This window comes from Furipterus horrens, unplaced genomic scaffold (genome assembly GCF_987537825.1).
Source record: "Furipterus horrens unplaced genomic scaffold, mFurHor1.1.pri manual_scaffold_3, whole genome shotgun sequence".
NCBI lineage: Eukaryota > Metazoa > Chordata > Mammalia > Chiroptera > Furipteridae > Furipterus > Furipterus horrens.
In genome coordinates, this window is record NW_028327173.1 from 192,273,699 (window position 1) to 192,411,522 (window position 137,824).

General features: G+C 48.8%; 3 protein-coding genes and 1 long non-coding RNA gene across 9 annotated transcripts; 1 reads left to right on the forward strand and 3 right to left on the reverse strand.

Annotated features, from left to right (window-relative positions):
* Positions 1 to 17,324: 17,324 nt before the first annotated feature.
* Positions 17,325 to 21,441, reverse strand: IRF2BPL (interferon regulatory factor 2 binding protein like). Its single transcript, XM_090271220.1, has one exon. It carries the CDS (start codon positions 20,510 to 20,512, stop codon positions 18,152 to 18,154), a length of 2,361 nt encoding a protein of 786 aa, XP_090127346.1. The 5' UTR covers positions 20,513 to 21,441; the 3' UTR covers positions 17,325 to 18,151.
* A 46,517-nt stretch (positions 21,442 to 67,958) lies between these two features.
* LOC150017091 (uncharacterized) lies at positions 67,959 to 79,512 on the reverse strand. The gene is made up of 3 exons (XR_016509872.1): positions 79,355 to 79,512; positions 69,555 to 69,622; positions 67,959 to 68,106 (listed from the first exon to the last, which is right to left on the reverse strand). It is a non-coding gene; the product is annotated as an uncharacterized LOC150017091 (long non-coding RNA).
* Positions 78,786 to 94,201, forward strand: CIPC (CLOCK interacting pacemaker). 4 transcript variants are annotated; one of them, XM_090271221.1, is made up of 4 exons: positions 78,786 to 79,016; positions 84,573 to 84,745; positions 88,153 to 88,322; positions 91,999 to 94,201. In XM_090271221.1, the coding sequence occupies exons 2-4, from the start codon at positions 84,610 to 84,612 to the stop codon at positions 92,887 to 92,889; spliced, it is 1,197 nt and encodes a 398-aa protein (XP_090127347.1). In that variant the 5' UTR covers positions 78,786 to 79,016; positions 84,573 to 84,609; the 3' UTR covers positions 92,890 to 94,201. The 4 variants fall into 4 exon arrangements, with proteins under 4 accessions (XP_090127347.1, XP_090127348.1, XP_090127350.1 ...); XM_090271222.1 differs by having other exon boundaries at positions 78,786 to 78,925; XM_090271224.1 differs by lacking the exon at positions 78,786 to 79,016 and adding an exon at positions 80,669 to 80,697.
* A 15,844-nt stretch (positions 94,202 to 110,045) lies between these two features.
* ZDHHC22 (zDHHC palmitoyltransferase 22) lies at positions 110,046 to 118,423 on the reverse strand. 3 transcript variants are annotated; one of them, XM_090271226.1, is made up of 4 exons: positions 118,194 to 118,423; positions 116,577 to 116,754; positions 115,830 to 116,369; positions 110,046 to 111,163 (listed from the first exon to the last, which is right to left on the reverse strand). In XM_090271226.1, exons 3-4 carry the CDS (start codon positions 116,353 to 116,355, stop codon positions 110,898 to 110,900), a joined length of 792 nt encoding a protein of 263 aa, XP_090127352.1. In that variant the 5' UTR covers positions 116,356 to 116,369; positions 116,577 to 116,754; positions 118,194 to 118,423; the 3' UTR covers positions 110,046 to 110,897. The 3 variants fall into 3 exon arrangements, with proteins under 3 accessions (XP_090127352.1, XP_090127351.1, XP_090127353.1); XM_090271225.1 differs by lacking the exon at positions 118,194 to 118,423 and adding an exon at positions 117,156 to 117,382; XM_090271227.1 differs by lacking the exon at positions 116,577 to 116,754.
* Positions 118,424 to 137,824: the final 19,401 nt, after the last annotated feature.

Consider the following 137,824-nt stretch of genomic DNA (forward strand, 5'->3'; position numbering starts at 1 on the left):
TGGGTGGGTTGGGGCCTGCTGGGGCTGGGGGACCAAGTACGGGAGAGTCAGCCTTTCGTCTCGGCTCTGTAAAGCAAACTTCCACCGTATTGCCTCCCCCCACGCCCGAAGCTGGCTGGCACTGCACCATAAATCTCCAGGATGCTGCAGCTGTGACTGGATTATTTATAGCTCCAGTCTTACATTTCTAACACGAAAACATCACACAAAGGGAAAGGTAATGAAATCTCACCTCTCCTGCGCGTCCCTCACTCCACAATGCAGGGCTTTCCAGAAGCCCTTGTGGCTGAAGAAGGGTAGAGAGAGGCCGTGGCCCTCCACCCTTGCTGGCCCCCTCTCCCTCCCTCATCTGTCAGTCACACAGTCGCATTCTCCTCACACACTGTCCCTCACAATTCTTTCTCTCGCACACATACTTTTTCTCACAGATGCACAGACAGTTCTGTTCCCTCTCTCTCCCTCTCAGCTCTGCCTGCCTGCACCCTCCCTATCCCCTAGACACACACCACACATCCTTGCCCTTCTTCTCCCACCACCCCTGCCACCACCCCTGTGTCCCTGCGTGACTCACTCCCTTCACTTGTGTATTTGCTTTTTTGCTTTGTCAATGAAGATGCTGGCGCATTAATTACCAGGCTATCCTCTGAGAGGCACCGTCAGCATCTTGTCAATAGTGGGTGGAGGTGTCAGCTCGAATTCATCTTGCTCTGCCTTGAAAACTCCCCTGGGCATTGTCTCCCCAGGGAGACCCATTCTATGGCATGTGGCAGTGAGGACACGCGTCCCCGGGCTTGACGTACACAGAAAACATAGGTCATAGAACACGCCTGTCACTCTGCAGGAGGGGGCATCCCAGGATGTGCTCTGCACATTGGATGCCAGGCTGGGGTTGGGGGGTGCTGATAGCACAGAGAATGAGCAGTCCCTCCTCCTGCCTCCCGTGTTATCTCAGTAGGGTTATGTGGAGTCACCCTTGTATCACATTATCCCACAGGCAGGCGTCAAACTCTCGGAGCCCTGGGCAGGCTTCCGTCCAGAGCCAAGGCCCAGGCCCAGACCCACAGAAGAATAAGAATCATCAGACATCAGTACTTCCCACTGCCACCCAGCCTGACATGCACATGACTAGTGTGCTGGGATATGGGCAAGTCACAGACTATGACAGGTCACCCTGGGCTGAGGCCCGAGGATGGGGCCTGGGGATGGAAACCCTCAACCCACCATCACATCTCGGTGGCATTTCTTGAAAGTCTCCCCCTTTTTCTAATCTTAAAAAGTCACCTGGCTTTTAGTGTTATTCACTATAATGTATCTGTCATCATCGCAGTTTTAAAATGTCTTAAGTTACCTATAACCAAAAATTTTTTTTTTGAAATCTTTACTTAATATTGGCCTTCCTGGAAGTTGAGTCTCAAAAAACCCTCTGGCTTAACCTGGAGACTCTGAGTGCACAAACACACCATTGGAAGCTCTAGGACAGTCTGTGAGGGAAGGATGTGTGAATCTATAGGGTAAGGATAAGAACAAGGACTCTCAGTTTTACATCCTGGCTCTGCCAATTATTAGCTGTGTGACCTTAGCTAAACCACTTAGGGTCTCTGTGCTTCAGAACTTTGGCCTGTAAAATGGGCACAATAATAGCACCTGTCACATAGGGCTTTTATGAGGATTAAAGGCATTCATGTACATAAAGTGCTTAGAACAACAGGTAGCACAATATAAATGTTCTCAATTATTTTTCTGTAGAAGACCAACGCAAAGTCACCAAATCAAGCACAGGAACCGAAATTGGAGATCATTCTTGCCCCCCTCCTAGGACATGCTCCTGTCCCCAGGGCCATGCCCTACCTCCAGCTACAAGCCTCTGTTCATGCATTCTGTCTGCAAGGCAGTTGGTCAATGTTACCCTCTGTCCCAGGCATTGTTGCTGAACTGAGTGGACAGTATCTCAAAAGACCACCTAGAGGGGGAAGCAGAAACATGCGCACCGTGTTTTGACCATTTTCCACATTGAAGATCCAAAGATGAGTAAATGTCATTCCCTCCTTCAAAGAGTTACTGCCTAGCTGCAGGGACAGATTAAAGAGGTGAGTGCCGTGCAGTGTGATTATGATGATATTATCTGGTGGCCTGGAACACTCCTGCCTTGTGTATATATCAGGTCTCTTTTCTCATGTCACCTCATCTGCAGGGCCTTCTAGAACCACCTGTAGGTATAAAATAACAACACTCTCCCCATCCTGTCAATCCTGACCTACTTCATCCATCTTCTTAGCACTTACTACCACCTGACATATTTTGTTATGTTTTAACAAATGTTAACAAATGTTGCTCCACCAGCACGTAAGCTTCCTGAGGACAGTACCTTAATTTTGCTTCCTCTTTAATCCCCTGTGCTCAGAGTAACAGTTGGCAGGTAGCAGATGGTCCACAGGTGTCCGGTAAATAAAAAAACTATGGGCAAGCCCTAACTAGTGTGTCTCAGTGGATTGAGCACCAGCCTGCAGACCAAAGGGTTGCTGGTTCAATTCCCAGTCAGGGCACATGCCTGGGTTGCAGGCCAGGTCCCCAGTTGGCAGTGCACACGTGGCAACCATACATTGATGTTTCTCTCTCTCTCTCTTCCTCCCTTCCTTCCCCTCTCTCTAAAAATAAATAAAATCTAAAAAAAAAAAAAAAAAAAAGAAAAAAAAAAAAAAACTATGGGCAGCCCTGGCCAGTGTGGTTCAGTTGGTTGGAGCATCATCCTGTAAAATGAAAGGTTGCAGGTTTGATGCTCAGTCAGGGCACATACCTAGGTTGCAGGTTTGATTCCCGGTTGGGGTGCGTACTGGAGGCAAACAATCAATGTGTCTGTCTCACATCGATGTTTCTCCCCCTCTCTTTCCCTTCCTCTCTCTCTAGAAAGCAATGAAAAAAAAAAAAGGAAATGAAGCAATGAAAAAAATGTCCTCAAGTGAGTATAAAAAGAAAAGAAAAGAAAAGAAAGAAACTCACTCTTCAGCATCTTCACTTTCTCTTTGGTGAACTAGGTGATAAAACCCCGCTCTCACTTGCACACAGGAAACCCTAACTTGAAGAGAGATCATACATGATAATCACACATGCTTTTGACTTATCCATAGATAGATGCACATAAATCCAGCTGTGACCAAATGCATACATGGCCCTGCAGGCCCTGTTGTATAAGCAATGAGGGGATGTGGTCACAGGCAGACCAGTTGTGCCTGCTCCACAGACCCTGCCCTGAAGTTGGTCCATCCAATCCTGGAAATGGTGAACACGAGCTCTGCCACGTTCAAGTACATGTAAAACCTGGGACTTTCTCTTCCCTGCTCATTGAACTCCTATTCACTTGTTAAAACCCAAGCCAAGTTGCCCAAGCTAAAGCAGCTCCCCCTCCATTACCAAGTTGTGGGTTTCTGGAACTTTTCCCCACTAGACTGTTAGCATATCAATGGCAAGGACTCTTGCTTATTTATGACCACATTCTGAATGCTGAAGAAATGATGATTGACCACATGACCAGACAAAGCAATGACAATCCCTGTTTCTTGACTCTGAGAGTCTGATTATAACTCTCATTCCTCTCTGATAACACAGGCGTCAGCTCAGCTGAGAGGGCAGGATGTCACTATTTGGCAGGGACAGTTCCTGGTTTTGATAACCTGCTTCAACCAGATTGGTACCTATTCTAAGTTATCATTCGTTTATACTCTGCAGCTGGAGGAGGGGTTGAGGAAAACGATTACATAATTCAGGGGAGACTGTCATTCTGTAGCGGCTCCCCCCTCCTAAAACCGTGGACCCCTGGTGAATGTTCTTCAGAGCTCCCCTCAGCCTCCCATCTCCCACAACCACTGGGCAGATTGGAAATAGGAGCCTCCGACAGGTGTGGCCTGTCAGCTTTCCAGACAGGTCAGGAGCCCCTCCTCTTTAGGGGTGGAATCAGCTGGGAAGGAAATGTCAGGCTCCTGTGGCCAAATAGGCCCCTTGGCCCTGCACTTTGGAAGGGCAAATTCTGCCCTGAGGTCATGTGAGCACCTGTTCCTCCTGCAGCGGCTCAGGCAGAGCCAGTTTCTTGATCCTCTCCAGGGCACAGGTAAAGTAAACATCGGCCCATCTGCAGCCTCTCCTGGAGCTCAGAAGTCTCAGGGCTCTGAAACAAGATTCGCTTTACCAACAGCTCCTCCACCTTCAGCCCGTCACCCCCTAACTGCCTTTACTAATCCTGAAACCAGCTTTTGCCTCTAGGAAGAGACGATGGTTTTGCTATAATCAATTGTCTCATTTGATCCCCTGTATAATGATGAGCAGAGCTGGGGAGGACAGGACCTTGTGGACATCTCTCCTTAGAGTCGCCAGGAGTTGGATCCGACTCAGGACTCACAGGCAGCTGACATACACAATGCTCAACAACAGGCACTATTCTTTCTGCTTGACAGCAAAAACATCCAACGCTCAGAATGACTTCTCTGAGATCGCTAGGACAGAAGAAATTGGAACACCCTTCTGTCCAGTCCCAGAGCCTGAATGAACTCTTTCCAAATACCCAATCTCTGACTTTCCAGCCTTTTCTGGGGGAGCACTTGCTGAGGAAGGAGACCTATAACCTTCATTCCCAGGACAATGGGGACAAAGCTAAACCTCCAAATTAAAAAAAAAAATTTTTAAAGAGCCAGAGAACAAAAGACAATAATCTCAAACTCCACTCTCAGCCTTTAACCTCCCTCCGCCCCAAGCCTACAACCGGAGCTGGCTTGTGAGGTTGTAGTGCTGCAGGAATGAGGGAGACATCCTCCAGCCCCAGCTCAGCTGTGCTAAGACCTTGAGCCAGCAACTCAAGGGTCCCCAGCTTCTCTAGCGTGGAAGAAGTACTCACAGTGCTTCGCAGGACTGTTCTAAGGCCTGGCTGTCAGGTGGGGAAAATGCCTTACCTGTGTGCGGTACTCAGAACCCACTCATTCTTTTCCTTCTCTTCCCTGGAATGTGAAATTTCCTTCAGAAAACATCTCATCTCCAGCTTTGGTTTATTATCAGGAGGAATACATGGTTTTGTATGAGCTATGCTGAGCACTCACTGAGTGCCTGTCCCCTTGGAGAGGTAAAAGGGGGACAAGCTGGATGGGCACCGGGGGAGGAGAGGAACAGAGCTGAACTGAGAGTGGGTGGGGTGGGTGGGTAGAGATATGGAGATGCCCCTGACTGTATCAGGGAGTGCTCAGGCGAGGGGCAGCCGCAGGTGGAGGGTTGTCCTCCTGTCTCACTCAGGGCAAAGGGAGGAGTCAGACAAGGCCAAGAAGGCTCTGTTCCACCTGCCACTTGATTGCCCGTGGCCTTGTGGAAATGGCCTGCTCTTCCCTTTCCAGGCCTGCTTTCTCCCTGCAAAATGAAGTGCTCTGAACGGTCTCTCTCACCTGGAATTTTCTAGCATGCTCCAACTCAGCCTTTCTCCAGGATAGTTCCTGACTGTGCTGAGGAGGCCTGATGTTCTTGCCCACCCATAGCCTTCTGCCCGCCTTCTTAGTCTCCCACCACGGCACCCTCCTACCCTCTCCTTCTCAGACATGCTGGGTTTATTTTTAACTAGAGTTGGCAAGCAAGATCTGGAAAAGCCAGTCTGCAGAAGTTCCAGGATCTGCTTGCTCCCTCCCCGACAGTAAAAGGGTGCGTAGTTTGGGGCAGGGAGACCAGCCCACAGGTGTGGAGTGAAGGGCAGCAGACCTGGGAACTAACACAGCTGGGTCTTCCATAACTGGCTGGAGGGCTAGAAGGCGCCCTCACCCTGTGCTGGTGGGGAGGAGAGGGTGCAGTGTGGTAGTGGAGGAAGTGGAACCTTCTGGGCTTCCTGAGGCTGTCACCTCCCCAGCAGGGGCTGATTGGCCCAGGGCTTCCTTCTGCCCTGGGGAGTGTCTGGGCAGAGTGGCTCAATGCCCAGTGTAGCAGGCCAGGCCCCTGTCCTGCTCTGGCACAGGGGAGGGGACAGGCAAGGTCCTGTTACCCAAGAAGCAGATTAAGCATGTGCTTAGGGGCATGGGCGGTAAAGGGCATCAAGTGTTTGATTTGGTTTGGGCTTTTTTAGGGTCTAATTCTTAGTATTTCAAAAATAGCAAGGAACTAGTCATCCTGGGAAAAATCAGAACTTTGTGGGACTCCCTCACCCTTTTAAGGTTTAGAGTGGCTTTTATTTTGAACCTTTTGCAGGTGGGTAGGGGGAAGTACACCTTAGCCTCTCACCTCTTAGGGCTGCTCAAGGTCTTAATTCAACTCAGAGTAAATTAAAGGTCAGGAAGGGGGTGGGTACATGGGGGTATTGATGGGGAGGGAACATGTGACCTCAGCCCATAGTTTATGGCATGGAGGGGGAGCTTTTTAGACAGAAGGAGGCACTGCACTATTATATTGGGGGAGCTGGTGGAGCCCAGCCACCCCGGGAGGTGAGGCGAGGCCCATGTTGCAGTATACAGACTCTGGGGAAACAAAGGTGGGAGCAGTGGGTGGGGGGGGAGTGTGAGGCGGGATCACTCAGGGCCCTGGGACAAAGCCCAGCAGCCTGAAATTCCCAGCGCTAGACCAGACCTGGAATTTTTTCTCCCTCTGCTGACTCCAGAAATGGCAACGCTTAGTGGCCAAAGACATGGCCACTTTGGAGGGGGAACTGGCAGCCCATTTCCTGGAAGGTGATTTCAAGAATGGCACTCAGCCCTCTGATTCCCCTGTGGGGCACAGCAGACACTTGTGCCTGCTCTCTCGGAGTCTCCTAGAGTAGGAGCAATGGCCTTTCTGGCCCAGCCAAGCACCCAACAGCAAACATTTGCTAAGCACCTACTACAGACCAGGAGCTTTCTGTCGATTACCTCACTGACTCCTCATACCACTCTGTGCTGTGGTCACTTTATCCACTTTTACTGTGGGGAAACAGGCTCAGAGATGCCCGGTACCTACCGAAGAGCACACAGCAAGCTCTCAGCAGGCTGAGGATACAAACCCAGTTATCTGACTCTGTCCAGCATGCTTGATTCAATACCACAAGCCTCCCTCCTGTTCCAGGCCTCTGGAGAGACAAAGATCCAGCTGCCTCCCTCAGCCCTCTGGCACCACCATGCACCTTTCAACTTCTACAGGGCCAGATACAGATGTGGGCCCTCCCATTATGGTCAAGGAGACAGCAAGCGTTCCAGTTCCCAAACCCGGAGAGGCTGCATAATTAGTGGGGCCCAAGGCAAAATGAAAATATGGAACCCCTTGTCCAAAAGTATTAAGAATTTCAAGATGGCAACAGCAAAGCATTAAACCATCCTCCAAAATGGGGCCCAATGTGACTGCATGGGTCCACATCCATGACGCCAGCCCTGCCCAGAACCCACACCACCCCCAAAGCAAACTCCTTCCTTACCTGGGAAATTATATAGCCAAGTCAGGTGGGTTGGATGGAGTTCAAGGGTCCCAAGAGTACAGACCTGGAAAGCACATGCTGTCCTGGCCCAGAGGCCCCACCACCTGTCCTCAGGTACTCAGGACCCTACACTCTCCTCTTCCAGGTCACATCTGCACGTAACTAGGGACCTGCCAATCTGTAGCCCATGGAGTTCTGTCTCAGCTGAGATGAGGCAAGCGAGCACTGAGGATATCTATCTGGTAGGATAGTTTATAGAGCAAAGCCCCACTTCCCCTTTTTGACAGACTAATCCTAGCACCTTCTCCTTACCTGTTCCTTAATCCTTGCTGGCGACACCCTCTCTCCTCATCTGATCAACATTTAGTGATCATCTAGGTACTCTGCTGAGGATTCAAGAATACTACTCATAACTTCCCTCTAGAACAGTGTCTTCCCCTGATCCATCCATGTTGCAGAAGTGGAAGAGGTAACTTCTGTATGTCACCTGGGTGTTGGACATTGTGCTGAGCATGCCCACTCGTATATGATCTCGTTTAATCCTCCCCACAGCCTGGCAGGTGGGCACCCTGCCCCTTTTAACCTGGGAGGGAGCCGAGGCTCTGAGAATAATGTGCAGAACTGACCAGAGAGAAGAGACTGGGATCTGGTCCCAAGGGTTTCTTCAATTCTAGTACAAGCTGCTCCTAAGCTGCCTGCAAGGAGCCCTGTCTGACCCAGCAGAGGGCTCCTTGTCAGCCCTGTTCTGGTTTTCTCCCTCATCAACCAACTCTGTCCCAGTAGAGTCCCTACACCTGTGTGTTCTCTGTACAACCCTGACTCTGAGGGTCTCATGGGCATTTACACATTCAATCCACCATGGTGCATTAATAGCACAGTGATATAGGTACAGTTCTCATGCCCATTTTCCCGGTAAAGACACTAAGAGGCAGAGGAGCAAACCAAATAAATGGAAGAGCTGGGACTCACACCCAGGCTGGCCAACCCCAGAATCTATGCTCTTGACTATTACTCGCTGCTGGAAGCACCCTTCCTGTGTTCAAGTTCTGGTGCATCAGCAGCACCACGTGTTGGCTGTGTAACTCTTGGCAAGCTACTCTTTGTATGTCTGGGTCCTTCGTCTAGAATTCGGAGAATAGCACCTACTTCGTGGGGTGTGGTGCGGACCAGACGGGGTGCATGGGAAAGCCCTTAGAACAGCATGCGGCACAGAGAGGGCACTCTGTCAATGGCGGCCATTAGTACTGTGACTCCTCATCCTGTGCTGCCTCTCCCAAATGTCTCCTCCCCCCTTCAAGGCTGTCACTCATTAATTACTGTCCCCCTTCTGGTACATTCAACCTCTCATTCTCAACCAGCTCTTTCCCTATAAATATGCTTATGTCTCTCTTTACTGGTATCAGATAAACTACCCCCTCCTGCCCCCTGGCTGCCAAGCTCTCTCCTTCCCTTTGGATACAAGACCCGGGGACAACCTGGGCCTTCAGTTGTCCCCATGTTTTACCTGCCATCACCTCTTACCACCCTGCATTCTAGTTTCTGCCCCGCCCCCATCTTGCACATACCGCTCAGGTCAGGGTCTCCAGGGACCACCCTGCTGCCAAACTGAAGAGACACATTTTAGGCCTTATCTCCATCTGTGGCATCTCCTTTGGCAGAAAGGGCACTACTTCCTGTGATTGTCCTCCTATCTTGTTTCTTATTCTCCCCACCCCAGGCTCCTCCCCCTTCCACCCTGGAAGGGGCGCCCCTCCCAACATTCCTTGTTTTCTCATTCTGCCCACTTTCCCTCAGGGACCTCATCCAAATTCATACCTCTGCTGCCACCCACAAGAAGACAGCACAGGTCTCAGCTCCTGCTCAGGCCTGTCTGCAGAGCCCACATGGGCATGTCTACCTACTTACCTGGCATCTCCACTCCCCACCACCCCCAACTGGCCCACAGCACCTCAGGCCCATGTCCAAAGTTGACCTCACCTCTTCACCTAAACCTGCTCCTATGCTGCCTTCCCTGAGCGCCCAAGTTGAGGGCATCTGGGCACCGGGGCCTGCCATCTCTCCTCCTAACTGCTCTCAGACCCTCCTGAAATACAGCCCCTCCTGAATCTGGTTCCATCACCTTCTGCCTGGATCACTGCAATTGCCTCCTAGCCGCTTCCCCAACCTTGGTCCTTTCCCTGCTAATCTAGTCCTCACGGTGCCAGAAGGATCTTTTCTAAGGGCAGGTCAGACTGTGTCCCTCTGCTTAACACACCCTTCATCGGCCACTCAAGATTAATCCCGAGCCCCTCAGAGGTCCTGTTTGCTGGTCCTGCTTGCTGCTCCAGCCTCACCTCTCCTCACATTCCAGCCAAACCAAGCTCACTCCTTGTCCTTCTCTGGCAGAATCTTGCTCTCCTGCCTCCCATCCCCCTTCTGCCTTCCCTCTCCTTCCTTTACACGCCCCACCTTCTGGAAGGGGTCTTTCCCCAGTGCCCCATCTGTGCTTCTGTGGTCACAGCACTGAAAGTGTGGGGGAGGGCAGAGGGGGGACACTAGAACCAAGCAAGAATAAGGGTGACAATAGCCAACATTCATTAAGGGCCAATGAGCCAAGCCAACATGGTGTTTGAATTCTTCCAACAACCTCGTGAGGGGTATTCCCATTTCACAGGAGGACAGTGAGTCCATTTGAGATCAAGCAATCTGCCCAAAGTTAACAGCAGAACCAGGATTTGAACCCACACATCAATCAGTCAATTTGTTGGGTGAACCCAAGCTTTCACTGAAGCGTTGATCTCTGATAAGCATTGAAGGAGAAGTGGGGAAGCAGGGGGTGAGAGGGGGACAGCCGGAGAGCCGAGCAACATTGCAGCAGAAGCGACAGCCCGCCCTGGGCGTCTCCAGCTGCCGCTGCCATCCTGAGTGAGTAGGAACCCTGCTGGGGGCACTGGACCTCGGTGGGGGGCACAGAGCCCTGGGAGAGGCCACTGGCAGGGGTGACAGGAGATGAAGCAATAAGAAGGTCAAGCTCTGACTTAGCTGGTTCCCAGGGAGAAGGGCTTGACCTGGGCCCTATGGGATTAACAAAAGGAGGTGCAGGCTGTCAGGGGCCTCACTGTCCCCAGGGTGCTGGAGGCAGCACTGTGGCTGGCGGACCCCTTCAGCCTCTGTGGGGGAGGGGCAGGTAGGAGTCAGATACAAGGCTGTGTGTGCGGGGGCTGATACAGAGCTGTAGCTGCCACTCCCTGCTCCCAGGCCAGCCCTGCCTCTGCCAGCTCCAGCTGGGCTGCCCCACTCACTGAGGCGGCCTGGAGGCCCTGCAGGGGCAGCACCAGCCTCTGGGCAGATGGCCTAGCCAGCCAGGTAGTTTCACCGCAGGTGAGGGGGAGGACCGCACAGCAGCCCCAGCTTTCCCCCTTTCTGTCCTCCCCTGGGAAGCTCCCAATTGCCTGTCTCTGTGTCCCCTAAAAGGATCCTAATCCCAGAGGGCTCTCTCTCCCCTGGGTGCGCATGTTGGCAACTCCCCAAGTCACGAATTGATTGCCTGGTCTCCGCCGGACAGAGCATTGTAGGCCTACGGCTCCAAGCTGACGAGGGGGTAGGGTGGAGTTTGCAGGAGGTGGTCACATGACTGTCTGGGCTGAGACCCAGGGGTACAGAGTTAATTCCTTCTTGTTCACGTGGCCCAGCATTCCAGAGCTGCCTCTCCAGGGGTGCCGGCCGCCAGCGTTGCCCCAGGCACCCCCAGTGACCTAAACCTGTTCTCAGAGGCAGCCAGTTGTCCTGGAGCTGTGGCTCCTGGGTCACTAACTTTCAGGATCCAGATCTGTGCTAGTTCCTTCTTGCAACAAAACCCAGGCCTGCCTGGAAGGGTTCGCCCTGGGGGAGAGTTGGAGCCAAGAGCGCCTGAGTGACCTTCAAATGTGAGAGGAGTGCCACTAGGCAAGGGCCAGTCATTTCCTGCCTTGTCTGTGAAATGCAGGTAATATTAGCACCCATTCTGGGTGTTTTCCTGTCAAAGGAACAAGTGGCCTTACAAGTTTGCCGTGATAAAGGAGAAATAGCATAGGACGAAGCCTAGGCCGCAGTCCGGTCCAAAGTTTACCCTCAGTAGTGGTTCTCCCTCCTTTTTTTGCCTTGAGCCACAGTTTCCCAGTCTGTCACCTAAGAAAGTAATTCTTCAGCTTCAGGAAGCTGCCATGTGTGGTGGGAGAGGGGGGGGACTGCAGCTATCGGGGAGGAAGTCACTGAACACTGCAGGGACACCCACCCCACCTTTTGCCACCCTTACTCCTTCTAGGGAAACACCCTCCACGAAGCCACACAGGGGCTCCCTTAGGGAGCCCAATGCACCACAGCAAGGTAGGTGCACCGGGAATGGGCCAAGGACAGACAGACATACACACACGTGCCCAAACACATACCCCTTGCCCAGGAGCCCATGAAGAATAATAGTGAATCCCTGACTGGGGGTGGAGGGTGTGAGACACCCCAGACCCAGATTGGGGCTCTGACCCAAGTCCAGTTCTTTGCCCTGGACCTTCTTTCTTTTCTTGGGCTTGTCCTAAGGTCTACCCCCAGGAGATATATATTATAAATCTAAGCTTCTTTGGGCATCTAGACTGCTGAAAATATACACAAAACACAGAACTGCCAACAGCGCTTCTCTGAGTGGAAGGGCACTGAAGACCCGGTCTGGGAAAGAGACTGACTGACTTTTTACTGAGTATCTTTTCATGCTGTTTGATTTTTTAAAATCATGTATATATAATACCTTTTTAAAAATTAAAATACTCTACCCCTGGGATGGAGAAATGATGAAGGGCTTTGCTTGCTGTGCTAAGGAATTTGGACTTGATCCTGTAGGCAACAGGGAGCCAAGGAAGGTTTCTAAGCAAGGACATGCCCTGCTCAGATGTGTAAGAGTGGACTGCTACAGAGCCATGGCCTGCGGTGGGCGGAGACTGTAGCCAACAGGAGACCAGGGGAGGTTGGGACACTTCCCTTTTCTTGAGTCTCGCCTGAACCCAGGACCCATGGATTGTGGGTGTACAATATGGTACCCACAGAGAGGTAAGTGACCCCAAAAGAGACAGGACAACCAAGGCAGACTCAACAGCTGTCACCTCTTTTTCCCCAAAACAAGCTCATAGGGCTGATGTTCCCCATGGAAATTAACCCCCCAACCCTGTTTTCTGCCCTCCTCTTTTCAGCCAAAACTGAGACAGAGGGGGCTCCTTCTTTAATTGAAGTCCTGTCTATCCAGCTCATAGAGATGAGGGCCCCCAGGCACAGAAAGGTGAAGTAACTTGCCTGAGGTCACACAGTGGCAGAGCCTGGTCTAGATCCCTATTAGGGAACAGTTCTAATAGACTTTTTTTTTTTTTTTTTTTTAAACATAAGGACATGTGGCTTAACTAGAGCCAGCAGCCGAGGGGGACTTCAGAAGAACAGCCTTTTTCCAGAACCCTGATTGGACACATCTCTTTGATGGCACCATTGTGTGTCCCCAGAACACTGAGCCTAGGAAATGCCCTCTCAGTGGCTTCCCAATGTAACTCCTGTGGACAGCCTTGCTCACTGGTATGGCCAGGCTCACAATGAAACCCTGGGGATGGGGACAGGACTGAGGGATGGGGCTCAAGCTCTGAGTCTGTGTTTCCTGGGCCCTGTGTGTCAGAAGTCAGAGGCCCTCTACATATAGCAACTTAGGAGTCGGTGGGGTTGGGGGGAGTCCAGGCTCCAGGTTGCCCTGAGGTGACTTGCATACCAAGATGGCCTTGGGTATTTAAACTTTTTGTGAAATGGAAGTCATCACACCCCCTTCATGGGCTGGACTAAAGCCTGGCTGGCAGAGAGTGCCGCTACTCAGCACGTGTCACACAGCAGTGGCATGCCACCTCTCTCCTTCAGTTCTCTCTTTAGCAGTGGGGAGAAATGGCCAGGCAGAAATGGGTGATGGAGAAAGAAGCCCCAAGTTCAAGGGAAGGTGGAAGGAGTCCTAGTGAATATTTCTTTCTCTCTCACTACTTACTTCTAGGCCCAGATGGAAACCTTTAGAAGTTTCACCCTGACCCAGGTGGCTACTGCAAAGTGTAAGGTCACGGGTTTTGACTCCCAGTCATGGCACATGCCTGGGTTTTGGGTTCAGTCCCCAGTCAGGGCGCATATGAGAGGCAGCTGATCAATGTTTCTCTCTCACATCAATATTTCTCTCCCTCTCTTCCCCTCTCTATAAAAATAAATAAAATATAAACAAAACTAAACCAAAAACCTTCAGAAGTATCCAGTCAGCAAAGGTGGTATGAAGGTCCATAGCTCAAAGGTTGCAAAAAGATTCCACTAGTTCGGGCCCACCTGAAATTCACAGTCAGAAACCTAGAAACTTCTCTGAACATCTTCTTTCCCAAAAGGTCTGGCTGCAGGAGACCAAGAGGCAAATGCTTGTTCTCAGTCCTTCAAAAGTTAGTAAAAAACACTGACCCCCACGCCACCAGGTACTTATTCTCCTTTTGCCCATCTCATTATCACCCTTTCTCAAATACAGCTCTAGTTAAGCCACGTGTCCTTACATGGACAAGACCTAAGTTCTAGCCTCAAGTTCCATGGATGGGCTTTAGATGTGTATAAACCCATTTATAAATCAGGTAGCGCTGGTTGCATCCAGGAGGGAACTGACTGGCAGAGAGTCCAATTGAAAAAAGAAGACCTTACAGTTGTACTGTATCCCTACTTACATTTTTTGAATTTTGAACAAAAGGAACATATTATCTATTCAAAAATAAATACATAATATTTATATTAAAAAGAAAAGAAAATGTATGCAAATCGATGTGTGTGGGAGTACCTGTACTTTCTGGGAAAACATCCATAATTTCTATCAGATTTTTCTAAGGTGTCCCTAACCTCAGAAAGGTTCAGAAAGCTTTTCACTAGCTGACCTTAAGCACCATTCCCAGTTCCAATTTCCTTAATTTGATACAGTATGAGAGAAAACAAAGTGAATTCCGGTACTCATTACACAACAGCCGGAGCTGAGGGCACGTGAATCTTACATTTAATGATGTAGGCTTGCATGCCCACGTGGGCTGAGCAGGTCCACAGGTGAATGCTGGACTTAACATTTTGGATCTCCTCTGGTGAAGTCTTCAGAGATCTAGGTAAAAAAAATGACTCCAATCAACCTATTCTCCTAAAATCTCCTTTACTCTCTCCCTGCCCCCACCTCCCAGAGAAACATCCAGCTTGGGTTAGCTGTTCCAACAATGTATATAAATAAATACAATATGGATTTTTAAATGTTGGCCACTTTGGCTCTTAGGGGAAGAAGAGCGAGAAGGATGGAAAGTGAAGGAGGTGGATGATCAGAGTGAACTGGAGATGAAGGAAGCCCACGCTCACCTGGAGACCTCCCCCGTCTGAATCTCTCACACCCACAAGAATCCCCAGGTACAGAAGAGGAAAATGCTTCCTAGGTCTGCAGTCTGGAAGGCTTCAAGGAAGGAGGAATCCAGCTGAGGGATCAGAGCAAGACTGGTTAAGGCAACCAGACTAGCCATTGAATTGGTCAGAGCAAAGAGAAAGGTCACATGGTTCCAAAAAAGGAAGGAGTGAAACCATTTAACAAATGGCCCCTGGCTATGGTAAATTTTAATTAACTGCACCATTATAATTCACTTCCAGCCTGAGTTCCTCCCCAACCCACCTTCTCCCTCCCACTCCCTTCCTCCTCTCCCCCAGGTCTCATCAAGACAGGTTTCTTCAGTGAAACCCACGGGCTGCCTTTCCTGGGTGCCTCATTATTGTAGCTACTGCCTCTCCTGCTTATAATGCACCCAGAAACAAGAAGAGGGGCAAGCCACACTGTTCTCAGCTCCTAATGACAAGCCCCTTTCCTCATTCTGTGCACTAAATCAAAGATCTTATAATCCTCAAAGTTCCGGAAAGTAATACCATAGCAATGAAGACAGTGGCAGGAGCAGATGTGCACACAGGGGCAGAGAGCAGGGCTTGCTCCCATTCGCGGCCGCTGGAAAGTGGTCTGGGTCCTCACCCAGGCAGGTAATCCACACATCGAGGTTCACATGCACAGTTCAACCTTGTGGCTGTGCCCACCGCTCCTTCATTCAACGGTGGTTCAATTACACCCGTGACACTCTATCTTTATTCTCAGGCTGCTGAGCTTTACCCATTTTAAGAGTGTGTGCATTGGGAGTGGGGGTTGGGAGCACCTTAGAGGATCTTCCAGGCGAAGCATGCTTGGTTTTTATTAATGAGCTTATGAGAAAAGCCAACCCAGACCTCTAAGTGAAATGTGATTGGTAGCCAGGCAAGGATGGGTTTTAGAATTAACTCTTCTTACGGTCTGCTATGCATTATCACCCCCAAGTTAATTACCCCTGAGGATGAAAATAGGTTTCGTGACTCATAAGCACCAATACAACACTTGGCAGCAGATGAAAATGCAAGGACACATTTGCAGGAAGCTGATACGAATATCTATTTATATGTGGGGAGATTCTTAAAGAGGTGAGACAGGCGCTTCCCATCCACCAGGACTAAGAGGCTGCAGCAGATCCCTGAACTGCCATTCACCACACCCCAAACACACACACAACACACACACACACAGTCATGGTTTCCACTACTTCAATGATAGTGGTGGCAAAGCAGGAACAGAAACTAAAAGGGTGTTATTAACAGCAAGTTCCAACACCAACCCAACCTCCACACCTCCACACCACACCAGTGGGGCTCTGGGCTAGCTAACTCGTGATTTGTTTTTCCCCAAACGTGCCTGCACCCATACCACTTCCCTACCCTCTTGCTCCCTCTTTGATGGGAATCAGGTGGGGGTGGGGAGCACCAAGTCTCTTCCCTTATTCGCTTATTCCTTGGTGGGAACTGCCCTGGCCCAGCTTGCCCTAACCAGGAATGGGGTGTGGCCAGGAATGAATTTCAGATGGGACAGCTGGTTGTTTTGCCTCCTCCCTCCTGTTCTCTACTCTTGTTCCATTTGCCTCCCAGGGAAAGTCCGAGGTTCACACCAGGGTTGTTTGCCTTCCCTCAGCTCTTCGAGGGCTCCAGTCTGGATTCCACCAAGGAGGCTCAAAGCTCTAAAGAACATCCCTGTCCCCCAGTCTCTTTCCCCACTCCACTATTCCTCACAAATGCCACCGAAGTTGATTAAATGAGTAATTCCACTTCTTCGCCAGGGGAATGGGTTTTACTTGATATCATAGGTGAACTTCACTCAGAAACTAGGTTTGGGGTTTTTTCTCTCTTCCCCACTCCCCACAACTTTCTTCTGACTAGCCAAGGGTCCTACATTTAGAAATACTTACCAAAAAGGGAGGAAAAAAAACATGTAATAAATAAGATTAAACTGCTTTTCCAATGCATCAGCTGGAAGCTGCTGGGAACTCTCCTGGCTTAGTAGTACACACATTCATTTCCCACTTGTCCACACCTCTTCTGCCTCCACTGATGGCTCTCAGCTCTGTGGCATTTTTGCTTTAAATGTGGGAATACAGTGATTTCTGCCACATCTAAGAGGCAAAGCACCCTAGGTTTTTTCTCTCCCTCTTGCACAAGTCATAGCTGCACTGGGTATCAGTATATACTAATGGCCACAAGGCAAGGAACCAAAGAGCATTCCTGACTTCCATTTGCAGCTGGGGCACCCCCATAGTCAGAAGAAAACAGAGATGCTGAAGAGTAAACAGAACTTGCTTAGTCAGCAACTGTCCCTGCCCTGGAGGTGAATGTAAATAGCCTGGTACTGAGGGGGAGGGGCAGTCAGGCAGCAGGGCCCTCTACAGATGCCATTTCTGAGGGCTTTCAAAGACACCCACATCTGTGTTCCAGTTGGAGGTAGGGAGTGTCCCCTACGTTGGAACTGTGTGGCCTACCCCTAGAAAAACACACTTGCTGACTCGGGGCAGAATTAATATCAATTGAATTTATTACAAGTTACTAAGCTCCAAGGCACATTACAGTGTTCTGTTAACTACAGAAATGTATAAAGGACAAACAGGGCAGATTCTCCAAGTCTAGCATTTCGCTCTACTGTTCAAAAGCATCCGTGCATCAATAAAGCAAAAACAAAACAACACGTGAAGATCCAACACATTCAGGTCAGTTGAAACAAACCCAAACATTTTCCCTCAACAACTTGCAACAAAAAACACCCCACCCCCCAACATCCCCTTTACCATTTTGCAAACAAAACAGAAAAACAAAACAAAACAGAACAGAACAAAACAAAGTGAAGACTTCAACACTTGGGGCTGTTTAGAAAGAAGCTGTCACCATTATATAGCATCATTTTTTTTTTAGGCAGCAACACTGGCCTTGGCAAAAAAAAAGTCACTTTCTTTTGTGTGTTTTTTTCCTTTCAGAGTGCATAACATTTACAAAAATACACACCAGCAGCAGTGTTGCTAAGGGCTATTAATTCTGTACCTAGGCAAACACACTGCCACCAAATAAATGCTAACAAATATGATGCAAAAGACCCAACTAAAATTATACTGCTTAACACAAACCAGCTTATCCTTCAAATGAAGAAGTTACATACCTTAGTTTCAAAATATAGAAACATACGACGAAAATAACGTCTATACATAAGACTAACTTTTTGCAGTTTTGTTTTGTTCTATTCACAATTCTACATCTTGGGGGTGAGGGAAAGGAAGGTCAACATGGACTGGGGAGGGGCCCTCTGGATTGGAGAGGAGCTGGTCTGGGTGAAGGAAGTGGCTGTCTTGTGGTTCAAGGGTCTCTCTCCTTTTTCACTTTAACGTCCCCAGCTAAGATCGTCGCAATTTCACCCTGCATGAAGGCCCAAGGTACATTCGACCCAACTAGGGGGCATTTCTCTCCGCTGGGGCAGTACACCTCGCCGGTGGCCCCCTGGGCCTTGATACTCTCTCTTGAGCAAGGGAAGCAGAATTTGTGGCTGGGGACGGATGGGCACTGAACGAAATGCGTGTCCTCCAAACGTTCGTGGCAAATGGTACAGCAGAGGGGCCCGCTGTTGGCCATCGGGGAATCCGGAATGTTTTGGGGGTGCACTTGGTCCATGCCAGGATGGGTGCTAGGTGGCGGGGGCGCCACCTGCAAATTTAGGTCCCCGTTCCGCGAGGCCAAGCGGCGCTGCCCGGGCACAGAGGCCGGCGACACTGGGCTGCTGCTGTTGCGCCTCGCAGACGCAGTGGTGGAGTGCACGGAACTGCCATCCTTGGGCGAGTGCGCCGTACCCAGAGTGTCTGCCACCGACATGAGGGCGGCCATGGGGGATGGACCGTTCTGAGGGGCAGACTCGGGCGGGGTGGTCCGGTTGGAATGGGGTCCCAGGGGTGGAGGCGGCGGGGGCGGACCCCCAGCCGCATGCCCTGGCGCCCCAAAGCCCCCGGCCGACATGGTGAGCTTTAGTGCCTCGCTCTGGTTCGCCATCCACTGCTGCCTCTGCTGCTCCTCGCCCAGCTTCAGGGTGCCCTCAGCAGAGTCCGGAGGCTCCGGGGACGCCTTCCTCTTGCGCAGGCTGGCGGCTGCGCCCCGGCCAGAGGGGGCAGCGGGAGGCAGGGCCGGGGTTCCCGGGGGTGCACTGGGGGCGCGACTTAGACTCACCAGCGCCGTGGGCAGCATGGGGCAGCTGGCATCTAGGTAGGGCTGGGGCAGCATGTCGGCGCCGGGCACGCCCTCCTTGAAGAAGCGCACGGCCTCAGGCAGCAGGTCTCCTAGTAGGCGCCAGTCCCCGGAGCCGTGTTTCTTTTCGTACTCCAGATACTTGAAGCCGGAGGAGAGACCCCGGCCGAAGTCCTTCATACAGTCCTGGTACATCTGCTTGGCCACCCCAGATGCGCTGGAGTACACGTTGCCCGAGCCCGTGGGGTACTCAATGAATAGCTTCAACTCATAGTCCATGCCGGGCTTGGAGACAGCGTCGAAAGCAAAGACTCGGCCCAGCAGCGAGTGGTCCTTCTTGAAGCGCACCTCGTAGGGCGTGCAGCCAGCCAGCGTGAGCAGCGTGTCGCGGACCATCTTGGGCTTGTTGGCCCACTCCTCCGCGCGGTTGCGCAGGCTCTCGCTCAGCTCTGCCAGGGCCTCAGCGTTACGCTGCTTCTCCTTCAGCTCGCGCTCCTGGTCGGTGCTGGACACTGAGCCGGGCCTTTTGCCACCAGCACCCACGCCCACCTCGGCAACCGACGACGAAGTCGAAGACGACGCCGAGGAAGACGCAGCAGATACGCCCGGCGCGCCCCCGAGACAAGCGGGGCCCCCGGGAGCACCAGGGGGCGCGGGCGTCGGAGGCCCACGGCTGCCGAGGCTGTGGGGTGGCGGTGGGGGCAGCACGGCGGCGCTGGCCGGACCGTTAAGCAGCGTCTGCGGCAGTAGGTTGGGGGGCACGGTAAGCTGGGGGCCTCCGCCACCCCCTGGGTTGGGCAACCCCGTCACTAGCCCACCGTGCGTCCCGCGCCGAGATGCCGCCGACGCTGCTGAAGACGAGTTGGGGCTTTGGCGGTTCAGCTCCGGGGGTCCTTCCTCCGATGCCGGCTTGGGGAAGCCATTGGGGCCCCCCAGGCCGTTGGGTAGTCGCGCAGCGTGGCTGCTGCTTCCCAGGCTCACCGGTGGCGGCGGGTACTCGAAGCGGCTGCGCTGTTCCACCGCGGCGGCGGCGGCGGCGGCGGCAGCGGCTGCGGCGCTCAGACCGTAGCGCTCCAGCCCGGACGGGGCTGCCAGCACCGCAGGCTTGCTGGAACCATCGACGTGGTTGAGCTGCTGTTGCTGCGTCTGCGACTGCGGCTGCTGTTGCTGCTGCTGCTGCTGCTGCGCAGCGGCCGCCGCCGCCACTGCTGCCGCCGCCGCCGCCTCCTTAGCCGACAGGGCCACCGTCTTGACCCCGACGGGTGGCGGCGGCCCGGGGGAGCGGCCGTCCTGGAAGCAGCCATGCGCCCGCTTCAGCTGGCGCGCGGTCTCGATCACGAACTCGATGCGATCGGCGCCCTCGTAGTTTACGCAACCTCGGCATACGGGCTCCGAGAAGTCCCAGATCATGGCCCAGGGCATGCGGGGCAGGTCGCAGAGGTAGCAAGACTGTCTCCGGGACGAGGACACCTGCGCCGCCGACATGATGCCAGCCCTGGGGAAGGTAGGCCCCCGCCCGGGCTCTCTCCGCGGTGCCTTCTCCTGCAGGAGGACTGGCCGCCTGGGGAGTGAGTCCGGCTGCGGGGGAGGGAGGGGGGGCGAGAAAGTTCTGCCCCAGGGGCTGGAGGCAGTGCGCCTCTCCACCGCCGGCGCAGTGCCTCTCCTCGGGGGCTCCACCGCCCGGGTGCAGACAAATTCAGCCCGCTCCTCACCCCCACCTCCTACTGCAGCTGTTTCGTCGGGAGGGGAGCTCAGGCGCCTTCTTCCTGGTGCCGCGGACCCGGGCTGGAAGCTCCAGCCCCGGGGGGAGGGGGCGAGGGTGCCCAGTGCTGGCTGCCGTTGGCTCTTGGCCCCCTCCCCGGAGTGGCTGGTGGATGAAAGCTTGAAAGGGGCTGTGTTCTTCCTCTCCCCTGAGGGTCCCCCTACGAGCTGCGTCCTCTCCCCGTCAGGCTGCCTGGGGCGAGGGCTAGAGGGTTCAGTGCCACCCGGTGCCCGGGTCCAATCTTGCTGAAGTCGCTGCTTCCCTGGAGGGCCGGGGTAGGGAGGGGGTGATTGCCGAGAGAGGAGCTTCTCCCCTCCGCAGCGTCGGCTGTTCCGCTGGCGGCGGCTGAATTTGCACGGCCACAGCTTCCAGGACGCACGAGATCAGAGGAGAGGAGCGCTCGCACGCAGGCTCCCGCCGCCCCCAGGCCAGGCCGGCGCCCGGGCCGCCTTGGTTGGCGGCGCTCACGTTGGTTGCAGGGCGCTCGCGCGGCGCCTGGGCCCGGGTCGCATCCCTTCCCGCTTGCACTCGACCGGAATGTGGGATTGTGATTGTTACTCTACGTTCCGGAGGCGCGTCTCAGCGCTCCAGCTCGCGCTGCGGCTCGCGCTGTCCCGGGCTTGGCCGCGCGGGATGCCGCCCGGGCGGAGCGCTGACGTCACCGCCATGCTCTGCACCAGTTCTCCCCCACCCCCTTTACACTTCCTCTGTCTGTGGAGCCCACTTGTTGCTCAGGAAGGGCGCATGCGCGGCACGACGCCCAGATTCCTCCCAGTCGGCCCCTCCTCTGTGCCTCCGCGTTCCCCTCCCCCTTCGCCGTGTGTGTACAACAGCTGAGGCCCTGAGAGCTAATGCTGGAAGTCCAGGGTTGGGGGTGGAAATTAAACAGACGATGACCTTTCCTTTCCCCGCCCGGCTTTCCCAAGCAAAAACGCATTTAAAAACCACAAGCCCGTTTCCGATCCCGCTTCCCACCCAACTCCCGGCAGTGAATTTAAATGTCCTGTTTCAAATGTTCGCTGTGAATTTCGTATAGGGTATTACCTATTTCATCTTGAATTAAACCTTCCCTTCCCGCCCCCGAAATGGATGTTACGTTCACTGCTACCAACTAATGCTGAAACACTTGAAAAATTAGCTGTTTTCCATTCTTCCAGAAACTGCCTTTTCATTCGGTTTTTGTGTCCTGATCTGGGAACCTGAGCTTCAACGATGGAGCTAAATGATTCAGGGTGAGCTACCCACCCCCAGCCTACCACCATCCCCCTCCCCCGGGCCAAGCCGCAGTCAAAATTTTGGCTGAATGTCTGAAGAAGCTACAAGCACCGAGCACCGGAGGACTTTAAGGAAAACAGGCTGTGCACAGCTGCAGTTGGGGGCAGGGAGGGAGAGGTGCAGGAGAGACCAAACAGGTGAGTGGTTTTTCTGGGTTTAATAAAAGAAGATGGGGGCAGAATTTAATAATACTGATACCTCTTTGTAAAGCACAGCACAATTTACAAAGTTATTTATCAGGTGCTGTTATCTAATTCCATAGTGCTCAGAAGTCTGAGCAAGGCCATGATTTCTTTTCTGCTACTACAAGATCACTGTTCATCATTATTGCTTTATTGCAGAACAGAAATGTTGGTCATAGCTCTGGTTGAGGTATTTCAACTGATTCTTATAAGTACTGGGTCTGGGTTTTCTGTTTGTTTTGTTCTTTTCTCATGAAAATTGAGATAATCCTGGGTAAGGCTGGAGAAAGGGAGTCAATATAATAGAAATTCAGGTTCTGGAGTCTGGCAGACCCATGGAATTCTTCACCATTACATACAATAAAAAGTCTTCAATATTGTCAATAGATTATAGGACTGTCAGTAAACCAATTTTGACATAAGCTAATTGTTATAAACAAGAGTTAGGTTCCTGCAACATTTCATCAACATCAACATTACAAAGAAATGACCTTGAGCCCTGACCAGTGTGACAAAGAGAAAGGTTGCCACCTGTTTGATTTCTGGTCAGGGGACATATCTGAGTTGTAGGTTCTGTCCTGGTCCAGATGTGTAGGAGAGGCAACCGATCGATGTTTCTCTCCCTCTCTTGCCTTCTCTCTAAAAAAATAAATAAATAAAAATTTTTTAAAGAAATGACCTTGAAAAATGCCTTTATTGCAAGACCAGCTGTACTGGTTTTGTGACCTTGAACTAGTTATTTACCCTCACATCTGCAAAATGGGATAATAACTCCCAACATATTATAACTGAGATTTCATTCTGTTTCTTGTCCCAATAGGAGCTAAGTCACCAAGACTTGCTGTGAGCCAGACACTGATAGGTAGTTTACTTGCATCATCATTAAACCCTCGATATTATCTACAAAGTAGATTCTATTACTAACTCTTTTTTTACAGATTCAGAAAGTAAAGAGGTTAAGTAACCTGCCGAAGGTCAGATGGCCATAAGAAATGGAGCTGAGATCTGAACCCAGTAAATCTGATTTGAGAGGTGGCTTTCACAAGCTTGGGTTCTCAGAGGAGATTTCGGATGCTCAAAATGTCCACCAGCACACACACCCATTATTACATACAATCTCCTGTAAAGTACTATGCAAATAACACCTTCATAAACAACCCCTACTCTACCCTTCCAAACAAAATTATGCCACTTTCTCCCATATACAGAAGTTGTGGATCTGCCACTGACACTGACCTTAACATAAATACACTGTACAGTATGCACACTCACAGGAAGCTGTCAGTAAGTTCTTATTAGTATTGATATTAATGCTAGTAGTGTTGCTACTTACCAGGTGAAAGTATTCTGTAAATTGCATAAAATGTAGGGAGCATTATCCTTACTATCACTACTAATTGTAATAAAGTTCAGTTGAAGCAACAAGAAGTATTTATTTTTATTTTGACACTTGACCTTCAGAGCCTATTCCCCCATCCAGCACTCCCCGGCATGTTATCTCCCTCTCATTCTGGATCCCTAGGTGCGGAGGAAGGGGAAAGGAAGAGCCCTAGGGAGCCCCTCTTTCATCTCAAAGCAGCCAGATTTCTGATTTTGAAAAACAGTGAGCTCACTGTGCACTCCCCAACAATAATAAACTTTCCCTGGCCTAGCTGGCTTTTTGCAGTGATTCCTCTGTAAAGAGCCCCTCCAGGAACCTTGCCCCACCCCTTCCAGATTTCAGCCCTCCCTGCACTAGAGCTGCCCTGGAGAGAGTCAAAACTTAGGGCTGGGAAATGGAATGAAAACCCCATTAGCCCAAACTCAGGGATCTTTGCTTTGGCTAGGGTGATTTGCCCATTTCTTTACATTAGTATTTATCCAGCCCATCCCTTTATTAAACCAAAAATACTGAAGACTAGCAACTTAGCCCCAACCCTCTATCCAGGCTTCTAGAGAAAGCAAGTTGGATTCTGTTATGGTGTTATGTTTGGTATGCACACACATATGTCTCCCTCTCCTTGTCTGTCTCGTCTTCTCTGTTACTAAAGATTATATATATACACACACACATGCGTGCTGGGTATCTTCAGACACACTGAGTTAGAAATAAACATGCATTTAAACAAGCTTTCATTACAGTCTCCCAATTCTTTATAAAGGCATAGCTCTCTTGATACCTTATCTGCCCTCAAAAAATAAGCGTCATTTACGGTGATAAATTTCGTCTGAACTGCTTGCCTGAGATGGCCCTGTTTAGGGATGTGTCAGGGATTGTGAGAGGCAAGAACATCAACGTTTTGGAGATAAGATTTTCCCCAAAGGAGAATCTCATATGACAATACTGCGTTCACAGTGGGAAGGAACCAGCCAGTGGGAGAATTAGCGGAGGCTCAGCCTAAAATACGAGGTGGAGAGAGAGGGACGGCTCTGGCGGTGGGGTCTGGGAGGCCACCAGAGCCAGGCTCAGCCAGGCTCAACCAGGCGCAAGGAGAAATGCTTGCAATCCTCCCCAAGTTCCTTTTTATGGATGCTGTCTCTCCCCAGCTTACCATCTGAGATGGCACCCTCAGAGAACCCTGCTCTTAATTGGAACACAAGGTCATCTCCGCTTGGCCTTTTCGGAGGCCATAGCGTTACGGGTGAGAAGATTTCCGTGCACCCACTCACTTCGAAGCTCCCTCCAATCTCTCTCTTCCTCCAGCCCCCACCGGTTTGTGGCAGAGATGGGGTTGGGCGGGGGACTCTTCGCCCTGGCGTCCCTGCAACCAGCTGGGTGGGTCTTGGAGGAGGCCCAGTCTGAACCTCACGTCACCCCAGCTGCAAAGCGCGCGCGGCCAAGCGCTGGAGCAAGAGAAAGCCCTTTTTTGGTAACACTCAGCCCAGCTGTAAGCAGGACACGGTTCCGGCCCGCTAAAGCCACCTCTGAGTAGATGAAAACAAACGTCTGGGTTGGGCGCTCCTCTGGCCTCTCCAAGAGCCATGATCCCTGCGTGCTAGGAACCCCTGAGGCTATGGGGGTGAGGGAATCGAGTCAGCGTGGTAATTTACACATTTACTCCTGGACCTGGTCCGTGGCAGAGGTATTTGCCGCTTCCTAAAGGATTAATTCTGGTATTAAAAATAAAAAAATGTGTTAGTCCAGAGCGTAGGGTTACGCAAGAGCCACTCGACCGTGAAAATCCCAGGAACAACGTGATTCGCTGAGGAACCCCGGGGAGGGGACACTGCGCCGCCCGCCAAGACCTGCCCAGCCTGGGGCACGCAGGCCGCCCGACGCTCCGTTTCAAATTGGGTGGAAGGAAAAGGAGGACCTAGTTAGTGGTTGGTGCTGGCACAGCGGTCGCAGCAAGCGATCAGATCTCTGACTGCTTTCTTCCTGAAGGGGCGGGGAGCCGGGAAGGGAAAAAGGGCGGTGGGGGCAGGGGGGAGTCGCGTCTGGTTCCTGCCTCCTCCCCGTTTCCTTTACTTGCCAGCGTGCCAGGGCACCGGGGAGCCCAGCGCTGTCCTCAGCAAAAGGTTTTTTTTTTAGGTCCAAAAATAAGGGAACCCTGGAATGAGCCTCCTAGGGATCCAGCCTAGAGGGGGGGAGGGAAATGAGGAAGCGCCGGACAAGGGTGCTTATTCACTGACCTGGTTGGGTTAAAACAAACACGCAAACCCCAGAAATGAGGGGGTAGGTGGGGAGGAGGGCTTGGAGAACCAGAGTTAGCGGAAAGCCTGGAGGAGGCTGTCCAGGCCACAGGTGCGCAAACCCCCGGGACACTACATCCTACCCCGCATGCGCATGGGCCTCTGCAGGGAGCTGGAGTGCCAGTGGGTGGGTTCCCTTCGGCCAGCACTAGAGCTGGGGATTTCCACTGTCCAGCTACAGAGACCCATCGCCGCCGCCGCCGGTGTTTTCCTGCTGGGGCAGCCAGAAGGCCGGGCCTCAGAATGGGAACCCCTCCTTGCAGCCTCGTGTTCCTCGGTCAAGTTTGGTACAGGTAGGCAGCCATCACTGCTGCCCCTGGTTGAGATGGATGGGCCAGGATCTCCAAATATTTAGACTTGCTTTTGCTGGGAGGTTCAACTCAGGAGAAAGGGAGGACGGGAGGGCACTTAGGACTGAGTACATATTTACATTACATCGTTCAGCTTGGACTTGTTTGACCCTATATAGCTGTTTGACCGAGAGGAAATAACTTGAACTTTCAGTTTCTGAATCTGTAAAATGGGGATAATTCCACTGCCTCCTTTGCCTGCCTCATTGGTTTATGTGAACGATACAGTGTTATACTTAATCAAATGTAAGAGATGATTATGAACAATATAATGACCAACATTTGTCTAGGGCTCTGAGGTGCATTCCCAGACATTATCTCACCAATCCCCACAGCAGCCCTGTGAGGTAGGTGTTACTTTCATCACCCTCCTGTATAGGTGAGGAAAGCAGGTCCAGAGCTGATCAACAATGACTGGAAACCAGGTTCCCTGGCTCTAAACCCTGCATTCCTTCTACCTCACCTGTTGCTTTTTAGGTGGTGGAGGTGGTGGTGATAAGGGGGGATGTCCCAGACGCCTCTGAGAAATGGCAAGAAAGTCAAATGCCTCTCCCTACAGGAATCTGCAGATTAAGAAAGCCAGTACTGTCCCAAAAGATGCAAGATTATGCATAAATTAGTACGGTTATTTTGGAGTTAAAAATCAATCTTCATTTAGCTTTGAGCTAAATTGTGTAGCCATGCTTCCCTGGCATCCCCTGAGACTTCTCTCTCTCTTCCTGGGTTTTATATACCCTGGCCCTAGGCAGAGGTGATGGAGGAAAATATGACGCTCTAGAACACACTGAAGTATTTAGGAACTTCAGTGAGTTGCCCTTGCTGGGGATGGCTGCATTTTAAGTGACCACACCTAAGGAGGACCTCAGGCTAGATGATGAAGGGGTAGGAGAAAGTGGACAGGGGCTTATTTTACAGTGGAATGAGCCTCTTCCCAGACCCACAGTTCTTATCACACAAGTAACAACCTTTTGTTCTCACCTAATTCAGGCCACATGTACTGTGTGCATACCCACCCACTATGTACCATCCTACACTTGAACTGGAGGCTACTTGATTACTGTGGCAGGCTGCTGCCTTCAAAGCATTGCTAGCCTGCGGGAAGCCTACAACCCTGACAGTCAAATCTGGTCTACCTATCACTGAAGCTAGAAATAGAAATCGAGGGGAGCAGGTGGCCCCCAACCCTGACTCATCTCGAGGACCATCATGCTTTAACCTGCTAGCCCTGACCATAACCCAGAGGATCCAAGTCTGATACGTCTGTAGTGGGTGTGAAACCATTTTCATCACTTACATTTTGTTTCAAAGCTGAAACTTGGCTGCCTGATGGCCTGTTGGGTTTCCATTCCCAGCTCCTTAACTTTTGCCTTTCCATTTGCCATTCATTCAGTTATTCAACTATTTATTTAACAAGCACTTTCTCAGTCCTGGGGATTTAATGATCAACTAAGCCAGATTAGCTCCAGCCCCAAATCGAGAAGCTTCCATTTTCTCCTAGGTGTCCTAGTTTCCTGATGCAACAGCCCAAAAGTCCTTAGAGGCAGTGCTTGTTCAACACTCCCACCCGCCACAGGACTGACTTAGAGCAACCTATTTATTCCTTCTGGGCCTCTCAGTTCCCTTATCTGTCGAGTATTGATATTAAAACCTGTTCTCCCTACTTCAGGGGCTTACTGTGAAATTCTGTGTGTTAATGCCTAGGGTCTCAGAAAGGTGACCCAAAGAATCTCTTTTCCAGCACTCGACCCTTCTAGGCATAAAAATAGCTGGAAAGTGAGGCCTGTCCACACTCTTAATCTTGCTCTTGGCAGGTTTCTTCCCGAAGTGGCTAGCCTAGCATCTGTGTTCTTCTAGGCTGACAAGACAAAGAAGCAGTGACTACCCTGGACCTAAGAGCTAGACTGAGACAATAGCAAGGTTAGGCTGTCTTCTCATCTCTCTTAGAGGGACAGGACTTTCCGTCCCCAAATCCCTGGTGGTGCTGAGGCTTGGATTTATTTGGGGCTTTTACTTTTTTTGTTTTGGTCAAGTTAGACAGAAAAGAGGCAATGACCTCTTCTTTAAAAACAAAACTAGGCAGGAAGTGTGCTTCGCCTGAGTGGCAGGGACTAAGGGTGTAATTACAGGTTTTTGTTCGTCATTTTCATGTAATTAAATCTAAAGGAAAGCAAGAGACTGGTCTAAGCCTCTTGGATTCAAGGTAGACAAGAGTGTGTGTGTGTGTGTGTTGGGGGGAGAGGCAGGAGGTGAGAAATGGATTTGCTATTCTGGCTGAGAAGAGCGGGCTCTCGCCTTTATTAATATCTTTACATTCCCTTTCCAAAAGGTAGCCGATTATTCATCTTTTATTTGGTGCCACTGCACTCTCCTTGGTGACATTTCCCAGCCATGTGCAGCCTTCTCGGCACTGATTTCCCTTCAACCCCTCCCCACTTTTTCACATTGTCGCTTTCTGCCTGGCTGCCCACACAATAAACCCACTGCAAAATCCACAGCCAGCTTTGTTGCCTACACAGTTTGGATACCACGGACCTCCGACGCTGCAAAATAGTCCTTCCTTTTGTTTTGAACGTCTTCTGGCTTTCCCTGTTGCTCTTTACAATACTTCCTAACACTGCCACTCCATCCAGCCTTCCCAGCAGCTGCCTCGGTTTCCCCCGCAAGCAGTCTATGCACTGGAGCCCATGGTCTGTAGTGCCCAGAGCTTTCAAACCAGGTCGGAAGCGGCGGGGCGCGCGGGCTCTTCTCCCCTCCCCTTTCCTCTCCCTCCCCCAGTCCTCGTAGTCCCTCTGACGTTTCCTGGACGTTGTGAACTGGCAGCAAGAATGAATCCACTGTCTGCTCACATTCTTAAGGGCAGGAAACCTGACCCACCCCAAACCACGCGCTCCGAAGCATTTTCCGGGAGGGCGGGTCTCTGCTAGGGTTAGCTGGGCTGGCCTCGGGCACCCTCCCTCCCCTACCCCTACCCCTCCCCCTCCCCCACGACGCCAGCAGATCACCCCCCTTTTCCCAACACACACCCTTACGCCCCCTTCACCTACTCTTCCCAAGAACAGATTGTTTATCAGAATGGGCAGCCAAGAAACCTACTCCTGTTTCTAGCCTCTGCCAGAGATTAATCACAGTTGGGAAAGGCACAAAACTTGACTGTGTTGGGGCGGTGGAGGGGTAGTTGAAAGGAAAGACCAATAATTCTGACATTTGACAAGCTGACCAAATTGGTGTTACCTTTCCCCTCCCTTCTTTTAGTAAGTCAGGCAGAGGACGGAATTATATTTCATTCCCACTCCCTCTACCCCCCCACCTCCATCTTCTCCCTCCTCTCTCTAAGTCTTCATGTTTGATGCTTTAATAATACTGACTGGCTTTTAATTCTGATTAGCATTCTCACTCTCAACTGGTGTGTGTGTCTGTGTGTGTGTTGAGGTCTAGAAAGCCACATTCACAAACCTGACCGCCTGACAAATCCCCCCTTTTCATCCTTCCCTTTGAAATGACATCAAGATGGAATGAGGTAGGAGGGGGATGAAGAGAGGAGGCATGGAAAAAAGAGAGGGAGGGGGAAGCAATTTATGTGCTTTTCTAAGGCAGCTAGTAAAATTCCTAAGGGAGAACAAATGCCAAAATTGACTGTCTTGGTGTATTTTAGACCCCATCGTCAGGGTGAATCATGTCAGGGCTTTGCATTGGACCTGCAGCCTGGAAGCCAGGGACAGGCATACAAAACATCCCTGTGTCTGGGAGGTGCCCTTCTGAAGGAGGCAGGAGAGGTATTCACTCTTGCCAGTTTCCTCTCCATTATGATATTTTCCCTCTAATTCATTGAAAGACGGATTCTTTTTTTTTTTAATGGGGGCTGATAAAAACCAGGGATAGAAAATGCCTCATAAAACATGGCCCCCAAAGGGAAGGTGCAAAACCCATTTGATCCAAGATATAGATATCTCCACCCTGGATTTTTCCCCCCTTTACAACTCTGCAGACATCAGGTTAGCAAAAGGTAATAAATAGTTCTTGCACAGCAGGGTTTGGACTAGTGAAAACAGTTTACTGAAATTAATGGGCTTCGCTTGAACCAAAACCTCCACTTTGGAATTAATGCCAGACATAGTTTTCCTGAACTCTATCCAACTGCCTAAGCGGCAGACAATTTTTGTTCTATTTGTGCTGGAAAATAAAGCCTGGGCCCTTGATCTCAGTGTAGATTACAATTTTTTTTTTTTTTTTAAATTTCAGCACAATGAACACTATGCCAATTTCCAGTTTTTGCTAGTAGAAGCCCTGGTGCTCTGGGCTGTGCGTGACAGTGTGACAATCAAGTTATCTTGGTAAACTTTCCATTGAAAACCATCTTCAGATTCCCTCCCCATCTGTGGCCTCAGCTTTCACCGCGACACCCGAGAGATACAAGAAAAGCTCCAAAAACTGGTTGAGTTCTCAATAACAACCCTCTTCCCTAAGGCTCTTGGCAAGGCTGGATCTGAACACGCTGCCTACATGACCTCCATTCCCCGCCCTAAATGAAGCTCCAAAACACCCAACCGAAATCCACCCTGCTAGCGACCGGGTACTCGGGATGTCTACACTGCAGCTCCTTTTACTTCTATTTTTATTAATGTATTTTTGAAGCTGCAAGGCGCACACGCACGCGCACACACAGGTTCACACCCAGGGGTTAGGGCAGGTACAGTAGAGACCCGGTGCCCCGGCTGTCAGTGTCAGATTCCAACCTGCACCCTCCCTTATTAATAAAAGCCCGGTCACGGGCAGCCGGGGTTCTGGTTTTCATTGTACAGTCTGCGCTGGTGACACAGGACATGTGGAAATTTTTGAGAGCACTGCGCTGAATGGCGTGGTGGTGGTGGTGGAGGGGGTGGCGGTAGCGAGAGCAGGGGCAAGGGAGGAGGGCAGGGAGGGAAGGGAGCGAGTTACTTTTTAGCTTCCGCTAAGTACTTGGCAGCTCGCCAGGCCCGGAGGATTCTGGGAAGCGAAAGCCTCCCCAGTATAAACTGCCAGCTTTAAGCAGCCCTGACAGTTCTGCTCCTTCCAAACTTGGCAGCCGTTCAAAGTGCTCTTTCATTTGAAATGCTGGAAGCCTGCCATGTGCAATGCAGATTTGCTGTGCCTGTGCGCAGAAGGAACTGATAAATGCCGTTGCGGTTGCCATGGGGACAGGAGGCTATCAGAGTGGCCTTGTGATCCGCAGCCTCTCGGCGCGGCAGGCTCTCCGCTCTCTCTCCCGCCCCTCCTCCTTCTAGTCAGTGAGATGGTGAAATAAATGTTCTGGAAAAAGGTTAACCCTCCTCTCCCTGGTTCCGAAACGGAGAGGAGGTTAACCTCTAAGCATTTCCCAAGTCTTAAGTGCCAGCCAGGACCACAGGACTAAACACCCTTCTTGGGCAGGTCACCAACCCCCCCAACCCCCACCCAAACACACACACACACAGCCCTGCTTCCTGCTCCCTGGGGGCTTTCACAAAGCTGTGTTTTTAATAGAACTTTTCAGCAAGTCCAAGTGTAAGTCTTTGAGTCATCAAAACCCGGATGTAAACACAGGAGGCTTACATTCTGCACAGTTTGCGTGTATTTTATCTTTTTAATAATATTTTGCTGGCAACTTAGAACTACAAGGATGCCAGATATTTTAGCCAGCCACTGACATCATGTAGCATCCATCTTAGGGAAAGTGGCTGCCTGTCCTTTCCTGATACTCTCTCTCCCTACCCTGAGACCACAGGAAATCTGGGTCCTTCTGAAGGCATCTTATTGCAGTAGAGGCAACCGAGTCCTTTAGAACTTCAGGGCTTTAGAATGAGCATGACGTCACCCTGGGCAGCAACAACAGAGGGCATGTTTTTGGAGACAAGACACTGGGTGATCTGAGGTGAAACAGGTCTATCATTTATGCTGGGTGTGAGGTTGCGCCGGTCTGGATGGCCGGCGTCCTATTTTGCACAAGCTGCTGTTTGAAACACAGTCTGATTCAATGTACAGAAACAAAATAGCACATTCAGATTTGGTACATGTTCAGGTCTATAATGCCAACTCTCCGGGTGGCCTGTTTAATGGGGGAAAAATGAAATACTCTATTCCAGCCAAGGCCTATGGAGGCCAAAGAGGTTTAGTGATTTATTTACATTGAGCAGTATTCCTTCTCAACCCAACTCGCTATTTCCTGAACCTAAACCTTTGTTAACATCCCAGGAAGAGAACGTATTTTTCCTGTGGCTTTCAATATTTTCTGCTAAATATATTTCAGCTCACTGTTTATCTAGGGCTTCAGCTTTCAGACCTTTATGTACTTTTAACACCTTGAGGCTGTTCCACTGAAAAATGCTGTATGTTTATTAAAGAGGACTTTATGTTTGGGTCTGTCGGTATAATGAGGGCTTCAGCATGGGATGAGATCCAAGTCAGAGCACTGTTGGGTTTATGAACCCCTTTTGAGAAAGCGGGCCCTACATAGCTCACACACACTTGAATACCCCAGAATGTTGAACCCGCTGAGGTTTTTCTTCGTAAGTGTGCGACTGCCATGGAGGCCAGACAGGAGAAAGACAAAAAATGCCCCAGGTTCCTGGGGCTTACCTGCAATTTCTTTTAATCTGATTCTCTGGGTGTCTGCTTATGATGGTCACGGCAAGTTTGGCCAGAGCCACGCACACTCTGTCTTGCTGGCATTTCCTGACTTCAAGTAGCCCCTTCCAAATAAATCAATTTATCGATAAAAGCCATCTGTTTCACCTTGCCAGCAGGCGCAGCGCTGGAAGGGGTAGTGTTCAACGTGAATTTTAGGATCAATTTGCCCTTGAGATATTTGTAGACGGGTTTGGCTTGAAATTAAACAGGGCAGAACTGGGGGCAGAAATCAGGTGATTTCAAAAGCCCCTCTTTCTCTCGATCCTTCCTCCCACCCTCACCCAGACCCAACCTTCCCCAGACAATGCAGGCAGCTGGGTTTTTGGCTCTCGAAGCTGCTAAGCTTTGGCATGCCAAAGCATATTTCTTGGTGGTGATTCCTTTCCAAGGAAGACCGACATGTTTCTGTACTGAGCAAGGGATGTTTCCTGACTGTGTGCATGAATCAGAGGCTGTATTTTTCATCCAGGCCTTCTGGTGACAGTTTTAAGCTGGAAGAACAAAGCAGATCATGAGGAACCCTTTATTATCAGGGTTTAGAGATGAAGAACCTCTCCGCAGAGCTGGCTGCACATAACACAGATGTATGATTTTTCCATTTTAACCATGCCAAGAGCAGCCCATTCCCCCAGAGGCAATGCCTACGTTCACATTTCAGACACTACCCTTCCTCTCTCTCGCCATGTCCTTGTGGTATTTGCTTATTTGTTGGCTTCAAAAGCTCTTCTTTTTCTCCAGCCTTCCTCTTCCAAATGGGAAGATTTGCAAAAGCCATTTTGGGGCTCTTGAGTGCCTTCCCAGATGGAGGCAAGCCCCGAGATTCCAAACAGCCTGGACACTGCCCATGTTCTGCCCTGTTACAGCAGGCAAGCAAACAACAGAGGGGCGTCGGTGGGGCGGCCCCTCTGCACCAGGGCCTGACGAGGCAGCTCCCAGAAGTCCATGGATTAGTAAGGTCTGCCAGGCTGCTTCAGGAGCTGCCTCGGAACAACTCCCTTTTGTTTTGCTGTCTAGCATGTGACCAGAATGCTGCCAGCTAATTTTAACCCCACCAAAGTACGACTGAAAAACAAAACAAAACAAGAAAACTGTATTGCATCTGGAGAGAGAAACGCTGTGGGCTGGATAAAAGCCTTTTCAGCCTGTGTTCCTTCCTGTTTCAGTTTCCAAGTTTGCATTATCGGTAACCTGAAAAATGATGAGTTTCACCAAATTCCTGGATATTGCACAAGAAGACAATGGGTCTATTTCGGGTGCTGTGAGTGTGTCTGGCACAGACCCTGGAAGCCATTGTTTCTGGGAGGGATAATGCTTTAGGCTTTTCTGGTATTTTCCTTCTAGGGTCTCAAAGCCCCCAAAAGTAGGGAGTTGGGGGGGGGGCAGGCACTCTCTATGGCAACAAAGCATGCTCCACTCTGAAAGGACCTGGGTGAGAAGTAGGTTGTTGAGCTAGTGGTGGTGGGGGGTGGCGGTGGTGGTCTTGGAGGTGTTAAAAGGTGGATGGTAGGGAGTATTTGAAGTAGGACAGCAGGAGCAGGAAGAAGTGGGGAGAGGAAAGCTTTCACAATAGCTGAGTGGCCCCCTGGGTCCCAGGCCACCAGCTTTCCTACTAAATTTCCATATCCGCTTTCAGCACCAGGAATTAACTGAGGACTAAACGGAGTGCCTCACCCTGGATACTTGGCTTCTCAAAGAATTCCCATGGTGGCTAATTGTTGCTTGGTGGCCCATGATGCTGATGAAAAGGTACAGAATCTCACAACCCAGGGAATTAAGCAGGTTGGATAAGATAGTGTATAGCTAGGCAGCTACTGCCAGCTGGTCTAAAACCAGGTAGTGAGATAGGCTGTCATTAGCCTGAGGTCTACAGTGCAGTCTCAGAAGCTGCTGTGATGGTGTAGAGACTGAGGGGAAGGCCCCAGTTCATGCTGCAGCACTCTGGCAATCCACAGGGCTTGGTGGCAGTTGCGCTGACAGCTGCTGAGGGCTTCAGCTGCCTAAAAGCCATTTGCTCCAGCCTGCCCTGTCTGACCAACCTCTGTGTATTTAAAGGATCTTTGTTGGTCTCTGAGGCCCCCTTTCCACCTGAATCCTCAGACAAAGACAGCACCTTTTGGAAGGGATAGGAACCTCCCAGGAGGCTCTCATCGTCTGCTATAACCTGCTTACAGTAGTCAAGATCAATTGGCGAATTCCTAAATTAAGGTTCTGTTTACTCTGTTGTTCCAAAGACTTGTTTTGAGCAAGTTGATGCCTTTAATTAAAAAGATGAGAGCTCATGAGCAGGTGAAAATATTTTTGACTCTTCAAAAATATGTTCTAATTTCATTTCTTGCATTTCACAGTAAGGGTTGTCAGGCTGGTCAGCACTTTTGTCTGTAAAACCACTAAAATTTTTTTCTTTAAGCTAACAGCTGGCTGTTCTGCAAAGAATTATAAAAGGAACCCTAAGTCAAGAATTTGTTCCTTGTGCTTCTCTGTTTGCAGATTTTTTGCCAACATTCAGGTGTCATTAGGACACATTCCTCATTTACCTTTCCAGCCAGAGGATTCCTAAATGTTTCATAATAGCACCACAGCTGGAATGCAGCTGCTTCAGGGTGGAGCAAAAATAACTCCTTACAGGTCAGCAGGGTGAGGGAGGGCAGGGAATCTTGGAAGGTTGGGAAAGTCCTTTCTAAAAGCCAGAGCTCAGGAATGAGTGGGGCCTCTGGTGGGAAAACTTTCCAGGTGGGGGAGGGAAGGGTAAGCTTTTGCCCTCTGGGTAGATTCCAAAAATTTGCTTTGGGGAGGCCAAATATTTTGAAATTGCCTTTAAAACAAACAGCACAAATGTTTAAATTGACCTGGGAAACCCTTCCTTTTTCCTTTCCCTACAATCCAAGTCTGTTCCTTGAACGTTAACCAACAGGAGCATTTGCCCAGGCTTCTCTCCTCTCCCAACTCTCTCTCTCTCTCTCTCTCTCTCTCTCTCTCTCCCTCTCTCCCTCTCTCTCCCTCTCTCCCTCTCTGTTATCTTTGGTTCAGCAAAGCTTTTGGAAGCTTTCCCAGACTGGAGCTATAGAATATTTCCAGGAAAATGCATAAGGAGTGTCTATGTTTTGAGTTTCTCTGGAAGGGGTTGAACATGTTTTTCAGAGAGACTGAGCTAAGGGCAGCCAGGTCTTGTGCAAGAGTCCAGCCAAGCGAAAGGGCAGACGGTGCCGGAAAGATCTGTGCGCATCCAAAAACGCTGAAACGGAGGTGTGGTTTAGCTGGCCCGCCTGGTCTCGACCTCTTTCATCCTTTCATTACTGCAGCTGCCTCCATGTCAGTCTGAGCTGAAGCCCCCTCCCACCTCCAGGAGATAGATATGCTGAGAGCAGCTGGGGGCCAGGGTTTGAACTTTATTCTCAAATTAGCAGCACTTGTAATTTCTGCCCAAAGAACACCCTAATATTTAGATGGAGAAGTGCAGAGAGTCAATGCTCACCCAGCAGGCAGGTGCCCCACCCAGGCATGGAATGTAATTCGTAAAAGGTGTCCTGGGGATGTTGCTGCCAAGAAGCTGCCAACCCCCAGCCCATGCCAGCACAGCTCCACCTGGGCCCAGAAACACACGCACAGCTGCACGCACTCATGTATCAGAAAGCGCATACATGAGGCCTGAGGGCAAGAGGGGCTCGCAGGACCCCTCACTGATAGAGGTGGTTCTCGAAAGCAAAGGCAGCTGGGATTTCCTGGAAATACTCTCTTATTCAGGCTGGTTTATGAGAAAGGGTGCAGAAATAGCTCCTAGGAAGGCCACCCTAAGTGAGAGCGGAGCAGCTCCAACCACATTCTCCAGTGGGAAAGACTGCTTCCTCCTGAGTCAATCCCCTGTGGCCACTAGGAGCCAAGACCTCAAGAGGGGAAGGACCAAGAAGGGACCTGCAGTGCTGGAAACAAGAGGACACACAGCTCCTGGCTCTCTTCACCCTATGAGTTTGAAGACTGTTTACCAGTAACACTGGAACTGGTCATGGTTCCTGCAGTAAAATATCTTTTCCCTTCCATCCAGTGGACACTCTGACTCCAGAATGCATCTCCCCTACAGCAGGTTGGGAAGTTGCTTAACAGCCCAGGCTTTGGGGTAGTAATAGCAACGAAGACAAGCACAGCTAACATTCACTGGACACCTCTTCTGCATCTGGCATTGTGCTGTTCTGATGCAGTCTCTCTTCAAATCCATACCTAACGAGGGGGGTTTGGTTATTATCCCGATTATACAGGTCAAGAAATGGAAGCTCAACAAGGTTAAGTAATTTGTCCCAGGACACACAACTAGTACATGGTGGCTGCAGTTAGAACTCAGGGTTGCCTTACTTGAAAGTCCTTATCAGACAGACCTGGGTTCAAATCCTAAGTCTGCTCTGTGTGACTCTGTGATCCTTGCCAGCCTCCAGGCTTCCTGATCTGTTTTCCTAAATTAAATGCATCATATATTGGCAATTTCATATAATTTGGCCTAAATCTTCCTTACTAAATGTTGTAAGAATGGAATAAGATAATGTATGTAGAGTACTTAACAGAGTGTCTAGAAACACCTGGTACATGCTAGCTTTTAATAATACTCTCAGAGTGAGTGTCTTTGTTCAGTATGGATATATCAATGATTATTCATAGTCTTTGTGAGTCTTCTTGAACCCTTGGAAGGTCTGCTTATCCCTGTATAGGCACATCCGCCCCAAGTTGACCATGCCGCTGATGCCAGGGTAAATAACTTCTAATCCCTTCTCGGTGACTTCTCTTAACTTGTGCTGGAATCTACACATCTGGAGCACACATCTGTGTCTGAGCCACCAATTCCTTCCTTCTGCATTGCCCACTCATATTCACTTGGGTTCATTAGGGGTTTCAAGTTTTCAAAATCATTCAAATCTGATCACTTTACAATCCTGCCTAAAAATCTTCCAGACGCCTAACCGAATCAAGACAAACTCTTTCACTTGGACACAGGGCCCTTGGGAAACTGCCTCCAACCCCTCTTTCTACCTCTTCCTGCCCTTCAATTACTTTCTGACCACATTAAATCCCTCTTTGTTCCTCGAACGCCACATGAACTCTGAAGCCCATGCCTTGTCCATGCTCTTTTCTCTGTCTAGGAAGAATGTTTCCCCCTCTTCTTTGAACAAACTTCTGTGCATCTTTCAAAACCCAACTCAGTTTTTACCTTTCCTATGAAACTGGTGTCCAGCATTTCTGTCTCTATACTCCCATGGCAATGTGCATACATCACAAAGAATTGTAGTTACCTGTGCACACAACATCCCTACTGGCGACTTGTTATAGTTCAAGGCTAGGGCTTACCTTCTAGCCCCAAAAGTCACCCAGAAGACCCTAAATAAATGCTAATCAAATGAAGGCACCTGAATAAATTTTTATAATGTAATTGTATTGGCAATAAATTAGTATGTGAGCATATGTGTTTATTATTTATACCTTCCCTGTTCCAGCAAGAGTCTGAGGTAGATGTGAATATAACAATCTTTCTTACTCATAAGCAAATAGAGAACAGTGCTTGCTACATCCCATAATAGAAAGAGCCAGGGATTTGGAATTAAAGAGTTCTGGGTACAAATTCTAACTTGGCGTCTATCACTTTAAGGTATTACTTCATTTCTCTTAGCCTCAGTTTTCCCATTGGTAAAATGATGATAAAAATAATTACCTGTATAGGAGACATATTTGATTGCCATCCAATTGTTAAATTACTTTTCCTTCCTTAGTGCCCTGTAAGTTTTTTCAAAGTCCATGTGCCTGAAGTGAGGGTGGGAGAAATCCTGATTAGTTTAAACTAATATTGGTATCCCATGTTTCCCTTGCCAGTGACTCATTTTTGTATAGATCTGTGACCCAGTTCTGGTCAATGAGATGTATGGGGGATCTTTATGGCATGTGTGGGAAGAGTTGTTCTAGAAAATATTCGCTTGCTCTTAAAACATGCAGCAGCTGCATGTTATGCCTGGAATGATGGCTGGAACCACAGCAGCCATTTTGCTGTGACGAAGACAGCTACTCAGAGAATCAAACCAATACACTAAAGATAACATGGGCTTCCCGCCAAGATGGAAGCCTAGACAGACGGATTGCATCTCCCTCCACAACTAAGAAGGAATACAACTACCTCAAAACCAGAGAAAACCAGAAGTTCCAGAAAACTGAGCTGCATGGAAGTCCAACAAACAAACATATAAAGAAGAAATACTCATCCAGACAGGTAGGAGGAGCAGAGCTGGGGCAGAGAGGACACGGTGTAGTGGTGGCAGCAGTGGTGGTAGCAGCATGCCAGTGGAAAGCACAATCACATGTTTTAAAAATTAGTGAGGGATACCTGGGAAGCGGTCCCAGCCCCAGAAGAGACCACGCAGCTCATGGTTCCAGTGTCAGGGAAAATAAAGCCCCATTGCTTCTGACTGTGCAAACCAGTGGGGGTTGGGGTGGAGGAAGAAACTGCTGGTCTGTCAGCCGAGTCCACTTGTTTAAAGGGTCCCCATGGTCCTTGAACATCCGCAGACCCACTCAGTCTGAAAACGATGGCCAGGGCAACAGCTAGAGAGGTGCCAGTTCCATACGGGAAGAAGGAGAAGTGCCTGGAAAAGGGGCGAGTGCTGAGCAAGTGGCATTGTTCCCCCTCAAACCCCTTCCCCACATATAGTGCCACAACAGTGAAACAGGTTGCCTGTACTGACAAATACCTAAGGCTCCGCCCCTTACAACGTAATAGGTGGGATAGCTCTACCTAAGACACAGAGGCTAACAAGCACAGGAGGCTGTCTAGATGAGGAGACAGAGAAGTATGGCCCAAAAGAGGGAATAAATCAAGGTTCCAGTGGGTGAACTAAGCGACGAGGAGATAGCTAACCTAACAAACGGGGAGACAGCCAACCTAACAGATGCAGAGCTTGGAACACTGATGATAAAGATGCTCACAGACTTGACAGATATGCTTAAGTATGGCAAACACATAAGGGAAGAAATGAAGGCTATGCTAAAGGAAACGAAGGAAAATTCACACAAAACCAATGGTAAAGGGAAGAAAACCAGGTTCCAATCAATGATTTGGAATAAGGAAGAAAAAAACAGTCAACCAGTACAGAATGAGGAAACAAAATTGAAAAGAACAAGGAGAGGCTTAGGAACCTCTGGGACAACTTTAAACATGCTGACATCCGAGTCATAGGGGTGCCAGAAGGAGAAGAGGAAGAGCAAGAAATTGAAAGGTTATGTGAAAAAATAATGATGGAAAACTTCGCAAATTTGGCAAAGGAAATAGACATACAAGGCCAGAAAGCACAGAGAGTCCCAAACAAGCTAGACCCAAAGAGGACCACACCAAGACACATCAAAATTAAAATGCCAAAGGTTAAAGATAAAGAGAGAATCTTAAAAGCAGCAAGAGAAAAGTAGAGAGTTTCCTACAAAGGGGTGCCTATGAGACTATCAGGTGATTTCTCAAAAGAAACTTTGCAGGCAAGAAGGGACTGGCAAGAAGTTTTCAATGTGATGAAAAGCAAGGACCTACAACCAAGATTACTCTATCCAGCAAAGCTATCATTTAGAATGGAAGGGAAGATAAAATGCTTCCCAGACAAAGTAAAGCTAAAGGTGTACATCATCACCAAGCATTATTATATGAAATGTTAAAGGGACTTATTTAAGAAAAAGAAGATCAAAACTTTGAACATTAAAATGACAACAAACTCAAAACTATCAACAACTGAATCTAAAAAATAAAAACAAAATTCAACTAAGCAAACCAGAATAGGAACAGAATCATAGGTATGGGGATCATTTGTAGGGTTATCAACTGGGAGGATGAAGAGGGAGAAATGGGGAAATGGTTCAGGAATTAAGGAGCATAATCGGTTGGTACAAAATAGACAGGGGGAAGTTAAGAATAATATAGGAAAGGGTGAAACTGAAGAACTTACATGTATGACCCATGGACATGAACTAATGGGGTGGGATTGCTGGAGGGAAGGGGGGTACTGGGCAGAGGGGACCAAAAGAAAAGAAATTGGGACTACTTTAACAACATAATCAATAAAATACAGTATACCATATTTTTCGCACTATAAGATGCACTTGACCATAAGATGCACCTAGGTTTAGAGGAGGAAAACAAGAAAAAAGTGTTCTGAACCAAATGGTGTACTAAAATATTTAATAAAATATAACAGAATAATATTTCAACCATGCAAAGTGAACAGCAGTCAACAGCAGTATTAAGAACCATCATCACTGTCATTGACAAATGAGGAGAGACTTCCAGGTTCAAGTACTCTTCTAGTTTTCTGGGAACCCCAAGAACTCATCATTGCTAGTGTCAGAATTTATGAAGCTCAGTTGCTCACAATCAGTGATATCACTTTCTTTGCTATCGTCACACTGACCAGACGTCCTGCGATTCAGCAGTAAAGTGAGACATTTAAGCATCCCCAGGGGTTTCGCATAAGCCCACCGCTTCCTCTTCTAACAGCTGTTGCCACCGCTGAGAGGTCAGGTAATATACATCATGGTCTGTGACGTAATATTCACTACATAAGACACACAGACATTTACCCCCATTTTTGGGGGGGAAAAAGTGTGACTTATGGAGCGAAAAATACGGTACTTAAAAAAATTAAAAAAGAAAATATAGTCAATAATATTGTAATAGTTATGTATGGTTCCAGTTGGGTACTGGAAATATCAGGGGGAGTACTTTGTAAACTATTTGATTGTCTAACCACTGTGCTATAAACCCGAAACAAATACAAAATAATACTGAAAGTAAACTATAATTAAAAATTTAAAATATTCAATTACATATTTATTTGTGGCTATTAGTGTTTACTTTTTAAACCATATTCTCAACTGTTTTTCAAATGTATGCATTCTTACTCATTTTATTATTTTATTCATGGAATAAAAAATAAAACCTCTAATAGGGATACAAAGCTGAAAAAAAAAAGATGTTAGAATGGAAACGTGACAAGAACTCCAGGTTCTGGTGGCACAATTCAGTAGCTGGATTTTCGTGCCTTGGAGCTACCCACTTCTGGACTATTTCCTAAGACCATCAATTCCTTCATTGTTCAGTGAGGGACCCTCGGCTCAGTCCAGTAGAACTGAAATTGCTGTTACTTGCAACCAAAAGCATCCTGACAGATCAACCTCACTGGATTGTCATGATGACTAAATAAAACAAAGTTTGCAAAGTTCCTAACAGGGCCTGGCACATAGTAAGTTAGTTCTTAAAGATTAAAGACCGTCCTGCAGAGGCGATTCGAGGTGAATGCACACATAACTACAATGAGTGACCCAAAGAATGTGGCAGATAATAATAAAGTAAAATTTAGGTGGGTGCTGGCATAACAGCGAAACTGAGGATGACAATGAAATTCAAACATTCTGTTAATAAGCATCTGATGAAACTTTTTGAGGTCGTAACAATGGTTCTCCTTTGTTCTCGTGCCTTTTCTTACGGGAGTCAGAATTAAACACTGCGAGACACAGGCTTTTCTAATTGTGGGCAGCCACACTTGCACAATCGGGGTGGTCCCTGATTACCCTGGGGCATGGAAGTCCTGCTACAGGATGAAGGCTAGAGTGTAATTTGTAGCTCCAGGAGGAGCCAAGATTTGGAAGCAGAACTAACATACCCACACGACGTAAAACAGGGCCTGCAACAGACAAAAAAGCACTAAGTCTGTTCCCTCCCAGACAAGCCCTGTAGTAGACATCTGCAGCTCGGGAAGGCCTGCATTTGGGGGCCCTGGGCCCTGGCGGCCCGCCTGGCTTTTGGCCTGCTGACCAGGCCACAGAGCTTTCCTCCATGCCAGCCCCATGTCCCTTCTGAACCCGTTCCAGGAGAGCTCAGCCACACCAGCGTCTGCCAGACTCATGTCCGTCCAGCGCGTGGGCGGCCCTGGCAACAAGGGATGGAACAGGGTTTGTGCAAGGACAATGTGGCCCCCATGGCAGGGTTGTGAGAGAGGCAGTCTCACTTTCCAGGACAAGCCAGGAGGGAACCCGGAGGAGGTGAGGAGCAGAAGCTGCAGGCTCTAGGCAGCCTTTGCCCCCTTTCAGAGGCCCTCTTCACATTAGAGGCCTGCTCCAGGATGTTTATTTCCTGTATGTACTGCCCCTGCCCAGCCAGGTTCAACACTGACATTCAATTCTGTCCACCAAATATTTATTGAGAATACACTATGCAAGATGCCATATTCCTGCTAGTGACCGGGAGTGACAGACATACAAAGGAAAACAAGGTTAGAATAGAAAGGACCTCAAAATGTTTTTCAAATTTCTCTCAACCTCAGAACCCCACCACCACCTCCGCAAAACCCAAGTATTTAAGAAAGAAATAAAAAAGTGAGACTGCTATAGTTGAATCCAGGGCAGGGGCACGGGCAGGGCCCTGTCTGTTCTGGCCAGAGACAGCCTCCCTGGACAAAGTCTGAAAAGCCCCGATCTAGACTAGAGGGGAAACTGAGGCCCAGAGAAGTGAAGTGACCTCCCTGAGCTACACTGCAAGTTAGTGGCCCAGCCAGGTTCCATTTTAGGTGTCTGAGCACCTGGCCCAGCGCCCTATCCATTGTACAGACCTACCCCTGAGCACCGTTTCAAAGATCAGCTGGGAAGTTGAGGCAAGTCCACCCGGAATCGAATCCATGTGCTACAGACTAGTTAGAGAGAGCCAGTGGCTCTAACACAGGGAGAGAGAGAGAAAGACCCTCCGTGGAAGAGGGGCACGAGGCTGGGCCTGGAACAGGAAGGGCAGGACTAGACATGGAACATGGCCAGGGTGTGGCGGGAAGTTGGGTCGGGGGAAGGAGATGATTCCTGGCCCCAGAAAATAGAGTCAGCTAACACCTGAAGAAAGACTCCGTTCAGAGTCCTGGGTTCCAGCCTGGCTCTGCCATCGCAAGCTAAGTGACCTTGGGCCAGTGGCCTCCCGTGTCTGGGGTTGTTTTCTTATAGGTAAAATGGCAAAGGGGTGGACGAGCTGGTTCTACTGTGACATGCTGTGATGCCTTCTCCCCTCCCACATGGCTGGCCCTCACCTCCTTAACCCCCCGCCGCCCCGCAGGTCACCACCCAGGACACTTCCCAGTATTGGCCAGGTGGCTGGAACTGAAACCAGAAGGAAGTATCCTTGGGTGCCCCATGAGAGCAGGGGTCTGCCCAGAGCTTTGGGGACAGTGACAGGACATGAGGAGGCAGGAACCTGGACAGAACTGGGGCAGGAATGAACCATTCCTCTTCTCAGACGGGTTCTTTCTGCCCCAGCCCTCTCTGGAGGACCAGGCCTCAGCCAGCTCCCCACAGCCGCATGCCCACCACGATGGGCAATAAGCCACTTCACAGCTCCAAACCTCAGTATTCTCATTTTTAAAATAAGGTAAGAACAGTACCTTAGTATTCTCCATTGTAAAGTTGATCATTTTAGTCCCTCAGATGATGAAATGAGATCATGCTTGCCAAGTGCCTAGCACGTGGCAGGTGTAGGAACCAGGCAGTAAATATTAGATCTCAGGCATTGCCAGAGGGCTGCCTGCTGGGGAAGGCCGCACAACTTGAAGACGCCTGACATTAAACAGGCTGGTTTGAGTAGGGCCCCTGAATGCCTAACACATGCTCAGTCACCACAGGAGGGGAGGAGGCTGGTGAGAAGTCCACTAGAAAAAAATTGTGTGTGTGTGTCTGTGTGTGTGTGTGTGTGTGTGTGTATCATGGGGGGCATGCGGCAGAAAAGTAAATACGCACATGCCATAAACATGATGTCTGATGGTAATAGATGCTAGGGAGAAAGCCAAAGCAGAAGAGGGAGGGGGTCTGGTGTCCCAGGATAAAGGGGCAATTTTAGATGGAGTGGCCACGGAAGGCCTCATTAAAAAGCTGGCAATTCAGTAAAGATGTAAAGAAGGTGAGGGAGTGAGCCATGTAGTTCTTTGGTAGAAAGAGGGTTCCAGACCCAGGCAATGACAGATGTGAACGCCCTGGGGTCGGAACATACCTGGTGACAGAGAAAGCTGTCCTGGAGAAAAGAAGGGAGAGGAACGGGACATGCTGTTAGAGAGGAAATGGGGAGGGGCAGGTGGTGTCAGACTTTGAGGGCCATTGGGGGAACACTGCTGTCTGCTCTGAATGAGGCGGAAGCCATTGCAGGTTTTGAGCAGCTGAGTGGCATCATCTGTCCTGCCTTTGAACAGGATCATTTTGTCAGTGGTGAGGGTGGGAGAGCAGGGGCTCAGGGCTATTGGAGGGATGCAGGCAAAGGGATGGTATCTGGGATCAGAGTGGTGGTGGCAGAGTTAGTGAGGGGGGATCCACTTTGCAATGTTCTCTGAAGGTAGGGCAGGTGGGGTGAGTTGGCTGAGAAATCATCCATTTTGATTTCTATAAATAATTACCTTGCATGTTTTGTTGAGTCCCTAATTTATATAGGGAAAAGGACTAGTGTTTATACTCCCAAATGCTCTGGGCACAGCAAGGCCCACCCAGCTCCTAAGCTCCACAGGGGACTCTCACCTCCACAGGGGGAATGGTAACATGGTATGAGAACAAGATGTGAACTCTTTGAACTAGATGAAGAGAAGCTACTTTTATTAATGAAATATGGTCAATGTTCTCCTGCACCCCTTTTTCAATCAATACAGGTCATTTCCACCCTCTTCTGAAAGTTCAGAAATTATCACCTGTCTTGTAACCAGGACATAACAAAGCTCTATTTAGAGAAATGTGGTGGGAAGAGTTTAATCAAGGTAGGCATCCTGGAGGGGGAGTTTGACTGACTTCCTTTTCAGGTGAAGAAACCAAGGCTTGGTGACATTAAATGACTTACCTGAGGTCACAAAGCTAGAAACTGGCAGAGAAGGGCTTTGCATCCATGCTGGTTTGGCTCAGAAGCCACTGCTCCTAGCCAGGGTGCTGCCATGGTGACTGACCATTCCCATTAGAGGAGAATGATGGCCATTCATGGGAGCACCTGGGACAAGATGATCTGAATGACTATCACTCCGTCAGGGTGGAGCATGGGTACCGGGACCTTGGTACTGCCTCGCTAATGACCACAGATTCTCAGTGTGAGAAGGCGAGGTACACCAGGCCCTGTACCCAGAGTTTTAGATGCATAATTTCATTTAACCCTCACTTTGCAGGTCAGAAAACTGAGGCTTGACAAGGTGACTAGTCTCACTAGTCCTGAGTGTCAGGACCGAGACAAGAACCCAAGTTATCCATTGCTGGATAACAATGAGCTCAAAAAGTTAGTGGCTTAAATCAACACTTTTTAATTTCTCATGATTCTGTGAGTCGGGAGTGTGGGCAAGGCTCCCCTGGTTGGTTTTTCGGCACCCCATGGCGTTCGCTGGGGTCATTCACTTGGCTGCATTCAGCTGGTGGTTGGACTGGGAGAGAAGGACCAAGAAGGCTTTATTCACATGCCTGGCATTCCAGCATTCCTCCACGTCGCCCCTCCATGTGGCCTTTCCACGTGGCCAGCATGGCGGCCTCAGGGTGGTTGGATTTCCCATGTGGCAGCTGGCTTTTGAAGGAGTAAAAGCAGAGCTACCAAGCTCCTTCAGAACCAGCTGTGGAGTTGGCCAGCTGGTCAAAGCAAGTTACATGCTGATGCCAGATTCAAGAGGAAGGGAAACAGATTTCTCCTCTGGGTGGGTGCAGCGGCACGCTCATACTGCGATGGGTGATGCCTGCGGTCATAGGGGAGACTGACTCATCTCCAGCCTCCTCGGTGCCAGCCCCTTTCCCAGGGATCTGCGAAAGCAGACTAGGCCCCCCTACCAGAAGCAGGGCACCTATGTTTTGTCTTACCTGGTCCTCCTGCCCAATGGCTTCTTCATGCTCTGCACCTCGTTTTGCAAGAATTTATCTTGCCTTGTTTCCTCGAGGGCAAGAACCAATTTTTCCTACTTCCTGGGGCTGCAGCACCTGAGTTAGCTTGACATGTCTTGTTCTCAGGAACCTAAAAGAACCTGACACATGGCTCGCAGGTAGTCAGCCACCTGAACAAGACCGTATTGGATTCATCTTCGCAGGCCCAGCATTAGCACCAGGTCTTTCCCAGAAGAAGAGCTCAGTAAACCGGACTTTCTGGCTCCTGAGTTCACAAGCTTGGGCCTTGAACAAAGCCGGAGTCTTGCTTCTCCAGGAACAGCATCATCATCACCTGGGAATGTGTTTAGCAATACAGACCCTCCCCCATGCCCCCCATCATGAACCAGAACTTGCCTTTTCAAAAAGAGTCAGGTGATTCTCATGCACGTTAAAGTTAGAAACAACTGAGGAAGAGATCCCCAAGGTAAAGAGAACAGAAACAGTTTGGGAAGACAGATGCCAACTGAGTGCCCCTGGGATGATAAGGCATGGGTCTCAACCCTGGCTGATGGTTAGAACCACCTGTGGTGCTTTGAAAAAATCCTGATCCTAGGTATGTGCCGGGATCAGTTAAGCCTAGGTCTCTGGTAGTCGGGCCCAGGGATCAGGATTTTCTAAAAGCTCCTTGGGTGATTTCAGTGTGCAGCCAGGGTTGAGCGATGTGGAGCATCGGCACCCAAATCACTTGGGGCCTGCATGAAATATGCAGAGCCCTGGATCCCACGCCGGCTTTTTGAGCTTAAATCTCCCAGGATGGGGCCCCAGGAATCCATATTTTTTTGTGAGCTCTCTAGGTGATTTAAACATGCACTGAAGTTAGAGACCGTTGTGTTTAGGGCCCTGGATAAATGACAGCAATAGCAATGATGTTTTTAAATGCTGCAACTTAACTATGTGCAAAAATTAGAAAATATAGGGAAGTAAAAATAGAAAAAAAGTCTCCGTACTTCTCCTGTCTAGAGACCATCAGAGGCCCCTCTTGGCACCCAGTTTAGAGCAGGGAAGGAGCCTCCCTACCCCAGAGCAGCTGCCCCCATGGCAGGGGTCGGCCGTGATCTGGGCTCTGTTCTGCTGGCAGGGTGGAGCCTGTCATCTGGCCCGGACAGAATTATTGCCTCAAATTACATGGTTGATTATCAATTACTTGTGTCCGTATGAGAGCATGTGTGCATGTGTGCATAAGTGTCTTTGCAAATCATTAAGGGTCGTAATTCTGGATTATCGTTGATTAACGAGAGGGAGACCTGGTACCTCCAGCAGTCGGGATGGCAGCCCCGCAATTATGTCCCAGCTGATCAGTAATTGGCGCATCACAAGATGATTTCTCTCTCCCGGCCGCCTCCTCCCAGCCTCTCCTGCCGGCTCTGCGATTAGCGCCATTGCTCATTCCATTGCCGCCTGGGCTGAGCTTGGAGGCCTGCTTTCTGGCAAGCAAATGCTGGGGGGCTGGCTTTGAAGATCACCCCCGAGTGGGGCGGTGATGGTGGTACGGGGGTGGCAGCAGAGGCACATAGGGGTGTGTGGAGCTGGCGTGAGCTCTAGCTTGCTGAGAGCTGGTGCCGCCTGTGACAGTCTCATCATCATTCTTCCTGGCAAGCCCGGAGCCCTTCCCTGAGCTCTCTGCCCCTCCCTCACGGCCTGGCTGGGGAAACCCAGAGAAGGAAAGTGGCAAGTTAGGGAAAAAAATTCAAAATCAGTCATTCAGAACAGCATGGCAACATAAGTCCAACCCCACAGAACCAAAGAAGGGGTGAATATAGAGTCCCTCCCACCATCACGCCCATCCTTGGGAGGCCTTAAAGTTGCCACTGGTTGTGCCATTGTCCTGAGCAACACACACATTTGTCCTGCAGAGATTACAACTACATGGAGCTCCCCAGGTCAGGAGGGGGTCCGCCCCACCACCTGCGTTGGGGCCATGGCCACCTGACTATTCTTCCCACCATGCATGGAGCCCCCGATATCCATCCCTCCAGGGATGGAGGGATCACTACTGTCTTCTCCCAGCAAAGCTTCTGAGTGTCTTATGTGTGTTCGCATTCACTCACTCACTCATTCATTCATACAGCATTGATCCACTGAGCATCTGCTATTTATCGGGCACTATTTAGGCACCAGGGAGACCATGGGAAACCAAACAGACACAGGCTTGCTCCCTTCAAGCCCTGTAGCTTGCTGTTGCCCTCAGGATAAAGTTCAGGTCCCCAGTTTCCTTTCTTGCTCCCACTACTTGCCTGCTCTGCCCCAGCACAGACCCCTCTCTTCCTTCCTTCGCCTGATCGGATCCCTCTGCCTGGAAGCCCATTCCCCTGCTCCCATCTGCTTTCACCTGGGGCACACACCCTAGTGGGAGGCGGTGATGCTTGTGCCCCCATTGGGACTCTATTTCTGAGGAAGGGGTCTGTCCTCACAGGCACCAGCAGTTACAGAAGCACACACTTTAGGGATGACTTCACAGGGGTATGAGAAAATGGGGAAGGCAGAGCTGTTCCGGAAACCTTCCACATAAAAGACTCCCGCGGCTGCAGAGCCACCAGGCAGTTTGTGTGTGAGCTTTGCAGCTGTCTTGGCCATTTTCATTTTTATCTACTTAGGGTGGTCAGCAGGTCATGGCAAGCGGGAGACGAGATGCTAATGACTCCGGCTCCACGTGGCGACCATTCAGGAAAAAGCTGCAATGTTCTCTCTGCCACATTAATCAGAGAAACACATCAAGAGCTGTTGTGTGGAGACAGCTTTCCTCCCAGTACCTGCCCTGCATACTAATCACCAACCCCTCCTGGCGGTGAGTGAGTCAGCTCTGTGCCAGGCAGGCAGTGAGGGAAAGCTAGAAATGCCAGCCCCATGTATGTGGGGAGCAGCCAGAGGGGCAGGAGCCATGCCTCCACCCCCAAAACATGCACCGCTCATGACCGTGACCATCACTGAGGCCCAGGCAGGTGGGGATAGCAAATTCTGAAAGTCATCCAGATGCAAATTCTGGGCTACTTCCTTGAGTCTAAGTCTTCCCGAGTCTATCAGAGGGAACTCTCTAGAAGCTGATCCCTCGATAGAGTCTGGCTAAAGAGCAGCTTCCTTGCCAGGCAGTTTGATCACAATAAGACATAACATTAGATGGTGCTTAACATCTGGCAGGCACACCTGTAAGCAGATGAGGGAATGGCTTATACCAGTGGTTCTCAAAGTGTGGGCATCACCAGGGAACTTGTTAGACATGCATATTCATGGGCCACATCCCAGACTTACTGAATCAGGAACTCTGAGGGTGAGGCCGGTGAGGCCGAGAACCTGTGTTTGAACCAGCTTTCCAGGGGATTCTGACCATGCCGGTGTTTGAGAACCACTAGCTTATGCAAAGCCTCATTGGTGGGCAGGAGCAGGCACATTGGAGCACTGGAGCAAGGCCTGAAGGTGATGTGGGGGTGGGGAAAAACGGAGTGGTCCTAGATGAGCTGGACAGGGGCTGGGTCACCTTGGCCTTGTAGGCTTCCTAAGCAGGTCAGCCATGCATCATTGCCCATCACCAGGAAGCCCAGACAGAGGGCTCCTCTGCCTTGGGGAACCTCAAGGAGTAGCAGGTCACTCCAGTGTCCATGGTTGACCAAAGTGAGAGGATGGGAGTGGCTACATCAGGTGGCTTCTAGAGGCCCCTGGCCACCTAATCTTGCCAATGTCTTGACTTCAGGAAGCACCGGTCTGACGATGGATCCCATTGCTGGGGAAGTGTCTTAGGCCTCAATGCTGGGAAAGAACTTAGGAGGGAAGCTCCTCCTTATTATCCTCAAGGGGCCTTGGAAATCCTGGGAGCAAAGGAGACTGCATTGCTGAGCCAAGGGTCACTAGAGATGTTTTCTATCCTTCTCCGGAAACAACCCTGAAACACACTCATGCGTAAAAGATCCCAGGCAGCAGGAGGTGGCTACTACCCACTGAGCAGAGGGCCAGCTGGGTACTGACACCAGGAGCCCTGGGAGCCGGGTGCATTGCAAGGAAAGGACAGGATGATGTTCTTCAGCTGAGCCTGGACAAGCCAGATGCGGTCGCACCTTCTTGCAGGAGATGCTAGCCCAGAAATAAATCAAAGTTGGTGATGACCAAACAGCCGACCACCCCCGGACTCAGAGTCAAGTGGCATTTATAGAGTCCCTACTATGTGCTAGACACTGTGCAAGGCCCTTTCACGTCTGATGGCTCTCAGTTAGGGTGCCCAGGTTTTCAGAGCCCTCCTTCTATGATTCTGTCTACAACTACATATTGACTGATTGTTCTGGCCTGGGCACAGGACACAGCGGTGAGCAGAACACGTGTGGTCTCACCCTCAGGAGAGCCTAGTGGGGAAGATATGTAAATACAAATGCTCCAGAAAAGGAGCTATCAGGTGTTTTAAGGGCTGACTATGAGAATTTTGAGTGTTATTTTTTTTATTAAGAAACACTTTGTTTCTCTTAAGAGTCCCTTGCAGGGGGAAAGAAACCAAAAGAGAAGGCAGTCTGCTAGAGATGTTCACACTGGCCTTGCCCACAGTTGCTATTAAACATTATGGTAGGGCCTGGTGATGGCTGAGCTCATCAGTGCCCCAGGCCCTTTGCATTTCTCTAAGGACAGGCTGGCCAGTGTCCCCTGTCTCTCCTCCCCGAGTGGCCCCCTCTCCATGCGGCTTTTTTACAAGATGCTCAGGGAATTCCTGTATTTGCCAAGAGACACCAGGCATCTTCCCTCTGGGCATGGAGTCCTACAAACTTGACAATGAGTATCGGGGGCTCTGGGGAGCAAAAAAAAATAGAGCATTTTAAAACATGCCCCTGTTGTTTCCCTTCTTGGTCTCCCCTACCTCCCCAGCTGGCATATGAACTTGGTCTTCCTTTCTAAGGCTCTGAGAAAAGCACCATCTGGCAGTTTTGTCAGGCCTGTGGGCTTGTTGCCATTCAGCCCACTCTGATTTCCTCCCAGCCGTGGGTCTGCGGAGTGGTCCAGCCTTCAGGAGACATGTGGAAGAACAGAGAGACTACAGTAACAGCAAAGTCATACAGAACATTCACCCTGGGAATACCACGATCATCATCCCCCCTTGTTACAGAGGCAGAAACTGACCTGTGCAGACATTCAGAGACATTCTCAAGGTCATGTGCCTTGTGATGGCAGACTTGGGATCTGACCTAGGAAGCATCAGACTTTGCTGATGTGTATCATGGCAAATCCAATCTTGGCTAAAAGATGTTGGCAGCAGGGGGTGAGAGATTAGACAAAGGGCTCTTGCGTGTCTGGCCAGGAGAGAGGGATTCCAGAGAAAAGGCCATAAATCCATGAGGAGGGCAGACCTGGCTGAGCGGCCGACCAGGGTCCGAACTCAGTGAAGTCAGCCAGAGCTGGGGAAGCACCAGAGGCCTGGAAAGTCAGTAGGGCCCCTGATAGCAGCTCCCTTGGAGAGCTGGTCAGGGTGCAGTTGGGAGCCTTTGGGAGACCTGGAGACAGGTTTCCCCTTTGGTTTCCTTGCCCAGCTTGGGTCCTGACAGCTGACCCCTCCATCACTCTTTTCTCTGCTCTCTGGCTGTGAGTGACAAGCACATCTGCCCTGTAGCTGGTGAGCAGTGAGGCTGCACCGTGGTGGTGGGAGTGAGCAGAGGGTCCTGAGCACAAATCTCAGTCCTGTTCGCATGTGGCTGTGTGGCCAAGTGACCCTCAACCCCGCATCTGTGACCTCATCTATAGGCTTGTTCACCTCATGGTTAGAGGTGTGAATGAGCTAAGTGTCAAGAACCCAGGTAGGCTCCTGGCACATAAGAGGTGTGTGGCCAGGTGTTCTGCCCCCATTTCTTGTTCCTCCTTCCAGAACAAGGAAGGAGGAAGCGAAGTCTCCCTGGGCAGTTGGGGCTGGGCCTGCAGTAGGCCAGGCAGACACCCAGGCCTCGAGGAGAGCAGGGCATCTTCCTCAGAGCAGAGCCCCCAGGCCCACAGCCCCTACCCAGGCCGGTAGGACGAGGCGGACAGTGTCAGGCCAGGTAGAGAGAGGAGCAGCCCTGACTCCCTTAGCAACAAAGTCGCTTCGATCCAGGGGCCAGTGTGGGGGCTGTGCCCTAGCCTTGCAAGCAGAAGATTCCCCAGCATCCTTGGGGGGCAGCAGCAGGACGCAAAGCTGCTCCTTCCCCCTTCCCACCATCCCCTGGAATGGACTGATCAGCTGGCAGTGGCAGTGGGGGGGGGGGGGTCCCTGGAAAACAGGGCTTTAGTTAACACAGCTCCACCCTGCGGGCCCTGGGCCTTGTTGGGTTCTTTCCACTTATCTCCCTGCTGCAGACCCACACAGGAGGGGTTTTGGTCCCTGCAGGCCATGTCTACAGGGTCTCCTGGACCACACGGCGATCGCAGCACAGGACTCGGGTTAGAAGTCCAGGTGGATGGCGGGCTGCTCTTGGCCCCCTCCAATGTCACAGGTGCCTTTTGATGTGGATCCAGGCAGCGTCCCCACCTCAGGGTTTCTCCTTCAAGAGAAAAAATCTAAGGGACTCGGGAGGGACCCACTGTCCCAAGAAGTAGAGTAAGGAATGGGAGTTTGGAGATGGCTCTGGTAGATGCGGAATTGGGCAAGAAGCACAGAGGAAAGGAGGGCAGTTTTCTTTTCTTTTTAACACTAGTTTTTTTCTCTCCATTAAAAAAAATAAAAAAAGAACATAGAGGTAAAGAGAAAAAAAATGAAAAGGTCCTCTTATTCCCATTATTCTAATCTCTGACCAATATCACTGCTTTCCCAGCAGTGACCTATATTAGTAGTTGGCTGTGTATCATGTATCATCCCAGATTTTTTCTGGGCACTTACACACACACACACACACACACACACACACACACGTGTGTGCCATGTGTATGGTGCTAGGATATTTGCTTTTACATAAACGGGATCGTGCTGACCATATTGCTCTGAAACTTTCCCCTTAAAAAATGTACGTCCTGGACATTTCCTCATGTCAGCGTGTAGGAGCATCCTTGTTTGCTGTTGTATTATTTTTTAACCTTCTGCATATTGCACGTGTGGATGTAACAGTTGACTCTATCACTCCCCTTCTACTCTTGCCCTCACTCAAGGTCCCTGATACCCACCCAAGTCTGGGAACAAAGGTCAAAAGGCTTCTGAATGTGGATGCCACCCACACTCAGATGATGGCAGCCCCCTCCCCTCATGGGCAGATGAGGCATCTCCAAGTTTTCTCCATGCAAACAATCCTGTAACCAGCACCCCCACCCAGGCCTCCTGGTGCATGTGTGAGTCATTCTCTAGGCGTTGGTACCTCGAGGTGGAGCAGGTGGGCAGAGGAGTGCATGCGTCCTGCGTTTGACAGAGCCTGCCACCGTGTGGGTGGGCGGCTGGGGGCCTCCCACACCCCGCTCGGCTGCATCTGTCTCCCAGCCCGTCTCCCAGCCCATCTCCATCAAGTGGCTGTTGGCTGGGCTGGCTGCTTCCAGGAAATCAATCGCAAAGACTGGCGATTGTCAGCGGCATGCACGCTGGAGGCCATCCAGGGAGTAGATTAAATTGTAGGAGAAAATCGTACTGAGCTCAGGACCGCTCGTAATGGAGACCCTTTGGTGACCTTTCTGGAGAAGTTAAAAGAACGTAGGAAGACGCATTCTCACTCCCTGTTACCCACCACCAGTCCACCTGCTTGAGGGCGCAGCCCTCTTCCCCTGGAGAAGCCGCTCATAAGCGGGTGGGAAGGGAGAGGCCTGGCCAGGGCGCCAGCTACCCATGTGCGGGCAAGGAGGCCAGAGGGGTCGCCTGCTTCCCTGGAGTGTGGACCCAGTTGACAATCAGGCTCTGAGCTGCTCAAGGTCATGCAGCCCCTTTCTCCTCTACCTGCCTGCTTCTGTCCCCCCTGGAGAGGCCATCGGGCTGCCAGTCAGCAACCTGCTACTGCCCCCTCTCCACCTATACCCCAGGCCAGTGGTTCCTTCTGCTGAGGAACACTCTTTCCTGTCCCTGCACAAACAGAGATACAGGCACCTCCGCCTCAGTTCTTATTATCCAGCCCGAGACACTTGCCCCGCACCCTTCGGAGGGTGTGGTAGGGAATCAGTATGGACAAATTCAGCTAACCAAGAGGGTGACTGGAGGCTTTACCTGGTTTCAAAGGCAGCTAGCTTTGTAAGGCCTCACCCTCTAACCATCCCCCAGCCCTCTCTCCTCTCCAGACCCCAGCCACCCACACCCACACCTGGCCTTGCACAGAAAACACAGCCAAAGCTATGAAGTTGGGGAAATCCATTGATTTTCCACACACAGCTGTCTCCCAGCTCTCTAGGCCAACCTACCTCTACCTGATGATCATTAAGGTAGCTCCAGCTACCATTGATTGGGCACTCACCATGCAGTATGCCAAGTGCTTTACATACATTTTCACAAATTCTATATGGTAGGTACCATTGTTATTGACAAGTGGGAAATGGAGGCTCAGAGAGGTTAGGTGACTTGATCCAGGTCACACAGCTCTAAGTGAGGCCTAGAAGCCAGGTCCCATCAGACTTCAGGGTTTGCAGGTTTAAGCATTGTGCTACCCTGCCTCCTGCTTCTCTTCATTTTCTCTCTGGGCTGTCCCAAAGACCAGGCTGAACTAGCCAATTCCCCAGGCTGCCCCCTGACTGCATGGGGCTACCTCTTCTGGTCCCTAGAGCTGTGTGGATTCCTGGCAGAGGAAAGATAAGTCACACATCCCTGCCACCTCCTCCGGATTCTCCAACGCTCTCTTTTGCAAATCCTACCCCGCTCTCCAGACCAGCAAGGGCTGACAAGCCACCTGCCTGCTGGGGCACTCTTGTAACAGTCACTCACTCTGGTTGCAGTGGCCAGCCAGGCCGGCCTGGCCAGCTCCGCCTGAGGACCATGGACCCTCTCTGGCAGCACCTCCCTACCTGGCCCAGGTGTGGGCTGGTTTCTTTTCTCCAGGCTGCCCAGGTCTGCAGGCTGGGAGGTGGGAGAAGGAGGCAGACCCCATTCCAGAGGGGTTTGCTGCCCTCGTGTGGCCTGGGGCCATGGCCATAGCTGCTGCAACACCCTGCTCTGGCCCTCCTGCTGCAGCTGCCAGGCCAGGGTTTCCATGGGGAGAGGAGGGAAGGGGAGAGAGAGGTGGAAGTGGGAAAGCAAGAGAAATCAGGAGTACAGCGAGAAGGGTGGGGATGGAGGGGAAGGACAGAGCCTTCCCAGTACCTGGGGAACAACAACAAGAACAAAACTAATGATAATAATTTAAAGACTGCGCTATACCATGTAGAACTTTTTCTCACTTATAAATTCTCCCCTTTAATCCCTACATTTCCATCAATGTCATTAGTAGCTATTATTAGTTTTACAGATGATAATCCAAGGCTTGGTCATTTGTTCAAATGTTCCAACTGGTGGATGACAGAACCAGAATCGTGTTTGACCGCAGAATCCTAACCACCTCACTGCCCCAGGCTCCCAGCAGCTGCTTCTCACTACTTAGGGAGACACAGAATGGCGAGCCTCTGGGTGCCTGCACCCCCTTCCATGTGGCTTTGTCCTCTGTCTATGTTCTCCTTTCTCTGGTGCTGTACCCTGCTGGGGGCCCAAGTGGTCAAGATCATCATGGGTCTGTTGGGACTGTGTGACCTTATTTGTGCTTTGTGTCTCCAAACTCTCCCAGCTGCCAAGGACTGACGTTCAGCACCAAGAAGGCACAGGTGCCCAGGTCATTTGTGCTGCTGAGGAGAGAGAGGCAGAAAGATCAGGAAATTCCCAACCACTGGAAAACATCACAGAGCCAATAACACCAATGGAGGGGACGTATACTTATCTGTTGGCCTGAAAAGATGTGCTAGTATAATGTTTGGTTAAAAAAAAAAAAAAAAGAAAAGAAAAAGAAAACACAGGTTTTAAAGCTGCGTACAGTAAGAAAACATTTTATTGATGAAGCAAAATTATTTTCTGTGTATCTAAGTATAGAAAAAGGGTATTTGCCAAGATGTTAACAGATGATTCTTGTTGTCTTCTTTTGGCTTATTTGTGCTTTCCATTTTGTGAAATAACATTGACTACTCACATGATTTTTAAAAGCAATAAAATACCTGTGAGCCAAGTGTCGCTGGTTCGATTCCCAGTCAGGGCACATGACTAGGTTGCATGTCAGGTCCCTAGTTGCGGGCGCGAGTGAGAGGCAACCACACAGTGATGTTTCTCTCCCTCTCTTTCTCCTTTCCCCTCTCTCTAAAAATAAAATAAACAAACAAATTAATTAATTAATTAAAAAAAATACATCCCAGACTGATTGTATCTGTCTCTGTCCTCGTTCCTACCCCCAACAGCTCTCAAAAAAAAAAAGAGAGAGAGAGAGAGGGAGAGAGAGAAAAAGAAACATCACAATTCCTGCCTGCTCCATTAAACCTTCACCTAAAGAGAGGTGAAGACCACACCCTTGAGTCTTTCCCTGCTCTCCTGCCTCTGCCCAAATGCACAGGGTGGGGACACCCTAGCCACCCTTTCACATAAGAGGACATGCCCTGCTGTCTACTGCATTGTTTGCTCCCGCAGGGTGAGGCTGACATCTCTGAGGCCCAGCAACTCAGAGGCAAGGTCCTCCTGGTGCCTGGATTGGAGCCCCAGGGCCCCGGTTTTGCTGCTGAGAGGTGATTACTGCAAAATGAAGAGCCTCATCATCAGAGCAGAAAGAGCAGGGCCTCAGGATGGGGCTAGGCAGGCCCCTTCAGAAGGCTCCAAGAAAACTAGGAAGGAGATGGAAACGGAGCTTCCCAAGCATCTACTATGTCCAAATGGTGGATTTTCTATGGACATGCTCCCTGCTCTAAGAACACCCTTCCCTTGTGGCACACCCTTCCTTTGTACAGGCGAGGCGGCTGAGTTCGGGAGGCACCTAGCTCTTAGCTTCTTGCATTTCTGGTGCTTCATCTAAAATCAGCGTAGGCCCCTACAAATGACTCTAGATGGAGAAATTTGTATTGGCCAGCAGCGTCCTCTCCTGCTCTGTGTCAGGCACTGCCCAGACTCCCGAAGAGCCACAGAGACCCCACTGCTCAGGAGCAGAGGCTAAGACCAAGCATTCTCCTGCAAGGGCTGATTTCCGGAGCACCTCCCCGGTCAACGGTGAAGGTTGCTGTCCTGCCATTAGAACAGCAGTCATCAGAAAGGCAGCCTAGAGAGCCCAGAGAGCTGGCCTGCAACTCAACAGAACCAGGGGTCAAAGGAATCAAGCAGCGGACATTTAGTGTCACCCTGAGCCCTCATCTTCAAGTCACATTCTCTGAGGTGGTCAGGTCTAGAGACCCAGAAACCAGGTTCCAGTCCCCACCAACCCTCTTACACACGCAGGACAGATGTGAGGTTGGTGCATCTAACTGGAAGGCAGGGGACCCCCGTAATCTTCCAACTCTGCACCTAACCTGGGTCACCTAGGTGAGTCCTTCCTTGCCACCACATCGTCCTTCTGCTTACACAATGTCGTGGCGTCGAGAAGAGTTTCAAAGGGTGTTGCTGAAGAATGCTCAGCCCCTTGCACTGTCTCCCCAGTGGGACTCTGGAAATGAGCTCCACGCCCTGAGTAGCTTGGTTCGGCTGCAGTCGAAGCGTGATTGACAGCGACATCTCGTGGAAACAGTGAGGAACTGCACCCACCTGGATGAAAGCCGCAGAGTGACATCCTACTTTCCTTATTGTGTGGAGAGGAGGAGCTGATTGCAATTAATCACACTCATCACCTGACATAGGGAGCTGTTTAAAGCTGGAAAAGAAACCCTCCAAAAAAAGAGAAAACAAACAACCTTCCAGCTACAAATTTCCATCAGTCTCCACCTAGATATTTGTTTCATTTAAATTTGTGCCTTTTCAAATATTGACCAGATAGAAGAGTCCCATAGAGGAATAATAATGTCAATAATAATACTAATAGAAGAAAAATATAATTGTTTCCCCTTGCCATGAATTTCATGCATTATCTCTTTTAATCTTTCCAACGACCTAATGAAGTATATTCCCTCATCTTAATTTTCAGATGACGAACCGAGACTTGGAGCATAAAGAGAAGCCAGGTTTCTGACCTGGGCAGTCTGGCACCAGAGCCCATTCTCTTTAGCCACCACTCTGGGCAACCTCACTGCCACCTGAGTCTCTCCACCTCACCCCTGCCCACAGTAATTCCTGAGCCTGGAGAAAATCTCAGTTCTTGGGGCACTAGTTTAATCCCTAGACTGAATGCCCTGGGCCTCCCTCTGTGGCAGCGAGAGGCAAGTGGATGTGAGGGGCTTTAGGGTTTGACAGGCCCAGGTTAGAGTCCCAGCTCTGTCCCTCATTAGCTGTGTGACTTTGCACTCCACTTTCCCAAACTGCCAGGTGCGGGTCATGATCCCTTGCCGTGAGGGTGCTGTGAAGATTAGAGACTTCACTTGCTTCTGAGAAAGCCCTCCAGAGGTGAGAGCTATTCTTATCTTATCCCAAACTAACCTTGGGAGGGGCCAGTCTGGGAGATTTTGGTAAGTGACAACTTCTGATCCAGCCTATTTAGAAAGCACCACATGGATGGAGGTGAGGGCCAGTTGACAGGAGGCCTCACTCCTTTCCTTGCCAGGTGGACCTCTCCACAGATCTTCTTGGGCAGCCTCATGACAAGGCAGCTGGCCTCCTCCAGGATGAGGGGGTCAAGAGAGAGCAAGGTGAGAATTCACTCTTAGGTTTGTGCTGTTTCAGAAGGAGCTGCTGATGTGTCCCTTAGCAGTGCAAAGGACCTGCAAGTGTGACTTAGTCAAATTGGCAGAGCAGAACAAGATCCCAGGACTTTGGGTCCCCATCTTTCCACAGACACTACTGTCTAAAGGACAGTGTCTCAGCAGGACTCAAGGCCATGCCCCCAGGCATCTGCAGAGATCCTGGTACCAAGGACCAGCCTTACATAGTTCAGGAAGCACAAATCCAAGATCAGAATTGAGAGTCTGGGTCCTAGCTCCAGCTCCACCTTCCACTATTTTCATGGACCATTGAACTTGGTCCTCTTCCCACCTCTGCAGGGTCACACAGCTGAAGCCTTCTCATTTTAGGTCTCAACGGCCCCTCCTGCTCCTCCTGCCTCTGCATTGAGTGTGACCCCTTTTGCCTGTCTGTCTACTAGAAGAGGAATAGCCATAATGGCCACCAGCCATGAACAGAACAGGCTGGCTCACCTCTACAGCTTCAGCCCCTAACACAGCCTCTGGTGCATGAAAGGTGCCCATTGTTGAAAACATCACCAGAGAGAATGGCACTGGGGCTCCTGACCATTCCAGATGCCATGTGAGAATTATAAAATGCAGCTCTTCTTGCTTCAGGTTATACTGAGGCCTCAGTATCACCCATATCGTTATTAGTTATCTATTGTTGTACAACTGATTACTCCAATACTTAGCTTAAAACAATAGTGAACAGGTAATATCTCAGTTTCTGTGGGTCAGGAACTGGGGAATGGCTTCACTGGGTGGGCTGGCTCGTGATTCCTTAGGCAGTAACAGTCAAAGGCTGACCAGAGACCCAGTCATTGACGGCTGGACTGGGACTGTAGGATCTGCTTATTCACATGGTGACAAGTTGACAGGAGGCCTCACTCCTTTCCTTGCCAGGTGGACCTCTCCACAGATCTGCTTGGGAAGCCTCATGACAAGGCAGCTGGTCTCCTCCAGGATGAGGGAGTCAAGAGAGAGCAAGGAAGAAATCACAATGCCTTGTAATACTAGACTGGTTTCTTATGGCGGCCATAACAAACTACCACAAACAGGGCGGCTTAAAAGAACAGGTATTTACTCTTTCACTGCTCTGGAGGCCAAGAGTCTGAAATCAAGGTATAAGCAGGACCACACTCTCTCCAAAGGATTTAGAGGAGAAACCTTCCTGGTCTTTCCCAGTCTTTGGTGGCCACAGAAGTTCCTTGGCTTGTGGCAGCACCACCCCAAACTGCCTTCGTCTTCACCTTCTCCCCTGTGTCTGTCTGTTCTGTGTTCCTCTCTCCTTATAAAAGACACCAGTCATTGGAGTTAGGACCTACCCTGATTCAGTTTGACCCGAGATTACATCTGCACAGACTTTATTCCCAAATAAGGTCACATTCACAGATCCTGGGAGTTAGGACTTGAAGGTGTCTTCTTGAGGGGAGAGATGTCCAGAATAGGGTTATTTTAAGTACTCTAGGGCCTCCTAGAGGGGCAAAGGGATCTCAGCAGGAAGAGATGGGAAGGAGATGCTGGATTCCTAGAGGCTGAAGAGAGAATCAAAAGTTATTGCCCTGGCCCCGGGCCGGCTAGCTCAATTGGTTAGAGTGATGTCCCTCCCAATGCACCAAGGTTGTGGGATCCATTCCCAACCAGGCACTTACAAGAATCAGCCAATACCTGGCTGCTCTGGCTCAGTGGATTGAGCGTCAGCCTGTGAGCCAAGTGTCACTGGTTTGATTCCCAGTCAGGGCACATGACTAGGTTGCACGTCAGGTCCCCAGTTGGGGGCGTGAGTGAGAGGCAACCACACAGTGATGTTTCTCTCCCTCTCTTTCTCCTTTTCCCTCTCTCTAAAAATAAAATAAACAAATAAACAAATTATAGAGAATCGGCCAATGAATGCCTAAATAAACGGAACAACAAATCGATGTTTCTCTCTCTTGCTCTTCCTTTCTGGCTCTCAAACCAATAAAAATAAATGAATAAATAAACAAACAAACAAACAAACAAATAAAAGTCATTACGTGTAAAGGAGAGGCAGACTGGGAACTTCAGGAGAACCCAGGAGCTCCCCTTCAGCAGTCAAGGAAGACTTGCCCTGTTTCCCTGTTCCCTCACTTCTCCCCCTTAGATCCAGAAAACAACCACCTTTTAGAGTGGGGTGGAAGGCCATCAGGTGAGAAAACAGACAAAAGCCTCCCTTACCACAGCCCAGCCCCCGGAGGCCCACACCCCAACCACAGACCTAAGTAGGGCAGGAGGGGGAAGCTTTATCTCTGAAGGAAGAGGGGTGTCATTTCCTATCTATGACTGGATGCTTGAAACCTCTAAATCGATGGTGGATTCTGTGACACAAAATGACCATACCTGAGCCTGATCAGAAGAGGCATGGGGGTTGACTGAGTTTTCCGCCCCCCGGAGTGGGGGGGGGCAGGGTAGGCGCCCCCCTTTGCTGGATAGCTCAGATGAACCAGTGAGAGGCAAAAACTGAGTGACATTTGATTACATCCCACATTCAGCAGATTGGTTTCACTGCGCTCAAGCTTTCTCCAGGGAAGCTGGGCCTTATATTCTCTACCCCGGACCTTGCAATTTCTGTCTCAGCTTTTGTCCGGAATTGAAAACTGTCTACTAGTTTTTCCTTTCTGTCTTCTGGAAATAACACCAAGAACAACAACAACAACAACAAGGACTCCTTGTCCCCAGGCAAAACACCCACACCCTCGAACTCTTCACCCTCTCTTGGCCTGAATTCACCCCGAGGGGAAGGCAAGGCCTGAGGTCAGGCCGCTGCAAGTGCTGGCGGAAAGGCTCCTGGGAGGGCACAGCGCCTGGGCACTTGAGCTGTTTTTTGAAATCTTTGTGCTGAGTCAACTAAGTGAGGGAGGGGTTGGGGTAAAACCAGGAGAGAGCGTCAGGAAGAAAGTTCTGCTAAAATTTCTTTTTAATTCTCCAGGGATGTTGGAGCTGTGGTCTGATCTGTCTTTAAAGTATCTTATTTTTTACTACTGGAAAAAAAAAAAAAAGAAAAAAGGCTGCCTCTGAGTCTCCCCTCCCTCACTGTCCATGACCAAGCTTGAGACTGGCTCTGTTCTGTGTCAGAAGTCAGGCTTTGTAAAGAAGGGTCACCCTGGAAAGAAGACACTAGGTCCAGGCAGGAGCTGAGGCTTTGCAGAAATTCCAGGGCCTTCAGAGCACTGGTCTGCGGTGAGACACTCCGGGAAGCTCCTAGCAAGGACCCAGCTGAGCAGAGGGGGAATGCAAGTGGAGTTGGGAGCCTGGAAAGCAGGGATATTCCATACAGTCAGAGCTTCTAGAAAAGCCCACCTTCCCCAGCCCAAAGTCTTCAGGGAGTGCAGACCCTGGGTCTCTATAATTTAGTAAAAAGAATTTATTGTGTTACTGGAGACAGTGGTTATTTCAAGACCTCAACAAGCCTAGGCTTTTAGTCTCATGGAGAGAGGGCCCCACCACTCTTTCAAAGATGCTAGGTCCTAAAGACAATCTCTCTGTCACCGGGCCAGTCAGTTCTCTCTCTTCCAGACCTTGGTGCCAAGAAGCAGTCACAACCCCAACCAGGCAATGACAGCACTCTTGGATCAGCTTCCTGAAGAGCTTAATCATGAACAAGTTGCTGTCACTTTTTCCGGACTTGACAAGCCAGGAGAGTCTCAGGGTGAGGCCACCCCTAGTGAGAACACAGACCTTTCAGGAAGCCTCAGTTTCTCCAGGGGAGTAATGCCAGAGAGCCTGCATTCTGCATGGAGCTAGAGCAGGGCTTCTCACCTTCAGCACTAATGACGTTCTGGGTTGGATAAGTCTTTGTTGTGGGGGCTGCCCCATGCATTATAGGATGTTTAGGACAATACCTGGCCTCCATCCACAAGATGCCAGTAGCACCCCTCCCCACCCCTCCCCCCTCATTGTGACAATCAAAACTCCTCCAGACACTGCCAAATATCCCTGGGTGGCAAAATCATTCCTGGCTGAGAGCCACTGGCCAGGAGCAGTGTCCATTCAGTGACTAGACAGCTAAGGGGATGTGGGATAGAGCTGGACCACACACATCCCAAGGGAATTTGCACTCTGTGCAAAAACAGGCAAAGTCTATGTGGCCCTTACATCAGTTAGTGCTCTGTTGGTTGCACTAAGTGACAGAAAAATTCAATTCTAAATGACTTAAAAGGGGGCTGGATACCGTTTCAGGTAACTGAGAAGACAAGGGAGTTGGGCATAGCTTGACCCAGGGATCAAACAATATCACCAGGACTTGGTTGTATCTTATCTCTTGATTCTGCTCTTCTCCATCTTCTCTTCTTATAAAAGCAAGATTGGCTTCCGGCACTCCAGTCCTGTACCTTCACAGATGTCAGACTTATTGAGAAAACAGTGTGAAGTGTTTTTGCTTTCACAGTCCTAGCAAAAGCCTCACTGCACTCCATTGGCTCTGATATGGTCATGGGTCCATCACCAAGCAAAACACCATGGCGAGGAATGGGATGGCCTAATTGGCCGAGCTGTCACATTTCTATCTCTGGATCTGGGAGTAGAGTCACCTTTGTGTGCAGCACATTAAAGATTAGAAAGTGAGGATTTCCAAAAGGAAAATCAGGGTACAATTACCAGAGGACAGGTGAAAGAATTCTGGATGACAAAAAGCAACAGGTTGCTACCAGTCTTTCTACCAAAAAGTAGCTTATTGCTGTTAAATCCATCAAGGCGAGAGGTAACAGTGTAAGGAAGACTTTGCTGAATGGCAGTACAAAGCTCGTGCCGTGATTGTTCAACTCAACCTCCAGGTGACAAATAAAAGCTCTTCTAGAACAAACTAGCAACTGAGATAGTTCATTCAAATAGGTGCCTAAAATGTAGTTCCATCAAGGTTCTTCCTTTTTTTCTTCCATAATAACATTTGTAGTTAGGCCCATAGCTGCCAAGCTGGGTACAGCATTTTCTAATTGTGACCATGTGATTAACTGTGCACTATATGAACAGAAGAGATGGCTTATGCCTTAGGATAGTGAGCCTGCCTCATCCACACTCACTCCCCTTCCCTTGAATTAGAACACGAACTTGCCTGAGATGCAGCTTTGACCAGGCAAGTGAGGACGATTACCTAGGGAATGACAAAGAAAGATTCAAGGGACCTGGATCCCTGAATGACCACATGGAGCAGAGCCTCCTTCCAGCTGGAATGAGTACTTCGAATGAAAAGGAAAGAAACTTCTGTCTTTTCTAAGCCACTAAATTATTGCATTTCAACTCTTTTAAGATAATTTTTTTTTCATATTCTAATATCTCTGAAATCCATCATGCCACTGGCCAGGCGGTAGTCATCAGGAGTCACCATAAGTTCGGTCCCAGGAAAATATTTTTGTGGGGATCATGTCTATACAAAAAATATATATATTATTTTAAAATTAATGCATTATAAAATTCATACGTGCATATGAGACATAGTGATTTATCAATGAAGATTTAGAGTAATGGGTAGAGAAAGAGCTGCTTATGTAATTATTGTTTAATCTATGCACATGAAGATTCTTCTTTGTGGCCAAGCAGCATCCCTTCCTGTTTGGATCCAGCAGCCATCGCTTCACAGTTTCATATCTCCAACCATAAGAAGACAATGGTATCACACCATTCTGTTGACTAAACACTGGACACATAATATTCGTTCAGGAACACTGTGCTGTGCCAATGGTCTGTTTCAGCCTTTACTTGCCTTTATGGCAGCCTATCAATTGTTTGATGTTTACTGAAATTCAGTCCATGTTCTAGAAATTGCATGTTATATAGAAGTGATATTTTGTGTTCATTTGATACAGATTCTACGTGTTTCCAGTCACAGGTACCCCGCTGGTGAAAGCTAGTGCCAAAAGAGGGGCTTTTAAACAAGTAGCAATGGCAATAGAACACTCAATTTTGAACTTAGAATATACTTACACCATAAAAGTCAGTTCCAACAGTGCCTTTCACCATTTGAAGAAGGTGTGAAGTTAGTTGCTGACTTGTTTTCCAGAACCTGGGTAGGCCCTATTACTGAAAAGTCCCATTTTTCATGCAACAGAGCACAAGTCCTGCCCTGCGGCCTCTAACCCTCGACCAGGTCGTAGGGAGCATGATGCCAGCAACTCTTTACACATGCAGTTGGGAAGTTGGCAGCTGCCACACTACCATGAGCAAGAGGGCCAGAAAAGGAGTCATGAATGGGTGAGAAATGGACCAAATATTATACAGAAACAGGGAGAAGGTTCTGAGTGGGAGATGGGGCAAGATTCCGCATCAGCAAAACCTTTATATCAAATTCAATTTAAGGCCAGTCCTTAAGAGCAACAATAAAATAGCGCATCCACCTGCTATTGTAGCTTCAATCATCATCCAATGTAGAGAGCTTCAAAGCACCCCAACTCAGGTTCATGGGTCTGGCTCAAAGTTTGGGAGATGGTGAGGGATGCCTAGACTCAGAGCAGTCTTTGCTGCTGGGGTTGAGTCTTTGGGAGATGCCAGTTATGACCAAAGTCATGTATTTAGTGACAGAAGCTGAACTTTCCAAGGACACAACACAATATGTCATTCCTTTTTTTATTATAATAAATTTTTGTGCTGGTGGGAAATGGGCTCCAGGCAGAGGCTCTGCTCTTCCTGGTTTCAGCAGTGCTGGTATTTGTCACAGCCTGCACGTGTAGGATCCTCTGGTAAAATCAAGAAAGTGCCAGCACTAAAACTTGAGGAGACGGTGTTGTGGCTAGAAAAACATCCCAGAGATAATAGTGAATTACTCATTCTTTTAAGATACACTGCAAAAATAAGATTAAAAAAAAAAAAAAAAAAAAAAAAGACATGCCCTTGGCATGAAGGATGATATTGTCGGGGAAAACAGCAATGATACTGAAATGAAAAGTGACTCAGAGGAGTTGGTTCCTGCTGGGAAAGGGAATTTGATGCTCGGGAGCAGTGAGCACGCATACAGTCACCTAGTCATGGTCGTTCCCATTCTCTCCGGGTCTAAGGCTGGCTTCTCCAGATTGGATTGTTTTTCCACTGTGCCTTAGACAAGGTAATGTATCAAGATGGGTCCTGTCAGTTCCGGGCCTTACCTTTGTGCCGGAGACATAAGGTGGCATGATGTATAAGCTCAGAGCCAGCCCTGGAAAGACCCCATCAGCCCATGAAGGCCACTTGGATGTGACTGAGCTGCTGTGACTTCTTCCACCTTACCCTTAGAGGATAACCAACACTTTACTATCTGCAAAGCATGCTCACCTACAGGATTGCTTCCCATTCTCACAACCTGGAAAGGAAGGCAGACATTACCATCACTCCATTTCAGAGAGAAGAAATAGCCATCCAGAGAGATAAAGGGACTCACTTTCCCAGGGGACCCCAACTTATAAGTGACAGAGCCAGGCCTCTACTGAGATTATTAATGCCACATCCTAGGCTCTGTCTGCCATACTGTAAAGTATACATTTAGGGCAATCCCACTTCTATTGTTGTCTTTTGCATTATCTGGATCTAAATAGTTTGTCTTGTGTTAGTTGTTTTTTTTTGGGGGGGGGTTGCTGGGGATGTGAGGGAATGGATTAGAGTCTTAGAGTTTACAGAGAAAATTCTTATAGAGCAAAATTGCTGTTTGACAAAACCATGTCAAGTTTTGGACTGCAACCATTCTAATTTCTCTTGAAATGCCATTCTCACAAATTGCCCATGTGATGGGAGCTCTTGTGCATCATGTCCCCCCCGGGGGGTATCTTTACCTCATTTCCAAGTTATAAATTATGGAATGGAGTTTATGAAACACTCTCCCCACCCCCAGCCCAGGGTAGTATTAGTATCTACTTGCATCGCTTGGCACACTTTTATTTTTTATTGAAGTAGAAAGGTTTTGTTTTATTTGTTTTGCTGTGGGCATTGTCTGTGTGGCTGCCCAGCTCCTGGAAAGAAAGATAAGAGAGTAAAGAAAGGAACTGCTGAGCTGCCATCCCCGTCCTGACCTGAGCGAGGGAGGAGTGAGTGCAGCAACAGAGAGAGGAGTAACGATGTAGACCTTTGAGCAGCTAATGATACAGCAGTTTTGCTTTGGGACAAAACTGACAAAAACATGTAGCAAAGCACAGCCCACTGGTGAGAAGATCATTGTTTCCCACTGCTCCATCCCACCCTCCACTTCGGCGAGTTGGTGGCTTAGGGTGGCCCTGGGAGAGGATGCTGTGCCCAGCAGGACAACTGGAGTGAGCATTACAAGGGCAGTGTTCTTAGAGAGGACACACGTGCTGAGGAGACATCCCCTGTCAGGGGCTGTGAAGAGTTAGGCCACCAATGGGGAGGGTGCAGTGCGGAAGCATCATGGGTCTGCCCATGAGCCAATGGGACATACCTCAGGGCCCCCAGAAACAACCAAGGAAGAGCTGGCAGGGGTGGAGGGTGAACAGAGAGTTCTACAGACCTTTGAGAGGGGCTCGGAGTTCAAAAAATTTAGGTTTGGATGTCAATCTGATCTTGTGGGCACCCCAGTCTCATAAAGTCTGGCTGTGCGGTGTTGCAAAACGCTGCACTGGATCTTCTCTTCCATATGTCATTGAACTTCAGAAATCCTGTCTTCAGAGAAGAGGCCATGGAAGATGCTTATAGTGTAGACTCCTTCCAGATGCAGTTGTCTGGGGCAGATCTGCCACTAGCTGATTGCCCCCCCTCCCTCCAGGGAGGCCCTGGTTGGGAGAACCTCTCAGAGGTTGTCCCCTAGCAGCAGCTGGAGATGCCTAGCTAGGGTTTGGGGGTAAGAGAGAAACAAATAGTTTTTTTCTATGTTAGGGCAAAACACCAAATATGATTTGCTAAGGGCTTCTGTGACTAGGTTATTAGGCAAAGACTTTTTGCTATTTCAACTGCTGTGTAAAGGATTTAGATTAGAGCAATAAAGGATTTCCCAATATCAAAGGGCAACAGATTCTCTACTCTAGGCCCATTAAAAAAAAAATCCTCAGCCAAGGATATGTTTATTGATTTGAGAGAGACAGAGAAGGGAGAGAGAGAGAGAGAGAGAGAGAGAGAGAGAGAGAGAGAGAGAGAGAGAGAGAGAAAGATTCGTTGCCTCCAGTACGTAATTCCAGACTGATCAAACCCACAACCTAGCTATGTGCCCTGACCTGGGATCAAGCCCGCAACCTTCTGGTGAACAGGACAATGCTCCACCCAATTGAGCTGCCCATCCAGGATGAGGCCCATTTTTAAAGGTAAAGGAAGAGGCCTGCCTTCTCTGCCAGCCTCCCAGATCTAGTTTAAATGGCTCTCTCCGCATCTTTTCCTGAACGCCCACCCTTTACCTGAATTCACTGATCTGTCTCTGCTCCCAATCTTCCTTACAGCACTTGACAAAACTGATCTGTGAATATCTCAGAGGTAGACTTTGGCTTATTCTTTCCTGTGTCCTTTAACCTTGGAAGGTCCATAATGCATAGTACATTTTGATTGGTTTGATCGTAAGTGGAAAGCTACCTTGAGACAGGAGTACAGTAGTCCCTCTCTATATCACGGTTCACTTATCGCGGCCTCACTGTATCACAGAATTTTTAAAAATATTATATTATATTATATTTAATTATTTATCACGGATTTTTTGCTATATCATGGGATTTGGAGGTACTGTATACATGTTTTGTTAAAGTTACGTAGGTTTAAGAGTGTAGAATATGTTTAAGAACATAAGTAGTGTTTATAAAAGTGTGGAAAAGGTTAAGGGAGTGGGAAAGGTTAATAAGGGACTGGGAACAGTTTATAAGTGTGTGGGAAGGGTTTATAAAGCCTTAAAATATATATAAATACTAAAATAAATGTAAGGTTCCTACTTTGCGGATTTTCACCTAACGCGGGGGGTCGGTTGCGGTCTAGAATGTAATACCCGCGATAAGAGAGGGAATACTGTACTGTAGTGTTAGTACTCACCAGGGCAACATGCGTTAGCTCTTTCTGAGCTTCATCTGTGGAACACACCATGAGGATCTGCACAGTTATTATGAGGGTGAAATGAAGAAGGACAGGAAACATACCTCTACAGGGTCTCATGCAGCCTCCTCTTCCTCTTTGCCCCTTTCTGCCTGTCCCTCGGTCTGGGGCTCTAAGTGAAGACAAGAGGTCGGAATGATTTCTCGAGAACAGCAGAGGATCTGAATGAACTGGCTGGTAGAAGATAGGAGCAGAGGCAGGCCCTGCTCTGGGATCTGAGAGGACGAGCAGAGGTGACAAAGTACGCTAACAAAAGGTGGGGACGGGCCCTGGCTGCTGTGGCTCAGTGGATTGAGCGTCGGCCTGCGAGCCAAGTGTCGCTGGTTCGATTCCCAGTCAGGGCACATTACTAGGTTGCACGTCAGGTCCCCAGTTGGGGGCACAAGTGAGAGGCAACCACACAGTGAAAAAAAAAAAAAAAGGTGGGGACGGGAATTCTGGCGCCACAGTACAACCACTCGTAAGAGCTTCCTCTTCCCTCTGTGGATTCCCCATGTAGTCCACTGAGGAGGGGCAGGCACCTCCTGCACCTCCTGAGTGTGGGCAGCAGGACTGTGTACCAGTGCTGAGAGGAACAGTCACTACACACCCTGCCTTGGAACTTTCCTGGTAGAAAAGATGCCAAACCGACCCACCAGACGTATCAGCTCAAGGGAAAAGGGCTAGTCAAACCCCAGGCTCTGTCTAGCTACCATCTCCCCAGTGGGAAAAAACTTAGCTCAAGTGATTAAAGGACTCCTTAATTCAAGATCTGAAACATTCCGGAGGCTCTCCCTCCGTGGGGAGGGGCCGCTGGCAAGGCTGCAGAGTAGACAAAGAAAGGCAAGGGATTGACAGCCGGGAGCGCATGTAAAGCAGAGGTGGGGAGGCTGTGAACACCTCCGCAGCGATTATGCGGAAAGACTGCGGCACCATCCCCCCCGACGCTGCTGACAGTGTCTGCTCCAACCAGAGCTGTTCAGCAGCTGCTGATTGCTGAGATTCCAGCAGGAGCTGGGGCTGAAAACTGATTTTAAACTGATTGCAGCGTTTTGAACTGCTAGCTGCTGTAAGCTATAAAAGAAAGAATCTAAATAAAAGTGAAAAATCCTTTGATCAACTACACAGGAACTCTTTAAAATAAAAATACCTTTATTTCACATACGCATGTTAGCTGTTTCACATATGTAAACAAATCATTTCTATCCATCTCTTAAACTTATAAGTTCCCTGAGACAGGGACCATATTTGTTCATCCTTATAACGGCTTACAGTATTCATATTGAAGATGCTTGCAGAATTGAATTTAATTGAAGCAATTGCTGTATTAATAATTTGATCAGATAATTGTCAACTTTTATGATAATGGGATACTATAAAATGAGCATTAGGGTAAAGCAATACAAAAGGCCATTTTAATAGCCTCAAATCTAGGAAAACATACCTATTTTTCTAGATGCCCAAAAGAAATATGCAAATAGTCATTCTTGAATGCAAGCCAACCACTCTACATTCCACAACAGAGACCATGTTGATTGCACTGTGTGAGTTGCTAGGCAACCACTTGGTAATTCCCCATGTAATAGAGATGAACCTGTCATCTGCTTTCTTGGCTGTATGCGACATGAAGAGACAACAGGTAAAGGACAGCCAAGAACACCTGCACTTGGATGACACAATCACTCCTGAAGTGTGGTGACACTGGAGAAAATCCCAGTGCCTTGTCAGGAAATGCTGGAGGGAATTTTTCATTAAACTATTAGCATGAGACATCCCTGTGAATTTTTTTGGATTTACCCACCCTGTGGGCTACCCTGTTATCCCTGTCCACAAAGCAAGAGACCAAAAGTACTGTAGCTCTGCACGTGGATGACTGTCAATTCAGTAAGGGCTGCAGATCAGCACATCCCATGATTCCAGCAGAGATGAGATTGTACCAGATAAAAGCAGCCTTTTACATCTTAAAAGGGACCCTCAATGTCTTAAAGAAACCCAAGTTCTGGATGAATAAACCACACTTTTTTATACCTGAAGAAAATGCTCCTAGTATTATAATTCATTTGCTTGGACGTGATTTCCCAGACATTTTAGGCAAATGAGTTGCCTTGTAAAGACTCTGCTCCACTTTAGGTATTGGCATCATTGTCTTTGAAATAGGCTGAAAACAGGATAAAGCACTGGAGGATGAATAAAGGCTCTCTAAGCCTTTAAATGCCATTTCAAATTTGGGAGGCTAAGAGGATTCATCTTTTTCACATGAATTTCCAAAAGAACTATCTTCCCTGAATTTTGCTTAACTTTACTTACTGATTTTGGAGAGAGAGAGGAAGGGAGAGAGAGAGAGAGTAACATCAGTTTGTTGTTCCACTCATTTTCACATTCAGTGGTTGACTCATGTATGTGCCTTGACTAGGGATCAAACCCGCAACCTTGGCATATTGGGATGACACACTAACTAACTGAGCTACCTGGCCAGGGCTCCCCTGGATTTAAAAAAAATAAAGAATATTTGAGCTCTAGCCAGGTAGCTCAGTTGGTTAGAGCATCATCCAGATATACCAAAGTTGTGGGTTCAATCCTTTGTCAGGGCACATACAAAAAGCAACTAATGTGAATGCATAAATAAGTGGAACAACAAATCTCTCTTTCCCTCCCTTTCTCTCTCTCTCTTCCCCTCTCTCTCTAAAATCAATAAGTAAAAATTTTTAGAAGAATATTTGCCCACCTCCTACTCTCAAGAATATCATCTTTAAGTCTTTAAGTCTGTTTCAGAAATTCCTTTTCATCGCCTGTTTGAAACTTAACTTTGAGATCTTGGACTCTGGGATCAGGTAGGCAGTTACAGAGAAAGCAGATTCTGAATCAAGATAAAACCAACCAGGTAATTTTGATGAACAATAGGGCAAGGCTTCAAGCTGACATCCAGTGCCCATTTGTCCAACCTGCTGTGATGCTGATTTAAACAAGCTGGCCAACCCTGTGGAGCAAAGCCTATCAAAACTACCTGCCTTGCCTGTCTGGTGCTGGTGTGCCAAGATCCTGGGCATGTGTCAGTCTACAAAGTAAAGCCACTACTTCTGTCACGTCTAGTGACTACTAGGTTTTATAAAGCTCTTCCTAGGATTCTGGGGTATTCCTGAGCAAATTCTCTGAATTGTAAAGACCCTCCAATGACAGGGGTGAGTTCTAGAATATTTGCATGTCAAGCAATCATACTTACAGGAATTTCATGTATTGGCAAGAAGATAAGAGAGCTATTTGGGAAGGAGTTTGTTCCATTGCTCCTGAAATCAAACCTGAGCCTATATATTAACATCTTGACAGTAACCTGAAAATTACTCTTTATTGTTCCTGCTCTTCCAGATAGTCCCTAAGAATATGGGCCAACAATCAGCCTGCCTGGTGGGGTTCTAGTCACCTGACTGCTAAGGAAAAAAAGATCATGCATTTTGCTGTCATCTACCTCCCCGTCTGCCCGCGTGGGACACGTAGATCCCTCTCCCCACACTGAGGCAGGTGCCCCTTGCCTTTTCTCTCAGTGGCTCATGATTCCGGGACTCTGGAGCGTACATACACTTACCAGGCCATCAGATCCTCTTATAACACTGTAAAGTGGTTAACACTAATGAGGCTAGATCCAGGCTAGAAGATAACTCTTTTATAGATGGCCAGACTAAGGTTCAGAAAAATTAAATAGATGGCTCTGAACTGTAGGTCCAAAAACTGGTGCCAGCCCTTGTGGTGATGTTTCCACTGGTCCTCAGCAAAATTTAAAAAAAAAAAAAAAAAAAAAAAAAGCAATGATTTTTTCATAAAGCAGAAATTATTCAATTTTTAAATTGAGATTATGGCCCATCTTCTCTCCTGTGTATATGTGGGGGAACATGTTGAAATCTCCTTCTTTAAAAAAAGTGATATTGATAAGAGTTAGGATTTGAAACTAGATCTTTTGAATACTTTCATTGCTATTACACTATTTTAATTACTTTTTAACAATTTTAAAATAACTTGTTTTCAATTCAGCTGTAAATATTAAAATAATATTTATAAATATTTTAAATTATATTGTACACTACTTCAAAATGTCTTCAAGTCCTGGTTGGTGTGGCTCAGTGTACTGAGCACCAGCCTGTGAACCAAAAGGTCACTAGTTCAATTCCCCGTCAGGGCACATGCCTGGTTGCAGTCCAGGTCCCCAGTTAGAGGTGTGCAAGAGGCAACCAATCACTGTTTCTCTCCCTCTCTTTCTCCCTCCCTTCCCTTCGTTGTAAAAATAAATAAAATCTTTAAAATATCTTCGAATAAAGCTCAGGACGAAATTAACTCTTCATGGCATCCTATGCAGGACTGAAAACTCAAATCCTGTCACGGACACAGCAGGTAACAAATGAATGAAGTAGGCTAGGTGAAGGTGCAGTTTCTAACCTAGTCTGTGGCACTCCATGACAGTAGAAAGGAAAATAAATTCCTAAGTGTGGCATTGAAGGGAGCAGGTCTCCCCCTGCTGGCAGTGGTGGTGCTAAATCCTAACCACTGGTGCTGAGGACCTAAATTGGAAAGGACTCTACAGTAAGAAATGATGCTTTGAAACCCACTCTCCATTATAGGAATCTCAGCCTAAACAAGAGCATGACAGCAGAGATTAAATAACTCACAGCACCAGGAAACTATCGACAAAGAAGCTGATTTCAAACCCTGGTGAGTTAACAAAGAAAGGAGGAAGAATTTTACATTGGTTTGGCTATATAAACATATCCATTTTCATGAATTGCTTATTCTATAGTCCAATTATTTAGAACTATACAGTAGCTTAATAAAAATAATGCTTGATTCAATTGGTTCCAATACCAAACTTGTCTTTGAAATTCAAGTTCTTGATATAGCATTGCTGTTTGCTCGTGAGATAGGGAAAATTAAGGGGGTTTGACTTAGTTGAATCTTTGGAGGACTACAGTAATCCTCATGATTTTGCTTATTTTATTTATCCTCTTTTGCCTGGTATGCATTATACTCTCAGCCACTTCCATTACTGTAAACCCAACTTTTATCTGTCCTTCTTAAAGCTTTACCTCCTGGTCTCTTTCTCATCTAACAATAAAAAACAAGCTGGAGATTATTTTTTACTCCTTTGATTTTGTTAATTAGATCTTATTCAGAATCCTCTGGCATTTGTTGCATTCTCTCATAGTGTTTATTATTGTATGGCTTTATTTCCTATATCACACTCTAAGGTATTTGCTGTTTTAATGATTATGTATCTGGGTGCATCTTGTTTGGGACTCTCTGTTTCCTGGACTTGTCTTTTTCACCAGGTTAGGGAAGTTTTCAGTCATTATTTCTTCAAATTGGTTCTTGATCCCTTGCTCTCTCTTGTCCTCTGGTACCTCTATTATGTGGAAGATATGGATGTCTTTATGCTTCATGTTGTCCCAAAGGTCCCTTAAACTATCCCCACTTAAGTTATTTTTTAATTCTTGCTGCTTTGATTGGATGTTTGCTGCTACCTTGTCTTTCAAATCACTGGTTCAATCCTCTGTTCCATCTAACCTACTCTTTATTCCTTCTAGTGTATTCTTAATTTCAGATATTGCATTCTTTTGACTGTTTTTTTAATGGTTTCTATGTCCTTTTTCATGATGTTGTAGTTCTCACAAGTTCCCTGAGCATCCTTAGAACCATTTAACCATTTTTTAAAACTCTATATCTGATAAATTGCTTGTCTCCCTTTCACCTAGCTCCTTTTCTGTAGATTTCTCCTGTTCTCTCATTTGGGGCATGTTTCTTTGTCTTTCCATTATGGCAGCCTCTTTGTGTTTGTTTCTATGTACTATGTAGATCTGCTATGACTCCTAGTCTTGGTGGTAGGGAAGCCTAATGTAGTAGGTGTCCTGTGTGAACTAGTGGCACAGTCTCCTCGATCACTTGAGCTGGATGCTCCAGGAATGTCCCTTGTGTTGGTTACATGGGCCCTCCTGTTGCAATTGAATCTTGATTGCTGTTGGCCTATGACTGTGAGAATCAACCCTGCCCATGGTGTATCAGTTGCTATGCAGGTGGTGCTGACCACAGAAAGCAGAATTCACCTCAGCAGGGTTTGGTACCTGCCAAGGTCTTCCTTTGAATATGCCACCTGTGAAGCTAATTGGATCCTGCTCTAATCATGTCTGAAGATGGCCACGGGGTGTGTTTGTTCTGGAGCCTCTTAGGAGAAACTGTGATGTAGCCAATATCAGACACTGCCTATGACTGGTCCTGGGCAACTTGTTTGGAGCTACAAAGCAACCCACAGTTTGTAGCTGCCTCTGCTGGGCCTGGGTGTGCACACAAAGGACCAAGCTGTGCCTCAAGGCTGACTTTTACCAGTACCAGGCCCAGGGACAGGTCAACTAAAGGTCTAAGACACCCCAAGATCCACCTCTGCCTGCTGGCTGCCTATTAGGCTCAATCACTGAAAAAGCCTCTGGTGGTATTCAAGTTGAATAAGGTATACTCTCAGTGAGTCACCAGATAGGGGTGAGTGTCCACCAGATTGATACAAGTTGAAACTTGGGGCCAGTGATGGGTCTGAGGCCTCTCAGCAAATGTCGCAGGGTATACCAAGTCTAGCTTCCACTTGATGGGTGCTTGAACACCTTTGTGGTGGGCGGGGTCTCAGGGAGTCATCAGGGTGAGGCCAGCAGAGTTTATTAGGCCCAAACAGAGCAAGATTTGGCCTTATGAAGGGAGGACTCTGCACCATCAGACATTTGAGAGAAAAATGACCCTCATCCTAGAGCCACACAACTCAATTTGTCCCAGATTCTGTCAGGAGCCCAATCTCAGCAGGATGGGGCCACTGAGTCAGGAAGGTGGGGCTAGTGCATTTCCCATGAAGGAGAGGTGCCAGTCGGGCTTAGGGGAAGGTAAGGGGCCCTGCCCTACAGCCACACAACTCAGTCTGTCCCAGATTCTGCCCAGACCTCAGCAGAGTGGAGCCACGAGGAGTCAGGAGGGTAGGGATGCCAATAACCCAGAGAGTGGGACTAGCAAATCTCCAAGAGGCACCCATCAGGTTCACATGAAAGTGGGAGGAATGGCCCCCGCCCCCAAACAACACCACTCGGTAGCTGACACCCCCTGAGTCTGCCTATACCTCTACACCCCAGCCCAGGCAACTGACTCCTCAGCCGGGCACAAGCTCCATAGGATGTGATGAAAGGGAATCTGGAGAGTGGGGCTATTGTATTGCCCAGGCTGATGCCATATGGAGGGGAGTTCTCTACCCAAGAAAGATGTGGTAGAGTGACTGAGCACAGAAGTCCTGGAGGCTGTCCTTTCACCTCTCTCCCCCGAGCCACAAGCCCCAGTCTCTCCTCACTGGACTCTAGTCTGCTCCTCCAGAGCCCAGAGTGAGTGACTGTGCACAAACTTTTGTGTGTCCACCCTTCAAGAGGGCTTCTGCGTCTCCAGCAGACTTCTATCTCTCCCTGGCAGACAAAATTCCTGCTGATTTTCACAGCTATATGTTGTGTGGGCACCTCTTCCTGGCTCTGGTGCTCTGGGCTGGGTAGCCTGGATTGGGGTTGAGAACACCCCCACTTCTCAAGGGGAACCTTTGCAACTGAGATATCCCTCTGGAATGGGAGTGGGGTCAGCCCATTTCACATCTCTACCCTTCCTGTCGCAATGTGGCTTCTTCCATAAATCCCCAGTTATAAGATCTCTCTTCAGATTATTCAGGTAGATTGCTCTATATTTTAGTTGTAATTCCAGTTTAGTCCTGGGAGGAGGTGAGTATAGCACAAGCTGTCATCTTGAAAGCCCTCAGACTCTAAGGTATTTGAAGGCAAAGACTTATTCTGCCTCAAAAAGAGGCACTATGGCTTAACGAGTAGGATCCCAGGCTTTGTAGCTGTTACTTCGTGGGCATAAACTTCAGTGCCTTCATCTGAAAATGATAATAGCACCAACATCATACATTTTGAAGGCATCAAAAGAGAATACATGTAAAGTTGCCTCTTAATTACTTGATAGTTGTCAACCATCATTTGCACTCCCTACAGCCTCTAAACAAAAGCCTTACATGCTGTAGGCTCTCAATCATTATCTGTTGGTAGAGCTAATGCTGATAAATACATTCATACCTAGTAATGCATTCATTATCTGTGACCGGGGGTCATGATTAACTATGACCTAGCAGCACTTACGCTTGGATTACCTACATAGGGCCAGTCCAATACAACTTTTGGGATGCTGGCAATGTGCTATAATCTGGGCTGTCCAATAAAGTGGTCATTAGCTATGTGTGCTTATTGAGGACTTGAAATGTGGCTAGTACATCCGAGAAGCTGGGTGTTCTTTGTTTTTTCATTTTAAGTAGTTCAATACCCGCTAATGATCGGCGCTACCCTATTGGCCAGGGCAGCTCTAGAACTCGCCTCCTGTCATGACGCCTCTTTAAATTGTGTCCCCTTTTTCACCTGTAAAGGAATATTTTCTAAACTAAGAAGTAACCCTCACTGATTCAAAGCATAACTAGTTCAACTGATCCCAACCCTTTTTTTCATTAGAGGTTGCAGGTGCCTTCACTGCGTCGCTTTAGCAAGAGCTGGCATGAACACAGTACCCATACAAAACACAGCATCTCGGGCAGTCCCACGGGATAAAGTGAGTCATACATTAAATGACATGAAATCATCCAACAAAAATACTGATTACGTTTCCGCCTCGTCTGGAGGAGTAGTAGGGAACGCAAACCAATCGTCTAGACAGGCGTGGCAAAAACGTGAGCGGCTTGGGGGCGGGCAGGGCACGCCTCCCTCAGATCGCTTGTCAGCGAAACTGTGCACCTGTCCCGCCACGCCGGACGCCGCTGCCACGCGCTCGCGTGCCAGTCAGCGTGGCCTGTCCTGGTCCCCAACCCTGACGGTTTCGTGGCGGACAAAACGGGAGCTGCTCTCCCCAACGACTCTCCATCCACTCTCGCAAAAGAATCATGCCTTCTCCCATGACTGCTAGAAGCTTCTCCAAACTCCGCCTTGAAAGCGTGCCCCAGCCGCTCAAGGCTAAACATCCCCCCTACAAAATGGCGACGGGGCCTGGGAAACAACCATAGAGACATCCGCCTTCCGCCGAGAGAACGCCGGCCGCTTCGGGGCGTCCGTGCTCCCCGAGAGGCGTGCGGGGCTCGCGTTCCGGCGGAGGCAGGAACAGGGTGCGCCTCCAAGGGCCCTTCTAGGAGAACAGCGAGCAGTCTCCGTGGTACTGGGTCCTCCGAGCCGGATCACGTGGCTGGCAGCAGCCACCGCGGAGGCGGAGGGAGGAGAAAGAGGCGGGAGGCCGGGGGGGATTGCTCGGGACCCGGCGACTACTGGGTTGTCATGGAGCGGCGGGGCCGGGCTGGCGCATGCGCCACCTGAACCGCAGGCTGGTCGTGGAGTGGTGACCCCGGCCCTAGGTGAGAAGGGAGCGCTGGGCGCCCGCGGGAACGGTCTGGGCGAGGAGCGTGGAAAGGAGGTGGGAGTAGGCGAACGAAGAAGGGACACGAGGTAGGCGAAAGGGAGAATTGGGACTTTGGGGGTACGGAAGGCCAAATGGTGGGAGCAGATGCTCTGCGTCCCTCTCCCATTTAGTTGGTTTGTTTGGCTGCAAGGGGTGGGACTGCGTGGGAGAAGGAATCACGGGTGAGGAGGGGGCCGTGTACCGAGCGGCGCGGGCTGTGTGTGGTGCCAGTGGGGTAAGACCGTTGGGGCAGGTGGGCCCTAGTCTAGCCCTGGGGGTATCAGCCAGCGGGGCTTCCGGGCAGGGGGAGAGCCTGGAGGCCTCCTGCCAAGTTGTGAACTGAGGGCAGGGAGTGGGCAGGTGAGTGGGTGCGGGAGCTGGTTACCCGGTAAGGATCCTGGGACTCCGGTGTGGGGTTCGGGGTAGCGTCCGTTCTGGGTCCGGGGCACAGGTGTGCTATCTTTTCCAGAGACCTGCTGTCACTCCCTTGGCTGTGGTTTCCCCTGGGTGGCCAGCCAGCGCGGCATGGTGCCAGGGGCGAGGGAGATAGGGAAGACGTACCAAGTAGGGAGGTAGGGGGTGGGTGGAGGGGAGCGCGGGGCCAGGCCCAGGGTACAGTGCAGCCCAAATTCAGGCTCTCCGTTATTGCCCAAGTCCTGGCAGCATGCATTGCCCGGGCGTGTGCCAGTCACAGCACAGTCCTAGGGTCTGCCCAGTTCTGCCCTGCTGAGCTGGCAGGCGTGCGTGCCTGAAGGGTACGCCTGCTGCCTGGCACAGCCGCGGGCTGGCGGATGCGAACGGGGAGGTGGGCACCGTTACTGTGAACCCTTCTGGAAGCCAGGGAGTTGAGGGAAGTTCTCTTTGGAAGAGGAGGAGGGAGTGAGCCATACCAGGTGCCGAACAGAGGACAGTGTATGGGACTGGGGTTTAGGATCTTTGACATGAATTTTTGCAGCCAAGTGGAAGAATGAAGGGGAAGGTGAATATTAGAGATTTAGGTGGATGGGGGGTGTTCTCTGTAATACACAGACATTTTCTCAGAATGGTATCTCCACATATGCAGACCAAGACAAAACGACTTCAGAGAAAACCTAGTCATGTATTTACGATTCTAACTGGGATTCCTCGTGGTTTTCTGGGTCGGGAGGTCTTCATATTTGTTGGCCTTGCAGCTTTATTGTATTTAAGTCTTTGCTCCGGCTTCTTCCTCACAACTCTGTCCATGCACGCGTGTTATACATGTGACACATTTTAAAGGGAACTTGAGCTCTCAGGAAAGTTGCCAAGTAGCTATAAAAGGAGAGATCTGAGAGCAGCATTTCAGATCCTTTCCTTGTAAACTGTGGGTCTCCTTTTTATCATAAGCCTAAGTCATCATAGAGATGGTTTTTGTATTAACCAACCTTTAATTTGGTTGATGGATTTATCCCTGACTTTTCATCTTGGAACAAGGGGTAGATGAAAGATCTGCTTCCCGCAGGAGACCAGAAGTTAGATCTTGAGATGACCGTGCTGTTTGGAAATGCAGGATCTTGACCTTCAAGCTGTTCAGGTATTTCAGTGACAGCTAAGCTGCTAGGGCTGTCAGCGAGGCTCAGCGGGACAGAAGATTTGTAAGAATTTTTTATTCTGTTGAGTACTTCGTACATATTGTTGGGGGCTGAGTTTGAAAAAAAAAATTGATGTTGAGGAGACAATTAAACTCTAATGTTAAAAGTGCAAAAAGAGGTAAGAGCCAAGTGCTGTGGAGCGCTTATTAAAATTTTATCTTATACCTGTTATATAAACCTCTGTGTTTATATTCACTTTCATTATAAGTTTTAGTGTGTACTGTTCTCTGTGAATCTTTGGACACTGTTAATTATGCACTTATGAAGAGGCCCAATTAGGGTAGATTCTGACAGTTTGGGGAGCTAAAGTTGGAGTCCTTTTAGTGCAGAGTCAGGCACATGAGGATCTGAGATGTTTGTAAGGCAGTTGTAGTGGTTTCCAGTCTGTGTCAGGAAGCAGAGACGGCACAGTGGGTAACAGCCTGGTAACCCATTTTCAACCCCTAGTCAGCTTATGAGCATCTGTCTTCATTGTAAAATAAACACCAAGCAGGAACAAAATCTTCTGAGCTGTTCAGACTTTGCCTTTTGCGTGGCCCTGGGTTTGAGAGCGCCAGTAGTAACTGCCATTCCTCTGCTTCTCTCCTGTGGAGTCTCATCTGGTGCTGGGCCTGAGCGGGTCTCTTGTTCACTGGCCAATTGGTGTCCTCAGTCCCACTGCTGGAAAGGAAGTGCCTCTCCTGTCAGAGCAGAGAGGTCAAGGTGGTGGGAGGTAGCCCTTCATTCTCCATCTTTTGTGAATGAGCATTAAGGCATTCTGCTGTGTAATGAGAACTTAGGACAGAGGCTTCATATTTTTAGTCACTTTCACATCCAGAGTAGTTCATTCACTGTTCTCAAGCAGACTACGTACTTTTTACTTCCAACTGCCGCCAGTTCCCCAGGAGCTAAAGTTTTAGCATCTGTTCTCCTTTTCACCAGTATTTTGATTCCACGACCAATATTGTCCTGCATATTCTTTAAAAAAAAAAAAAAAAATTTGTATATTTTCAGAGAGATGGGAAAGGAGGGAGAAAAGGAGGGAGATAAACATCAATCGATTGCCTCCTGCACACCACAACCCAGGCATGTGCCCTGACTGAGAATCAAACCCGTGATCTTTTGGTTTGTAGTTTGATGCCCAACCCACTGAGCCACACCAGTCAGGGCTGTCAAGTTCTTAGTCAGTTGCAACTAACATGAGCTGCTTTCCTAATCTAAATTGACAGCAGAGCCAGACCTGAATAAATGATTGCTCATCCACAAGGTACATCTCTTTCCATTTTGAAGAAGCCTCCTATTCACTTTCAGGTAGTATTATTTCAGGGAAATGAAAACATGCACATTTGTTGGGTTTTATACAAAAGGATTCTGACCTAAGTAGAGATATACTTTTGCACATCAGCCTTATTTTTTCAAGCTGTGTTGTCCATGTTGTTGAACTTTCTGACTGCCCAGCAGAGATGCTGCTTTTGCACAGTGCTATACAAGACGTGACAGTGCCGTTGTGTTATCTTCTGTGCACACAGGACTAAACCTTTGACCTGTCAAGGAGTGCTTAGTTTGACATGGGAAACCAGTTCTCTTAAATGAGTTCAATGTGGTACAAAATAATTTTTACTTGGACTTTTGTTTAAAGTTCAGTCTTACTCAGATTAGTGTGTTCCCTTTAGTCTACTTATACTGTATGCAAAAGTATGAGCAAGAGGGTTGCCCTGGGAGGCTCGTAGGCATCCTTTTCTTCATTTAATTTTATTTTGAATCTCTCCTCTGGCTTCTGGAGTAGTTCATGCTCTTCACAAGATCCTGTATTAGCAGAAAGGTTCAGACTTGGCATTCCAGGGTACTCCAGAGACAGTGCTGTTCGGCAGAGGCTCACATTTCTCTGCGCCCAGGACAAATGGATGGAGCTGTGAGGGGACTGTGAATTGAAATGTCACCAGGCTTTGTTTACACCTACTGTCTTAGTCCATTTGGGCTGTTATAACAAAATATCACAGACCTGGTAGCTAATAAACAGGAATTTATTTCTCATGGTTCTAGAGGCTGGAAGTCTGAGATCAAAGGGCCCTCTCCTGGGTCCCAGACTTCTCATTGTATCTTCAAAGGTAGAAGGGGCTGGGGAGCTCTCCAGAGCCTCTTATAAGGCACAAATCCTACTCATGAGGGGTCCACCCTCATGATTTAAACACTTCCCAATGGCCCCACCTCCTAATACTGGGGGTTAGGATTTCAACATACAGATTTGAGGGGCACATAAACATTCAGACCAGCACTTACCCACTTTAATTCTTATTGTCATTTACCTTGTTGGCCTCCTGTTGTCTTTAGCCCTGTTGTATCCCTTGTGTTCTTACCTCATTGCCATTTCTGTGCCTCAGATGGCTTTGTTAAAATATCTGGAATATTTTCAGCCTCTGCCAGCCCTTGAAGGGCTTCCTCGTCTAATTCTCTGCACCGCTAGCTTAGTTATGGTTCTGCTGCAGACTAGTGTGCCACTGGGGCAAACCTGGTGGTCCTCCTGGGCTCCCACCCGATGCGTGTGACAGCCTGCCGAGCATCTCCACTTGGGTGACACGCAGTCACTTCTCTCTGTGTGGCCTAAACTGAACTAGCCCGACCACCCCAGCACGTATCTTCTGTGCTCTTCTTGGCACTACCATGCATCCCCCAACAAGCCCCATCAAGGCAGCCTCCTAAATATGTCTCCACATCCACTGCCACCTTAAGTCACCTGCACTGTGTAGCAGTGTAGTAGTGTCTGGATGATCTCAGTGCCACTCTGGCCTCTCCCTACTTTAGTCTCCGTGCAGCATCCAGATGCTTTTAAAATGCAGCTCCAATCTCACTCTTCTGATTACAATCCTTCTGTGACTTTCCAGAGCTCTTAAGTTAATACCCAGAGTCCTTACCACATGGGCTACAAGGCACTTCCTGTCAGGCCCCCACCCCCCCTTCCCGTGCCAGGGCGTGGCCTTCTACCCCCTGCATTGTGCTCTGGCCGCCCTGACCCTGGCCTCATTCTCCCTTGGGGCCTTCACACTTCCACACCCCACCCCTGTCCCGCCCCCCCAGCTAACTTTTGAACTTCTGCTAACTCCCAGTAACTGTCTAATCCCCCAGATCCCAGCTCCAAGGCACTTCCCTATCGCCGCAGACTATTAGCCCCTCCCCTTCATAGCTGTTATCAAAATAGTAATTAATTGTGTGATTACATGATTAATGTCTGTCTCTAGAATCTAAGCTCCAGGAAAGTAGACCATGTCTATTCAGTTCACCCTGTATCTCTAGTCCCAGCACAATGCCTGGTTCATAGTGGGCAGATATTTTCAAATGACTGAATGGAACTTACCTGAACCTCAGCCTCCCCTCTGTAAAATGGTATAGCTACAGAAGGGGACGCGAGGCTCCAGTGAGCTAATGTTAACAGCAATAATGTTATGGGCTTGAGATAACATTAGCAGCAGTAATGTTACAGGCTTTTATAGAAGTAAATGCTATATGATCTTATTTGTTCATAAAAGTGCTTTTCAAGCCAAAAGGCAGCATGCATATATAAGGAGTTTTTACTCTGTTCAGTAAAACATCCAAAGAAGCGAAAGGTGTACTTGAGAAACCACACTGTGGGAGGTGGCAAATGTGTCCTGGGAAAGCCAGCCCCGTCCCAGATGGGCATTCCCTCTGCTCTCCTCCCCCAGGGAGCCGGGTGAGTGCCCCACTCCAGAAACCTCATCAAATGTGCCTTTGTTAGCCGTTTACAAAGCCTCCACTGAATGTGGTTTGTGTGCCTTGAATTTGTAATGGAATTAGAGGGCAGCGAGAGGACAGTGAACCTCCTTTTGGATGGAAACCCTTCTACTGTTCAGTGAACTTGAAGCCTCTTCAGTGGAGACCTCTGAGAAGATACAGAGGACGGGGTGAGGCCGTGTTCTCTGCCCTTACTTGACTCACCATGTCGATCACCTGTTTCAGCTCTCTAGGCAGTGACTTCTTATGTAATTGTTGTTTCCACAGGGCAGTCCAGATGAATTCGCTTCCAGCCCAGTAAAACATGGAGAGGAAAAACCCACCCAGAGAGAGCCCCAGAAGACTCTCGGCCAAACTAGGCAAAGGCACAGAGATGAAAAAGGTGGCTCGTCAGCTCGGCACGGCAGCGGCCGAGTCAGACAAGGACTCTGGATTTTCAGGTTAAGAATACCTTCTTCTTGCTATATTGTAATGAGTGAATTGCCTGAAAAAGGTCCTCCCTATAACTCATTTGTGTGGTAAGGATGGGAAGCTTTCACATACAGAATAAATAAATACCTGATCTCTGAAAATGGTAATTCTGGTGCCATATGGCAGGGTCTCCATTGGAGTCACCCTGGGGTCAGTTCTAAAGGGATGATTTGACATCTTTTTTCAACTCAGACTCTCAGTTTTAAAGCTAATATTTCCAACTGTTGCAAGTGGTTACTGGAAGAAATATTTAAGTACTCATAATTCTGCTATCTTAGCTCCTTAGGAATAGTTACATTACAGGAAAAAATACTGCATGTAACAAATTAAACGGAAGTAATATATAATTTAAGATAATTATTTTGCTAATAAAGTAATTTTGCTGTGTTTAAAAACACTTCCCCTCTACAACCCAGAATGCTGTAGCCATGCATTTTGTATTTGGACTGTGAGCCTCCTGGCCCAGTTCCAAACTTTGGCGTCTCTTAGAGACAAGAAAGTAGAATAATTGTCCTTACTAGTTTGTGTTAAATCTTACCTGAAAGGGCTAGCTGAACACCCAGTGAATCATTTAATTTTGTGCTGAGGCTCTTTTTTATTTCTAGGTCTGAGGGTAGTTGCTTGACACTAGACTATGGCTCTGGTGTCAACATTTTGGCCCAGGGGATACAGAAAGGTGATGGCGAGGGCATTCTGACTGGGTTGGCATCCTGAGGTGGAGCCCTCTCCCAGCGGACGGTTTATGTTATCCAGCCTCACAGAGACTAATCAATCTATCCTGTTGAGAAATACAGCTGCTAGGAATACTAGACCTACCTTATCCTTAGGTTGGTATATTATATTTTCTCCCAGTGGTGGAAAATTACAGAGACTGTTGCTCAGGGAGGAACATAAGACGGGGATTAACATAAGACGGGCCTGCAAAGGGAGGGCCACTGTGTAGCCCTTTGGGTTTTCCTTCTCTCACGTCTCACTGTTTCCCAAGCTTGCCTTGTCACAAGGCTCATCGGAGGCATCTGTGGAAAATGCTGCTCACCAGACACCTCTGCTGGGCATCGTGATATTGAGGGTCTTAGGGGAGGGCCCAGAATGTGCATTTTATTGTTTGTAAGCGTGTGGTGAGTTGTCACTGCCTGAGTTATTATTTTAGTTACCTGAGAATACAACGTAATCTGCGATTATTAATTGGCTACAGTCCATATTCAGAGTTTTCCCGTTGTCCCAATAGTGCCCCTTATAGCTAGCTGTGAGTCTTTTTGTGTGTTTTAGATCCAGGGTCTATTGAGATTGTACATTTCATTTAGTTGTCCTGTCTTTTTAGTCTTAATTAATTAGTTTAGAACAGCTCCCTCATCTTTCCTTTTCTGTCCTTTTTTTTTTTTTTCTTTTTTATGACATTGACATCTTTGAATGAGTTAGGCCTGTTTTGTAGAATGTCCCACACTGGATTTTTCTGGTAGCTTCCCCATTACTAGAAATGGAATAAAATTTTTTTAAACCAAACTACATTTTTTTCTGTTAATATCCTTCTCTTTGTCTTATTCTTGGTGATGCTCTGGTTGATCACTTGGTTTAGGTAGTGTTTACACTTGGTTCAGGTAGTGTATACCAGATTTTTTATTGTAAAAGTACTCTTTTCTCTTTGTAATTAAAGGCAATTTATGAGATATTTTGAGATTGTGTGACTAGCCTATTTCCCAATGGTTTTAGCATCCATTGATGATCTTTGCCCAGATCAATTATTACATGTGGTTTAAAAATGGTGATTTAATTCTGTTCTTGTACATTTTATTAGCTGACATTCTTTGTAAAGAAGCACTTTCCCTCCTCCATCTCCTTTTTGAGGATCACTGTGGTTCATGGAATTCTTTTGTAATTCAGTTTGTCGGTCCATTATCATTATTCTTTTCTATAATCAGATTTGGCCAATGGGAGTCCCTTCTAGTTAGCTCCTGTATCTTTTTGACATGCCTCCATTAGTGTTTGAGTACTTTTTTGCTTTGTGGGACAATTAGATGTCCAGGTTCATTTTGTACCTTCCCTGCCAAAGACTTGGAATCCAAGGAGCCTTGGTGTCCTTTTCATGCAGAATGGCATTTAGAAACCAATATCCAGGCACCAGGTTTGCACTTTGCTCCTGAGGTCTTGTTTCTGGCCTAATGGTTCTTACCTAGAGGTGCCCAGCTGTGAAACTATACCTGCCTGGGTACCAGATGAGTCAGTTCAGTAGATTGAACGAGGACCCCAACATCTGTAATTTCTAAAAAGCGTCACTGGAGATTCTGATTTAAATGCAAGTGTTGACCTTATACTCATTTAAGTTAAAGTCCCATTCCAGTCCTGCCTGATCCAGATTACTCTGAGAGTCTTTTTTTCTTTTTTTTTTTTAAAGATTTTTATTTATTTGTTTTTAGAGAGGGGGGATGAGAGAGAGGGAGAGAAAATCGATGTGTGGTTTCCTCTCGTGCGCCGCCAACTGGGGACCTGGCCCACAACCCAGGCAGTGCCCTGAATGGGAATAGAACCAGTGACACTTGGTTCTCAGGCTGGTGCTCAATCCACTGAGCCACAGCAAGGACCCTCTGAGAGTTGATGAGCATTTAGGGTATCCCCAGACTCCTCATAGCAGGTTTGCTGTACTCTCTGGGTTTGCTCCAGCAGGTAGCTAAGTCCTTTTTGATGGCTTACACGGAGGGCAATCTTATTTTCTTTGCCCTGGAGAGTATCTATTATCCAGTGTGCAGGATCCCCGGTAAGCACACTCCTGCATTTAAGGCACCAGCAAAGAAGGTGCCTAACCAGGTAGAGGGAACAACAAAGACAGACCCTGTAAACTTCAGCTTTGATAAACTTATTCAGAATTTACAATTCAAAAACTTAGAAAGAAGCTATTTTAATTTCAGCATGGATATAAGTTTTGAGGTTTACAGATTGGTTTTGTTTTTATTATTATAATTATGTCTTGTGATGCCCAGAGCCTCTTAAAGGCCTTAATCTTGCCCTGGGTCACACACATACTCCCTTACCCTTTTAACAACACATTCTTGAAAGTAATGAACTGACTTTGAAGCCTTTGTCCCACTCTCCTGTAGATTGGTGACGATTACTTTCAATGAACCCAAATGGATGCAGGCGTTTGTGCGAGTTAGAAAGGAGTCCTAAGGCAGTCCCTCTTTTGGGGAGGAAGTGATCATTATTGGTCCCATTGAGAATCCAGTGAAAGTTAAAGACCCTCTCCTCAGAAAAATTCATAAAAACCCATCTCACAAACGTTCCATTCAGTTTCAAGGGGGTGCCACCCACCACTCCCTAGGAGGCCTGCTTAAGAGTTCCTAGACTAGAGCCTGAGTGAACCGACTGTTTTTCTCCCCACCAGATGGGAGTTCAGAATGTCTGAGCTCGGCCGAGCAGATGGAGTCGGAGGACGTGCTGAGCGCCTTAGGCTGGAGCCGGCAAGACAGGCCAAGACAGAACTCTAAGACTGCAAGCCGTGCCTTCCCTACATTGTCCCCCATGGTCGTCATGCAGAATGTGCTGGTGAAGCAGGTGAGGAGGAACGGTATCTCCTGGTGTCTCTGCAAATTAATGTTCCTGAGCTTCCTCTGTACAGAGATTTTAGAAGCATACTGATACATACTCTGTCCTGGGATGAGGATATTTTCTTTCAACTCCTGACAGCATTTTAAAAAGGGCTACAAGAATCATGACATGTGTTCTCATTTTCCAGACAGCAAGGTTATTTTATTTCTGTATCCCTAGTTCATTCAAAGGAACACTGGAATTCTTTTTTTTAAAAATCCTCACCCAAGGCTATATCCATTGAGAGGGCGGGAGGGGGGAAGAGAGAGAGAGTGGGGGGAGCAGGGGCAGAGAAAGAGAAAGAGAAACATTGATGTGAGAGAAACATCGACTGGTTGCCTCCCATACACACCCCAACCAGGGACCGAATCCATAACCTAAACATGTGCTCTGACTGGGAATCAAACCCGTGACCTTTCAGTTTAGGGGATGACGCTCCAGCCAACTGAGTCCACACCAGCCAGGGCAATACTGGAATTCTTTAGTCTTTTTCTTTTTTTTTAATTGTTGATTTATTTATTGTTTTTCTAATACAGCTGTCCCACTTCTCCCCCCTTTTCTCCCCCCACCCGCCCACCCCTTCTCCCACAGTCAATCCCCACCTTGTTGTACGTGTCCATGGGTTATTTATACTAGTTCCTTTGGAATTCTTCAGTCTTGTATAATGGAACCAAGCAGAAATGTCATAGTTTTTATAGTGCAGTCTAATATATGACAGAATTTAGGGTATAAACAAAAGAATCTCTTTTTACTTTGAAATGCCCTGGGAGTTTAGAAATATAGGATGCATTTATCTGAAATAGAGGCAATTTCCATATTTCTCATGTCACATTCTGAGCATTTTCTTAGTGATCAGCCAAAGGCATGTCATCAGTGAGAAAGCAGCTCTTTGGTTTAGGTAGGGCTGTCCCAGCAGAGTCCACACAGCATTTCTGTCGAACTTAAAAATACTGTTTTGGGCATTATTATGTAACTATGCATGATGTATGATTATTGTCCAATATGCAAGAAAAGATTTAGATGAAAATCTAAGCCCCCGGGTTTAAAACAGGGAACTTCATCATGTGATTTGGGTTAAAAGAACATTTAACCTTACCCTATTTTGCTCTAAATTATATCAGTTCTCACATGGGTCCATGGGTTCATTGATGAGGCTGCTTGAAGCTAGTGACATTTGAAATTCGGCTTATGTTGTTCACCTACCCACCTTAGGTAGAACACACACACCTGTAGCCTGACATGGCACCATAACATCTTAACTATTCCCTAGTTATTTCTGAGGAACACAAACTGATTTTCAACAAGGCAGCCTGGTGAGTTTGGAAAAAAGAATTTGAAGATTTTGCTTGGCAAATCATATCTCAGCGGGAAGAACAGCTCCGCTTACTGAACAAAGAGAGAGAATAAAGGCACATAATGGAGCCCAGATGAGCTTCGCTGGTCCACCCCACCAGCTCTGTGGTGCCTCTCAGGGCTTCCTTTCTCCTGGCTGTTTCTCTCCCTGCCTTCCTCTCTGGCTCCCTTGTCGCTTGTCCTTGTGTGTCAGAGTTTCTGTGCCCTCTTTGTTGTAGGCGAGGCTGGCAGCTCCCGAGGGCTGAGCAGTTGCAGAGTGAGCAGGCTTTCCAGCAGAGCTGCATTCTCCAGGACAAAGACCTCTGGGGAAGGCCACTGGGCCCGTCAGGAGATGGCAGGCTTGGGGCAGGCTGACCTAATGGCGTAGTCTAGGAGTTTCGTCTTGTTTTTTTCACATGTGCTAGAATCCAGCACATTCCAAGATTAAAGTAGTGGTATGCTTTAAAAAATCTGTGTATATTGTGTAATGTCTTGGTTTTAGAGATTTCTCTTTTGAGGATCTGATTCCAGTTCTGCCACCTGACTGTGTGATCTTGAACACAATTACTTAACCACCCTGGTCTTCAGTTGCCTCATCTTCAACATGAAGGTTTTATGTGAAACGATTCTGAGATGGTAGCCAAGTCTAAAATCTTGTCCTGTATTCGCTTAGATAATTTCAGCATGAATAATACATTGTAGTCCTAGCTGGCGTGGCTCAGTGGGTTGGGCATCATCCAGCAAAGCAAAAGGTCCCCCAAGATGATTCCCCATCAGGGCATATGCCTGGGTTCTGGGTTTGGTCCCCAGTTAGGGGCGTGTGAGAGGCAACCGATCAATGTTTCTCCCACATCAATGTTTTTTCTCCCTCTCTTTCTCCCTCCCTTCCCCTCTCTCTAAGAATAAGTAAATGGAAACTTTTTATTTAAGTAATAAATTGTAAAATCTAATAATTAGAACAAGTAAGCTAAGTATGATGGCAGCAGATATAACAGCAGCTTTAGGAAGAATCCAGGGAAACCAATTTAGAAAAGCCACGAGTTAGGTGTTTCGTGGATCCATTTGCCTTGTAGGTCCACCCTTAGGGCGTGGGTGACTAGAACAGTGGGACGTTTTCTCTGAGGGAGCTGGACTATGATGTCTACTTTGAAGACCGCTGACTTTGGATCTCCTCTGACAGGGCAGAAGGGCGCTAGGCCTCGCGTTGCTTGCTTATATACACCCCAGAGTATATCTCAGTACCAAGAGGGCTCCAGGATGGACTCTCCAGGTCTCCCCCTACTTTGCGCAGCAGATGAACTAAAGTTCCCAATCACACATTGAAGAAGCTGAAATGTGTGCAGGAGGGGGTGTGTGTGGGAGGTGGCTTTCCTCAGCCCAATCAAGTGACCACCCTACCACGGATGAGACCCTCGGGCTGGCTCCCTGCCTAGTCTCACACTCAGATCTTTGGGGCCAGGTTGGAACTGGACTGGCTTTTGAATATTGAAACTAGATAGCTATGCCCTCCTTTATTATTGTAGATTTCCATCTGAATCAGTATTTTAATTAAAAATAAAAATACATAATCAAGGAGTAAATATATTAAAGGCAGGATATCAGAATGGTTAGGATAGGATTTAGAGACAGAGGATGGAATCCCAGCTCTGTCATTTATATCTTGTTCACTTAAAGCAAGTTATTTCAGCTTTCTACACCTCAGTTTCCTATTTGTGAAGGGAAATGGTAACAACCCATGTGGAACATGACACACAGTGCTGGCCTGGGGAAAGCACCAATACCTGGTGACTGTTACTGTCCTGAGTGGTTTTATGATTGTTGGATGTCACTGCCTTAAAAAGGGGGCCCATGGACGCCTGACAATATGTAACTTTTTAATCCAAAGTTGTGTTCAGGTAAAAGGTTCCAGATGTAACTAAATGAAGAAAGACTTTGATGTAAAGTCATATTTATAATCTTGAGATTAGCACATTTTAACTTATCCCAAGAATTGTACTATTTATATTTTCATTGCCTCAGTTGTGACCTTAACTATGTCATTACTTCACCTACCTACAATTTCTTTTCCTGAGTGATAGAACTTGAATAAAAATAGATATTTCCTCCAGTGTTCCCTTAGGAAAAGGAAAAAAGGAAAAAAAAATTATGACTTCGGGCCCAAATGGATTTTTAAGCCACTTCTCCAGTCATGTTCTTGAGAAAGGGCTGCCCTTTATGCGAGGGAAGTTCTGTCCTTGGAATTGCTGGCAGAAGCTTGGCGCGCCCCTCCTTTCAGCAGGTGACGCGCAGTGTGCTGCTCTTCTGTTTTCAGGGCGGCAGCTCGTCCCAGCTGCAGTCGTGGACGGTGCAGCCCTCCTTCGAGGTGGTCTCGGCCCAGCCACAGCTCCTCCTCCTCCAGCCGCCTGCGCCGTCTCCCGTCAGCCCGGGCCACTCTGGCGAGAAAAAGTCGGACTCCAGGAACTACTTGCCCATTCTGAATTCTTACACCAAAATAGCTCCACACCCAGGCAAAAGAGGCCTTTCCCTCGGCCCCAGAGAAAGAGAACGCGGAATGCAGAAGAAAATGTGTTCCGAGAGACTTGGGCTGAGCCTGCCTGCCAGCGAGCCCACCAAGACTGGTGCTGTATCGTCCAGCCCCCCGCCCGCAGCGCCCCCCAGCACGAAGCTGGCGGAGGACTCAGCTCTGCAGGGCGTGCCCTCCCTGGCGGCAGGCGGGAGTCCCCAGACTCTTCAGCCGGTGTCCAGCAGCCACGTGGCTAAAGCCCCCAGCCTGACCTTTGCTTCCCCGGCCAGTCCTGTCTGCGCATCCGACAGCACTCCGCACGGGCTAGAGAGCAGCTCCCCGCTTTCGCCGCTGTCAGCCAACTATAGCTCACCTCTGTGGGCCGCGGAGCACCTCTGCCGCAGCCCGGATGTCCTCTCGGAGCAGCGGCAGAGCAAACACAGGCGCTTCCAGAACACCCTCGTGGTCCTGCACAAGTCCGGCTTGCTGGAGATCACTTTGAAAACCAAGGAGTTGATTCGTCAGAACCAGGCAACTCAGGTGGAGCTAGACCAGCTGAAGGAGCAGACCCAGCTGCTGTTAGAGGCCGTCAAGGGCAGGGCTCCTCAGGCGTGGGCCAAGCTGCAGGCATCTCTAACAGCGGGGTCTGGCCATACTGGCAGTGACCTAGAAGCGTTCTCTGATCACCCAGACATGTAGCACAGAAGGCATATTTTCCTGTTACTTGAGTGGTTCTTTTTAATTCTTTTGCTGTTACCTTACTCCTGTTTCACAAAGCTTATGTAAGAGCTTTTCCTTCTACACTTAAACTGTTCAGTGGTCCGCTTAGGAAGCCGCCTGCCAGCACCTGGCTGCTGTCTTAACTTGTGGTTGTGGCACAGTTTACATCTGTCTCTGTTCCTTTGAGGACCTCAGCTTCAGGGCGTCCTTGAGTCCCTCTTCCTTAGCCTGCAGGCACTTGGATGGCTCACGGGGCAAAGTAGGAGAGATGAGTGTGTGAGATTTCTGGCTGTCACCTCTCACCATCCCACTCACTGTGATCAGAGGTGCAGTGACATGGGTGAGCGTACAGAGTGATGCCTGTCAAGCCAGGAGTGGGTGATACAAGGATCCCTTCACAGGTCTTCCCTTGAATATCTTAGAGAAAAGTCACAGAGAAAAGAGAGGAGGTGTGCTGGCATTCCTGAGGCATCATGACACTGGGCCGAAACTGGAAGTGCTTTGGGCACAGGTTGGGCCTAGGGTGCAAGCAGTTAATCACTTAAAGCTTGGCTTTCTTAAACTTGAAAGTGAAGAGAGAAGGGTAGTAGTTTCACATTTACCCTTCATCACAACCCAGGTTTCTCTTCACTTAAACTGGTAGGCAGAATAACTTGAGATTTTTAAAGTAAGGAACGGGTTCAGTACCGCCTGGAATCACAGTGGATGGATTGCTCTTTGGACTTAAAGTCTGAAAAAAGACATGGTCAGTATCTCTTGGTCAGGAGCTGGAAGATTCTGGCAATTTGTGCTTTTTTTCTTTCTCCTTTTGAAACAATGCAACCAATTTTATGTGTGAAAAATTGCTTTAGTTTTAGAGAGAGAGAAACATCCATTTGTTGTTCACTTATTTACACATTCGTTGGTTGATCCTTGAATGTGCCTGACCAGGGATTGAACCCACTGCCTTAGTATAGTGGGACATGCTCTAACCAGTTACGCTACCCAGCCAGGGCTTACGGGTGAACACCTTAGGGATAGCTTCATGGTAGTGTAAGGTAACCCTCTGCTGCCACTTTTTTTTTCTTTGTTTTTCTAGAGGAGGAAACAGTGGTTATTAAGCTTGACAGACTTGGGGTTAAAATCATCCTGAGGTTATGACCTATAAGCCCACAAAATTGGGAAACATCCTTATCAGTTTTCTTTTTGCCTCCAAAGTCTTCATTTGTCCCATGTGTCGCAGTGACGTGGAGCGATTGGGGAGCAGCACCTTCTGTGTTTCTTCCATGCATTGGATGTTGGCGGCAAACCCAAAGGTTGCTTATGTGAAGTTCATCTGGGAATGAAGGATGTGATGAGAATTTACAGATGGTGCACCTTCTTTCAGCTTCATTATTAAGGTAAACTAGATTTCTGATAATCAAGTTTCAAAGTTTTTCTCATTTAAAAATTTCATCCTCTTGAAAATCTAAGGAACAACTTCGGGATGATCAGCTTTTCTGCAAGGAAAATGTTCTTGAAGTTTTACCAAGGCCAGAAAGAAGCTAAAGCTCATATTTGCTAGGTAGTAGTAACTCTAACATAGTTTAAAAATTACAAGGCTTTGGATTGCCTACACTTCGTTCTCAAACATGCATGAGTTAGGTAAGACCGATTTAGAAATAAACAACTTCGTAAAAATTTTATACTCTCCTGATCAATGCAGAATTACTACCTGACATTTGCTTTCTGAAAGTTTCAAGAAATCAGAACAACTGTGTCTTTTAAGCAGACTTGGCTCCTTGAATAGTTTTTGTCTGGCCTTCCTGTTTGCCTCCCTGGAACCTCTGGGACTAGCAGCTCTACTCCGCTAGGAAGCTTCCTTTTTGGCAGACTGTGTTTGGCAGCAAAGCTGTGTAGACAGGTGCATTCAAAACAGTCTAGGCACAAGTCATAAGTCTTACTGAGTGTCAAAAATCTGAACATAGTTGCTGAGATCCAAATTTATTACATTGGAAAAACCCTCTGTGGAGTTATAAGCCTTTTGGATTCTTCTTCCTAGGTTAAGATTTGCATTTCTCTTCTTCTCGCGGAAAAAGATGACGAAAGCCATAGTTGATCCTCACTGCTGAGTGGCAGGAAGAAGCAGCACCGCCCCCAGCTCTTCTCTGGTCTTAATGCTGGAGGTCTCTCCAGGCTCTTTCCCTAGTGGAGCTATAGGCAGGTGAAGCCAAGTAGAGAAGCTAGATCTTGGAAGGAGAATCTATTGAAACTAGCAGACATTTGGGGCCAGAAGCCAGATCAGCAAGTGGAGGAGCCTTGAAGTTGACCAGAAAGACCTCTGTTGGTTGCACGAGGTTGTAAGGCGTAATAGTCTAAGCAATGCATGATTTTATCTGGTATGATGTCCTGTGGCAGAGCTGCTGTTTTCTGAGAGTGGGAAGCCATTCTTAGCTCAAACTAGTTCTTAAAAGAACTTCTGGCAGATTTTGTTGGCAATATTGAATCACATCTAGAAAGAGCTGCTGATTGAATTGGTTATGGGAATGGAGTTTAATGACTTTGTAATTTATTACACTTTCATTGCTGTTTATTGATTATAGTATTGTCTGACTTTACTCTGATTCCTAAGCAGAAAAGTAACTCGCGCATATACTGAAGTGTTTTTCCAGCTATGAATTCTTTAGGGTAGAAATTTATTTACCAAATGTGAATTCTTTTGAGGAAATATGAAGTTTTGTAGAAATTGACTGTGAATTGTCAGAGAAAAATAAAAGTCACTTACTTGAAAACTATTTGGCCTTTTTGCTTTGTAACTGCTTAAAAATATTAAGTGAAACCTAGAGTAAATATTTGAATTGATTGAAGTTTCAGACATCGGGCATGTTGGGATTAGATAATGAACTTGTAGAAATTCGTCATTCAGACTTTGACCAGTGTGAACTTAAAGGAAATGCAAAGCAATCTTAAGACAAATGAGGGGCCCATGTTCCCTAGACCCTGGGACGTTTATATAGGGTAGGTTGGGAGGAGAGGAGAATACAGTCCAATGATTTCTTCCATCTGATCTGACTCTTTCACAAATAGAATTTTTAAGTGACAAAACTACTCCAGTTGTCTACTGGGATAAACTAAAGCCACGTTCAGTGAAGTTCTTTCTACAACAGAGGGGTCCTTAGCGAGGGCATCTCCAAGGCTTCCTCCACTCTTCTTGGAGTTGATCCCTGATGCTCTGCCCCTCCTCAGGTCTCAACAGGGAGATGTGTGGTGTCCTCCCTGCCCCCCACGCCCTCCTGGGCTTAAGACACTAGAGAAAATAAAAGCTGCTCCTCATTTAAAGACCTACAGAGTTCTGTAGTCTAATCCTTACAGCATTACTTCTCTCCTACACCATCTGTTACGTCACCTTTGGGACCCAACAAGCGAGAGCCCACACAGTGGACTCGGCGAGACCGAGGAGAGCAGTCAGTGAGTGAATAGCCCCTGGCCCCTCGGCATGACTTCTGGATGGGGACACTGTCCGCCCGGGAGGCCTGTTTGTGAACATGTCTTTAATCCATATCTTTATGGCATTGCTGCAGATCGTAGCCTGGTGTGCTGGGCTCTGAAGCCCTGCCCTGCACCTGTCACACCTCTGACTCATTAACTGGGTGACTTTGGGTTAATCACTGGACCTCTGTTGGTGTCACTCTCAATGAATAATAAAGAATTGGAACCGGTTCTCTCTACAGTTCTCAGCTCTAACCATTTGTAAGATCTCTAGCTGTGTCACAGGTGAGCTGTAAAATTAATATATTAAAATTTTTTTAACTTACAAAGTAGGTTCCTAGTGCTCTGTTAAGATGGCTTTATATTACAGTGCTCTGTTGGATTTTTATTTTATTACAGGTGACTCTGCAAGAACCATTTTGCCAGTCTGTGTTGGTTTGCCTTTCTCATGGCTACCTGGCTGCAGCTGGCATGGACTCACTAGTTCCCATATAAAAGACTGTTCTCAAGCAAAGAATCATTAGCCTCCAAAGGAGAATAACTTGGGGTTAAATGAAATAATGGCCTTTCCTAGTCAGTCATCTGCAGACAGCTTTCCTCTCCTCTGAGATGAAGGATGTAACTGGTTTTATGTTTTGAAGAGCATGTCATTTAGCTTTTATTTCCTTCCTGACTTGTCTCCCCACAACCGGGAAGGGTGTTTCTGCGTGTCTTATAGGAGTCCTTAGGTTGATTTAACATTATTCCTAAGGCAGTCAGTCATAGCCTACACAGACATGGTGGCACTTGGTGAGGACTTGATTCTGGTCCCAGCCTTTTGCCTGTCACCTTTCGTCCACACCAGCAGAGAGCTGAGAGATGAGAAGCGGTCAGTTGGGGCGACAGTGCAACCAGAATGGGTGGGGGGAGAGGCAGCGGGCAGCAGACTTGATCCTGCCACCTCGGTTTCCTTTCTCATAAGAGGAGGAGAGTAATCCTTTACGGTCCACTTGACATCTAGAGATTATGGTGAAGTGCAAAAAAAAAAATGACTCAAGTGTTATAAAATTGCTCCACAGAGCAAGGCAGCCTCCTTGCCCACAAAGCCAGCAGCGATGGAATGAATTCAAGTGATCGCATGCCACCCCTTCCCGGTTCTCATTTGCTTGGCATAATTAAGACTGTCTTTTACCAAAATCTCATTTACAGTAATGGGAAGAGAGCAAATCTCAACCCATCCCCCGGTTTCTTGGAAAGAGTTATTCCGTGGGCCCAACCCCATTGGCTTTTTCTTCTCCGAATTCCTCCGTTTTTTCTTAGAACATGTGGCTCTCCTCTCTCTTTTTCTGAAGGGCGGTTATGCAAGACATTAGAGAGTTGCTTGAAAGAACAGTCAGTATAGTTCCTGCCTCAAATTACAGCAGCTGGAGGAGAGGCGCGAGCAGGAGATAAAAGCCTGTGGAGTCCGAAGTTAACACAGCAAGTGAGTGGGTGGAAGCTGTTGGGAAATGATGGGCAATAAAAACCGAGAGCAGGATCCAAGGCCAGCCAGCCTGCGTGAGGGGCCCGTCAGGTTGCATGGTTAGCGGTGGAGCGAGGCCTTACAGCAGCTTGGGAGCCGAGAGTCAAGAGCTGCCTTTAATTTTCCTAAAGGCGCAGGAACTACAGTGGCTTTGGAGGAGGACTCCGCAGTTCTAGTAAATGTCTCTGTGACAGGTGGGCCAGGGCCCGCGCTCTCCCGGGGCACCCATAAGCCCTCCACTGCCACGCAGGCAGATGGCATGCGCCACCGGCTGGGGCCCTGCCCTGCGTTTGGGGTGAGAGAGTGCGTGAGAGACCAAGACCTGCCCCACACATAGATGGTAAAACCATAATACCCTACAGAGAGCTGGGCTGAAATCACCATTTCCGCTCGCTCCTTATACAAATTAATAAATCACCCCCAAGTCGGGAGAAGAGAAGCAGCTTAAAGATACCCACAGACAAAAGCCTGCATTCTCAGCAGGCCCTGCATCATATTGACCAAATGTAGGAAAGCCTGGATTGGGAGGTGCGGCCCTCCTAGTGAAGGTTTTACCCCTCTGCTCCCCAGCAAGTCCTCTGGGCTTCTCCTCAAGAGGCACTGAGCTGCTCAGGAAAGGCACATGAGTGTTCTCTTAAGCAGACCACAGAGAAGAAAGGAAGGGCAGTGAATGCCCGAACCAGCAGCCCAGGACACTCATAGCTGGCAAGGGAGTTCCAAGCTGTCACTAGTGGTCCTGGCACTGCAGCAGCCTGAGGGGCCGAGGACAGCTGAGGTGCAAGTCTCTTTTCAGAGCCCCCAAGCTGATGCTTGTCTAGTCAGAATGTGCTGCCGTCATTCTTGAAGCATTTTCCAAGCCTCAGTTAACACTGAGAAGCCCCTAACTAGTTACTAGTGAACTCTTAAGTTCCTAACATTGCTGTTTGTCTTAGTTGGGCAGCAGGGACAGGCGTGGCCTCCTGGCCCCGTCAGCTGTGGGGGTCTGGGACATGAGGGGGCACACACACTGAGTGGAGTGGTAAATGTCTCTGCCACACTGATTTTTTCTTTTTAAATCTCAAGAAGAAAGGGCTCTGGGACCCACAGGGTAAGTGGAGGGCAAGCACTGACAGCACAGGTCAGCCTCAGGGTAAGTCCCCCATTGGAGGCTTCTAAACATCCTCAAATATGTGGTCCTTGCTACACCGTTTTTCACACACACACACGCACACACACACCCCCTCAAATCTGTATTTTCAAACCCTGATCATTTCTACTTGGGAAAGTTGTAATGATTCCTGCAGCTTTACCTGACTGAGCATTGTCATTGTGATTGTTACTTCAGGATAACATACATAAAGTTGTCAATGCATTTGTGTCCCCAGGTGCTGACCTAGTTGTAGAGTATAAAGTGGCAAATGAAACAGACTTGGCCACTGCTTATATACTAGTGGGAGGGAAGCAATGACTGTCAGTTAGTCAGTCACCCCACCGATGGTTTCAGTCTCACTGGGTCTATATGTCTGAAGTTGGGTGTGTAAGCCAGGTTAATGTGATATGTCCCACTTTCATTTTTAAAGATTAACATTTTAATAACCTTTGGGTTTAGCATCCTTTGATTAGGGCAACAGTCCTTAATGGTAAACTAGTGGTTGAGAACAGTGATATAGGCGCAATATATTAACTAGTTGATAAGTTCCCCTCAACACCCAAACACTAGGAGCGAGTTCTCAAAAGTGGATTATCCTGTTCGGTGACTCACCTAGACTTCTGAGCTCATCCACAACAGCACCTGTGTCTTTCCCCAGCCTGCCCCCAGCTGCTGCCAGCAGAAGCTATCACACAAGCCCAAGCACGAGCACCTTCCTAGGTTTTGCAGGAGGACCTAATCCTGTCCCTGGCAGCACTGAACACTTACTGAGGCTCAGGACCTACAGAAGGTCACATGTGGTCCCAGCCTTGGAGCTCTCACAGCTAAGCCAGGAAACATGACTCCCAGGGAGAGCAGAAACTCAAGGCAGTATGGCCTGGTGCCCAAGGCCAACTCCAGACCAGCATTGGAGGAGCGCTCCAAAGCCTCAAAAGGAACTCAAGGCTGGTTGAGATTCGAGCTCAGCTTTGGCGATGATGGTGTTTAGGTAAGCTGAGAGGACGGGAGCAGCGTTTCAGCCAAAGGAAAGGACAGGAGTAGAGGCATCGGAATGAGATGGAAATATCATGGCTTTGGATCTGGATCTGGTTTCTGTGTGACCCTAGCAAGTTATGTAACCGCTCTGGGCCTTATTTCCTCATTTTACTACCTACTCAGAGATGACTGTGCCATAATGTGTAGTGTCTAGAACAGTGGCCTCACATGGCGGGTGCGTAATAAACAGTAATCATAAGATCATTACTGCAGCCATTTGAGCGGTGAGGACAGGCCGGCTGAGCTGGCCTTGGTCCAAGGTCAGCCTTTCACTTTGTACTTACAGGCCATGAGCAGCAAACCAGCAAGCTCCCTGTCTGCGTCCCACACCCTGCTGCACCCAGAACAGAGCCCCTCCTTGGAACACACCCTATGGAGTACTTGGCAAGCATGCTCTCCCCAGCCTGTCCCAGGCCTCACCCCTCTTCAGGGCTATACAGCCAGGGGTGGGGAGCTATTGAGGATCAGGGGGTTTGATTGTCTGCCCCACCCTAGCCAGGATCCTTAATCTCACACCTGGCCCAGCCTCCAACACGTACAATCTGTCCTCCACACCTGTATCAGGTGAACTTTATCAGTTTCCCCCTTGCTAATGTTACCGCCCTCATCAAGCACCTCTGCTGCCGAAGTTCTAGCCTTGGCTGCACAGTGGAAGCCTCTGGAGACCTCTTAAAATCCCCACGTCCAGGGCATACCTAGACCAATTCTATCAGATTTTCTGGGAGGTAGGACCTTCCCCTACCTAACTCCCATTAGTAACTTTTAAAACTCCTCAGGTGATTGCAAACGTGCAAAGCTGGCAACTACTACAATGGCTCCTTATTGTGGGACTTGGATTGGAGTGGGAGTGGGTAGAGACTAGCCCACACAGAACAGTAAGCGTAATCAGCATCTCCAACCCCCTTGAGGCTTGTTAGAAACTCAGAATCAAAGGCCAAGATGATTGGAGTCTGGCTTTTACCAGCTCCCCAGGTGATTCCCACGCACTGTCAAGTTTGAGAAGCACTGACACCAGCTTTTACTAGATGCTCACAGTGGCCCAGTGGTCCGAGTGCAGTACCAGGTGTTTTATACAGAGTCTCATTGCATCCTCACAGCCTCTCAGCTAGCAGCACCCCCGCCGACAAACAAGGAAGCACCTGCAGTCATTTGACAAATCCTTACTGAGAACCTTATTAAGTGAGAGGCTTGGTGCTAAAGATTGGGGATCAAAAACGGGGCTCCCCTGCTGAAGAAGAGCTCAGATGCCAATGGGGTGTGAATGTCAGGGTCAGCACTTACCAGCTGTGTGCTCCTGGGCGACTTCCTTGGCCTCTCTGAGCGCCAGTTTCCTCTTCTGCAGATCTGGGCTAGTCACATGCACAGGGCTCATGATTCAGTGAACTTCCTTAGGCCACGTGCTCTCCACATGGCCTGGCTCTAGCACGAGCTCAAGAATGGTCGCTATTGTTACAAGTAAAAATACTCCCAGGTGGTAGGAAGGAGATGGAGTTGGGAGGGTTTGGTCCATGGCGGTGCCCATGGAGGGGCAGCAGGGATGAAAGTGAGGTCCTGAGCGCTAAGGGGGTGATGTACAGGAGCCAAGTAAGGGGGATCGGGGTGTGGACAAGGCTGCTCTGATCTCACACTCCCTGACCTCATCTCCCAGGATTAGGCTGCTTCTCCCCATTTTTCTGAAGCATCGATTAAGTCTAGGGTGAGCCCACTATTAGCAGCACGAGTCTGAGGCCCAGCTCTCACCCTTTGTCCACCAAAGCTCTTTGTGGCTCGGCGAGACAAGAATTCCAGCAGCCTGGTCAACGGGGGCTTGGTTTGCCGTAGGTCCTCCCGGGCGCTCCAAACTTTCCGGGGAGGGGGTAGGGCGGGCGCAGGGACAGCCTGGCGCATGGCCCGGCAGCGCCCCCTTCCGGCGGAGCGCGCCACGGCAGCAGGTCCTGGAGGGTGCTGCGGTGGCACTCGCGTCGCGGAAGCGTACCCCTATAGGCGTCTGCGCTCCAGCCCCACGCGGCCCTTGTCCCACGGGGTGGGGCCTGGCAGTGAAATCGCGACCCTGGCGCGCGCGACGGCCTGAGGAATCGGTTTAGGGCGTTCGCGTTCCTCGAGGACACCATTGTTTCCTGTAATTTAATTTTCTCTCCTGAAAGCGTGGCTAAAATCCTTTCTCTGGTGAGCCGTCGCACACCTGCCCCGCGTTTAGTAATTATGCAGCACGTACGAGTGACTTCAGAGAAGGAAAACTCTGACTCCAAAAAACCTCCGCTGCCTTGCGGCATACCTCTTCAGGGGAAAGGCTAAGGGAGTAAACCCCGACAGAAAATCCGGAGCCGGAGTCCCTAAGGCGGTTTGACGTTGTAGTCAACACCGGCAACTCCTGCGGCGCACCTGAAGCCAAGCTGTATCGACTCCGTCTTTCCCTTGGACCCTTCAGCTGCGAAGAGAGGGGGGGTCTGCTGCATGGGCAACAGCAGACCCTCCATATTACCCTGCCCAGGCTCTGTAGCTTCAGCGTCATCACAAGATGTCGATTCAACACGGGAGGAGACAGATACCATGTCACTCCCGAGTCGGACTGCACAGCCATTCTCGGCGGTGCAGATAGACTCTTAAGAAGCTACACCATCGTCTCTCGAGACGGACGGCTGCCGACGACGACGAGTGACTGCTCGGTCTCAGCTGCCGGGATCGCTCAGGTGGATGGGCTTCGCTGCCCGCCCAACTGGCCGCTGTCCTGGCTTGGATCTCGCGGTCTCTCTGCACCTGGACCTAACAAGCAATCCTTATAGACTGAGTAGAAGCAGGACAGCATTTCCCCTGCTACTGGTGACCTCTGCTGGCTAAGAATCCATCAAAATCAATTTCATGTCATTTCCAACTCTCAAATCATACCCCTCCCTGCTTTTTCTTTTAAGCTCTATTCCTGCCTTCCCTCCTACTGGCCACAGCACAATGCTCCCAGCAGGTTTGCCAGACTAGGCCCAGGTGCTTGTGGAAAGTCACATAGCATATCTAGGGCATTGCTGGGACTAGAGCTCAGATCTCCTGAAACTTAGCCTCTTAGGGTTCACACACTCAGAAGCCTCCAGGGACCAAACTGGTAGGGGAAGAGTGTTAGTAGCTCTGTGTAGGATAATCGGGAGGGGAGGGGTCTGTGGCAAAGTAGAGCAAAGTAGACCTTCCCTTTGGGAGAGGTCATTCAAACCATGTGCCCCATTGAAGGTCAAGAGTGTTCAATTCTTGATAAGTCTAAGTAAGAGTGAGTCTTGTATCCAGGGATGACAGTGACTTGTCTAGGGTCACGCAGGGACTCAGCGACAGAGCCACTGGCTACTCTGGACTCACAGTAAGGTGATCTTTCCAAGATGCCACTTACAGGATGGGGATAGGTGACGCCCCCCCCCCCCCCAACTCAGTTCTGCCCATTAGAGGCCTAGTTCCTGCTCCATGCTGGAGGAGTTACCCAGGCTGGCACCCCCCACCACCATTCATGCAGCAACCCCATTCCCCTCAGAGTCCCCTCAACTTCCCCTAGAGAGTGGCCTTGGATACCACTCTCCCCTCTTCTGTATCTAAAACTTCCCATTCAGACCACTTCTGGCCCAACCCTCAGCTGTCAGGCAGAAAAGGAGGGCAGCTGAAACAAATCCCTCCCAGAATTTGAAAGAAGGAGTTGGGGGGTGGGGGGAAACAATGCTATTTTTAAGGAGATATTAATGGTGCGGTTTTCAGGCACCATAACCAAGCCAGAAAGGGGGTGTTCAGGGACAGGGCCTCTGGAGAGGAGCCCACACAGGGACTGCCTCCTCTCCAGAAGCCTCAGCGCCCCTGCAACCGCTCTCCTTTCTGCTGCTCTCAGCTCAGGGTTCCGGGCCAATGCCCTGCTCCCAGCCTGCAGAGCTTTGTGCTAAAAGCTGCCTGCAGTGGGGAGGACCCAACATGTGATCCCGCGGAACCAGCCATCCCTCTGGCCCCTCCAGCGGCTTCTCTCTTCCCATGTGTCCTAGAGGAGCTTTGGCAGATACTTTTCTCCTCTAAGCCCACTCCATGTTAGGCTCTTTGGTGCTCCTGTCCTGATTTCCAAGGGGTGGCTGTGCTCAGCCCTCTGACAGTATCTGGACCCCTCGTGCAAGTACCCTGGCACTGTCTGGGGGGCAGCAGCCCAGAAAGAGCTCAGGTCTTTTTCCCTGGCTAAGCAGCTCTGTTAAGGCTGCAGAGGCTGAGCCTAGTTCCTTTCTCTGTACTCCTCAGTGCCTACTGTATAGTAGGGGCTCAATAAACATGTGGAATGGATGAATCAATCAATGGCTTAATGAATGAAAACTTGACCCCTTGTAACCAGCAGGGAATTGATTGCGTGTCTATAATAGTCCACAACAGAAAACTAGTCTAGTGTCTGGGTTCAAAGGATAAACCCAGGAGCAGGCAGCCTGTGTTTGAATTCCAGCTCTGCCAATTACTAGCCATGAGGCTTTGGGCAAGTTATGTAATCTCTCTGTGCCTCAGTTTCTTCACCTAGAAAATGGTGGGAGTAAGAAAGCATACCTCAAGGATTGTTATGAGAATACGTAATTAATACAGGTATGGCAAGGGCCTAGCATGGAGTGAGTTCAGTAAATGTTGGTCATTGTTACTTGTGGTAGAATTACAGCAGCACATGTGCTAGGTATGGGGGAAGCCAGAGGGTTCCGCCGTCCCCTTTCCTGCCCTCCAAGCTTTGCAGTAGAGCGGAGAGATGGAACCCTCACAGGAAGGAGGGAGTCAGAGCGATGGACTGCTGCCGAGTGCAGGGGAAGTCTCCCCAGGGTTGAACCTGGGGGGAAAAGGTCCTGTGGCGACGTGGGACAGAGAGGGCCTGGAACAGGCCTCGGCTGAAGGAAGGGGCCTGGTGGGTCACCGGGGTATGGGGCTGAAGGTGCCCACCTGGGCGCAGAGGGCCTCACCTGCCGGGATGGGGGGCTGTGCAGTGTGAAATGTCATCCCCGTGTTTCGGAGTCTTCAGCCCTTCAACTCTACTCGAGCTCCGGGAAGCCATCTCGGTAGAAATAGTTTCCTTCTAACCCCATTGCTGAAGCTGCGTGGGAAGGAAAGATGGACGGGGAGCTCCCAGAGGCCCGTCTCGGGACCCAGAGAGAGGTCTAGAGGTCTCTGATGTCTCCAGGCTGATTCCCTGGGGAATGAACATGACCCGCTGCCTGTAGTCTCCAACCTGGAGAACCCTGCTGACCATTAGAAAAACTAAATGTCAATCTGTACTTGACATACCCAAGAAGAGCTGCTTTGAACTAGGGTGATCGGGTTTTGCAAGAAGTGATCAAGAGGAGGCAGAGTTCATTGGGAGGGTTGCTGCAGCACGTATACTCATGTCCCCATCACCCCTAAATGGAGACATGCAATTCCAGAAACACCTGCCATCCCTGCCTCTGCCTAGTCCCTCCTACGCCCACTCCCACCCATGGCCTCGCTGTTCTGCCTGGCCAGCTCCTATTCATCCGGCATGACCCTGGCAGCTCCTCCTTTGGGAAGTCTTCCAGCTCACCCTCAGTCAGTTGAGTGCTCCCCTCTGGGCTCCTGTAGCACCCTGTTCTCACCCCTCCCATCAGCCACTGAATCGCACCCACTGCACTCAGTCCTTTTTCTCCACAAGTTCTCTGAGGTCAGGTAATAGGTCTCATTCATCTTTGAATTCTTGGTTCTTGGCCTCATGCCTGGCATGGAGTCAGCATCGATGAGTGTTTGAGGAATGACTAGAGGAGCTGGGCCAGCGCCACCCAAAGAGTGAAGAATGAGGACAGAAGCTGAGGCCAACAACAAGGCAGCTGAGCTACCCCAGACAACCCCTGCCCCACAGCAGGCTCGCCCTGACTGGCGACCGGATCCAAGGTTCTGCCCGGCCTCTAAATCATCTCAGACAGAGCAGGACAAAGCACCCTTGTTCCCTGCCCATCCTCTCCTTTTCTCCCTGGCAGGAGGGGCTGCCTCCCTGAGAGCATGCCCAGAGACAGGGCAGGAGGGGGATCAGGGGAGCCATGAGCCCAGTTGGAGGACACAGGGTACAGAGAGGAGCCAGGGCACTTACAGGACTAAATGCATAAAATGACAAGGACAACCATATTCGTAGGGAAAGAGACTTGCTAAAAGATGGCCCCTGTGACCTAAGGACTGGCTTCATTATAGCAGAGGGGGATGTGGTTCAGGACGAGGATGTGCATCCTCGTCCCAAAGCTGCTTCGGTACCTGACCCCTAGAGTATGGCAGCTCATATTTTGCCTAATGCAACACTAGCACATGGGCCAAAGCAGAGTGCCCACTTTCCAGATGGGACTATTAAGTCACTGGGGAGCCAAGTGTTCCACTCCGCCTGACCCCGGGTGTGTGGCCAGAGGACCCATGACCTCTATTGCCACAGGCAGATAGATAGTTCCTTTCAGCTTTGGCGGTCAGAGAGTTGTGCTGCAAAGTACAACATGCCAATTGCCCTGAATCCCTTCCTCCTGGCAAGGTTGCAGAGCCCCGGCTGGTGTGGCTCAGTGGATTGAGCGTCAACCTACAAACCAAAAGGTTGCTGGCTCAATTCCCAGTCAGGGCACGTCCCTGGGTTGCAGGCCAGGTCCCCAGCTGGGGGTGTGCAAGAGGCAACCAGTCGATGTTTCTCTCGCACATTGAGTGTTTCTCTCCCACTCTTCCTCCCTCCCCTCTCAATAAAAATAAATAAAATATTTTTTAAAAAAAGAAGAATGATACTGTCAACTGCCAATTAATGAACCAATGAGAGAGGAGAGTGATTTTGGTGGCCCTGAACCCCAGGGCTGCGGTCTTCTCCCTACCCCAGTGCTCCTGAGGGCCGGTCCTTTGAGGTCATGCTGATCACTTCATCTCAACATTCAGAAGGACCTCAGGCCCCCACCCCAGCACCCCACCAGCAATGCTCCATGTCTGTGATGGGGCTCTGATAACCTTCCCCGCCTGACCTGACCTGCAGCCAGTGCTCTCACCGACACCCTGGTTACATCACACACAGGTCATAGCAAATGCCTCTTGCTGGGTCCCTCCCACTTCCAGTCTAGCTGCCAAGGCTCCACTTTCTGAAATCTAGCTCGAATCCTGTAGCTCCCTTGCTCACAACCTTCAACAGCTCCCTCTTACCTGTCAGATTCACTCCAGACCTCTTACTTGTTATTTAAATCCCCTCTGCTCAGGTCTCAGGTCAGCCTTAACTCCCTCTTGCTTCTCTATGAGGTCCTCTATGTTCATTGTTCCATGGCCACTCCAGGGCTCCAGACCTGTTCCTTCTACCTGGAAAGCCCCGCCTGTCTGCCTCCACCTTGGAGACCTCATCCATCCTTCCAGGCCCCGGCACCAATAGGAGCCGCATCTGCTCTCCTCTGCGCACTCCTGGGACCTCCCCAGGACGTGAGCCCCTTGAGGACAGAGTTGTCTCATCCGTCCTCTAGCCCCATAATGTGCAGAGCACAATGCTGGCCACAGGAGGGGCATAAGAGATGTGGAGTGAGAATGAGCACAAAATCTGCATATTCATCTGTTCAATATTTATCGAACACCTGCTAGATGCCTACCCTCTGCATAGCATCCAGGATATGAGGGTCTATCTGTCATGTGGAGTGTAGATACACAGCCCATGTTCTAGAATGTCCTGAGCATTAGCTGAGCACTAGAGGATTAGTCACAGCTCTGTTCATCCCTCTCCACCTGTCCCTGCATGTCTGGGAGCTACTGACCATTGACGTGTGTTCAGGGAATGCAGACCCTGGCCTAGGCTAAAGGTTCATCAACAGCCCAAGTAGAGTCAGCACTTTGTAGCTGTGTCTCCATCAGCTACAAAGTCCTGATTCTGCACATCTTTAGGATGCATCAGAGGTCATGCCCATTCACTTGTTCAGGACCACTCCCCTCAGGGCTCAACCCCCTCCTGGCTGTCCCAGGGCTGGGCAGCCTAAGGTCTCCAGGTGTTGTAGGTAGGGACTGTAGGGCAGGGGGCCCTGGCTGTTCCTCAGGGGTGGTCATCTCTGGCTGTGTTGGAGGAACAGGTAGATTCTTCATTCTCCCCCAACTTGTCCTCTGACATGGAAAGAGGTGGGAGGAGGGAGAAGTGGGAGAAGAGGAAGTCCCCAGGTTAGACAGTCCATCCTTGGTCCCATGGGTTCACAGACCCCAGCACTGTAGACCTGCTACCAACCACGGGTGATATCCACACACTTCCCAACCACACAGCACAACCCTGACTGATCACAATGGACACTGGCTGAAAGACTGGGACAGGGTCTTGGGGGTCCCACACAGATGCCCTTTTAATTGCTGGATTGTGGGGTGAGCCAGGGTCCCAGGGAAGGAGCAGGAGCATCTGCGGCAGCAGCAGTCTAGACAAATAAGATGTAACTACTTGAGCAGAAGTATTTTTGATACTTACCTTAAATATTTTAACAGCCAGTCTGACTGCGTCAGTGCATTCCAGCCCTGCTAGCAACCACAGTGCCCATGTGACCACATTAAATCCAATTTAAAAACCACATATTTTATTGATGTTCTTCATTGACGATACAGGGCCACAACTGGCAACCTCCCCTCCAGCCCCATTACTCCCCTCTGCCCCCCACACACTGCCCAGTCTGCCAGCAGCCAACCTTCTGCAGTTCTCCCTTTGGGTCCCTCCCCCACTGTCCAGCCTCACAGGGCTGAGGCTCCAGGAGGCTGCAAATGGCTGTGCTGTCTTCCAGGCTTGAGCTCTGTGGTCAAAAGAGAGCCAAGGCCTGGATCACCCAGGGCCTCTCCCCCGACTCTTCCATCCCACCACGTAAGTGTGGCCAGAACTGGGGTGAGGATGCCCCCCACTGACTCCTCCATCCAGGCAGCCTGGGATCTCCTTCAGCCCTTTCTGCCACATACTTCTTCTCTAAGTGACCTGCCCTGCTGACTACCAAGATGGCATAGTGACCATTTTTCTGGGGGTGGATGTCAGTGCATGAGGACAGTGACAAGATGCCTCTGACAGCAGGAATCTCATTGTCTTGATCACCACTGTGTATCGGTGCCTAGAAGAGCACATAGCTGGCACTAAATACATACATGTAGTACGCATGAATGAAGGAAGGAATAGAGGAGGGAGTTTAACTGGGAGGAGCCATTACTACATTAGTCCTCTAGGGGGTGTGAAGCAGGACCAAGATAAAGTCCTTCCAAGCTCTGCTCAACAACTCAGGATATTGTGTGACAACAGCTGGGGTCGCCATGGCCACCAGCTGGACACTGTAGGGTGTGGGTTTCAGCCCTGCTCCCTGCATGGATGGCTGACTGGCCTTGAGACCAGTCACATGTGTTGTCCTCACTCCCTCATATGTCCCAGGGGTCTGAGCCTCTGGATTCCAGAACACACAGCTATGTCCCTATTTAGAGCCAGTCAGATAAACGGCTGGTCTGGTAATTACACCCCTATATTCTGGGCTCCCCATTCCACAGCTTCAACCTTCCCAATCTCACCCTTCCGAGTTGAGCATGACCTTCAAGCTCTGCTCTCCCCACCACTGTCCCCACCTGCCCCTGAATTGCTCCATCTCCCTGTCCTCAAATGCCAACCCCCTTAACTAGCATTAACACCTAGGTAGACTTTCTCCAGAGACTCTCTCCTCCCTGGCTGGGTGGGGTCCTAAAAGATTGCATCATGATTTTTCAGACTCTTCCTTGCCTGGCCAATCCTCCATGAAAACAAACGGCTCACAGATACCTCTACAGGTTTTGCCTCTGGACCTGGCAATCACAAAGAGGACTCCAGAATCTTGAAATGGGAAGCGATTTTCCCTCCCCTGACCCTGTGCAGAAAGTCTCTCCACTACATGCCTGCCTGGCCCCTGGGGAGGTAGGTAGTGAGTGCCCCTAACATCGAACAGCTTTAGTTGCCAGAATGTCCTTTAAATGGGGGAGAGATGAAGCTGTTTGCCTCTCTCATTCTCATTCCCCAAATATCCCAGATGCTGTGTGACCCTCTCTTCCTGCCCCTAAGCACTCCCTTCTCTCTCTCTCCCTGCCCCCATCTCTCTCTCTCACACACCCACACATTCCCTTCTATATGCTATGCAGTCACATGTCTCTATCATTTATCAGTAGGTCCCCTTTCCTTCTCTCTTCTCTTTGCCTTCCCAGCATCTAGCAAAGGCTGGAAGCGTGCCAGGGAAAGAAAATATCCAGCCAGGTCCTGGGTTAGACTGGGGTGACCAGCTGGGACAGGGTGCAGAGGGGACAGCAGCTGGAAACCCCAGACCATTGGCTACTGTGGCCCAAAGAAAAGCCTCACAATTTGGGCGGGAGGGTGAGCAGCAAGCTACTGAGTTCTTTTTCCTTCCCATTGCCCACCATTCCACAGAGGGGGTGGGGACACACACCCCTCCTTTCCCAATCTCCCTGGCAGTTGGCAGACTTGGTAATTTTAAACATTTTGTAATTTTAAACATCTTTGCCAGCCTCCAGGTCCCAGGGAGCATCATACCAGCTGCAAGAATTTACTCCTCACTCCCCACATGGGGCTTAGAGGAAGGGCCCTAGCAGATGGCAGTGTTGACACAAGAGGTGGTAGAGAGGGACAAGCCAGGCAGAGGAACAAGACAGGGACCCCGAGGAAAATAAACAGAAGCAGAGGCCTCCTAACCACCACCTGGCTGGCCTGAGGGGCGTGTAACAATGCCTGGGGGACCTCCTTGTCCTCCTTGTCATGATCCACCAGCCAATGTTGTTCTCTGTGTGTCCCGGACTGGGGTGGATGCTAGGACATCGCCAATCCTAGGTTGTAGTGGGTCATGGGTGGAGACAAGGGTGCCACGGTCTTATGCTCAGGAGGAGTCAAGACACACAGAGAAATGATGGGGGTGCTTGCTACTTGTCCCGCTGCTTGGAGTTCTCACCTCCCACGTTGAACATGGGGACCAGCAGGCCCAGGAGCCACCTCTTCCCGAACACCTCCTGTAAGTTCTTGCGCCAGGGCCGGGCCCTCACCACTACCCCCTTCCGCACCTGGTGGCGGGTCTGACCCCGGAGGATCAACAGCAGCTGATGGCAGCAGAAGCCCGCGCAGGCCAGGCCGATGGCAAACCAGAGGTAGAGCATGAGGATGACGAACATTTCAGAACCGAGGACAGCTCCTGCAGGGGTTGGGGGCAGGGAAACACCAGAATCGCTTTACATCCAGGCCACGCAGGGACCTGCCATCACTGCAGGCGCGTTCCGCTGGGAAGGGAGGGAGATTCGTGAGATTGAAGCTACATTTTACAGCAACCTCCGCACTGCAGTGAGGGAGAGAAAGGATCAATTAGTTGCCCTAACTTTTTCTTAGTGCTGATGAATCCTGAGGCCAGAAATCGACTGCGGGTGTTGGGAAGGAAGCTTCTCTGGGCAGAGCCAAGACACTAACATTCCTGGGGCTAGACATGCCTGTCTGTCTTCTCTTTCTGGTATTTCAGGAGGAGAGAGGGGTGAGCTGAGGATCCTAGAGAGGGAGCTGGCGCCTGGGCAGCTGTCTAGACTGAAGCACCTTCTCCCTGTGGAGCTGGAAGCGCTGGCTGGGAGGACTCAGGAAGGTGACAGCATGATGGAGAGCAGGGCCTCGTCATCAAGAAGAATAAGTCCCGAGCTCCCAGAGCAGCGAAGAACTCTGACTTAGAGGACGTTTCAGTCATTAATGTTAATGAGAGGATGTCGGGGTCACCAGAACATGCCCTGTCAATCAGAGCTTGCTGAGGCTGGAAGAGGCCCCCAAGGTCATTAGTCTAGCCCCTTGCCTTGGGCAGAACCTCCTGTTAACTCCTCTAAACAAGTTCTCTCTATTACTAGTTTTTAAACATGTATTGGGTAAGAGATTCCACGCTCTTCAAAGTTGAGGTGCTCAGTCCATGCTAAGTTTGAATCTCCCAGTTCTGGGGTTTCACACAAGTTTTGTAACCTCTCTGAGTTCTAGTTTGCTTGTGTGTAAAATGGTTCCATAAAGTTGCAGGATTCAGGAACAATGTGGCCATTTTTCTGGTTGACACTCAGGGCAGGGCTCCCTGCTGAGGGTCATTCACAGAGGAGGAGACTATCCCCAGAAAGGTCTCAACTGTAACTCCTTAGCCCATTAAGCTCTCTCCTCCTTCCCAGGGCTTGCAGGTGCCTACCTTGACTTGCCCAGCAGCCAGGGCAGAGAACTTAGGAGGGAACTTGAGAGCCCTCCTCAGCCTGCCTCTTCCTGCAGGGCAAGCCCACCCCCCACCCCCCATTGCGTGACGAGCTACCTGCTCCAGAGACCCTACCGGACAAGCTGTTTGACCACTGCAAGGCTCAACCCTTTCCCTCCCTTCTCCAGTGTCCCCTGCCCCAGTCTACCTCTTCCGTGGTCTCCCAGGCTCCAATTTTCAGACCCCTGAGGGTTGGGCTTTTAAAACGTGTCCAGTCTGAGCAGTGGTGGACTCAGCCACATGAAGGATGTGGTCCTGATTCAGGTTTGCTCATTAGCAGCCTCCTCTTGCCCTCAGCCCTAGGAGCTTGGATAGCAGGTTTCTATTTGCAAAGTTGGAGAAAAATAAGTCCATCTGCTCAGGGGATGGAAAGCTCATTCCAGCTGGCATTTTGAGGGGCCCCTCAGCTGCCTGGGGGCAGCAGCAGGACAGGGGTCGCATTGGGCTGTGCCATCCCCTGACCCACTTCTTCCTGTCAGCACAGGTTAGCTCAGGCAGCCCCATGTGGAATGAAGGATTCAGGGACCTTGGTTCCCTTTGGGCTCTGGGAATACTGACAGGCAAAGATGGCCCTCGAGCTGGGATATGAGAACATCAAAGCTGTCAAGCGTGGGCCTGCCTTGCAACTCAGCCTCAGGGACAAGCCTGGGCCGATGGAAGCTGTTTCCCAAGAGCATTTTTTCTGGCACTAAATCAAGGCATGTGGAAGAGACCTTCTGGCCTTCTCCTGGCCCCATGTGGCAGCTACAAAAGGTTCTTCCGGGCACCTGCTTTTTCTTGAAGTGTTTGAAGCTGCCTAACCTGACTGCCTCAGCTCTTTGAACTATCTAATAATAGTTCTGCTTCTTTTTGGAAAAATTACAGTTTTTCTAAAGGGCCTGAATGGTCACACCATTCAATCTCTCTCTCCCTGCTTCCCACCAAGCCTTTATAACACCTTTGACATGTCATTGCTTAGCATCTTTGATATACATTCAGGGACAAGATGCTCCCTTCCCCCCCAAAGCAGCTCATTCATCAAGAAGCAGCTTCAGAGAGGCAGTGTGGTGTAGTGGAAGAAACAGGAGCATTGGAGGCTAGCAACCCTGAGTTCAAATTTTTGGTTGGAATCATACTAGCTGTGTGGCTTCAAAGCAACTTGACCTTGCTGACCCTTTGGTCCCTAAGCCTTTAAAATGGATACGATAATATGTACCTCACTGACTTGTGGTAAGGATTGAATGAAATGAGACCTGCACAGTGGTTGGCACGTAATAGGTGCTCAACAAATCTTAATGCCCTGTCCCTTCTGCTGGACTTTCTGGTGGCATCTACCATGCTGGTGTACGTATACAAATGCCATGACACAAGCCAGATGGCATCATCTCCATTTCCTAGATGAGGAGAATGAGGCTCAGAGAGATGACACAACCTGTACAGATCTCACAAAGACAAAAGAAAAGACAACTTCTAAAATCCACCTAGCCAACCTCCTACCTCTTTACCATCAGCTAAAGGCCCATGGGCAGCAGCCACTGGAAGACCCCTTCCCCTTCCAGCTCACAGGGCCCACATTCCCAGCCATCCCATGCTTTGGTGGCAGATATGACTCAGAGACTGTACCATATTTGGGGACAAGTACCACAGTTGGGAAATAATGCTCAATCTATCAAACAACTTGGGCTTTCTGACTCCCTCCTGTCCTCCTGAGCAGATAAAATGGGGAGTGCCCTCAACCACCTGGGTTGAGAATAGGGGTAGAAGAGATAGGGAGGGAGGTGCTGAAGAGGTGAGGTGTATGCGTTGGGGAGGGAAGAGAATAAGGACTGGCAAGGGGAATGATGAAAGGCTGGCAAAGGAGGAAGATAAGATGGGAGAGTTGGAGATTACGAATCTTGGCCTTCTTTTCCTAGTGGGTATGGTGAGGAGGTAGAAGATAATGGCACTCATCCTTCTGCTGAAATAGGGATCTGGGCTCCAAGGCAGGCACTTACTGGCTCTGTTCTCCTATCAGATCAAAGAAATAGATCCCTCTTCCCTTCTTTCCTGCCTCCCAAACCTAGCACATATGTGTAGGCCTCAAGCCTGGACTTATCTCAAATCAAACCATTTCAAGATCCTCCCTTTGGAACTATTTGGAAAAGAAAGTGTAATTAGGTTCTCTGGCTCTCCTCATCCCTCCACCTGCCTGTGCTCACACTCCACCCCCTAGCCCGCCCACCTCCCCTTCCTCCTCCTGGTTATTTCGGTCCTAGCAGCCTCCTATGCCAGCATTGAATCCAGAAGGCCTGAGAGCTGAGTTCTGGGCTCAGTTCAGCCACCAGCCCTCAAGGAAACCCCCCTAGCTGGGTCTTTCCTGGGTCTCTGTGTTCCCACTGCCAAATGGCACAATAGTTCTATGCCTGCAAAGGCTGAAATGTTGGCCCCCTCCAGAGTGAAGGAGAATTTTTGTGAATGTCCAACCCAGGCACATCAAGACAATCTTGGGTTCTCAGTGGAAGTAGCTGTATGTCTCTTTGCCCCTGAACCGCCAATGGGTGAGGAAGCATGTTGTGTTCCTTGTGCCAGTGTGTGTGTGTGTTGGGGGGTGGGTGGAGAAGAGGCTGCTTTGCAGTAGTAGTAGGGTCCTGGGTGAGCCATGTAATGCCATTTGAGCCTCAGTTTCTTCATCTGAGAAAGGGAGATAACAATAGCATACACACACACATGCACACTATCAGTTGTAAGAACCAAGTCAATCAGAGTCCAAGGTGAGGGTAGGGATGGAGAGGAAGGAAATGAGGTAGGGACAAATTTCAAGGCCAGGTAAAGTGGTAAGAACTGCCTCTCTGGGCTAGGTACCAGGGAGCTGTTTGTTCTTGGGGCTCACTATACATAGTCCTCACCAGGGTGCCCAGCTGAGCATCACTGTGGAGGCCCACACATCGGGCTCCTGCAGGTTTAAGAGCTTCCTGGAGGGTCAGATCCAACACTAGTCCCATGACTCTGCTGTGTGAGGTGGAGCCATTAAACATGGCTGCATCTCCAGCCAAGATGCCCCTGCTCCGAGGCATCTCCTGGCTTCAACCACCTGGTGGGGTCAAACATAATGGGCAGGAGGGCAGAGCTTAGTCATTACTGTGACATTACTGTGATTGGTTGGCAAGATCTTTGGAAGGCAAAGCCCTTGGGGTGGTGTGCGAACAGAATTGGGGTCCAGGCGGGGGACGGTCATAGCGTGGGTGTACCTCACAGACTGCATGGAAGTATGGCCAGCACCCAGCTGCCTGACACAGAGCAGGTGCATTGCCTGAATCACCACAATTCTATGAGCAAATAGATAGTGGTGAGCAAGGAGAAAGTGATGAGGATGGGGGTAGGAGGAGAGGTTACTAGGTAAAATACAGCATGCCCAGTTAAATTGAAATTCAGATAGGTAACAGTAAATTTCTTTAGTATGTCTCATGCAGCATTTAGGAGATACTTATACACTAAAAAGTTATGCATTGTTTATCTGAAATGATCATTTAATTGGGCATCTTGGATTTGTCTGTTTGTTTTCTAATTCTGGCAAGCTTGGGGTTGGGGTGGGGGTGGGGTCTTTGTATAGGACTCGACCTGCCTGTCAAGGCCCACTCACCAGAGAAGAACTGGCTGATGGAGGTAGGAAGGAGCGTTAGGAAGGCGAGGGGGTGGGCGAAGGAGATGGAAAGGACCGCCGAGATGTAGGCCACGCCCGCCACCATGGAGTAGAGGCAGGCCAGGGAGGTGTAGAGGCAGAACAGGACGAAGTTGCGCATGTTCCTGCTGCCAATGCAGTTCCCGGTGAAGAAACAGTGATGGTCGTGCCTCAGGGTGACTCTGGCGCACACTCGGCAGAAGTGGGTGCTGGGCGGGGGGCTCGGAGCCTTTCTGCCCGAGGTACCCTGGCAGGCGTCCAGGTCGTCGGGGGAGTTCTGGATGACCAGGACGTAATTGCCCAGGGCGTTGGTTGAAAGAAACAGGAAGAGGGCCCCGTGGAGCAACGCCGGCGAGAAGAGCGGGGCGGCTGCGGGGTCCTCGCGCATGCTGGGCAGGAAGAGGAAGAGCTGCAGCACGAAGGTCACCAGGGAGATGCACAGGAAATAGGCGGGGGCCACCACGTTGAGCAGCCTCAAGGCCAGCATCTTCGATTACATTCCTAAGGGGCCCAGGGTGAGAGGAAGACTTACTGCGGTGTCCAGGGGGCGCCCTAGGGCGCTCCCCGGGCGCTGTCTGTTGGTCCCGCTCCGCGCAAATCCTCGCTCCCGGATCCCTGTTCCTCCACCACCCCTCCTTTCTTTCCTAACCCGGACCCAAGCAGACATGAGACCCGAAGACCACAGGGCCTCTGGGGCTCGAGCTGTACCTCCCGGTGCCCGCTCCCTCGGTTTTTGAGCGACTTCGGCGCCGGGGCACCCCGGAGTCGGGCACAAGGAGTGAGGTTGAGCTTGTGCGCAGTCTGCAAGGCACGGAGGCAGGGGATTCGGGCTACGCTCCTTTATGGCTGCGGAAAAGAGCCCAGGTTTGGGGTTTCTTCTTCAGACCTCCCAGGAAGAGAAAGCAAAGGATTGGGTTGGGGACTGAGGCAGATGATGGAAATCCTGCTTCACCTCCTGTTTCATAGCCCCTGCCCCCACCCCATCTTGGGCAACACTCAGGGATCTCGCCGGTAACCTAAGACGTTTTGAAGGTATGTGTGCTTGTGGGTCATTGATGTCTGTGTGTGTGTGTGTGTGTGTGTGTGTTGGGGGCGGTTCCTTATGTGTGTGAGACTCTACATGTAATCTATGTGCGCCTGAGTGTCTGTGTTTGTGTCTGTGTTTATCGGTGTACACACAAGCAGCTGCTGCCACCTGGCCTTTAAAAAAAAATCAATTAAAGCAATCGATACATTCACACACGCACTCAGGCACCGAGTGGGGTGGGGCGGGGGCAGCCGGAATACCTGTGTCAGCCGGTCTTGGTCAGCCCACCTTTCCACGCTGGCAGCCCTGGCTATTTCTTTGCAAAGAGCGTTTTCATTCGAGGCGAGGATATTAAAATCCCCCCTTCGCGCCCGCCTCCCGCCCGTCTGGAGCTAGAAACCCAAACAACGCCGATTGCGCCGAAACCCTTTCGGTACCAACAAGCCCGCCCTGGGTTCAGGAGTGGGTGCTTGGCCAGCCTTTCAGCTGATCGACCCGGCAGCCAAGCCCAGCCCCCACCGCATCCCCCTCCCCTCTCCCCAGCCGTGGTTCCTGCCCAGCTTCCGAGGCCACCGGGAAATAGAATTCTGGGCGCCAGAGAGAACTTTTCTAGGGGCTAAGGAGACGGGGAGCCCGAGGCGCGAGAAAAGTTCTGGGAAGGCTGCTGCACCCAGGATGGGCAAATGCCACGGGGCCTCCGTCCAGGCTGTCCCATCCGATTGGGAGACTGATCACCTTGGAGTCCCCTCTGAAGGTGCCAGTGCCCCTGGACCCGCGGCCACCGTGGAAACCGCGGGCCTCTCTCCGCGGCGGGGGCCCAGCGCAAGGCACGTTCAGGGGTGGTCGCTGGGGGCTCGGCTCTGCCTCTGGCCACGCGCTCCCGGGTGCTGCGCCGCCCACCCCAGGGAGAGCCCTCGGCCCCGGGCTCCGTGAAGCAAGTGTCTTCCCCACGCCGGTCGCCAGGGGGGCGCAGGAGCAGCCTCCAGATGCGGCGCCTGGAAGGCGAAGGACTGGGGCTGGGGGAGAGGGGCGTTCGGCGGTTGGCCACAGCCCGGGCCCTGCGCGGGAGGAGAGACGGTGGAGTCCGCGCCGGGGGCAGCAGTGGGATTAGAGGAGCTGTCCTTTCGGCACTGGCGCCAGCCTCGCCCGCGGCGGGAGGCACAATCGCAGCCCCAGTGAAGCAGGCAGCACCGGCGGCCGCTGGCTTCTCGGCCACCGCCTCCTGGACGCCCAGGAAGCCACCCCCTGCGCCGCTGCCGCACCCGCACCTCCGCAGAGGGGTGGAGAAAGGAACTCACCGAGCTTTAGTCGCCGATTAAAGCAGCTCTGGACGCCGGCTCTTGCCCTCCCCGAGGCTGCAAAGTTGTGGGCTCGGCCCCACTGTCTCGCAGTCGCCTCACGATTCGCTTCGGGGAATGGGCAGGTAGCGGGGGTGTGGATAGGGAGCGGGCAGCTGTGGTCCTCCCACTTGGGCGCTAGTGAGTGGGGGCCAGGAAGCGGCGGGTATGGCAGCTGGGCACCCCCCCACCCCCTTCTGGGGGCGGCGCTCTGGCCACCCCTCTTAGCATCGTGGACTTGCCCCCACCCCTCCCCTAGTTCCCTCGGAGCGGGCTGGGGCGCCCTGCCTGACTTCAGTCCCAGGTTCCAGCTGCATCTGGATACCGCCCTGATGTGGATGCCGTGGTCATCACCTGCTCTTGCCTTTCCACCGTGGCTGACAACTCTCCGGTCTCTCCACTCTGGGACAGAGAGAAAGAAGCTTGGGGGTTTTAGAGCTCAGCCTGTCAGGGGCAACACCCACAAAGATCAGCATCATTGTCAGTTGAGATTCTGACTCTAGACCCTGCCTCTGGGGTCTGAACATCTATCATTCACTACTGTGTGGTCTTCAGATTCCAGGTTCCTCTTCTGTAAAACAGAGATGTGAGGATTATATGGTAATATCTGTAAAGCCTTTAAACAGGGCCTGCCCGTGGTGAGTATTAGTTCATAATTATTGACACTATTTACTGGGCCCTTGGAACCAGGCGCTGTGCTAAGCCTTTATCATAAGGCAGCTTTGTTAATCTGCTCAACAGAAGCTTGGTGATCCCCACTGTATAGATGAAGAGGATGAGACACACAGAAGCTAAGTCACGTGCCCAGAGTCACACAGTGGGTAAGTGGCAGAGCCTGGATTGGAACTAATGCACCCTCTCTCAGCCTCTACACACCCCAATATCACTCTGAGACCCAAGGGGAGCTCTCATTTGGGAGAAGGGAGGAGAACAGAGGGTTTTATCCAGACACAGAGCTTGAACCAGGAGCATCTGCCTGGGTTCCTGTCCTGTCACCTTGTTCCTGTTTGCTGCTCCTTCCCGACTCCACTATTCTGAGGTGGGTACTGAGGGGCATCAAGAAGGTGGGGACACTTGGTCAGTGTGTGTCAAAAGGCAGTAGGGGTGAAGTAAGCAGAGGGAGCTTTAGAAATACAGCTCTTTCCTGGGCTGTCATGGCTCACCCACATGCCCTGTTCCACGTCTGTGGGTGAAGGCAAACATAATAAATAATTGTTTATTGTTTTTCAATTGGTTGGTTAAAACAAGAGCAATCCCTTAAAATAAGGGCCAGCTGCTTATCAGCTCAGCTTATATCTTTTAATCATCTGATATTGTTTTCTCTGTATTTTATCAGTGTACATCACAATAAAAAAAGGGGGACTCTGAAAGGGTCTTACATATAAGCAACGCCCCCCCACCCAGCTTGCCAGGTATTGGCCTCTGAGAATCTGGTAGCCTTATCAGTTCCAGTGGCCACAGGGCAGACATAGGAAAGAACAAGTGGCCTTTTTCCCTTTAGAGCCACTTTGTATCAAGATCATGGCTGTCTGTGTCCTTCTCCCAGGCTCTGCCTATCTCTCACCCTGGCTTGGGAGGCAGGGAGCTCAGAGGATGCGGTTTGGCCTCTATTGATTGAAGGTCTCTGTTCCTTCAATACCTTGAAATTCCAGTGGTATTTCTAATTTTATTCTGCATATGCGTGTGTGGTGGGAAGGTGTGCGTCTGAATGTGTGTGTGTGTGTGTGTGTGTGTGTGTGTGTGTGTGTGTGTGTGTGAGGGAGAGAGAGAGAGAAGCTAAATGGATGTGGGAAGATGTCAGTGGAAGAAGGAAGAATTCCGCCAGGAAAAAGACAGATATTGGCTGTGGAATGGACAAGCACAATTATTTATTTAGAATTATAGTTGATCAACAGAAAAGCTCATTAAAGCTTCAGGTCTAGAGTCAGTAGTTCCTCAGCCCCCTCCCCTTAAGAGAATTGAGTAAGAGGAAATACAGCCAAATGTTATTTGGTTTTCAAAAATTGGTGCCTACCCCTGATAAAATCAATAGAGAGGTCAACTTAAAAATTTCACTTTGATTCTGGCCCCACCAGAGTGAAGCAGACTAAGAATGAACACTTAAAAGAGTTTATTTGAGACCAACGAATGATGTGCTGGGAAGCAAGATCTCAAATGCTCCCAAGAAAGAACACTGTAGTGCCAATTACCAGTTGTGGGACCTTGAGCAAGTCACTTAACCTCTCTGTTCTCAGTATTCTCATCTATAGAATGGGATGAAGGTGTTACCTTTCGGTGTTGATGAGCAGATGGGATAATGTAATATAAGTGCCTTGGTCCCAGAAGGAGATTGGATAGCGTTAGTTTCTTCCTCCTCCTATATCTCTTCTGGGCCTTTGTCTTTATCCACAAGGAAGTCTTATTTTTCCAACTAAAATGAGAGCTCTTGGTCTAGGTTGAAACTATTTTGGGGGATCTCCTCCATATTTCCTAAAATGATGGTTTGCCCAGAAGAGACACTGAGTAAAGGTGTATTGACTGCTGAGTTGATACCGGTCCCTTTCCAAGAGGAAAGTGGTGTTTCGAGGTTTTAAATGTCTGGTGAGGACACATTTGCCACTGATCTTGCATCAGAAAATAGTTTGTAAACCACACTCTCTGCTGCCTTTGTCATATATTCTTATAATTGAGCTATGACAATACCTGCAGGCTGTCCCATGGGGGCAGGAATGCAGACAGGCATCTGACTGCTGCTGAGTGGTTTCCCAGAAATATATGCCATAAATCTTGCTATTTGGTGGTGTTATTTGAATAAAATGGATTCCCTCCCAGGTGGCAATCATTCCATTTTGGCTCAAAATGTGTACAAAGAGAGGAACTGTATGCAGCAAACCACTTCTCCCTCGTTAGGGGGGTAGGGGGGTGGATGGGAACCCCACACACATGTCTGTCTGGCCTTATAACTTCCCAAGTGTTGGGGGTGGAAAACAGTCCAAATGCAAGGGGCCACACCTAAGGAGGCTCTAGGGATTTTCCTTCAATCTCATGCTCTTATTTTAGATTGATCAGAGGGATTGAGGAAGATAGGCTGGGGCCAAGGGTAACTGGTGCCCTGAAATTAAGATTTTAATAGATATTCTTGGACAGAATACTCTGATAGCAAGTCAGAGGCAACCACAAAGTGCTCCCCAAGTCTCAGAAGGCTTAGTGAGATGCCATATGGCCTGCCCAGATTTGGAAAATACACAATACAAGCGCAATCTTCATCTTAGCCAACTAAATACATGAAAATTGGATTATCACAGAATTTCCTTTTGAATGTGGTAATTTACTTGGTCAACTGCATCTTTGTTTTAACAATAACATTACTTTGATGTAATAAAGTACTTTGTAACCCTACCAAGTACATCCACAAAATTAAAACTTCATTCCACACATCTCTCAATATCCCTACAGGCTAGCTGGGGGATAAATGATTAAACCCATTTTTCTTATGAGGAAACTGAGGTTCAGAGATTTGCTGCACAGTAATTTGCAAGCCTTGCCTATATTCGAATTAAAATGTGATTTAACATGCAAACATCTCATTGATACCTATGTTTTCTAGAACATGCCCCTTGCATAAAGGAAGCAGGTATATAACCTACTCTCTCAGAATAAAAGACTTGCATGGTTTCTCTTTATGTAAGATATTTATGCACCATTACACAAATTAAGGAAGCCTGCAGTACGTTCACCAAATGCTCTCAAGCGCTGTGCAGTTTGTGGTGCTAGAGAGTGTGTATGTTATGAGGGGAGTGATGCTCACTCTTCATCCAAACTCACATCTCAAGGTCTGAACGTCAGCCTCTGGGTGACAGGTAACCCCAGTGCTCTCCTCTGCGACTGATGCCCCAGGGTGGAAAGCTTGGCTTGGCAGAGCCTCCCTCAGAGCATTCCGTCTGTGGAAGAATGAATGTGATCTTTTACCAATTAGCCCTGGTTTCCAGGGAGCGCTCAGGCCATCCTAGAAGCAGAGCCTGCGCCTGTGGACCAGTGTGCAGCTTCGTAGAGGTGGCAGCAGCAAGATTAATCAGCCCTTTCTTCTCAAAGCATGCAGGGGGTAGAGAGAGGGGCTACCAGGAGGGAATGGGGGAGAAGCAGAGGGGAGGAGAGGGAGGTGAAAAGAGGAATGAAAAAAAGGGGGCTGAGAGAGTGCACGCTGGCTGCTCATTGGCTGCTCACCGGAGACAACTTCAGTTTGTGTCTTCACGAAGGAAGAGGTCAGGGGGCACAGGGGGAGATTAGCTGTCTCCGTAGAGAAGCCTGCAATGCCTGGTGTCCAGGGTGGGAGGGACGGAGACACAAGGTTGACATCTAATTTAGAGGAGGAAGGAGGCGCAGCCAGGAGCGTAAGTTCACTGCAGTGCCCTTGGCTGTTTATAGGACTCTTAAAGATGTGGTTGTGATCACAGGCAACACAGACCTCACAGCCCTGCCTCCATCTCCCGCCCTGTTCCAGCAGAGATGGCCCAGGCTCAGGAGAGAGGCAGTGTGGTGTGATGAACAAAAAAGCATGAGCTTTTGACGTGAGCTTTGGAATCTGCTGACTTCTTTTTCCATCCATTTGCTGTGTGACCTTGAGCAATTTCCTTAGCATCTCTGAGTCTCAAATGCCCTGCCCATTCAATGGGAATTTTAGCTACAACTTGTAGAATTTGTCATGAATTTCAGAGGACAAAGATACCAACTCAATGGTACCTGCCCTTCCTGCTGAAATAGGCCCCCAGCTACCAAGTAATCCTGCTTGTCACACAGCACTTACTGCCTCCATGATTATTTTGTTTGTTGATATATTTATTGACCTGTTTATTGTCTTTTTGTATCTAATAGACTATAAACCCCCAAGTGCGTGGACTTACCTGCCATCTTTGTCTCTGTAATCTAGACCCAGCCGAGAGCTTGGCATATAGTAAGTGCTCAATGAATCTTAGACTAAATAAGAAACCATCTTGGGGGACAAAGGGGCATGAGGGAACTATGTGGAAATCTGTACCTTGATTGTGATGGTGGTTACATGACTACATTTGCCAAAATTATAGAACTGTACCTCTCAAAAGAGTGGATGTTACTATGTGTAAATTATACTTCAATATCTGACCTTTAAAAAATAGGCTAGAGGGAGCAGTGGATAAATGGAATCAACTAAATAAAGATTCATATTTATTGACACCCATTATGTGCCAGGCTGTTAGAAGGCCAAGTGCCTTTGCATCGGCTATTTTATTTAACCCTTACAACGGCCCTGCCTAAGGAAAGTCTGACTCTACCTTTTCTATGGAGGGGGAAATGGAGGCCCAGCATGGTTACAAGATTGGCCAAAATTGTAAAGCTTGCTGGCAGTGGAAATAAAATCCAGGTCACTTGATTTCTGTGCCCAAGCCTCACCCAATGTTTTTCCTTCTGTGTCTCTCACCCATGCACCCTCATACTGGCAGAGAAATAAAGAGCCTGTTTTCCTTATGGAGAGGTAACATACTGTGCTCTTGTTGATCTTTTGTGCACTAGCATGATTTAGCCAGTCAGAACTTTTCCTCCATGAAGCGGGGTAAAGAGGGAAGGGCTTCTTGCTGGAGACCTGGAGTGGGGTCGAATGGGGATTAGAGTTAACATAAACAATCCTGCAGAGGTGTCCGGTGGGACCAGAGGATAAAATGGAGCAGAAGGAGGCGGGCCACAAGAGCAGTCAGAAGACAGGCTCGGCGTCTGCTGGTCTGGGTTCAGATTCCAACTCCACCAGTCCCTCATTGTGTAACCTTGAGCAAATCAATCAGCCTCTCAGATTCCTGATTTGTAAAGCAAGGTTAATTATAGTAGTTCCCACCTCATAGCGCTGTTACATAGATTAACAAGATAACATCTGTAAAGCACTTAGAATAGCGGCTGGCATAGTAAGTATTAAATAAGTGATATCTATTGTAATTACTAAGATTAGGTTCTAGACATCTGACAGAAACTCCAAGAAAACACTGGTTTAAACTAAGATGGAAGCTTACTTCACTCTCACATTAAAGAAGCGTAAAGGCACCAGCCTGACTGTTGTAGAGGCTGCATGATGATGTGGGACCCAGGCTCTTTCTATCTTGTTGCTCCATCATCCGGAGCATGTTGCCTCATGGTCCAGAATGGTTGCTCCTGTCCCAGCCATCACGTCCATATTGCAGCCAACAAGAAAGAGAAAAAAAGAAAGGACATGCCACTCTTTTTAAGGATATTTCCTGGATGTTGCACACAACACATCCATTACCTCTCATTGGCCTGAACTTGGTCACATGGCCACGCCTAGCTACAGGAGGCTATGTAACCAACTAAAGTTTGAGTTGAATTGATAAAGAGAAAGAGGAAAACTAGTTTAGAGGACAATCTGGAGTTAAGTCTTGTACTATGGAAAAGTTTAGACATTCAAGTTATCATCCCCCAGACCTTAGGACAGAAGTGGGATTTTCCTGGCCCTTCCAGCCTCTTTGAGATTCCCAGTCTTTATTGCTTAAACGGACCCCCTGCCATTTCCCACCCTCCCACTGACCCTTGCCTTCTTCTAGACATTCCTCTTCACAGAAACAGGCCCAGGAAAGGCAGCTTCCACCTACCAAAGCCTTGACCTTGAATGAACATGGACAGTGAGCACTACATGCAGCTGTGGTCAGTGTCCCAGACCATCTGGCCAGCTCAGCAAGCTCAAAATCTGGCCCCAGGTGAAAAAGAAAGGAGAGACAGAGAAGCTGCACTTTTAATACTTTTACTTTTAAAAACCACATGAATAACATATTTTGTAAAGTATAAAAACAAACTAATTAAAAATAAGGCAGAAGTCTTTTAATCTTAAACCCAGAGATAATCATCATTAACATTGTGTATGTGTCTTTCAGTCTTTTATCTATTCAGATTTTCCCTCTTAATTACAAATTTGGGATCATATCTCCATCCTCTTTTGTAACCAGTGTTTAAATTTCACAACAGTAAAACAATCCTTCCATGTTGATAAATATATTTTGTCAACATTGTTTTTAATGAACAATTTGTATATCTCTCCTACAGAAGGGACGCAGTTTAGCAAGGATGTACCAAAATTTGGCTTTGGCCTTAGTATCTGGTCAAAATACGCCTTTTGGCTTCATCTTCAGCCTTGGTCTGTGAAACACTGAATAGCTAAGTTCAGACTTCAGCGTCATTTCTGGGTTCCCTGGACTTATGTATGATCATGACCCTGTGACCATGTTACATAACCTTTGCATCCAAGAAGCATCATAATCTCTGTTATACAAACATGGCATGTCATCCGGATTTACTATTCATAATCACTTTCAAATACAGATAACCTTCTAGATGTAATCTGTAATGAATATCTTCTTTCTTGCTCTAGTTGTTGAAATTCTACTAATGATTAAATGTATATAACTGCAAAAGTAAAATTCTGTATCTTTCATGGTAGTTATAAACATTGCATTTTAATGTACAGAAATAATTTTTAAGAGACTTCATTGTTTAAATATAGAAGGAAACGTTGCTAGCGAATACAAATATTGAGAAAACATGTCAGCCAGATACTTTTAGAAAATACTTTTTGAGGCAGCAATAATAGAACATTAAAACAATAATATGAAGCAGAATAATAGAGATTAGATTATATCAAATGAATGCTAGCATTAATAACACTAAACAAAATAATTTTAAAAATATAATCAATTTTTAGTCACTTTATTCTATTTAGGCTTTGGGGTTTTAATAAAAGCTGTGTTTGTAGTTCTTTGCAACTTGTAAAGATAAACTAAGAACAGAATGTCAACCAAACTTCCAATTTCATAAGGAGGAAAACCTCTATAATCATGTGTAGCAACATTCATGATAGATCATATAAGGAATATAAAGAATATTAAGAAAAAAGAAATCTTTAGAAAAAGTGAGGGTCACACATCTGCACCATTATCAGTCAAAAGTGAGCATTGATTTATTAACCAAATGTGTATAATATAAAACACAGAAGCAAGCTAGCTACTGCTAGTACTAGGAAAGTTGCTTATTCTTGCACTAGGATGTTAAACTGTTAAGTATTGACAATGAAATTTATTAATAAAGTTATCATCACAAATAATCTCAGATAAAATTTTAGATATAGATTTTTATCAAAGACATTTTCTCCATAAGGTGATAGCAGGCACTGGCCTAGATTTCAGCTGAATACTGATCTTAACACTGTGGCATCTGGCCAAAGTGTGTATTGGGTGTATCTCTAACTTTAGATTATTTCCAGCTTCTCACTATTATTAGTAGCATTGCAATGACTGTCCTAACACAAACAACTCTACGGCACTCTATGATTATTTCCTTGGCTGAATTCCTGGGAATGGAGTCGCTGGGTCAAAAGGATCCCTAACTGCCAGCTTCCCTCCCAAAAGAGGAACGGAGTATGGCAAGATGGTATCCTGGCTCCTCATCAGCTATCACCCGCATCTTCAACCTCCCACAGCGACTGGCCACTGAATGGTTGAGTAGCATCCTTCAGACAGCTCCGCACATCCTATGATCAAAGCTTTACTTCATTTTGTGTTATCTTGTTTCTGGCCTTGCTGTAGTCCCTTTATGTGCTTCTTGCATTTTAATCCTCACAATGATGGTACAAAGTAAACATTACTGGCCTCATTTTATAGATGAGAAAATAAGCTCAATGCTTGGGTAGCCCTGCTCCTAGCCATGATGGGAGCCCCAGAGGCCTGGCCAAGCAACAGTCTGCAAGCCTTTTCCTATAGATAAATGAAAAGTGTAAAGTCACATCCCCATGACCCCAACTGTTCAGCCCCCTGGGAGTAACGGGGTCCCCAAGCCTTCCTATCCTGCACCTCCTTCCAGCCAGGGTAGAAGAAGGGAAAGGCAGTGCCTACCAAACCCACTCTGCTCTGGGCCTGGCTCTGGCCTAGGCATTTAAGATGCGTTCATGTTCATCACTTAGTCATTTCTGAAGGAAAGTGCACCGGAGTCTCTTGTCTTTTCCAAGTGAGCTGTCCCTCTGCCTGGTGTGTGTGCGTGCGTGCGTGTGTGTGTGTGTAACTCAGACTCTAACAGTGCCAGTAGAAGGTCAAGACTGTTGGCCACCGAGTCCTCCACCATAGCAAGTTGACAGCTGACCACTTAGAAGGAAGGGGTAGTGACCACATTCTAGGGATTTTGTATACACTATCTCATGTAAGTCTCAAACTTTCAGGTGAGATTTTAGCCACATCTTATTGGAGAAGAGCCAGAGGCTTAGGAAAGTGTTTAAGAGCTGACAGCTAGTAAATGGAGAAGGATCCGAATTGTCAGGATATATAGACATGTTTTCTCTGACCCAGACAGGCAAGTACATCCTCAGTTATTTCTATAACCCTTGACCTCCATTGGACTGTGAGGTCAGGAAGGGCAGGGACTAGGTTCTGCCCATGTGGTACCCACACGGTCCAGCATGTAACCTGGCCCAGGGTAGATATTCAGGACATGTGCACAGAGAAGAAGGAAGAATGAATGGACTCTGCAGGGGTCTGGGTGACAAAACTATGGAGACAGACTGCTACAGACCCCCTGTTTGAGCCACAGACTCACAGACAAAAAAGATGAGGGCAACACTTGAGCTGACACGATGACAGGGACTTTATTTTTTTATTCTCTCAGGTAAGAGAAGGTGCATCTAGGACTGCCCTCCACAGTTGGTCAGGCTCTGCACTTTATAGTTTCGAGGGGCATCATTTTCAAACTTCAGTCATCACAAATTTGTATGGTTATTATAACAACCTTCCAGTAGATGGCAGTAAAGGATCTTGGGTTGGGGCGCTTTTTTCCGTGCAAATGCACTGTTCAGGCGATCTGCAGTGCTGGGCTCATCTGTCTGCCAGCCTTGCAGTCTGCTGACAAGTTGCCTGATGTCCTTTATCGGCCTTGTCCCACCTCCTCTTCATTTCAAGACTTTCCAAAATGATACCCAGGGCCTTAGTGTTGGTCTGGGAACTTCAAGGGAAAGAGCCATTTAGAGCCACAAGTCACCAACTGAACCTTTTGTTACAAAGAAGGTAATATTTGTGATCAGAAGCCCTGGGTTCCCAGTCCTGGCTGCTGCAGTTCCTAGTGAGTGGTCTAGGGCAAATGACCTTGCACTTCTGGAACCTAGCTTTCTCTTCTGGAAAGAGTGCAGTAAAAATCTCTGCCCTGAAGTGGCCATGCATCACCAGCTGTAAAGCACCTCTGCCCAGGTGCTTTACTAAAATGCAGGACTTTTCCAGGAGCCCCCAGGAGGGTATTCTGCACTATGGGGGAAGGGGTATGCTGCAGTCACGTGACTCCAGTTTTGTCATCCACCACCTCTAGTCACCTCTCATGGTCTCCATCACCACTCCATCCTCAGGGGTTGCTTTCTCCCCATTCAGTCTCTGCTCCAAACTCCTTAGTACATTACAGTCAGATGGCCAGTCAACAAATATTCATTGGCACCTACTATGTGCTGGGGGCTGAGCAAGTGTCTTCTGGTTGCTTATAGTCCCATGGGGGCCATAAAGTTAGCATAGTCATCATCTTCTTTCTGAATCTTTGGACCTCACCTCATTCCTATGCGACCCTAAGGAGAAAGAGGCCTTGCCTAGCTGCCCCCCCACACACATACATCCTAGTTCCTAGGTCACGTAATGACTGGACATTATCTTTGGCCCCCATCACTGTAGATACCCTATAAGATACAGACAAAGAAAGACTTAGCTAGGGTCTTCCCTACCCTTCTTCTACTGGGGGGAACACAAGTCAGGGAAGCAGAGAAAAAACTCACTATGGGTTCACCTAGAATTTGGTTTGGCTGTGAAGGGACAAGAAACCCAATAGTAGTAGTAGGTAGACATGTATTGCCTTCTCATGTAAATGAAGGCAGACAGTCCAGAGCTAATATGGTCATTCTACAGTTCCAGGAAGAACCAAGCTCTTCCTAGTACCCTCTTCTGTCATCCCTCAGGTGTAGTTCTCATCGTCATGGTGGAGGTGGCAGTTAGGGCTGGCAAAGCCCTTTGTGATATCAGGACCAAGCCTCCTTCTATATAATTTCCCCACCATTCTCAGCTTGCAGTTTCCACCTCATGGTCCAAAATGGCTGCTCAAGCTCCAGCCATTAAGTCAACCTGCCAGCAGCATGAAGTAGGAAAGAAGGCTGAGTAAGGGCATACTCTCTGTCTAAGGACACTCCCTGGAAGTTATTGATGACACTTCCATTGGTTAGAATTTAGTCACATGACCATATATAGCAACAACAACAAAAAAGGCTGCGGGATATTGGGACTTCTTGCCAAGATGGAGACCTAAACAGACACGCTGTGTCTTCCTCCACAACTAAGACAGAATACAACTACCTTGAAACTAGAGACAACCAGAAGTTCCAGAAAATTGAGCTGCATTAAAGTCCAACAAGCAAAGATATAAAGAAGAAATACTCATCCAGACAGGTAGGAGGGGTGGAGCCAGGGCAAAAAGGATTGGTGTGGTGGCAGCAGCAGCGGCATGCCATCAGAAAGCGCAGTCAAACACATTAAAAAGTCAAGAGGGACACCTGGGGAGCACTCCCAGCACCAGACCAGACCGAACAGCCCACGATTCCAGCTCCAGGGACAATAAAGCCTCATTGCTTCTGACTGTGCAAACCAGTGGGGGTTGAGGCGGAGGCAGAAACTGCTGGTCTCTCAGCAGAGCCCACTTGTTTAAAGGGCCACCACAGTCCTAGAACATCCGCAGACCCACCCACTCTGGGAACAATGGCCAGGGCAACAGCTAGAGAGGCACCAGTCCCATGCGGGAAGTGCCTGGAAAAGGAGCAAGTGCTAAGCAAGCGGCATTGTTCCCTCTCAACACCACACCCCCCTACAGCGCCACAACATGGTAAAATTGGTCACCCTGTACTGATGAATTCCTAAGGCTTCACCCCTTACAATGTAACAGGTGTGACAGCTCTACCTGGGACGCAGAGGCAAACAAACACAGGAGCCTGTCAAGATGAGGACACAGAGAAATATGGCCTAAAAGAGGGAACAGATCAAGGTTCCAGTGGGAGAATTAAGCGATGAGGAGATAGCCAACCTAATAGATGCAGAGTTCAAAACACTGGCAATAAAGATGCTTGTAGACTTGATGGATATGTTAAGTATGACAAATGAATAATGGAAGAAGTGAAGGCTATGCTAAATAAAATGAAGGAAAATCCACACAAAACCAATGGTGAAGAGAAGGAAACCAGGGTTCAAATCAATGATTTGGAACATAAGGAAGAAAAAAAACAGTCAACCAGTACAAAATGAGGAAACAAGAATTGAAAAAAAAATGAGAAGAGGCTTAGGAACCTTTGGGATGAGTTTAAACTTGCCAACATCCGAATCATGGAGATGCCAGAAGGATAAAAAGAAGAGCAATAAATTGAAAGCTTATGTGAAAAAATAATGAAGAAAAACTCCCCAAATCTGGTGAAGGAAATAGACAAACAAGTCCTGGAAGCATAGAGAGTCCCAAACAAGCTAGACCCAGAGAGGACCACACCAAGACACATCATCATTAAAATGCCAAAGATGAAAGATAAAGAGAGAATCTTAAAAGCAGCAAGAGAAAAGCAGAGAGTTACCTACAAAGGGGTGCCTATAAAACTATCAGCTGATTTCTCAAAAGAAACTTTGTAGGCAAGAAGGGACTGGTAAGAAGTTTTCAATGTGATGAAAAGCAAAGACCTACAACCAAGATAACTCTATCCAGCAAAGCTATCATTTAGAATGGAAAGGCAGATAAAGTGCTTCCCAGACAAGGTGAAGCTAAAGGAGTTCATCATTACCAAGCCATTATTATATGAAATGTTAAAGGGACTTATTTAAGAAAAAGAAGATCAAAACTATGAACATTAAAATGAAAACAAACTCACAACTATCAACAACTGAATCTAAAAAATAAAAACAAAAACAAACTAAGCAAACAACTAGAACAGGAACAGAATAATAGGTATGGGGATCATCTGTAGGGTTATCAGCAGGGAGGGGGAAGGGAGAGAAATGGAGAAATGGTGCAGGGACTGAGAGGTATAATTGGTTGGTACAAAATAGACAGGGGGATGTTAAGAATAATATAGGAAAGGGTGAAGCCAAAGAACTTATATGCATGACCCATGGACATGAACTAAGGGGGGTGGGGTTGCTGGAGGGAAGGGGGTTACTAGGGAGAGGGGAACAAAGGGAAAAGAAATTGGAACTACACTAACAACATAATCAGTAATATATATATATATATATATATATATATATATATATATATATATTTTTTTTTAAGGCTTGGAAATTAGTCTTTATCCCAGGTAGATCCAATTCCTGAGGAAGAAAAAGAGAATGGTTATTGAGGAACTATGAGAATTCTCTACCACATCTTGCCTAGGAGGTTCCATCTCCTGCCTACAGGGGGTGCCTCTACCTAGCAGTCTCGTTCCCATAAATTAACCAGGATAATTGGCCCAATAACCACCAGATCACTAAACAAGAATTATACAAAGACAGTAATGAGGTAATTTGCTCTCTGAGTGTTTGGCTGTGATTATCACCATTGCCAACATTCAGTCCTGCAAACCCCCATGCCCTCAGCTGCCCACAATCATGACCCTGCCGGTCCAGCTACAGCATCCCCTCTGTCACCCCAGACACACACTGTGATGCATCCAACACTGTCCCCTTGTCCCTTGCTAGGATGGAATCTGGCTGAAGTGACTGCGAGGGGAGCAGTGAGGGGGAGGCCCTGTGACAGAGGCTGCTGCACAGTGGGAGCAGGAGGCGGTTGCCTTGGTGAGTTGGATGAAGAGGCTTCTAGGATGCTGCTAAATGTGTTTTCCTGACCCGCCTTCTCCCTCTTAGGAGACACCTCTTGGGGGCTGAGTCCTCTCAGTCCTACTGTCTCTCTCCTCCCCCACTTCTAAAGTACTCATTTCTGTGATCATCACCTATTCCCGTGAGAAGGGGAGCTCAAGCCCTCAAGCACCCTAGGGTGCAGAAGAGGGATTGCACTGTTTTCCACTGCGCCCTCACGCCAGCCCTCTGGCTTAGACACTCCATCCCCATTTGACAGATGAAGCCCCTGAGCCTGAGAGCTGCTAGCCCATTGGCTCTGGTCACCCGGCTCTTAGGTGGCAACCCCGAGACTGGAAATTACTCTTTGACTCTAAAGCCTACAACACTTGCATGAGTTATCTGTCCCAGGTAAGATTTTGATGGCAGAATTCCAAGCAGGCTGCCAGATGGCAGAGAAGGCATTTGGGGCAAGAAAATGTTTGCGGCACTGACTATCCTGCTTACTCCCCGCTTTCCAGGGGTAAGCTCGGAGCAGGGAGAGAAAATAGGGCCCTGATGCCAATGTTAGCAATAAGCCACATAACCGCCTGTGGTTTGGGTGGACACTTGAGAAAAAAAGCCGTAGGCACCACTCGCTGCCCCCCTGCCCTGTCTGCCCCCAGCTCCCGGGGCAGCTTCCCCACCTGCCAACCCCTGACGTTCGGGGACACTGGCTCTGCCTTCTCTCCCGCCTCTCCAAACACCCCACATCCCTCACACCCCTGCTCTCAGTTCCCCCATTCTACCCCTTGGTTCCTCCCTCCCTGCTCCTCAGGCCCAAGGCTAGTAGATCAGGGTAGCCCTGGGCACTTTCCAGAGGGTCCTAAAATTGGAGGGTGCTTTCTCCCCTTTACAGGGACAGTCCCCCCAAGAGTCCTGCACCTGGAGGCTTGTCTGGGCAGCATGAGCCCATCCCCACACAGCTCCATTCATCGATCTAGGGAAGAGAGGAGGCAAGAGGGCTGGGGTTAAGACCCTTCAGCCCAGGAGCTGGATGTTCTGAAAGCTTATATGCATACATCTACTCCTACATACAAACACATACACACATGCCAGCCTGCTTGCATTCACACAGTCAAACATGCACAAACACACATGTATACACACATGTACACACACACAGAAATACACCTTAGTCCAGATTCTTCTATGGCAATAGGTTTTTATGATTCAGAACCTGAGCTCTGAAGACAAATGCTTTTCCACACTGCAGGATAGTTTTTAAACAATGGTTTCTCATTTCAGAAGATAGTATATGAGATCTGAACCATGCAGAGGTGCCTTAAGTGCAGGGCCCATGTCCTACCCCCTGTCCCCGTCTCTCATTCCCTCCCCAGGGGCAACTGTTGTCACCATTTTATTGTGTCTTCTTCCAGAGCTGGTCTGTAGGTGACAGCCTCTGTCTCAGCACATGCTTGTATGCACATACATGCACACACATGCGCACACATGCACACACACATACTGCTCTGCATTCTGCTTTAGTTCCCATTTGTGCAAATGTGCCCTGTGGGTCACCTGCAGTGCTGGTGCATGTCTACTGGGCTCCGGGCTACTGAGAGGTTGCCCGAAACCCCTTCCCAGCCTGATGGCTATGCCTGGCAACTACTCAAGTTCAGGTACACACAGAACACCTTCGCCTTTTTAATGGTGGCCTGGTGTCCCATCATGCAGACACACCATGGTTTATTTAATGTGCCTGGCTGAGTAAGCATGGTTTGTTTCAGCTGCTTGTTTTGCCTTATTTGCTGCTACCTACTTTTCTTCAGTGAGTGCCTCTGTGTACACGTCAGGCATAGCTGTCAGAAGTGGATATGAAGGAGCGACCTGACCCAGTGATTTGGCCTCCAGTGCCTCCCCTTCTGAATCTGTAGATGACGACAATCAGAACACGGGCCTCAAAGGGGGAGGATGATATGAAATGTGCATATTGAGCACTAGCACAGTGCCCAGCACACGGGAACCATACATGTCAGATCCTGATGGCAGAAGCCCAGGAATGGGGTAAGTGAGGGCCCCAGGCTGCCCAGAAGGAGACCACCCAGTTCCCATGCTCAAGGCCACCAAAGTTAGATCATGGGGGTGGGGCGCTCAACCTGGGAAGTCCCCTACCCTTGTGATTTGAGTCAGAGAGATTCGATCCTCTGGCCAGCCGGTGTGGGTGCCACAGGGAGGAGATGAGGAGAGCGAATTATGGGGGTGTTAGGGGCCCAGAAGCTGCACTGGAGCCAGAGTGAGGAGCAGGCCTAGCTTTCTTGCTGAGTCATTCCCACTGGGGCTTTGAAGGAGGGGGCTGGCCTGCTCTATGTGGTGAGAGAGAGACAGAGACAGAGAGACAGAGACAGAGAGGCTCACTCCCAACACACACACACACACACACACACACACACACACACACACACACACACCCCACACCCCTCCCGGCTTAAGGAAAAGGAGCCCCTCCCAGCAGAGTGAGGCTTTGTTCTCCCTAAAATGTAAAAGCCACAGAAACAAAGGCTGCTCCCACTGCCCCCCTATCCCAGTGGCCATTCCTCCACCCCTGGCTCAGTCCAGTCCTGCCCCTGCCCCTAGGACCACCATCTTGGATGGGCCAGGATCACAGACAGTCCCAGGGACAAGTTGGTCACCCTACTTGACCTTCTCTGTTCCCCTCCTCAACCTGCACCTGCCCCCGGTCCGCTTCCCCTGTCAGTCACCCCAACCTGACCCCTCTCAGGTGTTAGAAGCTTCCTAGCTCTGAGGTGGTGCTCTGATGTGATGAATCTTGATGAGACAGATCTGGTGCAGTGGGACAGAGACAGAGAGAGGAGGAAGGCTGGGTTCCTGTGCCCAGAGGGGTTTATACTCTGGGGAGTGGGCAATGGAGAGGCTAAGGAAGAAGTTGTCCCTCAGAGCGGGGTGGGTGCTGGGCACCCACAAGGTGGGGCTACCTGTAAGCAACAAGGGTCTGGACGGGCTAGAGACCTGGAGAGCAGGCTGCATGGAGGACCTGTTGCTTCCCTCCATTAAAAGTCACTCTTCGGCTTTTCTGTCTGGCCACAGCCATCCGGGGTCTTAGAAGGCTCAGTTAAATGATTTCCAGAAAACATGTTGCAGACTCATAAAACCTCCTAAGACCTAAACTCCTTTCCACTCAAAAATCTTAAACCATTTATATTGTGTGCAGAAGATATTCAACTAAGGAATAAGTGTCCATTAAACTAAAAAAAGAAAGTCATTTTTTGTCTTAGAACAAAATCCTAACACCCGACTGCTGTCTAACACCCGGCGCCACACCCTCCTGCTCCTATTTCCATTCCTACGAACCTGGTTTATGGATCAGTCTGAATCTGACAGGATTCAAGCAGGAAATGTTTCTGCTTCTTCTCTAATCCCAGCTTTCAACCAAGTTTGGTCAAGTCTCCTTCTGGCCCTGAACAATATTCCTGGCAGATTCTTAGTTTTCTGATCAGATTTCTAGTTGTTTTTTTTTTTTTTTTTTCTTTTTCAGTTATTAAGAATCCAGATTAGTCTAGCCCAATTTAAAAGTTAAATGTCAAAAACGAAGTTAAACACCATATGTAAATACTGGATGATTCCCCTGGTCCCCCAGTGCCAAGCCAGGCCCTAGGAAGGGGCCGGCGGTTTCATTTCTCTCCCTCCCCCACTGGAGTGCTTTCACGTCCAGGTTGGGGTGCGAGGAGGGAATAAGAGCTGGAAGGCAGCAACCACAGGCCAAGTCTCTTGGCCAGCACTTCCTGTGATCAGTGCCTTGTGGGGGGCAGGCTTCCAAGTGGGGTGAGCAGTCAAGTTCTCAGGCTAGACGTTTCCCCATATGCTCTGGCCACTTGAACCCCTCCCCCACCCAGCTACCTCTCCAGGGTTTACCTGAGCCACAGGAAATCCGCACCCTTTTCTGGACAAAGGGAGGCACGCAGGTCACCCTGTTCTTCCCATTCCCCTTCCCATTGCCACTCCTATAAGACACGGGACAAGTTGGCTTGTCATCAAGTACCCAGCTGAGGAATGGGATGCCAGTCCCTCCCCTCACAGGCACCCCATTCTCTTCGAATACGTTTCTAGTAGTCCTCCCTCCACTTACAGAGATTGGAGGGGAAACCAGAGCACCCCTGCCCTAGCCTGGCACCTGGGCACCTTGACCTGTGTAGTCGGTTGCGTAGGGCCCCATGTCCAGAAGCACCCCATGTTGATGGTCTAAATGCTCTGCTTTCTTGTAATTCTTCATAATTTTTGAACAAGGGGTCACTCATTTTCATTTTTCTCTGACACCCCCAAATTATGTCCCACCTGGGACTGACTGCCCTGACCAACCTCATCTGCTTGTAGAAGGAGGGCAGGAGGGGTGCTGGTTCTGGAACTGCCCCAGGAAGTGCCACACTCCCCAGTGATCCCCACCTCTCTTCAGACTGAAGGACACAGGACACCCCATGGTCCTCCACTTCTGCTGTTGAACCCTCTAGTGAAATGTTAATTTCAGTTATTGTGCCTTTCAACTTCAGGGTTTCTGTTTGGTTCTTTTTTACAATTTCTACCTCTCTCTCTCTCTCTCTCTCTCTCTCTCTCTCTCTCTTTTTAGTAAGGGCATTTTAATTAAATTAATTAATTTATATGTGTGTGTGTGTGTGTGTGTATTTATTTATTTATTTATTTATTTATTTTTTCCTTAGAGAGGGGAAGGGAGAGAAAAAGAGAGGGAGAGAAACATCAATGTGTGGTTGCCTCTTGAGCGCCCCCAACTGGGGTCCTGGCCTGCAACCCAAGCACGTGCTCTGATCAGGAATTGAACCAGCAACACTTTAGTTTGCAGGTGAGCACTCAATCCACTGAGCTACACCAGCCAGGGCTACAATTTCTATCTCTTTATTGCTATTCTCTATGTGATGGGACATCATTCAGATGGTTTTCTTCAACTCTTTGAACATATCTAAAATGGTTGATTTAAAATCATTTTAAGGAAGTCCAATGTCTGGGCTTCCTTGGGAACAATTTTTTAAAAGATTTTATTTATTTATTTTTAGAGAGAAAGGAATGAAGGGAGAACATCAATAAGTTACCTCTCATAGGTGCTCCAACCTGGAACTGAACCCACAACCCAGGCATGTGCCCTGACTAGAAGTTGAACCATTGACCTTTTGTCTTGCGGAGTGATACCTAACCAACTGAGCCACACCAATCAGGGTCTCAGGAACAGTTTCCATTAACCACCTTTTTTCTTGCATATCAGCCATACTTTCTTATTTATTTTCATGCCTCATAATTTTTTGTTAAAAACTAGAAATTTTGATTATTATAATATGGCAACTTGGGGAATCAGATTCTTTCTCTCTCCAGGATTTATTGTTTCTGCTTATTGTAGTAGTAGTTGTTTGCTTGTTGAATGTCTTTTCTGAGCTAATTTTGTACAACCTATACTTTTTGTTTTATGTGGCCACTGAAGACCCTATTCCATTAGCTTTGTGGTCAGCTAGTGATTTGATAGAGATTTCTTTAAACATGTAGAACAGAAAAGAACAAAACAAAACTCCTAGTCTTTGCAGATGGTCTCTGTGTATGTGTTGGAGCATGCCTTCAAAACTCAGCCAGGCAATTTACAAGTCTGCTTTAATGTTCTTTCTTTCTTTCTTTCTTTCTTTCTTTCTTTCTTTCTTTCTTTCTTTCTTTCTTTCTTTCTTTCTTTCTTTCTTTCTTTCTTCCCTTTTAAAGACAGTATTTTCTTGTTCTTTA

Coding starts and splice junctions, on each gene's coding strand:
- IRF2BPL (XM_090271220.1), bottom strand. CDS start 20,512: ATGTCGGCGGCGCAGGTGTCCTCGTCCCGGAGACAGTCTTGCTACCTC.
- CIPC (XM_090271221.1), top strand. CDS start 84,610: ATGGAGAGGAAAAACCCACCCAGAGAGAGCCCCAGAAGACTCTCGGCC. Junction 84,746..88,152: donor CAAGGACTCTGGATTTTCAG/GTTAAGAATACC, acceptor TCTCCCCACCAG/ATGGGAGTTCAGAATGTCTG. Junction 88,323..91,998: donor AGAATGTGCTGGTGAAGCAG/GTGAGGAGGAAC, acceptor TTCTGTTTTCAG/GGCGGCAGCTCGTCCCAGCT.
- ZDHHC22 (XM_090271227.1), bottom strand. CDS start 116,355: ATGCTGGCCTTGAGGCTGCTCAACGTGGTGGCCCCCGCCTATTTCCTG. Junction 111,164..115,829: donor CATCAGCCAGTTCTTCTCTG/GTGAGTGGGCCT, acceptor CAACCCCTGCAG/GAGCTGTCCTCGGTTCTGAA.